Source organism: Molossus molossus, unplaced genomic scaffold, assembly GCF_014108415.1.
Source record: "Molossus molossus isolate mMolMol1 unplaced genomic scaffold, mMolMol1.p scaffold_m16_p_18, whole genome shotgun sequence".
NCBI classification, from domain to species: Eukaryota; Metazoa; Chordata; class Mammalia; order Chiroptera; family Molossidae; genus Molossus; species Molossus molossus.
In genome coordinates this window covers 28,708,517-28,852,695 of record NW_023425353.1, presented here as the reverse complement: position 1 = coordinate 28,852,695, position 144,179 = coordinate 28,708,517, and the positions used below count along the sequence as shown (strand labels likewise).

The 144,179-nt window shown below is 42.8% G+C and overlaps 2 protein-coding genes and 1 pseudogene across 2 annotated transcripts; 2 read left to right on the top strand and 1 right to left on the bottom strand.

Moving 5' to 3' along the window:
- Window positions 1–37,145: 37,145 nt before the first annotated feature.
- Window positions 37,146–57,675, top strand: CCDC174 (coiled-coil domain containing 174). The gene is made up of 11 exons (XM_036267039.1): window positions 37,146–37,273; window positions 40,247–40,351; window positions 41,294–41,394; window positions 46,015–46,073; window positions 49,101–49,278; window positions 52,074–52,169; window positions 52,495–52,637; window positions 53,096–53,190; window positions 53,736–53,868; window positions 55,953–56,105; window positions 57,371–57,675. The coding sequence occupies exons 1-11, from the start codon at window positions 37,232–37,234 to the stop codon at window positions 57,670–57,672; spliced, it is 1,407 nt and encodes a 468-aa protein (XP_036122932.1). The 5' UTR covers window positions 37,146–37,231; the 3' UTR covers window positions 57,673–57,675.
- Window positions 57,676–57,797: 122 nt separating this feature from the next.
- CUNH3orf20 (chromosome unknown C3orf20 homolog) lies at window positions 57,798–141,580 on the top strand. Its single transcript, XM_036267038.1, has 17 exons — window positions 57,798–59,975; window positions 68,681–68,737; window positions 69,075–69,621; window positions 70,383–70,520; window positions 78,137–78,265; window positions 87,812–87,947; window positions 88,870–89,142; window positions 100,447–100,599; window positions 101,381–101,501; window positions 107,596–107,727; window positions 111,742–111,865; window positions 113,485–113,737; window positions 131,866–132,169; window positions 134,191–134,298; window positions 135,565–135,710; window positions 140,752–140,880; window positions 141,484–141,580. Exons 3-17 carry the CDS (start codon window positions 69,156–69,158, stop codon window positions 141,578–141,580), a joined length of 2,709 nt encoding a protein of 902 aa, XP_036122931.1. The 5' UTR covers window positions 57,798–59,975; window positions 68,681–68,737; window positions 69,075–69,155.
- Window positions 120,834–121,150, bottom strand: LOC118633266 (annotated as a pseudogene).
- Window positions 141,581–144,179: the final 2,599 nt, after the last annotated feature.

Genomic DNA, 144,179 nt, shown 5'->3' with positions numbered 1-144,179 from the left:
CAATTTCAAGTAAGATTTTCTATAGTAAACTCAAATGCTGGGTACCTCCTGGCCTTGAGAGAGGGAGAAGCAGCCTCGTCTCAAGAGATGTGGCCAGTGGCAGGCAGAATAGCTGTCAGTATCACAAGACTGACATACCTCATACATGTCACATACGAGCCTTGTGCATCTCAAATGCATCACTCACGTGACTCCATGCACACCTCACACACACGCCATCCACATGCCTCACCCACGCCACACACACACACACACCACCACCACCACCATATGCACAAGGTGGGGGGAAGGACTGGGAGCAAGAGAGCAACTCTAGAGACCCCGGGATAGATGTTAGGCCCTCCCCTTACAGATACAGAAAGTGAGCCTGGGAGAAAGGGAATGACTTGTCCAGGATCACAGAGCATGCATGTGGTTGAGCTGCCCCGATTTCTGAAGAACCAAGCTCAGACTGAAGGTTGGTAGTGGGCATAAGGTTCCACAAGCTTTCCTTAATTTACTCCACTCCTTGGGGGCAGTTCCATAGAGTAGGGGCAGTCCTCCATGATCCCCTCCATTTGACACCTCCCTTAACCCTGGGGAAGGAAACCTGGGCACCCTCTGTGCCCTAAAGCTGTGCCATCAACACCAACTCAGGGTGAAGGAGGAATAGAGAGTCTGCCCCCTGTGCTGGGCAAAGCTGTAGGCCTGCCAGAGGTTTGGGGCATCAGCTAAAGCGGGGGGTGGGATGGGGGGTTAAGGAAGATCCACCATAGGCTCTGCTTCCAGGTCCTCAGAACCTAGGGCCACAGTGGGGGAGGGATTACAGATCTGATTTAGCCCTGGGGACAGGACAGGAGGGACAGGGACTAGGTCTCAATAACCCCCACCCCGAGCACCATAAAGGAGCTTCTGGTCTGGGTTGGAAATGGATCCTTTCTTATGAACTGGGCTAGACCCAATTTGGGGAACAGACAGAAAGGAGATGGGGGGTGGGGCTGGACACCACCAAAATGTTGCCAGTCACATCTCAGTTTTACCACCTACTGGCTGTGTGACCTTGGGCAAAAGGCTTCCTCTCTCTGAGGCTCAGTATCCTCACCTGTAAAGTGGAAAGAATAACAGCGCCCTCCTGAGTGGCTGGTTGTGAAGGTTACAGAAGAGGCAGTTGTCAGGCGCCAGGGCACACAGTACGCGGGGCCTGTAAGTCCGCCATTATGCCCCCCTAAGTGAGCACGGGTGGGCACCTATCATTCCCACTGCACTCTGCCTCCGACTCACAGTTCCGGCAATTCTCAATTAGCACCGAATCCGAACTTTCCCTGGCTGTGGTAGGACCTGAGCACCGGTCTTGCTTCCTTTTCCCTCCGCTTATAGCCGGTTCTGACAACAGGTACAGAGGTGGAGCAGCCCGGGCGGAGGGGGTTACTCCCGCAGCGCTGCGGCACGGCCTGGCCGGGGCAGGGGGCTGTGCGGCCGAGTCTACCCGCCCCCCTAGCACCCTCCTGCAATCAGCCTCTTTGCAACTTTGAGGAACTGCAGAGTCTGGGTCGGCGTGGGGGTGCTCCCGGGCGTGCGAAGGAAAGTTGGGTCCAGCGACTGCAGCCCCGGGATCCAAAGGCTCCCCGCCATGAGCGCCCGCACATTCCGACCCCCAGCAAACTCGCAGAGAGCAAAAAGGCACGTGGTTGCCGCGCCGGCCGGAGCCGCTCCAGGAACCGGACTCGCGGGCCGCTCCGGGGATGCGCCCTCGAGGGTTCAGAGCCTGCTCTCCAGCCCCTGGAGGTCCCGGGTCCCATTTCGGTGCGCCCCGTGGAGCTCTCCTGCAGGCTCTCCGCGGGCTAGGCTGCGCTCCGCACCGTATGTCCTGCGGTGACCCCTTCGAGCTGCCGGCTTCAGGGGCGCTCCCCTCCTACTCTTCGATGAGGCCGCCTGCCCTTCTCCACCCATGGGGACCCTCACCGGACGCCCCCCGCATGTGCGCTCCTGGCCAGCTCAGCGCTGGGTCCGCCCTCCCTGCCCGGCGCTGCGCCGGTGCTCACCGGCCTGGACAGTGGCCGCGTCCTACCTTCGTCCGGCAGCCGCTGCAGGCAGAGCGCGAGGTTCCTCCGCCAGCTCCGCATCCCGGCGGCCGCCCTGCGGCCCGGCCGGGTCTCGCCAGCCCGGCCCGGGCCCCGGCCCCGGCCCCGGCCCCGCCCCCGCCGGGCCGGGAGGCGCAGCGCAGCGCTGGGGAGGGCCGCGGGCCCGGGGAGCGGCGGGCATGGGCGGCCGCGGAGGGTCGGGGCTGTGGGGGCGGCCGCCAGGCGCTCCGCTCGGCTCTGGAGCCGAAGGCTGAGCAGCTACGCTCCCCGAGAGCGCGCACTTTCTCGGGCGCGGGGGGCGGGGCGGTGGACCAAGGCGGGAGAGGAGCGGGGGTGGGAGTGGGGGTGGGGATGGGGGAGAGGCTGGAGAGAGACCGGAAGGGGCCTGAGCCGGTTGACCCCCGTCACTAACCTCCAACAGTCACTTCATACACAATCGCCAATCTCCCCCACCCCAGCTCTCCAACTCTCATTCTATAACGCTAATCACCACTAATTTAGTCAATGAATGAATGAAGGAATAAATCAGCGAATGCGTGAATAAATGGGTGACCAAGCCAGTGAATGAATAAACAGGTGTAAGGATAAGTGAGAGCATGAGTAATTGAATGAATGAGTAAATTAATGAGTAAATAAAAGGTGAAAAAATATGTAAATAAGCGACTGAGTGAATAAATTAATTAGTGAATCAATGAATGAGTGAGTGCCTCCCGGCCTCAGGCCTGCAAGAGGCAAAGGACTCTCCACAGGAGCCCTCACCCCTGCCCTGGGAAGAAGACCTTTGGGTTACATCTTGCAGAGGAGGCAAAGGCAGCTCAGAGAGGGTGGTGCCTGTCCTTGAACACACAGCAAAGGTGAAGGCCAATAGGGAGGAGGTCTGTCTGTCTGCAGGCTTTGTCTCCTGCACTCAATCCCAGTTCTCTTCCCTCTGCTGGGTGAGCTCACCAGATCTCAGAGGTTGAGGAAAAACAGCCCCTGAAAGGATAGGGGGATCCGATCCTCAGAAATCAGATTTGCTCCTCATGTGAATGAGGTGGGAAAAGGGGAAGTCGTAATTCAGGAAACGGAGTAATACACAGCCAGAAAAAGGAGGGGCAGTCTTTGGGGGAGAGCAAAAAGAAGAACAGTGTTTTTGTTGTTTTTTTCTTTATTGATTTTTTAGGGAGAGGGAGAGAGAGATAGAAACATCGATGAGAGAGAACAACAATTGGCCGCCTCTTGCATGCCCCCACTGGGGATTTGGCCCACAACTTGGGCATGTGCCCTGACCAGGAATTGAACCGGGACCTCTTGGTGCATGGGTCGACACTCAACCAGTGAGCCACACCGGCCAGGCAAGAACAGTGTTTATAATATGTTCAGAAAAAAATGAGGGAAGATCTACATTAATATTTGCTCAGGTATCTGGGAAATTATCTCCAGTGGAAAGACTGATCTCCTCTAGAAGGAAAATCATGTGGCTGTGAGCAGGTGGGAGAGACTTGTTTTTCATTGAATCCCCTTTTGTGTCTCTTGAAATTTGGAACCCTGGAAATGCATCACCTATCCAAAAAATAAAGTGTTTTTTTTTTTAACTAAATACATTTTTACAACAATATTAAAAAGCATTTATACTTCAGTAAAGTCTGACTCCTACTCCTCCCCCTCCCATCTCTACCCCCAAATCAAGTGAGCTTATTTACCTGGATGCCTTCCCTCTGTCCTCCAGCTCAGAGAAGGAGAGGGTCTTGCTAGTCAACAGCAGAGTGAAATATGAACACGGTGGTCAGCGCAGAGCACTTTCTACCTCCATGTGTGTTGGGAGGAAAGAAAGTGGTTTCTGCTTGGATCCTGGGTTTGTTAGTTTTTAGCTGTGTGTCCTTGAGCAAATCTCTCTGAGCCTCAGATTCCCCATGTGCAAACTAGGGATCATCATAACATCCTAAAAGGGTTCAGTACGGCTGGAGCCAGGTGCTTGTATTCCAAAGTAAGTTCAATGATAGAATCCCAGGCATCTTGATCTTATCAATGAAGCCACCTAAACTTTGATCTTCAGAAGTACCTATATTGTAAGGTAAGGGTAGGATTTTTAAGTGACCTTAGATTCCCCACTACTTTTTCAAGATTATCATATATAATTAGCCCCATTTTACATATGAGGACACTGGGGTTCAGAGAGGTTAAGTGACTTTCCCAAGGTCACACAGCCAGGAGTTGGCAGAACTGACACTTGAACTTAGATATGCCCAGCTCCAAGCATCCCCAGACAGCACTGCCCACACAATCCATCTGAAATACTTATCGCCTATTCACGCTTCTAAGACCCTCAGGGTCACATTCAAGCCTCATATTTATCCTGAATTATTAATCACTTCAGTAAGTAGGGTACAGGTCCGGGGGTTTAGGGTGAGAAAGGGGCAGATTAAGATGCAGGCCCGAGTCTGCAGAATATTGACTCCAGAACTTGTCTTAATGCTGTGAGCTTCTGACAAGGCAGTGAGTCTCCCCCAGCAGCAGAACTGTGAATCACTCCTGTCTACACCCAGACTGATGGCCTCCATAGGCAGGACGCCCTCTGCTCAGAGGATGACAGGACTGGCATCTCTGATGGGAGAAGCAAAGATACTAGCGTCAAGGTCAGGAGGCCCCAGCAAAGGAGGCCATTCAGGAGGGCAGGGCCCAGGGCACTGGCCCAGCACCTCTCCAGTGATGGGAAGGAGGAGAAGTGATACAGGAGGATGGACAGTGTGCATGCGAGGAGTCTTCCAGTCACCCATTGCTGTGTAACAGGCTACTCAAAACTTAAATGGCATAAAATGACCATTTTATTATTATTGGGAATTCTATGGGTGGCAGCGCAGAAGGATGTCTCAGCTCTATGATATCTGGGTCCCAGCCAGGAAGGGTAGAAGACCAGGGGCTGGGATTACCTGGAGGTTTCTTCACTCACTGTTGCCTGAGCTGGAATAACTAAAAAACTGGGTTCAGCTGAAGTGTCACCCCAAGTGCCTACCAATGGCCTCTCAGTGTGGCCTGGGCTCCCTCGCAGCATGGCAGCCTGCGGGCAACTGAACTGCTTACACGGCAATCAGCAGCACAAGGTGAAAGTCGAACCCCCTTTTGTGACCTAGGCTCCAAACTCACAGAGCGTCACTTTCTGCTATCCTCCAAGCAGTCACAAGCCTTCCAAATTCTAGGGAGGTGGCACAGAATCTGCCTTTCATGGGAGGAATGTCAAAGAATTTTCAAGTATTCTTGAAACCCACAGAAGAGAAAACATATTTGGGGAAGGAAAAGGAGAAAGAGAAATGGATGAAGTCCTATTAAGTGGAGGAGAAGAGAAAAGGTAATAGGGAGGAGGAAGTTAGAGAAGAAAGAGCTTACTAAGAGGAGTGATAGAAGTAGTACTAGGAAGTACTAAAATATGCTAGAAAGGGTAGAGGGAGAAGGTATCAACAGAAGAGCAACATTTGGGGAGTAATATAAAGGAAATAATAATAAGGATGGCACTAGGTGAGTCACCTTGCAGTGCAATAGGACAAGGGGAAAATGGTGTGGCGATGGGAGAAACAATAGGAGGATGTGATCAGAGAAATAGAAAGGAAGAGGAGTAGTATTGGGGGAGAAGTGAATAAATGAACGAGGATGGTGACAGGAGGTGGAGTGGCAGAGCGATGTAGGACCCAGAAGATTCTGAATCAGGTGCCTGGTCTAAAATCCATCTGTAAACTGCATGGCCTCTGTTGAATTTCTGAACTATAACTCAATTTTCTTATCTGTAAAATGGGCATGGTCATATTCATCATACCTCTAGGATAAGGTTGTTGTGAGGGTTAATGAGTTAATGTGTGTAACGCATTTAGAGCCTGGCTCATAGTGGGACCTATGTAAGTGTTAGCTACTATTACTAGTTCTGTTAATACCACAGAAACGGGAGAGGCACCCTGAGGTAACTGCCGGGTGGGGTGCTGTCAGGGAAGCGAGACCAGCTGACCCAAAGGCCTGCCTGGCCTGCTGCTTTCTCAGTGGTGGTCAGGGCATTTCTGCCCCCCTCCCCACCTCAAGGACCCAGCCTTCCCACCCAGCACATTTGGTTCATGGTGGCTCCTGACCCTTCAGCCTCTAAGAGGATCCCTGTGCAGGAGGTGGGGTGAGACTGTGAGCCCTGCCATAGGTAGGAATCAAGAGGTAAAGCAGGGACAGATCTCAGTCAACATAACCCACCAAGGGATGGAAGGACCTGGGCCACACTCAGGGCTTTCTGCGGAGAAGGAGTTCAGATCTGGCTCTAGGTATTTAGGGATGGTGCACTAGAACCTTCTTGACTTTGACTCTGACTGAACTCCCTGGGAACCTGCCCGTCTTGGTGGTGGGGGGTGGGGCACCACTGAGGGGGCACTGAGAAAATCACTGTGGGGCAGCAAGGAACTAGTCCTGCTTATCTTTCTTTTTATTATCTAAAAAAACAAAGAAAGTCTGTTTTACTGATATTTAATATACTGGTATTTAATAATTGACATTGGTACATACATTTAATTTATAAGTATGTACATATTTGGGGAAGGGTATATGCTCCAAAATTGTTTTACCAGTAGGGGTGTGAGACCACAGAAGTCAGAGCCCCTTGTGAAGGTACTCCCCTAACAAACTAGCCTTCTGGGGGAGTTTTCTGTGTAGTCACACCCTCACAATTGGCTCTGCAATTACACAGGATCCCAGCAGGCTCCAGAAAGGGCTTTGTGCTCTGGTCGAGTTCCTGTACAGGGCTCACACTTCGCTTCTCTTTTTAAGCTCTGAGTCTAGCACCAGCCTTCCCATCAGCCTGAGCTTTTACTTCACTGCTTCCCTGTTTATTGCTATCAAACAAATGGTATTCTACATGTTTGTATGTCCTTCCTCTTCCAGAAAAATAATCCAAATATTTCCAACTGGATGGCCCAGAAATGGCGTTGAGCTTATTGAGATGAGCCCAACATTCTCCCCATGGATCATTTTCTGATTCTTGGCACAAGTGAGAGGTGGAGAAACCAGATGAGCTCTAAGTAGTCTCATGGGGCTGATGAGACAAAATTTGAAGTTCAGAGCTAGCAACGTCACCAGAACTTGAAGATCCTAGAGAGATGGGAGGGAGGCACAAAGAAGTAAGCCTGACTTTCAGTGCCAACTTTCCCCAGTTCTTAGCAAAGCAGATAGCAACTGAAGAGCAGACTGGAGTGTCCTTCGATCTCACAGAACTTGGGAGACAAAGTTCAAGTTTGAAACTCAGCAGGGAAGATGAGCTCTAGAACTGTCTCAGGCTCTATTTGGGACCACTGGAGGTTTATAGTCCAGAATTAAGGGGTTAAGCACAGGTAGACCAAGACTAACAAAAATTGCAATTTAAACTTGAATCAGTACACAGACCCTGATTAGATTAAGGTGATAGGCCCCAACTCTAGCTATGTCTCAGGAAAGGAAGGTAATATCACGGAGGCCCACTTCAATTTTTAAAAAATTTCTTTATGTTGATTTTTTTAGAGAGAAAGGAAGGGAGAGATAGAAACATCCATGTGAGAAACATCAATTGGCTGCCTCCTGCACGCCCCCTACTGGGGATCGAGCCCACAACCCAGGCATGTGCCCTGACTGGGAATGAACTGGGACCTCTCAGTCCATGGGATGTCGCTCAATCCACTCAGCCACCCCTGCAGGGCCTGCTTCGAATTTTCATGCATAATGTCTGGCACTCAAAACAATTTTTTAACAGACACACCACTAAACAGAACCAAAATGAACAACAACAATAACAAAAAGCAATAGAAATGAACCCGAAGGTGACTCAGATATTAGTGTGATCAGGCACAGACTTTGAAAGAACTGTGATTATAGTTCAAGAAAATGTAACAAATGCAGAATTTTAACAGAGAGCTGCATTCTATAAGAAATAACCAATAGGAAATTCAAGAACAGAAAAATACAATAATTTAAATCAAGAACTCCATAGATGGGTTTACAGATAGTTGTGGACATCTGAAGAGAGGATCTGTAGATTGGAAGATAAGTCCGTGGAAAATATGCGGAACACATCTCCCACATGAAGAACAAAAATAATGGAAAATACAGGAAAGAGACATATGGGACACAGTGAAAAGGGCTAGCATACGTGGAACTAGAGCCCCAGAACGGGAGGAGAAATAGAATGGAGCAGAAGCAATGGTTCTGATAATGACCAAGAAAATTCCAAAACCGATAAAAAAACATCAAACCACAGTGCCAATAAATGCTACAAACCCTAAGAGAATAAATCTATGGAAAACTACAGCTAAACCCCTAAGGGTAAAATTGCTAAAATTTTTTCCAGAGGCAAAAATAATAGCTTAAAAGCAGTAGGGGGGTGGGGGTGGGAGGGGAGCCACATTACCTTCAGAGGAACAACATTAATACTGAACAGACCCCCAAAATATAATGACTCAAATATCATGTGTTTATTTCTCATTCATGTGAAGTTAATTTTTTTCTTTTTTCTTTTTAAAATTCTCACCCAAAGATATGTTTACTGATTCTAGAAAAAGGAAAGGAGGGGGTGGGGAGAGAGAAAGAGAGAGAGAAACATCTATGTGAGAGAGAAACATCAATTGGTTGCCTCCTATAAGCACCCTGGCCAGGGATCAAACCTGCAACCTAGGTGCATGCCCTGACTGGGAATTGAACCCACAACCTTTTAGTATGGAACAATGCTCCAACCAACTGAGCCAACTACCAGGGCCTGAGAGCTAATTTCTTAATAGAAACGTTTGAAAGTGGAGGACAATGGATGACACCTTTAAAGTGCTGAAAGAAAACAATTGTCAACTTAAAATTCTGTACTCAGAGAAAGTATCCTTCAAAAATGAAAGTTACAAAAAGAGACCACACTAAAATAACTTTCACAGAGAGTTCTACAAGTGGAAGGTAAATAATCCCAGATGGAAATATGAACATGCAGAAAGGAAAAAAGGTAAATCTGGAGTAAAGTGAAATGAAACTTGATTGTACAAAAAAAGCCATAATATTGTCTTCTGGTGTTTAAAATAAAAGTAGCATTAAAATACATGACAATGAGAGAAGTATAAATGGAGTTAAAATAGTATAAGGTTCTAGTATGGTCTATGATATGGTAAAAGCATTAACTTACATGGGACTCTAATAAGCCAAAGATTCATGTTGTAATATTGAGGGCAACCACTAAATTAATGATCAAAGATGATATAATCAATAAACTAACAGAAGGGGAAATGAAATAAAAGATGCTTCTTTAAAAAAATGTTTATTGATTGATTGATTTTAGAGAGAGAGGGAGAGAGAGAAACATCAATTTGTTGTTTCAATTATTTATGCATTCATTGTTTGATTCTTGTATGTGCCCTGATCAGGGATCAAACCCACAACTTTAGCATATTGGGATGATATTCTAACCGACTGAGCTACCCAGCCAGGGAAAAAAATTGTTTCTTGATTAGTCTAAAAGAAGGAAAGGAAAGAGGAAACAAAACATAAAACAGGTGGCACAGATAGAAAACAAATAGTAAGACTGTAAATATAAAATAGAATTGATTTGACAAATATCTTTAAAATGCAAGGACCATGCTCAATGCAAGATACACAGGTAATTAAGTCACAGTCCCTACCATCATACAATTTAATAGGGTTTTTAAGGAGAGAAAGAAATCTTGTCATATCCTGTTGAAATCCAAGTGATGCTTTATGAAGCAGGTGGTATATGAGCTGGGCATTTAAAGAGAGGGCAGATTTTTGCAGAAAGTGGAGCAAACCTGCTAGGAGGACAGGGGCAACATGGTCTAATGGCCAGGGGCAGTCAGGGGAACTGGGTACCAGAGGAGCAGAACAGTTTGGATGGAGGAGAATATTTGCACACATGAATTCTGGGAGAGAAAGTGATGAACACCTGGAGGGCTAATCCCAGGAGTGAGGATCACCTTTCCAAATCATGAAAACAAATATCTAGAAGGAGTTGTAGAGTCTGTCTAGTCAACCTTCCCATTTTACAGATGAGGAAATTGAGACATCTGCAAAAAGAAACTTTTTTGGTACACGCATAGCATGAACTGATCTGGGTTTTAGAAACCTCATTTTTGTGGCCTTTGGGGAGGATGGGTTGTAGAGGCAAGATTAGAGGCAGGGAGACCAATGAAGGGTTTGTGCAATGGTCCAAGTGATGGTGAGGAAGCCTGTCCTGAGGCACTGATCACGTTGATAGCTGAAAGGAAGGAGGTACATGTGGGTGACATTGTGTGATGAGGCTATGTGCTAGCAATGAAGCAGATATATAGATATATGTGTGAATTCTATTTGTGATAGAATATGTGAGAGCTAATGAATTAAGTTCCAGTCTGAGTCAGAAGGCAGTAGAAGACTGATGTCCTAGCTCAGAGACAGGCAGAGAAAAAGAATTCTATTTAGACCCTCAGTGTATTAGATGAGATCCACCCACAATGGGGAAAGCACCCTGCTTTATTCAGTCTGCTGATTTAAACGTTAATCTCCTCCAGAAACACCTTCATAGACACACGGAGAATAATGTTTCACCGAATATCTTGATATCCCAGGGCCAGTCAAGTTGACATTTGAAATTAACCATAACACCATGTTAACCATAGTCCTTCTCCTCAGCACGTTCAGGGAGAAGCCCAGGCCTATGCCTAGTACACACAGTACGACAGCATGCTCCTAACTCGGGGTGATGGTGTGGAGAACCTTTTAGGGAAAGGAACTAGAATTGATCAAGCCCCTGGCAAGTCTGTGCCAGGCTAAGCACCATGGCAAGGCATGATCTTATTGAATGCTCATCATTACCCTCAGCTGAGAGCTTGTGCCTTTTTCTTCACAGATAAAGAAACCGAATCTCAGAGAGGTCAAGTGTTCAGAGCTGGAACTCAAACACATCTCATTCCAAAGCTCATGTTCCCCCCACAGCATTAGTCAGGGCTTGCACTTCAACCCAAATGTACTTGTTTCAGTAACATTACCTGTTATATTGAACAGACCCCCGAATGTATAATGCCTCAAATATGACATAAGTTTATTTCTCATTCATGTGAAGTCCAAAATCCCTCCTCCACTCAGGGATTCAGGGATTACATTCCCCCCATGCTGTGGCTCCAGCATTTCCTCATGGTCACAGACATCAAACTGGGGGAAGGGGAAATGGGAGGCAGGATGGTTTGAGAGGGATTTAGAGTCCAGGCCTGGAAGAGGCTTACATATCATATAAAAGGTGTGTGTGTGTGTGTGCGCGCGCGCGCGCACGCATCATTTTAGATTAGGTTCCCTAAAGGAAAAGCCTTAGACAGGGCTCTGTGCAAATGTTCCTTGAAGGAAAGCTCAGGGGAAACTGGCGAAAGAGGGAGGGAAGCTAGAAGAGGCAGGGAAGAAACCAAGCAAGGATGTTGTTTCTGGGAAAGTCTACCTTCAGCCTGACCCCACAGGGAGCTCTGGAATATGAACAATACTTGAAAGGTTGTTCTACCATCCCAGACATTCCCCAGGGAGGCTCCTGTCAGCTCAAAGCCATCTGTAGGAGAAAGGTGCAGCTGTGAGCTGTCAGGTGCCAGCACTTACACAGCTGGGAGGTGGTGCCCCATTTTGGTAATGGGGATCAGGGCGGATGGAGTACTCACAGTGTCTACTACAACAGGAGAGAAAGAAAAGGCTTCCTACAGGAGAGGGCATTAGGCCCGAGTCCCAAAAGGTAAGTTGAAGTTTTCTAAGAATGAGGAATTAAAAATACTGATTTAGCCCTGGCCGCTTTGACTCAGTGGTTAGAGCGTCGGCCCGTGGACCAGAGACACCCGGGTTCGGTTCCTGCCAAGGGCACATACCTCGGCTGCAGTTTGTCCCCGGCCCTGGTTGGTATCGTGTGGGTGACAGCCAGTCAGTGTCTCTCTCTCACGTTGATGTTTCTCTCTCTTCCTCCCTTTCTTCCTCCCGCTCTATCTGAAGATGAATGCAAAAATATCCTTGAGTGAGGATAAAAAAAAAAAAAATACTGATTTAATACTTCTAAGAGCCAAGCACTCTCCCTGCCTCTCAGCTCATTTTGTGCCCAGGACAGGCTTGTCATACAGTATGTTGATGATCAGATTGCCACTGCCTGGACTGTGACCTCTTCAGGGCAAGTTCTGGGTCCATCTCACTTTTACTCAGTACCCCTTTCTGCAGATCCACGCTGTGTGCCAGGCCCTCAGGTACCAGAATCTCTCAGAAAAGATCCCTGTCCCAGAGTGCTAGGGGCCCAGCGAGGGATATATACAGGTAGGTAAATGGGTCATCACAAGACAAAACTGGCAAAGAAATGCCCCAAGAGTGTGCCCAGCTCCTGGCCCCATGCTCATGCAGAAGAGGTACTAAGTGTTTTTTGAATGAAAAAGAATGTCCTTCCCAACGCTCCCCAGGTCCCAAGACCTAGCTCAGACCCTGTACAGAGTAAGGTACCAAATTAAAATGTGTGGAATGGGCCCTGGCCAGGTGGCTCAGTTGGTTGGAGCATCATTCATACACCAAAAGGTTGTGGGTTCAATTCTCGGTCAGGGCACATTCCTAGTTTGTGGGTTTGATCCCTGGTCGGGTGCATGAGGGAGGCAAATAATAGATGTTTCTTATTCATCTCTCTCTCTCCCTCTCCCCCTTCCCCTTTCTTTAAAATTAATAAACATATCCTAGGGTGAAGATTTTTAAAAATGTGTGTAATAGTTATCTGTGGAGCTGGATTTGTGCTCAGAAATTACTGTGCTTTCTGGTACTCATATTTCCTGGCTAACCCGGATGTTGAGCTAGGGAACGTGTCTATACAGACCCCAGAGCCACTGTTCTGTCTACGGCCCCCATCCCAGTGGATAGACCCAATGCTAGACCCTAGCTGTTCTCCTCCCTCCTGCCCCCAATTCCTGGTGTCTTTACAGGCACAGGATATTGACACAGAATGAGAAATGTGTGCTTTGGGCCTTCATCCACCATGACCATTGTCTTTGTCAGCTTGGGCTGCGATAACAAGAGGCCACAGACTGGGTGGCTTAAACAATCAAAATGTATTTTCTCAGTTTTGGAGACTGCAAGTCAAGATCAAGGTGCCACCAGGGTCAGTGTGTGGTGAGGACTCTCTCCTGGGTTTGCAGATGGCTGCCTTCTCAGTGCCGTGGTGTCTCTTCCTCTTCTTATAAGAGCACTAATCCTATTATAAGGGGCCACCCTCATGACCTCATCTAAACCCAGTTACCTCCCAAAGACCCCCACCTCCAAATACCATCACATTAGAGGTGAGGGCCTCAGCATATGAATTTTGGAAGGATACAATTCAGTCCATAGCAACCATCTACTATGAGTTGGTGCAGGGCATAAAGGGTGAACACGATGGACAAAGTTCCTGTCCTTGCGGAGTTTGAATTCTAGTGGGAAGGCGGGAAGAAAATGGGAGAACATTTTAAAATATATGAGATATAAGTGGTGAGAAGAAAACAAAAAGTGGCAAGTGGCTGTGACCAAGATAGAGTAGAATTGCCTTCAGGAGGATAATCAGAGAAGGCCTTTCAGAGGAGGTGGCATTTAAGCCGAGATTTAAGTGGCAAAGAGAAGGCAGTTCTGAGAGGGGTGCAGGGAGAATGTTGTGGGCCCCGGAACGGCAGGTGCAGAAACCCTCGGAGGAACAAGGCGAGCCACCCTGCGGCACTCAGTGAGGGCTCTGGCAGCTAGAAGATGCAGCGGAAAGCAGGCCGTGGTCAGAAATGAGGCTGAGGAAAGTGGCAAAGCCTTATTCTCATAAAGTGTGGATTTCATTCACAGGGCAACAGGAAGCCATGGAGGGGTTTAAGCAGGGGAGGGAAATGGTCGAATTTACATTTCTAGAAGTTCCTTTGGGATTCCGGGTGTAGAATGGCCTGCGGGGGTGATCCTGCAAGAAAAGAGGGGAGGGAATGAAAGTAGGGTGGAAGTTAGAGACCAGGCAGGGGTCTAGAACTCAGGGAGTAGTGGTCTGGGGCATAGCAGTGGCAATGGGGATGCAGAGAGGGAGAGGGAGAGGGAGATGACACCATTCAGTCCTAATTCTTCACACTTCTTGCAGCCTCACTCTTTGTCATTTAATTCTACAGCACCCTGTTCCTTCACCCTGGGCTTGGCCACATGGCTTGCTCTAATCAATGGGACATCAGCTGAGGTGACACCAGCAGAGGCTAAAATGGGCCAGTGCACTTGAGAAGTGCTCACCCAGTTCCTCTGCCATCACCATTCACTGGGCTGGCCTGGCAAAGGATGAGAGACATGTGGAGTTGCCCCAGGCCGAGGCTGACCTAGATCCAGCTAGCAACCCCCAGACATATGAGTGCGCCCAGTGAATACCAGCAGAGCTACTTAGCCTACCCCAGCTGATCCTAGACACATGAAGAAATGCTCATTGTCATATGCACAGAGGTCCGCAGGCACATGACTACATGCTTAGTATTGTGTGTACCAAGGTCCGGGTTTGTTTGTTATGTGGCAGTATTGTTTTACTGGATAGCTGAGACAGAAGGGAACAGGCTGGAGAGCTACTTCAGAGGCAGAGCCAGCAGAATGTGCTGATGATTTGCATACAAGAGTGAGGGTGAGGAAGGAGTCAAGGAGAATTCCTAGGTCTCTGGGTGGATGGGGTACCCTTAATCAAGACAAGGAAGAGAGGGGCTGGGAGGCTAACAAGGGTACAAGAGAAGATCTAACGTCCCATTCTATTTGCTCTGAATGACAATGGGAAGTCACTGAGGGCTCTTGAAGGACAGTGACCTGGTGACAGTGATGAAGAGCATGACCTGAACTGAATGTTCTCATTGCCAAATGCCTTCCCTGCCATAGGGCTTTCCCAGAGGTTGAACTTAAACAAATGTTTTTTCGTCCATTCTGTTCCCAGAGAGAAACAGACCGTTTCCCCCCTTTCCAGTTGCTAGGACACTAATCTGTTTGAGAAAGTCATGGAAACATCTGGTTGGCACAACAGTGCTTCTGGGAATTTCCTTTGTGTCTGTGATTCCAGTTGCTTCTCCTGGTTCTCCAACAAGGAAGGGGCAGTTCACATGGGCCACCTGTGACAATAGGGGAAGGGCACTTTCAGCACTGACTAGATGCCAGGCCTGTGCCAGCCACTTCCAGTTGCATGAGTGTCATTATTTACCCCAGAGGGGCTAACACTCAGAGAGAAAAGGAACCACTATTAGCTTTATCCTTTTTAAAAAAGATATTAGTTTTGTGTCTGTTATAATCTGTCTCCCTCACTAGAACATAAGCCCCCTGAGGCTGCTGGTTCTTTGTTTGTTCACTCCTGTATCTCTGGTACAGAGACAATTGTCTGACACATAGTAATAAGAGCACCTAGCATCTGGGCAGTGGTCACTAGCTGTGTAGCACTTTTGCGAGTTCTTTAGGTATACTAATTCTTTAGACTTCAAAATGACCCCAGAAGTGGGTATTCTTTTAGTCCCCATTTTATAAGCAAGGAAACTGAGGCACAAAGAGATGAAATAACTTGCCAAAGGAAGTAGAAGAACTGGGAATCCCAGGCAGTCTGGCCCCAGAACCTGTGCTCAGAGAGGTAAGACTATTTGTGGAACAAATCAATGAGCTTGTCTAATCTATTGATTAGAACATGGGGTCAGCAGGTCCCTCACTAGGATGTCCCATTTCCCTCCCTCCCACATACACAGCAGCAGGCCCCAGCTGTGCTCCTCTTCAGGGATGTGACCTTCCGGCATGGTGGGTGGGGTTTTCCCACTGCTCCACCTGGCGGGGAAGCCACTGGTGAGCTCTGCTCAGAACCACCCAGGTGGAAGGTCACAGGCTTCTATCTAGGCCACCAGCACCATGCCAGGCTCCAGCCACTTCACCACCTCCTATGAAGTGGGCAAGGTCATGTAGGGTAAGTCAGAGCTGAGAAATGCCTCAGGGCACAGATGGTGTCCTTCCAGCTACTCTCTTGAGCAATGGTTCTCACTGGGCAATGATCAGGACAGCTAGACCCCCCAACCCTGGGCTCCTTGTCTGGGCCCCACTCACCTCATCCTTTATCGTTGCTTCTTCTATTCCCTTCCTCAATCCAGAAAATCCTTTAATATTCTGAGGCCCAAGTCACCTGGTTCTTTGTCTGTTTTCCCAAAATCTATTGATTAGAACATGAACCTATGCTCTGACTCAGGGCTTCAATTTTTGAAACCCCAAAGGCCAGACTCAGGAAAATCAAAATGGAATTTGAAACTTACCAAACTTGGCCTTGGAATTCAAACTTCCTGGCATTTGAAACTTAAAACTCTTAACTTTACAAACTAAAAAGTCTTAGCTTTTGAAATTCTTGGCATTTGAAACAAAAATGTCTTTTAAAACTCGAAGTCCTGTGTAAGTGAGTGTGTGTGTGCGTGTTTACATGTATGGGAAGGAAGGAACATCAGTAAATATTTGTGGATAAAGGGTTAGCCAAATGCTTTCACCTTCTCTTAAGAACAAATTAAACCTTGGGTTAACTTGCTGTCTCTGTTAACCCTGGAAACCAGATAAAGGTGGAATGTCATTGTGTCACCAGGCAACATTGCTTGCCTTAAAAATGACTCTTGACTGGTAAATTGATCTGGACTGAAAGACCCATGAATGAATTATAAATGCCTAGTGGGAACTCCATACTACTGAGCTTTCCCATGTACAAAGACTTGTGACTGGATGTGTCCCCTGAGGGCACCCTGGAAGTTTTGCCTATGGAACTGTTGTTACAGAGGCATTGGCTCCTGAGGCATGAGCCTTTGAGGCCCACACTTGCTCAATGTGGATCTCATCTCCTGCACCTAAGTTGTCATCTGGGATCAAACATGAGTAGCTTCTGAGCTTCTGTGGAAACTACCAGAGATAGGAAAGGCCTGGTGCTACCCTCAGGCAGGCTGTTTCTTAGACTGTGTCCTGAGTGACAGGTGTGTCCTACAGTCAGGTGTGAATTTCATTTTCTAGTTGAATCCAAAGAAGACTCCCCTGACCCTGGCAGGTTTGGCTCAGCGGTTAGAGCATCGGCCTGTGGTCCAGAGAGACCCAGGTTTGGTTCCCACCAAGGGCGTACCTCGGTTGCAGTTTGTCCCCGGCCCCGGTTGGGTCGTGCAGGGTAGCGACCACTTGATGTGTCCCTTTCACGTCGATGTTTCTCTCTCTCCCTTCCACTCTATCTGAACAAAAAGTGGAAAAATGTCCTCGGGTGAGGATTAAAAAAAAAAAAGAAGAAGAAGACTCCCCTGGTGGCCTTCCCCCATTAGCTCACATCTCTGTTCCAATTAAGCTAGGGAGGCACTTGAGATATAAAACTTAGCTGAAGCAACATCTAAAAGGAGGGGAAGGCAATGTCCACTACATGCCCAGGACTTCTACCTACTGTATGAGAGTTCTTATCATCTTCTAACATTCTCCATTTTATAGGTGAGGAGACTGAGGCTCCCAGAAGTAAAGAGATTTGCAGAAGGTCACGCAGAAAGAACAGATGTCTGGAGACATCAAGTACTGAAAAGGACTGGTTCGAGTATTGGTTCTATTGGGTATGAGCTGGCAGACCTTGTAGGCTACTCTGAACCCCAGTTTCTTCCTTGAACTAAATGAATGTAACACCATACAGGGAGGCTGTGAGGCTTGAAATAGTCCACTTTCAGATGTCAGGTGCTACAATGCAACAGAATTCAAAATCTTCTCCCTCTCCCCACCCTGCCTGCTGCTAACCCACTCTGGGGGTGATACCACCTGACAACAGTTTCTTGTTGCCATTGTACACAGATATCCCCAGTTCTGCAGAGCCACATTTCTGTGGCACAGATTGTCCCAGGGTACAGCTAGGACAGAGGTTCTGGCTGTGTCAATAGCCAAATCTGATTAAAAATGAGGAGTTTGATTGCCTGCATTCCAGAATTGCCTCTGGCAAATGTGAGTAAACATAGCTGTTGTTAAAACAGTTGGAATGAGTCCATTCATTCAGTAAATATTTGATGAACACCTAATATGCATGGGGCATTATGAATACCATTATCTGTGAGCACACATAATCCTTGCCCTTAGCATTACAGTCAAGTTGGGGAGACAGGTATTAATCAAGAAACTATTCAAATTAATATATAGTTAAATTATTTTTTTGTAATCCTCACCCAAGGATATACTTAGGAAGAAGAAGAAGAAGAAGAAGAAGAAGAAGAAGAAGAAGAAGAAGAAGAAGAAGAAGAAGAAGAAGAAGAAGAAGAAGAAGAAGAAAGAGAGAGAGAGAGAGAGAGAGAGAGAGAGAGAGAGAGAGAGAAACATCGATTGGTTGCTTTCCATATGTGCACCAGTTGGGGGATCAAATGTGCAACCCAGGTATATGCCCTGACTGGGGATTGAACCTGCAACCTTTCAGGGATGATGCTACAACCAACTGAGCCACTCTGGCCAGGCAAAATTAATACATAGTTTTTAAAAACCGGCAAATGTTACAAAGGCAAATTGCAAGGTGCTATGACAACTGTAACAGATGGTCTGTTGTAAAGTGCTGTTGTTATTGCCCACTCAGCCTCATGCCCTCATTTTCTCAGTTTTCTTTGGGGACCCACTTTTGCCTTCCATCAGTCCGTGTGATTCAGGTGGGGATGAGTTTAGGGTAGGCAATGACCCTGGCCAAACAGAGCATTCCATTCCCTGACACTTCGATGATTGGTCAAAGCTATAAAAGTGACCTAAATCTGGCCAATGAAATTCAACTCTGGGACTTTTATAGGGACAGTTGGGAAAAGGATGTTCTCTTTCTGTTGGATTTTCTAAACTAGAAGATCAAAAATTGGGGTCTAACATGGAGGTCCCTGGGAGAGCCTACCTCGGCCTGAAGTCCCACAGAAGAAGGCTGAGAAATTTGTCATAGGCAGCTTCCTGATGATGTCATTTGAGACCTTAGATCCAGTGATACCTGACACCATTGCACCCTAGGCTTTTCTGTTCTCTGAACCAACAGTCACCCTTTTTTGGCTTGTGTCAGTTTAAGTTTGTTTTTCTACCACTTGCAATCAAGAGCTCTGCCTAATATAGGACTAACGGGTCTTGGAAGGCTTCCCTGACAAATGACATTCACATGGAGAGCTGAAGAACAAGTAAGACTGAACTAGGCAAAGAGGCCAAGTCTGAAGTCAAAGGTTTTGAGGCTTGAAAACCTTGAGAATTCAGGAAAGGGGGGGGGGGGGCGTCATCCTGTGTAGGCAGTAAAAAGATTAATGAAGGGAGATCATCATGGCAAAAAGGCAAGTCACAAATCACACTGAAAGCTTAAATTATTCGTCATCTCTCATTTCAATTAACAGAAAGTTCTCTTTTGATAAGACCTATATTATAATGAGCTCCCTTTGCAGATAGAAAGATGCCTTTCCCTGCACTGGCCATTCACACGAGGGCAAGGCCCAAACCTGTCTTCAAAAGCACCTCTACTTCTGGCTTTGAGGCAGAATTTTTTTGTTTTTTTCCTAAAGGAAGGGAAGATTAAAACAAAAAGTAATAACAGACTGAAAATGGGCCCTACTTTTAAATGCAAATAAGCATTTCTTAATTTACCAATTTTATAACATTGTATAATTTTGTGTTTCAGATTTTCTTAAATTTTAAGTGTTTTTGTTTGTTTGTTTTTTCATTATGAAAGTAATATAACCACATTTTTGGATATGCAGAAAAAGATAACTCTTTATAATTCCCTCATTTCAACCCAACCAAAGTTAGTTTTTTGGTATTTTTCTTCTTTTTGTTTGGCAAGTTCAATGCAGCGCATAGCCCAGTGCTTTTAAAAGTTTGATGTGCCTAAGGATCACCTGGGGATTTATCAAAATGCAGATTCTGACTCAGTAGGTCTAGGGTGGAGCCTGAAACTCTGCATTTCTGATACGTTCTTGGATGATGCCAGTGCTGGTCCAGACCATGCACTGCGTCATGGGAACGGAGGTCAACTCCATGCATGTGGCCTTAGGCAACCCAGTCAGCATTTTTGCCCTAGTTCATGAGTCCTGGGTTCTCAGGGATCTCCTATTGACCCCAAGATAGGATTAAAGGGCCAGGCAGTAGGAGGTGTCCAAGGCATCAATGGCTCAGATGATGATGATGATGAGAACTGTTGCCAGGTGATTAGTTTATCCAGGTATCTCAGACCTAAGCCTTGACTCATATTCACTGGGTATATTCCCAGCTGATTTTTAGCATATTAAGCTCTTAAGATATTTGCTTGGGAGCAGGGTACTTTCTACAAGAGATATTCATTAAGTCTCTACAGCATTAGTGAGGCCTGATACACCCTCCCTTCTGCTTACCACACATAGGCATCTGCCCTCAGCTCCCCCTGACCTTCCACAGCAGAAAAGCCCATTCTTGTAGCCTGGCATTCAACTGTCCCTTCTAACATCTCTGCCTCATTTTCTTATTTCCCATACTCCAGGTATGAAGGACTCCCAGGTCCCACCTGCCATGTTACTTCCTCCCTCAAATGCCCTTCCTTGCCTTGACCATCAAAAAAAACTTCTGTCCATCCCTCAAAACTGAGATAAGAGCTCCACTCTTCAGAAGTGTTCTAGACCCTTTCTTGAATGGCTGACCTCTTGCCTTGTGCCTCCTTTGTGTCTCGTACAGACCTTGCACAGGTATGACTCTTGTTAGTAGATGGGTCATATGTGGATCCTTGAACCAATCACTGTAGCCAGAGGGGCGACAGCCATGATTGGCCTAGCCCGAGTCACATGGCCACCCCTGGAGTCAGAGGGACTAGAGTGGGGAAAAGCAGCTTCTAGAAGGAAATCAGGGTGCTGGAACATGAGGCTGCATGAGGGCCAGGCAACAAAAACCCAGAACTACCTACCACAGATGTCTCACAGAGCACTTTTTAAACTGTATTATTATTTGCTTTTATGACTCTCGTCCAGCTAGTAGGGAACAAGGTCCTTCTAATTTATAGTTCTAGAACATAATTCCAGCCCAAGGGAAGAGGAGTTTAATAAATAGCCATTCAATTGTACTTTTTAGGCATTTTCCTTGCTATGTGACCTACATAGCAAGCAAATCCCGACAGTCTGACAAATATTTTTGTGACATTTGTATTAAGGTAACACTTCCTGACATTTTAAAAATCACAAATCAAGTTTTTGCTCAGTGTCTGTGTTAAAACAGGGTGAGTCCATGCGTCTCTAATGGAACCCTCACAAGCTGGGGAAGGAGGGCTCCCTCCTTGATGGGTGAGAAAACTAAATAAAGCCCAGACACCTTAAGTAGTTTATTCAATGATACACAGCTGGCCAGTGGCATTGCTGAGAGTTAATCCCAGGCAGGCTGACCTTCTAGGACTTTCTGATGGTTTGCTGAAGGGGTTCTTGATTCAGGAAGACAGAGAGGGAAGGATCTTGGAATCACCTTTGGGGAGTTTTTGAAAATATTCCTCTGCCTTGGGTTTGGGTTCCTCAGAGACAGGTTCAGAGACAAGGATTCAAGTGGATGCATTTTACCTGGGAGGGGATCCAGCATATCTGCTGGGAGAGTGATCACGTGAGACAGAGAGGAAGGCAGCCAGTGAAGAGAGCTTTGGACATGGACCCCGCTGTGGGCATCTGGAGTGGAATGCTGTGGAGACTGCCTGAGGGTCAGGGAGGAATGTAGCTCAGAGTTGTCCTACCTGAAAGGCGAGGGAGCTGGCATGTATCCCAACTCTCTTCAGTCATGGGTTGGGGCTGCTCCCAGGGGATGGTAATTTGCCAGCACATTCAGCAGCTAGGAAAAGGCCTCAGGCACCAGGCACTGCCAGATGGACAGGGGTGTGGGCTGAAGAGAGCCAGAGGCCTCAGGCAGGGCTAATAGAAGCTGCTGTGACCCTTGGCCTCCCAAGCTGGGAACCACTTTTTATAGAAAAACAGGCTAAAGTATTTGAAACCGGGGTCATCCCAGACTATTAACGGTGGAACATGCCAGGTGCCTCATCCTTGGAGTCTGAGGAGGCTGGAAGTGGAGGTGGCCAGCGAGGCCAGTGTTTGCCTGGGTTTTCTTTGCTTTCCCTTCACTCTTCTTGCTGTTCCCTAAATTTTTACAAATGTCGCACAAAGATGCTCGTGAAGAATATACTGGGGACTGGATTTCTTATTCATGAAATGGGATATAAGGTAGTACCTACCTCAGGAAGAAAGTGAAGAAACCTGTAACCTGATGAGTAAATTTAGGTGGCCCGTGCCTTTTCTTTTGGCAAGTGTTTCATTGAGTTTCTTGATAAACTTGAAAAGTCTTCTCCTTCTTTTCTCTTCTTTCAATGGCTATAGGAGTTTTCTCCCACAATAGAGTTCTTAGTGAAAAATGGACAGAGGCAAGGCTGGCCACTTCTCAATGCCTGTTAGCCAGCAAATGCAAGATATACACTTTCTATTCTTCTAGGAGCAATCATGCAGATTCGTTCAGGGGTGAGCTGTTACAGTAGGGATGTTAATCTGTTTACTGACATAGATGTCCCCATTGCTGGGGGAGGGGGAGGTGTGTATGAACTTTATATCATTGGATACTGCCCCCTGACACATTTTTGTCGTTACATTAATATCCAAACATCCTGACATTCCTTCAGAAATCCTCTAAAGTCTCTGTTTTCTCTTGACAGTCAAGAAAAAAGGGCAGCCCTGGCCGGTTTGGCTCAGCGGTTAGAGCGTCAGCCTGCGGTCCAGAGAGACCCGGGTTCGGTTCCCGCTAAGGCGCGTACCTCGGTTGTGGTTTATCCCCAGCCCTGGTTGGTGGTGTGGGTGGCAGCCACTCAATGTGTCCCTTTCACATTGATGTTTCTCTCTCTCTCTATTCCTCTCTCTCCCTCCCACTCTACCTGAACAAAAAATGGAAAAATGTCCTCTGGTGAGGATTAAAAAAAGAAAAAAGGGCAAAAAGACATTACATCCTAAGCCACACTACCCACTCCCATCAAGAACTGCTTTAGAACAGAGGAGTGTCAGCTAGCTACTGCTGTGTAACAAACACTGTGAACTCAATGGCTTAAAGCAATCAACATTATTGCTCTTGAGACTATAGGTCAGATGGTTGATTCTGCTGGGCTCACTCGTGTGTCTGAGGTTAACTGTGAGTCAGGTAGGCAGCTCTCTAATCTTCTCTGGGCTCTCTTGAATGTGTGGGGGTCAGATTGGCAGTAAACTGGTCCAGGGTGTAAGCTGGGACACCTGGGTTCTTTTCCATGTGGTTTTACATCCGCCAGCAAGCTAAATCAGTTTTGTTCTCATGGTACAAGAAAGTTTGGGAGCAAGCAAGTGCTCAGAACTAGCACACCATCACTTTTGCCCCATTCTATTGGCCAAAACAAGTCATGAGGTCAGTTCATATTCAGGTGGTGAAGAAGTAGACTCATCTCTTAGGGGTGGGGGGGGGAGGAGCTGCAAAGGAACATGAGTACAAGAGACTGTTAATATGGTGAATCCACTAAAAAGGGAAGTATTCCAGGATGGTCAGCCTATCTCATCTGTCACTACCCACAGCTGAGCCATGTGGTCTTCAAATTGGCAGGTTCAGCTTTGTGCCAGAGAGGAAGAGAGAGAGAAGAAGGAAGAGAGGATTGGGATCTTGGTGACCCTGTGTTCTTTTCCCATCTGGTACTACAAGTTCTAGGCATCCAAGTTGGAGTTCCTAATACTTAACAGATCTCAGAGACAGTTCTATAAGTTGGTTTACTAGGACATTGCTGGTGCATAGACTAACAACTAATTGTTAAACATATTTACCCAAGTCTCTGAGCTGTGAGATAAACAAACAAATCATGTTATGGTGGCATCCTGCTTTGACAAGAAGGCTCATTTAATCCAGACCTCTTCCAAGAACTGTATGTGCTCTTGTGGGAATTTGGGGTAGGGGCGCTGAGCACTAGGGAGCACCATCAGAGAGATTTAAAGCAGGCTTCCCTCCAGTCACACTGACTGTGGGCCTGGACTCCAGAGCCTCCTGCATCTCAGCTCCCCCTGCAGTTGGTGACTGGTCCCCTGGCTGGGTACTGACTACCTCATCTCATTTCTCCCATGCCAGTTATTCATCTGCCTGCTTGGGAGAGAGCACAGCTTTGGGATTAAGTTTTGACTCTGAATCTAGGCTCCACTGCCATCTTGAGTTTCTCTGGGACAGTTTTGTTTTTTTTTTTATCCTCACCCGAGGACATTTTTTCTATTTTTTACTCAGATAGAGTGTGGGAGGGAGAGAGAGAGAGAGAAACATCGACGTGAAAGGGACATGTCGAGTGGTTGCCACCCACACAACCCAACCAGGGCCGGGGACAAACTGCAACCGAGGTACGTGCCCTTAGCGGGAACTGAACCCGGGTCTCTCAGGACCACAGGCTGACGCTCTAACCGCTGAGCCAAACCAGCCAGGGCTCTGGGACAGTTTTAAATATAGTTTTTAAGAATATTTTTCTTTATTGATTTTTAGAGAGAGAAGAAGGGAGAGGGAGAGAGATGTAGAAACATCGATGAGAGAGAACATTGATCGGCCACCTCCTGCACATACCCTCTGGAGATCGAGCCCACAACCTGGGCATTTGTCTTGACCAGGAATAGAATCAGTGACCTCTTGGTGTATAGGTTGAAGCTCAACCACTGAGCCACAGTGGCTGGGCTCTGGGACAGTTTTAAAACCTCACTGAAATTCAGTTTTCTCATCTGCGAAATGGGCATCAGAAGACCAATATTGTTGTTGAAATTCACTTAGTGTATAAATCAAAGTCCTTATAAGGACCTCAGAGGTCAATCATCTGGCCTCAGTTCACTCCCTGAACTTAGCCTCTGTTAGTCTCCCCAGCGCTCATTGTCCTCTAGCTACTTGGGCCTCCTTGCTCTTCCAGGCGTGCTGCTTCCTCGGGGCTCTTGCGCATGCTGTTCCCTCTGTCAGCAGTGCTCTTCCCTGAGATATCCACATGGTTCTCGCCCTCGCCTCCTTCAGGTCTTTGCTAACATTCACTTTCTCTCTATCTGACAGGCTGTTTAAAAAACTCAGCCCCCATCCTGCTGCTGGGCTAGATTTTTCTCATTACTTAGCACCATCTAATTGACTACATAGTTCATAAAATTCAGACATCACCAATTGCAAGATAAGCTGTTAGTTTATGTACCACAAAGAAATGATAAACACTGCCAATTAAACTATAGAACAATGCTGAGATGCCATGAATATAAGACACACCCTGATTTCAGAAATGTTAAATGTGGGAGAAAAATCGACATCATAAAATATGGTACATTTTACTTATTTATATTGTTTCTTTTCTGTTCTCCACACTAGAATGACAGTTCCACAAGGGCAGGGTCTCTGCCTGTTTTGTTTACTGCTGGGTCCTAGGATGGTGCCTTGCACATAGCAGGTGCTCTTCCAATACTGTTGAACATTGAATGATTTCTCTTTGCCTCCAAGAAAGTACAGAACCTGGAATTTCTTGAATACTGCCTAAATTAGCTCTGTGAATAGCTGACGTGAGATAGAGCTTGTCAAGAAAGGGATCTTATGGGAAAGTAGCCCTCTGGACAGTGCTCCCTGACAATAAGGATTCTCTCTGCACCAGCACCACAGCTGGCACATCGTAAATGCTCAATAAATATTTCTTTATTGGCAAGTGATTGGATAATCTGAGATATTATCTTAGCCCCCAAACTCAAGACTAATGTGAGGCTACTCCAGAGCCTAAGAGCAAAGGGCTTGCCTCTGAAGGGGGTCATTGCTGCACTGTGGATGGCACCCCTTCGGGTTGTGGGGCTACCCTGGATTCATGCCTCCATGTCCTGGGGACTGAACCCAGTGAAAGAGGGTTATGGACAAGTGAACATGATGGCTTGTGAGACATATCACAGGTCAAAGAGTAGCAATTTGTTTCATCCTCACATTCACTTGGTGCCTCACTGTGGAGATGCGTGACATTCCAGGGGGGGTCACATTCTATGTGAATTTGAGGCAGTGATTTGTAAAATATTGACAAATTCTTATTTTAAAATTTGAAATAATAAAAATATCAGACTCCCCCCGCCCCCCCCCCCCACACACGTGTAGGTGGAAGGAAATTTGTGTTAAACATTTTCAAAGCCAGCAGGCTGAGAGAATTGTAAATCTTACATGGTGGCTCCATGCCAGCCATAAGTAGATGTTGCCTCTGTCCTGTCCATGTTGGTCTTTGATTGTGAGAGTTTTAGGATATGCAAGTGTAACCAGAACCAAGATTTGACTGCCTGCCACCACCAAAACCAAACTCATGAGACAGAGGCTGGTGAAAAAGGAAAGTGGTTTATTCAAATGCCAGTCACCTGAGGAGATGGGGGACTCTCATCACAAAGCCCATCTCAACATCTCAGTGTAGGCAGAGGTTTTTATAAGGAGGGAAAGCAGAACAAAGAAATCAAGGAAAAGGGGTTGAATAGCTCTCTACATGCAGGCCAACACAGTTCACTCCAAAAAGGACCTTGAAACTGATCAAGTGATGGTCTGGTGTGCATCATCCTGGTCTTTGTCACCTTGGTTCTACATCATTCTGATTCTATGGTTGAAGGTCAGCAAATCTCTTAAAACTGGGATGACTGAAACTGGGATGGATAAGAGTCTGTATATTCTGAAGTTAGTTCCTGGGATTCTTATGCAAACATGCTGTTTATATACAATCTCTCTCTCTCTCTCTCTCTCTCTCTCTCTCTCTCTCTCAACTATATATATATATATAGTTGTTGTTATTGCTTTGTTTTGTTGTTAATCCTCACCAGAAGGTAATTTTTCCATTGATTTTTAGAGAGAATGGAAAGGAGGGAGGGAGGGGGAGAGAGAGGAAAGAGAAAAATTGATGTGAGAGAGACACATCAATTGGTTGCCTCCTGCACATGCCCCAACTGGGGCTGGGGATCAAACCTGTAACCCAGATACATACCCTTGACCAGGAATCAAACCTCTGAGACCTTTTGGTGCACAAGCCAATACTCTAACTACTTAGCACACCAGCCAGGGCTACAAGTTACATATTAGTCAGAGTCAGCATTTACAGAAACAATGTCAAAAGAATGATGGAGTGGGTTACACAGGGTCTTCAGGAACACATCCCTCACACACTCTACATTGTGTTTCTTGTATTGTGTTGTTAGTTAAAAGTTTTCCTTTATTCATTTGAATCATGTAAAATACACCACTTTGTGACACAATTTCTTCATTATCAGTCTAGCAGGAGTCCCCAACATGGAAGTGGTCTAATATCTCTTGTCTCTGAGAGGATCTAGGTGACCAACAGATATCATCTAGAAGCTTTCTAGCACTCTCAATCTAAGTTCTACTTGCCTCTAGGTCAGCTTTATTTTATGAGAGACCTGCTCTGTTGTTGGCAAGATGACTTCTGGCAGCTCCAGTCTCACCACCTTTGCAGATGGCAACACCAGTGAAAAGAGAACTTCTGTTTTCCATTTCTCTCACTGGACTAATGTGGGTCACGCACCCATCTTTAAACCAATCACTGTGGCCATGGCAATGGAATTTGCTGATTGGCTAGGCCTGGGTCATGTCTCCATCCTTAAAACTAGATGTGGGGTCAGCTCCTCCCCAAACGTGTAGTCTGAGAGTGAGGGAGTGGTGACTTCCCACTATAAATTGGGGTGCTATCACCAGAAGGGAGAATGGACACAGGACAGACAGAAACCTCAGATGTCCACTAGACCCCTTGACCCCAGCAAGACACACACTGTCTTATCTCTTTCCATGACAATGTGATAGATCAATGACTGGGAATATGCCTCAGGTGAGGACAGTGAAAGTGAAGAGTTGGCCCCCTCATGGCCCAGAGAAAGAACAAACAAAAGCCTTCATAAAACTCACTTTGGCTCCTTGTCCAAAATTGGATGGGGGAAATACAACTTTCTGCATTGATTCATTTATGCAAAGAGAAACCCAATTTCTTCTCACATTAATGAGTCTCCTCAGTGTTTGTAAGAGTTGGGGTTTAATATTTTTGTTTGTTTGTTTGTTTTGTTTTCTATTTCCTCTAAATTACTAGGAAGACCCCCCCCCCACAAGTGGCAGGAAATGAAATTCCATCTGAAAAAAATTATCCTCAACATGCTTTCCTTTCCCCATGGGCAGTGGGCTGACTTATTCACTCAGCTCTGCAAGGCTCAGCCACTCAGTTCCAGCTGGGGGCTGTGTGTGCATGAGTGTGCATGCGCACCCACAAATCATGCATGCATACACCACTCCAAATCACAACCTTTTTTGTTTTCGATGCCAGCTGCACAGACGCACTATGTCTGAAGTGGGTGTGTCCTCCACACCTGGAGCTGCCGGCAGAAGCCATTCCGCAAAGGCTTGTTGATTCTTAGACAGTCTGGTGTGAATATTGTGCTGACATGTATAGCACGTCCTCCGCACTCCTTCTTGCCCACGCTGAACCATGCACCTGCAGGAGGCAGTGCAAGCATCAGTGCAGCAGAAGTTATGTGCCCTGGCAACATTTAAATATGTACTCTATCAAAGGCGTGTGTTACCCAAACGCAGGATCTGAGGGAGGAGGAGGGCGAGGAGCAGGAGGGAGCGTGGGCTCTGGCTTCCCCAAGCCTATTTCTGGGTGACCTGGATGGGGAGCCTGATAAATCCCAGCCTTTCATGAAAATAAAAGGCTGTCCTGACTTTTTTTAAGTTTAGGATGATGCTATATTTTATTATATAGAAAAAATGCTGAGGGTGCCTGATTATAACCAAAAACAAAACAACAGATGGGCTGTGGAGTGAGAAAAATCTGTTCGAATCCCAACTCTGCCATTTAACTAGCTGGGTGGCCTTGGGTCAGTCGCTTAGCCTCTCTGAGCTTCTCCACCTGTAAAATGGGGATCTTAGAAGTATCTATTATTCAGGGTTGTGGTCAGGGCAAGTTAGGTTAGTGATTCATATGCCAGAAGAATTATTGGATATTATTTCTTTTATTTGAGCTTTTCAATCAAGGGTGACATGTCACAACAACTTTGTCCTGATATTAGAGCTATTACAAACCTTTTCTAGTTGTCCTGGACTCAGCTTCCTGCCCCAACGCTGACCTTCCCATGCGTCCCAGGGGTGGGTCCACAGATGTCTCCCCTGCAGATTCGTTCCCTTCCCAGTTCTCAGGTATTTCTAGACTTGAGGGGAGAATGTATTATTGTTATTCAGTAATTTTATGGTTGCAAACAGGAATTACTGGTTTGTGTAATTAGATAGTTGAGAGGTATAGCTGACTTTCAGAGTGATTAGACACGTGGGCTCAAACAGGTCACTTGTACCTGATTTTTTCTGTCTTTCTTCCCCACTTTCTCCAAGTTGGCTCCCAGACAGACTTTCCCTCATGGTCACAAGATGGCTGCCAGGAGCACTGGTTCACGGCCAGCTGAGAAAAGGTAAGGCTCTGTCCTGACATCCTAAGCAAAATCTTGAGACTTACTCTGATGGTGCAGGCTGAGGAGACCATGAACCAAGCATGGTGGTCCAAGGAATGCACTGCACTCATTCGCTCAGAGCTGGGTCATGGGCTGGTGCTGGGCAGGGAGCCTCACCTGGACCAATGGTATGCAAGGCTGCCTCCTCAAACAAAAATTGGGTTCGTGCTGGCAAGGAAGATGGGGACTGGTGAGAAACCACAGCCATCTACTACACATGTCAGCCTCATGCTGTGGTCCAGGGAACCCTAAACTGAGCCTTTCCCTTGGTGCCTTCACCTGGGACCTGATGTCCCTACTCTGACCACTGGACCATGTTACAGATAAGTGTTGGGTGTCATGAACATTTAAGGGGCACCTACTACACTCAGTGAGCTTGGCTCATTGTGCAGAGGCCATACTGTATGCCACCAAAGCCATTTCCCTTTCCTGGATGCTGGAGGAGAGCACATTTCCTGCCTTCCTGCAGTTAGGCTGGGGCTACAGGCTTGAAGTCTGGCTAATGGACTGTGGGTGGGAATGGCATACATATATCCAGGCCTAGCCATAAGATGTCCTGTGGGATCTTCCACCTTCTCTCTCTTCCCTGCTTATCAGGTGCAAACAAAGGGCTCTGAGATGGTGGAGCTGCCTGATGGATGAAGCCCCAATTCCTCAGTCATGTGTGGAGATGAGCCACCCACGTGATCACCAACCCAGCCCAGGTGCATTGGACTTTGTGACTGCATTTGGTAATGTCTGGAGACATTCTCATTGTCAGGACTGGGGGGTAGGGAGATGCTACTGCCACCTAAGGGGTCAAGGCCAGGGATGCTGCTAAACATCCCATAATGCCCAGGACAGCCCCCATCCAAAAGAATTACTTGGCCCCAAATGTCAATAGTTCTAAAAATCCCTGCTCTAAAATGTGAGCATCTTGAGAGAAGAAATCTGTCATTGCCCTGCTAAAAACCCTCCAATGACTTCCATCACACCCAGGATAAATTCTGGACCCTGACCTTGATCTACAAGCCTCTGCAGGACTTGGGTCTTGCCAACCTCTTCTCCCTCACATCCTACCTTCTCCCCTCACTCCCTTTATTCCAATCACCCTTCCCTTTCTCCTGGTCTTCTTTTAATCTCTAATTTAAGGACCTTTGTACTTGCTGTTTCCTGTCCCTTAAATTCATTTCCCCCTGTTCTTCCAATTATTCAGGTACAGTTTCAATGTTGCCTGCTCAGAGACACCTGACCTGATCACACAATGTGTATTAGACCCCCCTCCCACCACCTCACGATTGCCTGCTATCCCATCACATCACCTTTATTATTTCACAGCAGCGATCATGATCTATGATGAGGAAATGTGCTGGTTACCTGGGGTAAGGGTGTGTGTGCATCTGTCTTCCCCCTGGCATGTGAGGACATGGGGACATGCACCATGTCCACCTTGTTCATTTCTGCATCTCAAGTACAATAGCTGGCACATGTACAAGGGTCAAAATAAATGAGTAAGTGGATAATGGGTGGAAAGAACAGAGTCTTTGCAGTCAGACACCACCGGACTGAATGCCAGCACCACCACCAGCTATGAATCACTGTCACTCGCCAAGCCTTCATCTCCTCATCTGTGAAATGGACATGAGTCTGTCTCTGAGCTGTTATGAGGATGAAACAGGATAGTATGCAGAGTGCCTGGCACGACTCCCAATGCAGTACAGGCACTTATCATGTGTGTAGAATATCAAATACATGAACTAAAGCATGAGACAGTAGATTCCCTGTGAGCTGTCATTCTGAGGGTGAACTCTTGGGGAGGAAGATGAAGTTGGGGTGTCGGGGGGAGGCTTCTTGGAATGGAAGGGTGGAGAAGGTGTGCTCATGAACAAAGCCTTGTTTACTCAGTTTCTGCTTCTCCCTCTCCTGATGATCCTATTCTGCCCACTTCTTTACAACCATGAGCCTCGCTCCCTCATGACAAAGTCCAGTTCGCCAGGCTGACATCTAGCTTCCTGCAGCCTGCCTCTCCCTCACAGGATCCAGGAGGGCTACAGACACTGTTATGGTCCCTCTGGTGGGATTCACAGCAATTCCTGGGCAGGTACTTCCCCGCTCTCTGTCTCTATCTGTGTCCATCTACACACAGGAAATGAAAGTGGGCATCAGGGCACTTGTGATAAATAGTTCATGCCCCAGGCCCTGGGACCCGTGAGTGTCTGCGAAAACGAATGTGACTCAGGGGCCTCTTTCTTTCAAGTACAGCCTTATATCAGACTTGGGGTCACAAAGGAACTTGGATTGTTTCTATCTCTGAATGTGTGAACGATGAGGACCGGCAGGCAGGAGGCAGAGAAGGTGGCAAACTAGGGGAGAGACTGGTGCAGGAGCCCCATCTCCTAGTAAGGCAGGAATGTGAGGTTGCGAGTTCCCCCACAGCCTCAGGGGGGCCACCCAACCTCCCTGAGCCTCAGTTTTCTCAGGGAGATGATAACAGTCCCCACCAGGTTAGGTTATTATGAAAGTTAGATGAATTAAAATACCTAAAGCACTACTTGAGATTGAGCTGATCCAGGTGACTTGCTTGCCTCTAGAATAGCAAGATAATCTATTTCTGCTGTTTTACCCAGTTGGGCCCTAGAAAACTAACACAGGACTAAAGGAGGGATCGAGGGCCAAGGGGCAATGCTTTTGGCTTTTCCAGCCTCTGTTGTTTCTTGCTTTTCCTTAGTCTGTGGCCTTCAAAGCCCCCTGAAGGATATCCCCACGTAACTTGCTCTCTGTACCCAATCCTTGAAGCCTTTCACTGGGTTTCAGTCTTCCTCTGCCTCCTCCCAGCTGTCTCAGGATATGCAGTGGGGCTGGGGTGGGGTTGAACATGGTAAGGCATCTTCTCCTGCTCCTATTAAGCCACTAGGTTAAGGCTGGGGACAGCACTTTGGCCTCAGTGCTTAGCAGTTTTCTAGAGACAGCAGAATTCTCTGCACTTCTTTTTTTTTTTTTTTTTTTTTTTTTTTTTTTTTTTTATCCTCACCTGAGGATATTTTTTCATTTTTTGTACAGATAGAGTGGGAGGGAGAGAGAGGAAGGGAGAGAGAGAGAGAGAGAAACATCGATGTGAAGGGACACATCGAGTGGCTGCCACCCGCACGACCAACCAGGGCCGGGGACAAACTGCAACCGAAGTACGTGCCCTTAGCGGGAACCGAACCCGGGTCTCTCCAGACCGCAGGCCGACACTCTAACCGCTGAGCCAAACTGGCCAGGGCGAATTCTCTGCACTTCTTACGTTCAACTTCTTTTGGCCTCAAGCACCAATTTCCCAGGCTGCAGGAAAAGCCCCACTCACCATATTGTTACTCCAAATTTGCAAGCTCAGCTGCACATAAGCTCCAGGCCACCAAATAATCCTTGTCCAGTTCCAGTCTGCACCATCAGGCCTCTGGCATTTACCTAATCAATTCCTTCTGCCTGCAATGACCTAATGGCAGGTCCTTCCTGCAGAAATATTCTGGGGTCAGCTCCTATAAAAACTTTCCCCTTCCCCAGTAGAATTGAATGGATGAATAAATAAGTGAATGAATGCAAAGCTAATATAGTCTCAGGTCCATCAAGGAAGGACAGTGTGAGGTCCTGGAGCTAGGTTGCCTAGGTTCAAATCCTGGAACCAAGACTAGCTGTGTGACCTGGGACAAGTTATGTAACTTCTCTGTGTCTCAGTTTCTTCAACAGAATAAGGATAATAATAGCATTTGCCCCTGAAGTTGCTGTGGGGATTCAATAAGGTGATGCCAATAACAAGTCTGTGTGCCTGATGCTAATATAGGTTAACTTATTTGTCATCCAGGACAAGAATCTTGGTATCTTTATGCCTCATTCTGTGCCCGTGCTTAGAACCTAATTTCCTTACTTAGGTCCAACCTAATCTTTTTTCACACATTGGACTCGGCTAATTCATCCACTGCTGAGTCATTTATTATCAGAGACAGTGTGCTGGAGACAGAACAAAGGTTGAGGTGCTGTGGGCTGGAGGCATGGGGGAGAGACGCATTTTACTTTGAGGAAACAGGATATATAGAAAAATCATTCACGTGCCAGAAAAGGGCCTGGACTAAATTAAACCTTTTGATGTTAACCACCGATTAAAGCATTATAATAGCAGCACAGGCTATAGCCTGTAATCATGTTGCTATGAGATTTCATGTTGGAAAATGACTGCAGGGCCCCCTTTAAAAATCAGAGCTGACTTGATGGCCATTCTCACAGGGAAATAACTGCTCATAGGGAAATAATTTCTGAAAGTCTCCTCTCTCCCCCTTTATTTAAAGCACCTAGGAGATTTGACAGACAATTAAAACCCAATAAGAGATGAGAAGGAAGAAGATAATAGACCTCCCACCAGTCCCTCCACCTTGGGACCCAGCAGGGATGGGGACAAACTGGAGCTGAAAACACTGCAAAATATGCAGTGTCATACCACAGACTGTCGTCAAGTGCACGCCTTCTGCTGCGAGAAAACTGGCACTGAGCAAAACTTCTGTATCCGACAAGTGATGCATACACAGCACTTTTCAGCTTGAAAAATCATTTCCATACTCTTTTTAAAAAAATCCTCACCCGAGGATATTTTTCCATTGAATTTTAGATAGAGTGGAAAGGAGGGAGGGAGAGAGAGAAACACTGATGTGAAAGAGACACATCGATTGGTTGCCTCCTGCACGACCCGGATGGGCTGAGGATTGAACCTGCAACTGAGGTACGTGCTCTTGACCAGGAATTGAACCCGTGACTCTTCGGTCCACAGGCCGATGCTCTAACCATTGAGTAAAACCAGCCAGGGCCATTTCCATACTCTTTATCTCAAACATCCTGTGTGCCCAACTGGGTGTGAGAACCAAGGTTCAGCTAATGACTTCATGTTCTCCAGGAAACTCGAGGGACACAGCTGAAACTGGGTCCCAGTCTCCTCAGAGGAAATCCTGTGCTTTTCACCAGACTAGTCTATCCTTGTTTACTCGTTCTTCCAGAACAGACTCAGGTCTGTGCGTGAGACACTGGCCTGAGATCTGGTTTAGAAGATAACACTCTAGGAAGACAGTGTGGCCTGGTAAAGAACATAAGAGCTACCTGGCCAGTGTGGCTCAGTAGTTGAGCATGGACCCATGCACCAAGAGGTTGTTGGTTTGATTCCTGGTCAGGGCACATGCCCAGGTTGTGGGCCCAATCCCCAGTGAGGGGCATGCAGGAGGCAGTCAATCGATGTTCTAATTGATGTTTCTATCTCTCTCCTCCTCTCCCTTCCTCTCTCTCTAAATCAATAAAAGGGGGGGAAAAATGGAGACAATTGGTTACTCAAAGACCTTTATTTTTTTTTAATTAATTAATTTATTTTTGTTACAGATGTTTCTCCTTTTCCCCCCAGATTGCCCCCTCCTTCTCCCTCCCCACCCTGTCCCCAGCTTTGTTGTCCATCTCCATTGTTCATGCACACATGCATACAAGTTCTGTGGTTTATCTCTCCCCCACCACCCCTTCTTCTGGGGATTGTCAGTCCGTACCCCACTTCCACGTCTCTGGGACTACCCCATTCCTCAGACTGTTATGTTCATTATATTCCACAAATAAGTGAGATCATATGATACTTGTCTTTCTCTGTTTGGCTTGTTTCACGTAGGATGACACTTTCCAGGTCCCTCCATGTCATCTCAAAGAATAAGAGATCTTTCTTTCTTACAGCTGCATAGTACTCCATTGTGTATATGTACCACAGCTTTTTTATCCATTTGTCTACTGATGGACATTTGGGCTGTTTCCAGATCTTAGCTATTGTAAATAGTGCTGCTACAAACATGGGGGTACATATATTCTTTCTGATTGTGTTTCAGGCTCCTTAGGGTATATTCCTAGAAGTGGGATCACTGGGTCAAATGGAAGTTCAATTTTTAATTTTTGGTCACTCAAAGACCTTTAAAAAAAGAATGTAAGGGCTGTGGTCTCAATTTTTGTATTTAGTAGAGGAAAGCAATTCCAGATTGACCCAGACGCTTGATTTTTCGCCTACAGTGTTTCCTCAAATTCTCCTTATCAAAGAAAGAGAATTTGAGGAAACAGGATAGGCAAAAAATCATTGGTGTGCCAGGAGGGCATTCTGGCCAATCCAAGATTAAGCTTTCCATGCTTCTCCAGACCTTGATGTGTTCGAGAGCTGAGCAGAATATGGCCCTTCCTTCTCCCCACTTCCCTCTTTTTTTCTGTAAATCCTCTTCCAGCCTTTTTTTTTAAAGATGAAGTCAAGCTATACATGTGTTCTCCTCTTTACAAGTAAATAGGATGCAAACAATGAACTCAATGTCTGAGTTATTCTTTGACTCTAGGCTCCTTCACTTGCTAGGAAGTATTTGCCAGCTATCAACTAAATTCTTGGGCCTCATTTTTCTCCTCCATAAAATGGAGATAATAGCTCTCAAGGATGGGATGAAATAATCCATGAAAAGAGTTACACACGTGCCTGTCTTGTAGTAATGCTTTGCTACAATCATTGCCATTTATAGCAGTTCCCTATTGCTGCTATAACACATTACCACATACTTAGGGGTTTAAAACAACACAGGTTTATTCTTTTAGAGAGTTCTGGAGGTGGGAAGTCTGAAATGAGCCTTATAAAGCTAAAATCTAGTTGTCAACAGTGCTGCATTACTTCTGGAGTGTCTAGAAGAGAATTAATTTGCCCCTCCCCCCCAGCTTCTAGAGGTTGCCTGTATTCCTTGGCAGTGGTCCCATCTTCCTTCTTCAAAGCCCACAGTGGAGCATCCTTTGATCTCACTGATCCTGACCCTTCTGCTTCCCTCTTACAAGGAGCCTTGTGATTACATTGAACCCACCCAAATAATTTCCCCATCTCAAGATCTTTAATCATATCTGTAAATTCCCTTTTACCATATAAGATAACATTCACAAATTCTGAGGATTAGAAGATGGACATCTTGGGGGAGTGGGTCATTAGTCTACCACAATTATTCATCTTTTTATAAGTAGCTCATTTAATCTTCATTAAACCCCATGGAGTAACTGTTTTATTTCCATATGGGGACTGAGGCAGAGAGAAGTTAAGTAACTTTCCCAAGGTCACATAGCCTACACATGGTGAAGGAGCAATCCCAAGGAGACAGTTGGCTTCTAGAGTTCACGGTCTTACAAACTGAAATATGTGAAATGGCACATAGTAAGCATTATATTACTGTTAGCTGTTATTCTTGTTATTTCTACTAAGATTAATACAATTATCCCTCTATGATGACTCTCGTGAGAATTAAATCAACGTACAAAAATTACCAGACAGTGCCTGACACACAGTAGGTCCTCAAATGGTACTTAGAACTTTCCAGTCCTTATTCACCTTCGTTTTCGCTAGGAAGACGTTTGAGTTAATGCCTTTCTCCCGAAGTGCCATCTCCTCCACGTAAACGACCCACTCAAGATTGCGCCTATCGCGCTGAAAATTGTATAGACCTTCTCAATATGGCGCCGAACCAGTCATTTCCATCTTCCGCCCTCAAGACGGCCTCCGTAGTTAGCTTCAACCCTGGGTATCCTGACCTTCTTAAAATGGCGGCAGATGGGTTTGCATCACATCACGACCTTTTCAAGATGGCGCCGGTGTCGCAAACTCAGCGACGCTATTATCATAGACACTTCCGGTTGCGCTGGAGGCGGGCATAAGAGTCCTGCTAGGACCTATGGAGGATTCACTTTGGGTCGGGACACTCTGGCCCAACCATGGACCGAAGGAAAAAGCCTTTGGACGTCACGGCCTCCTCGGTGAGTACCGGTATAGATGATGCTAGGGGATCCGAGTTCCTCCCGCCCCCACCAGATAAGAATCTGGGCCTAACTTTTTTCTTAACTTGGGGACCCAGACCTTGCCTCCCCTCAGACAGGAACCCGAGCTGGCTTTTCTCAGACGGGAACCCGGACCAGCTTTCTTACTTACAGGATCGTGAACTTGGCTTCGCCCCTCGGACAGGCACCCGGCCTGGGCTTCCCCCCGCAGACACGGACCTGAACCTGGTGTCTCTCCCCTGTTAGGAATCTCCCCGCTTTCCTCTGCGACATCCGGTCCAGGCCTCTCGCCAGCCTAGCCTGCCTCGCGGTCGTGGCGGAACCCCGGCCCGCGCTTGCTGTGCAGACACATTCCCCTTCCTGGCCCTGCCATCCAGAGACCTGGACGGCCCTCCCAGAACGTCAGAGAGTGACATTCTCCCTGGACGTTGTTAGGACGGTGCGGTACCGGGAGCTGTCCGGTCTGGCAGGCTGGAAGCCGGTTTTTTGAAAGTTAGCTACTTCTAGGAAGAAAACCTGTGCTGAGTACTTACTTGTGCCAACACTTTACACGCAGTCTCACGGACTCCTCCCAGCTGCCTTGGGAGGTGGGTGCTAGTGATGTACCCATTTTACACATGATGAAATAGAGGCTCAAGAAGGTGAGGTGGCACTCCCCAGATTACATACAGAATCCATAGTGCTAGAACTGGCTCACTCAGTCCGGCCGCCCTTTCCATTATATCAGAGCAAATTGCCTAATCTTTGATTTAATCTTGAATTTACAGCAGAGTATTAGGATGCAAGGGAAGTACAAGGAAACATCTAAATGTCCCAATATTTGAACCCCTTTTCTTCATCGAACACTGAAAATTGGTACGGTTATTATGTTTGAGGATTAAGAACCAAAAATATATTAAAAATTATTCTATCCCAACAGGTTAAAATTAGCAGTGATCAAAGTAGGAATGCCATCTAGCAATTGACGATTTTCTGAGCATCTATCTTCCTTTTATTTTATTATTATTTTCTTTATTGATTTTTAGAGAGAGAGGAAAGGAGAGGCAGAGAGAGACAGAAACATCGATGAGAGAAAATATTGATTGGCCGCCTCCTGCATGCCCCCCACTGGGGATCGGGCCCACATCCTGGGCATGTGCCCTGACTGGGAATCGAACCAGCGACCTCTTGGTGCATGGGTCGATGCTCAACCACTGAGCCACACCGGCTGGGCCCTTTTACTTTATTTTTAATTTATCATTATTGTTGAAGATGTCCCCACTTTTTCCACCATTGACCCTCTCCTCCCCACCTTCACCACACTGTTGTCTGTGTCCATTGGTTGTGCATATATACATATAAGTTCTTTGGTTTATCTCTTCCTGCCCTCCTCCCCCCTTCCCTCTGAGGTTTGATAGTCTGTTCTCAGCTTCCATGTCTCTGGATCTGTTTTGTTTGTCAGTTTATTTTGTTCCTCTGATTCCACATGTAAGGAAGATCATGTGATACTTGTCTTTCTCTGATGCATCTTAAAATTCAAAAGTTGTAGAACAGGAAAATGTGTGGCTAGAAAATTGATGTGATTAAGAGCTTAGAAGAAAAGATGAAAGGTTTTTCATTTGTTTTATTAAATTTAGAATATTTTTTAAATTCTAAAAAATAGATGAGCTGCCCTTTGCATTATTTTGCTAAGTTTGCTTTTAAATTGATTTTTTTCCCCAAATAGAAATCACTGAACCTCAGTCAATGATTTTCCTTAAAATTCAGCTTTATAAGATTATTTACACATGCCTATGTGTATAAATACTGTGTCAGATCCTTAAAAAGGAACTGCCATTCCGTCCTTTTGTACAGAGTAGACAGTAGTCACTGATAACAGCTGAGGTCTGGGCATAGGTATTCACTCAATTGTCCTGCTGCCTTTGCCCTGGCCTTTTCTGTTCCTGAATCCTGTGATTGAGTTGAACTTAGAGTTTCTGAAACATACTAAAGTAAGCTTGGAAGCATTCTTATCATTCATTCATTCCACTTTATGTTTTGCTGTTGAAATCTGCCTGTCTTTTTTTTCTTTTTTTAATCCTCAACCCGAGGATATTTTTCCATTGATTTTTAGAAGGGGAGGAAGGGAGAGAGAGAGAGAAACATCGATGTGAGAGACACATCAATTGATTGCCTCCCGTCTGACCCCAACCAGGGTGATGGATTGAACTTGCAACCTAGGTATGTGCCCTTGACGAGGAATCAAACTGGCAACCCTTCAGTCCATGGGCCAATGCTCTAACTGCTGAGCCAAACTGGCCAGGGTGAAATCTGCCTATCTTTTAAGGTTCAGCTCAAGGCTGCTTCTGATCACTCTGGAGAGAAAGAAATGCTCCCTTACCTGAACTTTTATGCTACTTTCTACCACTCTGACAGCACTAATTACTTCTTACTGGTATTATAAGTTATCTTTCTTATTCATTTGTAGGCTCCATGTGAGGCAGGAGTATGTCTAATTCATGTTTGTATCCTACTCTTTAGTGTTAAGTGCCAGGCACATACTAGGTACTCAGATAGTTGCTAAACAAAGACATTTTCTTGTAGAAATTCTAAATTGTTGTGATGATTACATGAGCATTTACTATATGAAAAAGACAAGTATAGTGCCTCAGACAGGTGTTTAATAATGTTAGTTGAGTTGGACTCTAAAAGATGCAGACTTTATATACTTTGATTTATCAGTCACCCTTTGCCCAGAAGAAAGCCTTTGAGTGTTGAAAGTTAGAGTAGAAGTACATTTTCAACAGAGCTAGGATGAAATATGGCTTAGTTTTATTTTGTACTAGATTCTATATGTAAACTTTTCATTTTATATCTATTTTTTGTCCATTTGTAGGACGTTGGAATCTTGCTTTGAGAAAAATAATAACTTAGAAATCTAGTAACTCATAGAATTAAATAAATTTTTTTGTTTGTTTATTGGTTTTATTCTAGTTGGTAGACCTTAAGGCTGAACTCTTTCGAAAACAAGAAGAATTCAAACAAGAAAAACTTCTAAAAGATTCTGGAGTTTTGGGAAAACCAAAAACAACCACTAAGGTAAAAATAATATCTAATTACCTACATTGATTCCAAACATGGGAACTTATACAATACTTAGGTTTTTTAAAAATATGTTTTTATTAATTTTTTTAGAGAGAGCGAGGAAGGAAAGAGAGATAGAAACAATTAAGTGAGAGAGAAACATTGATTGGTTGCCTCCTGCACGCCCCATACTGGGGATCAGGCCCACAACCCAGGCATGTACCTGACCCAGAATCAAACCTGGACCTCTCAGTCCATGGGACAACGGTCAGTTCACTGAGCCACACCAGCAGGGCGCATACTTACGTTTCTTAAAAAGTGTTTGTGCTATCTGCTATATATAAATATTAAGGAAAAATCCTTGTCTTGTATTTGAACATCTGCATGAGATGTCTTAAATATTAAAATAGAAATTAGTAAGATTACTTAAAAGCACATTTTTATGCTCTAATTCTTTATCACTTCTTTTGGAAAAGTACATGCTATTAATAAGTGGTTTGTTACATTGTTGTGGAAGATTATCTAGTTACATATGTGTTATAAATCCAAACAGAGACAAATAGATATTATAGAAATATAACAGAAAATATCAGGGTCTTTAAGAGTTGTGAATGGTTTTTCAATTTTATAGGTAATGGTATCTATAATTTGTATTACTAATTATCTGTAATATATACATTTTCGTTATGGTCTTGAATCATTCAGGAGATAAAAGATAAAGAAGTAACCCTATGTAGTTGTATAAAGAAATTCTTTATATAATTCAGGACTTTTCTTTTCAGCTCCATCTTTGCCATGTACATTTCATTTGCAGGACATAAGTTGGCTATCAGAAGGTCTAGTTATCTACATTGATTCATAAGATCTGATGGTTTCTTTTTTTTCTTCTGATGTAAAGTAGAGATGTTTTGCAGTCATTTGGTGGTTCTGTTTTGTCTTTTTAAAATTATTCTCCAGAAACCAAGTATCTGGAACAAACAGAATGCAGGAGTTTCAAATCGAGCTGAGAAGGATGCAGAACAGAAGATTGAGGAACAGAAAACTTTAGACAAAGCAAGGTAAAGTTGAACTCTGGTAAATGTAGTTACCACTGAGGCTACCCAAGCAAAGAAATGAAGGTTCAACTTTTACTCTTGTTTATTTACAATTAAAATTTTTAGTATCCTTTTAGCCAAATATTCTATAAATATAAAATAAATGCCAAAAATATTGTAATTTATAGATGTATTTATAATCTTAGAAGAAGATAAGACATAGTCTCAATTTAAAAGATCAAACAGCCTGGCTGGTGTGGCTCAGTGGTTGAGCATCAACCCATGCACCAAGGGGTCACTGGTTCAATTCCTGGTCGGTGCACGTGCCCAGGTTGTGGGCCCAGTCCCCAGTGTGGGGCATGCAGGAGGTGACCAGATGCTCTCTCTCATTGATGTTTCTACCTCTCTCTCCCTCAAATCAGTAAAGAAAAAATATATAAATTTAAAGAATGAGTAAGTAGGCCCTGGCCGGTTTGGGTCAGCAGTTAGAATGTTGGCCCATGGACCAGAGAGTTGCGGGTTCAATTCCAGTCAAGGGCACGTACCTCAGTTGCAGTTCATCCTCGGCCCTGGTTGGGGTCCTGTGGGAGGCAGCCAGTCAGTGTGTCTTTCTCACATTGATGTTTCTCTCTCTCTAAATCAACAGAATAATTGAAAGAAGAAAATACAAAGAACATTTTAATACTCTTCACCTAAGTTCACAAATAAACATCTTTCAACATTCTCTCTCTCTCTGTGTCTCATGTGTGTATAGAGAAACTTTGTTAAGCATCATGATACTTTATCTGTACATATTTTGGCATATATCTTTTAAGAACAAGGACATTCTTCTATATAACCACACTGATAAAATAGTATTATCTATTATATAATCTATATTCAAATTTCACCAATTATTCTAGTACAATTATGTCCTTCAAAGTTGTTTTTGAAAACTTTAACCTAGGATTCAATCAGAGATTACACATTGCATTTAGTTGTCATGTCGTATCACTTTAGTCTCTTAACAATTCCCTTGCCTTTTTGTTGTCTGTTATGCCATTGATGTTTTTTAAGAGTCCAGGACAGTTGTTTCTGCAAGGTCCCAAAATCTGATAAGAGTCAATTTAACTGCTTTTGATAAGAATGCCATGTAGGTAATAATGTGTCTTTCCCATTGAAGCATATCGGAAGGTTCACATTGTCAATTTCAGTCATTATTGGTAATAAGTTTGATCCCTTGGTTAAGGCAAAGTCCGATAGATTTTTCCACTGTAAAGGTGCTCTTCCCCATTTGTAATTAGTAGTAACATAAGGAGGGAAAGTATGAAACTGTGTGACTATCCTGTTCAACACATTTTTATGTAGCAGTGTTGACATCACTGATGAGTTCTGCCACTTATCAGTTATTACAGTGATGATTTCAAAATGATGATTTTTCTGATTCTATCATTTCATCTTTATTATTATTTTTTATTCCATTTATTAGCTGACATTCTTCTGTAAAGAAGAGCTTCTTCCCTATTTGTAGTATCATCCTGGACTCAGAATCCCAAGTTTTAATGTCTGTCAAGACTGCCACATGTGTTTTTGGATCCATTGCATAATTAAACTCTGCTGTTACAAATAGTGGTAACTAAGGTTACCTAGCTCTTTTGGGTCTGAAAATAAAAGTCAGAATATTAGCCCATTTGGGGTATTGTTTTTCTTTCTTAGCATTTGACCTGTCCCCAACTGACATGAAACTTTACTTAAAGATATGTTTGTTTTTGAGATATCTGTTTCACTACTGAGTTTATTCTCAGAATTTTAGTTTTGTTGAAAGATGCCATAATTTAAAATAATTATATGCATTTTTTTGAGAAATAATTGATATATAACATAATATTAGTTTCAGGTACACAACATAATGATTCAAAATTTGTATATATTGTAAAATGATCACCACAATAAGTCTAGTTAGCATCTGTTAACTGTGCATAGTTACAAATTGTTTTCTTGTGATGAGAACTTTTGAGATTTACTTTTTAAACAGTTTTCAAATACACAATACAGTATTGTTAACTATAATCACCATGCTGCACATTATATTCCCAGGACTTATATATTTTATAACTGGAAATTTGTACCTTTTGAACCCTTTCACCTATTTCTCCCACCCCTACCCTCTGCTTCTGGCAACCAGCCCACCAGTCTGTTCTCTATATCTATGAACTTGTTTTGTTTTTGTTTTAGAATTTACATATAAGTGAGGTCATATGGTATTTGCCTTTCTCTGTCTGACTTAATTCACTTAGTGTAATGCCTTCAAGGTCTATCCATGTTGTTACAAATGGAAAGATATTCTTTTTTTAATCCTCACCCGAGGACATTTCTTTGCATTTATCCTCAGATAGAGCAGGAGGGAGAGAGGAAGGAAGAAAGAGAGAAACATCGATGTCACATCAACTGGTTGCCACCCACACGACCCCAACCGGGGCCAGGAGGAACCACATCTGAGGTACACGCCCTTTATAGGAACCGAACTCAGGACTCTCTGGTCTGTGGTATGATGCTCTAACTGCTGAGCCAAACCAGGCAGGGCAAAAGATATTCTTTTTTTTCTTAAAATTGGTTTCTTTTTTTTTTGGTGTGTGCCCCTAGCCACTAGGGCCTAGCAGGGACTGAACCTGGGATTCTCTGGTCCGCAGGCCGACACTCCAACCACTGAGCCAAACTGGCCAGGGCAAGATATTCTTTTTTTATGGCTGAATATTATTCCTGTGTGTGTGTGTGTGTGTGTGTGTGTGACATATTCTTTACCCATTTATTCACCAGTGTACACTGAGATTGCTTCCATGTCTTGGCTATTGTAGACAATGCTTTAGTAAACATAGAGGTGCATATATCTTTTTGAGTTAATATTTTCATTTTCTTTGGATAAATACCCAGAAGTAGAATTGCTGGATCATATGGTAGTTACATATTACATTTTTTGAGGAACCTCCATACTATTTTCTATAGTGTAGTGGTTTACAGTCCCATCACAGTGTACACAAAGTTCCCCCTTATCCACATCCTCCCCAACACTTGTTAGTTCTTGTCTTTTTGACAATAGTCATTCTAACAGATGTGAGGTGGTATCTCATTGTGGTTTTGATTTGCATTTCCCTGATCATTAGTGATGTTGAGCACCTTTTCATATATCTATTGGCCATCTGTATGTCATCTTTGGAAAAATATATATTCAGATCCTCTGCCAGTTTTTTAAAAATTAACTTTATTGGGGTGATATTGGTTAATAAAATTATGTAAATTTCAAGCGTATAATTTTGTGATACATCATCTGTATATTGCATTGTGTGCCTACCACCCAAAGTCAGATCTTCCATCACCATATACTTGACCCCCTTTACCCTTTACTACCCCTCCACTCCTCTTTCCTTTAGTAACCACCATACTATTTCTGTATCTGAGTTTTTGTTTCTCTTGTTTGTTTATTTATTTATTGCTTTCAGTTTTATATCCCACATATGAGTGAATTCATATGGTTCTTGATTTTTTTTCTGTCTGACTTCTGTTAGTGTGATATTCTCAAGATTCATTCCTGTTGCCATAAATCTTTGCCAAGTTTTAATTGGATTATTTGGGGATTTTTTTTTTGTATATTTTGGATATTAACTGCTTATCAGATATGCTTTGCACATATCTTCTTCCATTCAATCATTTGCCTTTCATTTTGTTGGTTTTCTTTGCTATGCAGAAGCTTTTTGGTTTGATGTTGTCCCACTTGTTTATTTTTGCTTTTGTTGCCAAATCCAAAAAAAATCATCACCAAGACCAATGTCAGGGAGCTTACCCACCTATGTTTTCTTTTAGGAGTTTTATAGTCTCAGCTTTTACATTTGAGGTTTTATTCCATCTTGAGTTAGTTTTTTGTGTATGGTATTAGAGAATGGTCCAGTTTCATTCTTTTGCATGTGGCTGTCCAGTTTTCCCAACACCATTTATTAAAGAGACTTCCCTTTTACCATGGTGTATTCTTGTTTCTTTTGTCAGAAATTAATTGACTATAAATGTGTGGGTTTATTTTTGAACTTTCAGTTCTGTTCCATTGATGTATGTGTGTGTTTTTATGCCAATACCATACTGTTTTGATTACTATAGCTTTGTAATATGGTTTGAAATCAGGGAGCATGATGCCTCTAGCTTTGTTCTTCTTTGTTCAGATTAGGGACCTTGTCTGAAAACAGAAGTGCAAAGAGTTTGAATAAATTTGCCAATATACTTGGAAGGTTGCAAATGGAAAATGTTTTTGTTTAGATATTTCTCTCTCTCTTTTGGGTATTTAAGTTGCATTTGGCATTTAAATTAAGTTAGAATCTTTATTCATTTATTCATTCATCAAATACTGATTGAACACCTATGCTTAAGGTATTTTTTTTAGGGATACAGTCATGAATAAGGAAGACATGGGTCATGCTCTTATAGAACTTATGTTTGGCAAAGCAGATGTGGCTGGGTCTGAGGGTCCCTTTAGGGTGGGGTGGTCAGCTGTAGTTATGATTGCCTCGTAATCAGGCTGGACCTCCTGGGAAGAACACAGCAATGAAGCCGAGGATGGAGTAGTCTTTTCAGGGGTGGCAGTTAATAAGACATTTCTAATATTGTTTTGTTTTCTCCAAGGGAGAAATTGGAAGAAAAGGCTAAATTATATGAAAAAATGACTAAAGGAAACTTCATAGGTAAGTAAAAATTATTTATACTTCTTTATTTTTTATAATTTATATAGCCCTATGGTATTTCATTATTTGTTAATAACTGTAAGAATAAGGAGAGCCCTGGCCAGTTTGGCTCAGCGGTTAGAGCATTGGCCTGCGGTCCAGAGAGGCCCGGGTTCAGTTCCCGCTAAGGGCATGTACCTCGGTTGCAGTTTGTCCCCGGCCCTGGTTGGTCGTGTGGGTGGCAACCACTCGATGTGTCCCTTTCACATCGATGTTTCTCTCTCTCTCTCTCTCTCTTTCTCTCTCTCTCTCTCTTCCTCTCTCTCCCTCCCACTCTATCTGAACAAAAAAATGGAAAAAAAAAAATATCCTCAGGTGAGGATAAAAAAAAAGAATAAGGAGAAATTTTAAAAATCAAACTGATTATTCTCTGTGCCAGAGACAAGAAAATCAGCAGTAATTTTCCAATTGCCCAGTGGGTGCTGGGCATGTCTTGGGTGCTGTGAGGGGACAAGCAAGTACAATATCAGCCCAAGACTGCTTTTGGGATCCTCTGCCCTTAAGGTGTGGGATGTCATCAGTGGAGGGAAATGGTCCAGAACAAAGCAAAGTTAGGAAACTAGGTCTAAATAGGCCACAATTATGAACAATTACAGCTGTGTAAAAAAACTAAGAGGAATTATGGTTATATCAGGGTTGTTTCCTGTTTCCCTATTTTTCTCTATTTTCCATCTTTTCTGTGATATGCTTATAATTGCATTTTAAATGATAATAAAAAAGCCCTGGTCAGTTTGGCACAGCTGCTAGAGTGTCAGCCCTGGTCAAGGGCATGTACCTGGGTTGCAGGTTCATTCCCCAGCCCCAGTCAGGGTTGTGCAGGTGACAACCAATCGATGTGTTTCTCTCACATGGATGGTTTTCTCTCTTTCTCCCTCTTTTCTACTCTATCTAAAAAAAAAAAATTAATGGAAAAATATCCTCAGGTGAGGACTAACAAAAATATAAATAAAATTAATAAATGATAAAAAGAGATATCACTTTCCTCATACCTCCCCAAGAAAGAAACCCAAGCCACAGCTAGGCAACAATAGAAGAGTGTATGCAAAGCAGTTTACGAAGGAGGTATATGTGGAAGTCTTTAGGGAGAAGACGGGCTCTGATAGGGGTCTAAAAGGCTTTGGATAGCTGGAGAAAAGGATTCTGCAGAAAAGGGGAGAGTGGTGAGAGTGGACCACTAGAGGGAGAAGAGGCCAGAATTGGCAGGGCAGCCTAGTGTGGTTGGGCCTCAGGACCTGGGATGGGGGCAGCAAGGCAGCAGGGGAGAGGTGGGATGGACCCCAGTCATGGGCTGCCCATCCTGCTAAGCTCCCTCTTCTCAGACAGCAGGAACACGCTCCTTGCGTGGCAGGGAATCAGCATGGGACGGTCAGTCACTCTCAAAGCTAGGGGCCATGAGGAGAGGCTTTGCCTTCTTCCTGAAGAAGCAGCAGGGTGGCCATTAACCAGGTGGCCTCAATATTATGTGTCTTGTAACTCAGCTCTGGGAAAGTGCACCTCTTTTCCATATGAGGTATTTTGTGGCCTTTATATATATATATATATATATATATATATATAGAGAGAGAGAGAGAGAGAGAGAGAGAGAGAGAGAGAGAGAGAGTGTTTGGGAAAGCCTTTATTAAAAAAAAATTCAAGTCTTTTCTCTTTTGATTCATACTTGACTTATAATTTTAATATGGGATTCAGGCCCAAAAGAGAATGTTTGTAGAGGTGGAGATTTGGTTCTGTGCAGACAGCAGGCCCACCTCCTGATAGGAATATTGAACTTGCATGTTTGGGCAAATTAAGTTTTGGATCTTCAGTTATTCCCCACTGTACAGTGGGATAACACCATCACCTGGTAACAGGGAACCTAATATCTGTTCCATCTCAGACAAAAAGACTTCAAGTGACTGTATCTTAAATCTCACATAGGAAATTTCACGTAAACATTATTCATGAATACATCAGACATCCTGAGTTAAATTAAGTTGTGGATTGCTCTTCAAATTTTCAATATGTTTTAGCTAGAATAGATCATAAGCCCTTAGGAAGATAGTATCTCACATCTCTGTATGTCCTGTAGATTCTGGCAACATGTCTTGTCTGAAAGTGGTATTCATTGGATCAAAAAGAATTCAAATGACTCTCCCTATACTGTGACCCTTAAAATACTTACCATACCATAACAGTATAATTAAGATTAAGTGATACAACTCACCTGATTAGAAAGGATATTATCTATGACAGCCAATGTCTATTGTTCTGGTATGACAACATGGGAAATGCTCTTCTCCTTCTATTTATGTAATTGGCTTTATGAATCTCTTGAAATCAAATGGTTTTGTTATCTTAAAATTACATTCTGAGACAGTATTGCTTACTCAGTGTATTGACAAGGCAGCAGAAAACTTAAGGTATTTAATTATTTTTATTTTTTAAATCCTCACCCAAGGATATTTTTCATTTATCTTCAGATAGAGCGGGAGGGGGAGAGAGAGAGAGAGACACATCGATTGGTTGCCTCCCTTAGGACCCTGACCAGGGCAACCAGGGCCAGGGACAAACCACAACTGAGGTACATGCCCTTGACCGGAATCAAGCCTGAGACTCTTTAGTCCACAGGCCTATGCTCTAACCGCTGAGCCAAACCGGCCAGGGCAACTTAAGGTTTTTTAAAGATTTTTTTGCATGGTGTATGTTTCCAATGGCCTATTTGCAGCTTTCCTGTCCAGTCCCAAGGTGGCTCTGTTTTTGTTAAGTGTTCCAGGGGGTGGTGTCATTGACTAGTGAACCATCAGGGTCATGAAGCCACCCATCAATGAATGTGACTACTTCATATCAATTCTATGTGTGGTTTTCTTCTTTGATGTTAAGAATCTGACAGTTCTCTCTGGCGTCAATGTTTCTCTCTCTTTCTCCCACTCTATCTGAAGATAAATACAAAAAAAAATGTCCTAGGGTGGGGATAAAAAAAAAGCAATATAACAATTGATTATTATGTCCTAGATGAAGAAGTGGAAGATATGTACCTTGTGGATTTCACACAGAAGATCATAGACAAACGCAAAGAAATGGAGTCATTTGGTGCCAATAAAGATTCTAGAAAGGCAGGAGAAAGAGATGATGACGAAGAAAATCTTTCTGAAAAAGATATACCTCTTCCCCAGGACCCCAGTGAAGAATGGTTGGTGATAGTATGTGATTTGATCATATTAACATTGTTAGGCTTGTGTTTACTTTTTAAAGTGATTGTATTTGGTTGTTATCAAACCATTTCTCTTTAGGCAGAAGCATGTTCTTTCATTCTTTTTTTTTTTCAGAAGCATGTTCTATTGCTAACCATGTCTTTATTCAGACTTTGTGGAGAGTTGTTTGTCTAGGCAGTGGTTATCTTTGTTTCCTGTAAGCCTTATTCTGGCTGTGACATTTTCTAGCAATATAATAAAAGCATTATGGGCTTGGACCTGGACAGTATTAGCTCTACCTTTCCCTGGCAATGTGACCTTGATTAAGTTCCTCACCAATCTGAGGCTCACTTTCCTCACCTATAAAGCAGTGATGGCAATACCTACTTCCTCTGATTGTTTGCCTTAAAATTCCCTCAGGAAGTAAGAGTATTTTAGAATACCCAGGAAACTGCTGTCTATGGAGTATAAACAGACATTTTATAAACCTTTATTACTGAAATTTTCGAATTTTACCTACATGTAGGTAAATAATGGGGAAACCAATCTAGTCTTTTCCTTACAAAGAGACCAGAATGAAAATTCCATTCTGATGATTTTCTCTACTTAAGACGTCATTTAGAAACTTGTTCATAAGTGCTTAAAATTATGTAGTGATGCATTGATGCTCTGAAAATGCCCTGGGAGTAACTGACTCTGCCTGCCTACCCTCTTGCCTGTACAGAGCCCACACATCTTCCCTTCAAGGCTCAACTATCCTCCTTATCATGGGGTCTTTGTCAGGAACATCTTAGGATTGCAGTATTTGTTGACTTTTGTCAGTCTTGGGCCCAGTGGGCAGGAATCATTTATGAGCTGAAGAGAGCAGTCCCTGCTGTGGAGCGCAGAGACTGCACCTCTTCATACTACTGAGGCTGTCCACATTCGTCCGGATAAAACATGAGCATTGGGATAGAACAGTTGTCTTCTTATCTACCTTCTGAAAATTTGTGTTTAGGATAGGTTATCTGGCAGCATGCTTGCTATAAGCAGCCAAGGGAGAAGCACATACAATGTAGTCTCTTCTATCGGTGCTGCTTCATTCTAAGTGATTCTCCCTTGTCCGAACTCTGGTAGCATTTAAATATTTCCTGCTCCCTTGAGTCTTACCTTTTCTTTTTTATTGACACATAACTGGCTTCATTAATAGAAAAAGATTTGAGGCAAACTTTTGGTACCTTTAACATCCAGTCCACTATTGTTAGTTAAGCCTTTCTTGAGCATGCGCCTTAGCTTTCTCCAGAGCTCTTTGAAAATGACATGACTGAGCTCTTCTGTTGCTCTGGTACCTCAAATAATTATTTCCCCAAGAGCTTGCGCAGTGACTGATTACATAGTGTAGTTGCTGACTTCTATTTTGATGGGATCTGTATGTTTTGGAGGCCGTCTCCAGAAACAGAATAGCCTGATTGCTTTTCATAGCCGCAATCTCATCTCTTTTGAAAGGTTTAGTGTCTTTTTATTTTCCTTATTAATGCCTGTAAGATTACAAGCAATTTGTCAGTCATTTGAAGAGTTTGGAGGACAATTGAAGGTGTCATATGCCACCATATGGTGAAAGAAGACACAGTGCAAGCAGTTCTGACATTTTTTGTTTTTAAATTAGGCTCTAGAATTGTAACTGCTCGTAAAATACTTTCAGTAGTTAAATTCCAGGTGGTGGAAAATGTTTCTGCAAAAATACTGTAAATAATTACTTGGACCATTTGGCTAGATGGTTTTCTTCCTTCATTTAAAAAAAAAAAGGAAAAGTAAAGAAAGAAACCATTTTCTGCAGTTGGAGGTTTTATTTCTTGTGGTAATCAGCTTTAGGACTATAGCAGTGGATTCCCAAACACTCAGTTTTAAATCATGGGCTGAAGTTGGAATCAGCATGTGTGAGAGGACAGAAATTGCTGACAAAAGCCAAGTCACATACGTGGGACTCTGACATTGAGTTGGTCCACCAGCAGTCCTGGCTGGCCCCTTTCTGTGTTTTTAGTACCCTACTAAAGGCTATGGGAAATTCCCTGTCCCTAATTTAAAAAAGTAAAAAATCTGTTACATCATAGTGCAAATGAAATGTTTTCCATGAAAATCTGTCCATATTACCTGTTGTGAAAAGTCTAAGTATTTCATTTGCCTTGCTCTCTGCCTGGCTTCCCTAACGACGATCTAGTTTGGGCAAGGATTAGGAAAGAGGAACCACAGGTAAAAGATCATTGACTGACCTACCATGAGGCACTTTTGTGGTACAAAAAGTATGTTGCTTGGCTTCCTCCTAATTAAAAATAGTTCCAAAATACTGTGACTTATATTAAGGAATAAATTTCTGATTCATTGGGAAGAATTACACCAATTAGAAGAAACATAGGAAAAAATAGTGTTAGATTTGGGAAGACTGAGGAAATTCATTTAGAGTCTGATACAAAGCAAAGTTATTGTGATTCTGATAAACTTTGGAATTGTTTAAACCAGATTAAAGTAAGTTATGAGATATTGCAGCAAGAATCTGTATGGGTATTATCTTTGAAATTAGAGACACACGTGATCAATCATTTTCTAGAACTAAGATTTAATAAAGGGCATGATGTATTTATTGTGCGTCAACTTTTAACTTTAAAAAACATTTTCTTATCAGTGATAATGGTCTCTCAGGTTGAGGGATTTTCTTGGTTGTGAGGCCTACATTATTTTTTTACTGTGCACCAACTCCTTAACTGAGGGAACCATATGTCGTGTACAAAGCCATCACATCTTTTCACTTTTATTTCAGGGTGGATTATGTGGATTCTTTAGGGCGGTCCCGGCGCTGCATGAAAAAGGATTTGCCACATCTGCTGGAGATGGATAAAAGTCTTCAGGGAAGGCTGTAAGTGTTATATGCAAAGTTTTGCCCAGGTCTGAAATGCAAACACAGGGATAGTTTTGTAGCCCCCAAGGGTGGAAAGGAAAGTGGTTTGTCTTGAGTTCAGGCAAGAATTCCATGTGCTAATGTAATAAGTCAGCTGCATGATTTAAAAAAGGTGAAAATATTTTCTGCTATTTTCCAGTGGTCTGGTAGGTCAGAAACCTCTGTAAGGAATGGTCTTCTTTATCAATTAGAGTTACTTACCCATGATCCAACTTACTGAACCAAAGCATTGCTGTCTTGCAGCTCTTATCTAAAGATAGATTTTGCTCTTTTCTTCTACTAGTTTTGTTAGTCCTGCTAATGAAAAAACCTTACTATCTGAAGACATGAGAAAAGAACTTCAGCGCCAACAATGGGAAGAAGAAGAACAGGAGGCTTTGAAAAGGCCAATGGGTCCTATACATTATGAAGATATTCGTGAAAATGGTATAATCATCTTACAGCTTTTAAATCATGTTTTTTATCTTAAACTAATGGCAAGCATAAAGGGAAGTATTCATTCATAAAGCAGCAGTTCTTATATAAAAATAAAAGATTCTGCTTTGGAAATTGAAACTGTCCTTTTTGTTTACTTCATAGCCTAAAAAATACTCTTATTGGGAATATCATCTTAACAGAAGGTCTGTTAAATCTAAGGGTTTGTTCCCCAAGAGAAGTTGAGACAGCCTATGATTGAACATTAATGAATTTTTGTTATGTTCATCACTTGGCAAACAGGATGAAAACTATTTCTAACTTACTTTTTTGCTTATCTGCCTTTAAAAATAAAAAGAAATAAACTTGTGCCAAATATCACTGTATTTCTTTTTGCCAAATTTCATGTTTGATGTAATTTATTGATCAGAGAAATCTATAATCTCTTGTATAATTTTTACTTATTTTAGAAGCCCGGCAACTTGGTGTTGGATATTTTGCTTTTGCCCGAGATAAAGAGTTGAGAAACAAGCAAATGAAAACTTTAGAGATGCTCCGTGAACAGGTACAAATTAAATTCAGAGTTGATGCAGAGAAGGATTTGAGCAATTGGTTTCCTGTTGGGCTGCAAAAAAATCTAATAAATTAATTAGAAATTTAAGTTGATATTTAGAATATAGTGATAGGTTTTATAATGGTAATTGCCATATTATTTTGGTGTTCCAAACTTTAAGACTGTAGTTGCTCAGAAGTAACCTGTACAATTTTGAATTTGGTTTCAAATATACTTGTGGTGTAGCCTGTGTAAGAAAATAGAAAGTTGCTTGGAGGATTAAGGAGTAGAACAGAATTGGTTGGTTTTCTTGAATGTTAAACCTTCCAGGATGCTCTGTGAATGCTTACTAAAACTTCAAAAAACATCAGAGGGCTTGTGTAAGAGAATATTTTATGGGTCTTCATTTTGACAATCTCAAGGGTAGCTTCTTAGAGGTGTCATGAAAATCAATTAATTAGTCTTTTTTTATAATAAAATTAATTTATCCTATTTAAACAGCAATATTATGAATTTGGCTTAAAGCAAATAATTTTCTAATTTTCTCTTCTCTTCAGACAACAGACCAGAGAACAAAACGAGAAAATATAAAAGAAAAGCGGAAGGCTATGTTAGAAGCAAGACTTGCCAAACTCCGACAAAAAAAGATGAAAAAGTCAAAAGATGATGGAGCAGAAGAAGAAAATAAAGGTATGTCATGGCTTATGTTAATAAACTTCAAAAGGAAAAATTTTAGTTCCATTGATGTCTCAGTAATAAGACTGGCAATATAGAAATTAGCCATTAAGAAAGCGCCTTTGAGGTACTGACAGGAGCAGTTTTTATAACAAGAGTGATGTGGAATGACACTCCAAGGAATGTTTTTAGGTTATAGATAAGGAAAATAACAGTACCTTGAGTCACTTCGTAGAACAGAATGTTAAGTAACTCACACTTTGTTTGTTTATTTTTTGTTAATCCTCACCCAAGGATATTTTTCCATTGATTTTTAGATAGAGTGGAAAGGTGGGAGGAGAGAGAGAGAGAAACTTTGATGTGAGAGAGACATATCGATTGGTTGTCGGTCCGCAGGCCAACGCTCTAACTGCTCAGCCAAATTGGCCAGGGCTACATACATGTTTGTTTTTGGTTTTTTTTACATACATGTTTTAAACCTTTTATTTTTATTTTTTTGCTGTGGCTACAGTTTTTGTTGATTATTATATATTAATTTTATTTTAAAGAAGAAATACATTCACAAAGTCAGCTAATTAAAGAATTTATAACTATGAGTATGGACATCTTATGAAAGGACTGTTAAAACATGTGGAAATGCTGTTCAGTATTGTGTTCAAACTAGTTCTCTATACGAATTATGCTGGTCTGGGCTCAATTGCCATGACAAAGAGACTCCTATATAGACTGCCTCAAGAGGGAAATCTGCTTCTCTCTTTTAACATTTTAGATGTGGTAGGTATCCAGGTACGTAGTAGCCACCCAATCTTCAGCTTCTGCCTGTCTTGCTATTTCTGCAATTCCCTAGAGCAGTGGTTCTCAACCTTCCTAATGCCACGACCCTTTAATACAGTTTCTCATGTTGTATGTGGGCATATCTGCATGTGGGCAGACCCGCCTGGAGACAGATAAAGAAGCAGTGTCTCAGTTCCGAAGACCATCGGAAATGTGTGTTTTCTGATGGTCTTAAGCGACCCCTGTGAAAAGGTTGTTTGACCCTCAAAGGGGTCGCGACCCACAGGTTGAGAACCATTGCCCCTCGAGGGTTGCTCTAACCTGAAACATTGAAGTTTGCTTCCCAACACCTGTCCGTGATCTAGCCTTGTGGAAGGAGGAAAGAGGGGAGGGGAACCAGCTTCTTTTTGGGAATGTGAGTCAGAAGTCTGTGTGTTTGTATTCCAATGGCCAGAATTCAGGGGGACCAATAGCCATAATTCAGGGAAGCCAATGGCCAGAATGCAGGGAGGCTGGGGATCAGCCTCTCTAGCTAGGTGCCATGTATCCAGTTGAAATGAGGCATTCTGGTCCCAAAAGGAAGAAGAGGCATATAGAAGCCCCTTCAGCCCTCACAGAAGCCTTGTGCTAAGCCATGGACTGTACTCATTCTGAGCACAAGTTTAATTTAGCTTTGAAAGGACACCAGAAACATTATGAATTGGAAAATTGTCCATTTAGTTTCATTTAACCGTTGTCTCCGTGTAACATGTTAAGCTTTGCATGTTGTTTATTGTTTATTTTTGCTCTACTTCTGAACAACTGTCATTTCCACAAGTTGTGAAGTATAACCACAGTGTTTTTTACAAATCAATTTTTCTTTAAAATGTTGCAAAAATTGAGTAGCCTATAGCCTGTCACCAGGCTCCAGCTCTTCATCACCCTAAGTCCTCTTGCTTTGTCTGAAACCCTTCCTTTAGTTGAGTAATGGGGATTTCTGGTCCTTTGATTGTTGGTCTGGGGATACCGATATTTTGAAATCCATTCAGCCTGGGTTAAGGTTTTGGCTCTCATAACTTTTGACCTGTGCAGCATTTCTGAGCTTAATTTTTCTCATCTACAAAATGGGGATCTAATGGGAATGCCAATATTGGCTTTATTAGGGTTGTTACAGCATTAAATGAACTATTATATACAAAGTACTTAGCCCACTACCTGGGACATGGTAGGTGCTCAGTAAATACTGGTTATTACTTCTACTTCCAGGACTAGTATATTTTATTTTTTTTAAATTAAGTAGCTTTAAGCTTTATTATAATGAAGTCTTATTTCTTTGCAAAAAATAGATGGCAGTGTAATTGGGCCTTTGCCACCAGAACCAGAGTCTGTGCCAGCTCCGCATATTGCTGCCCAGCGCAGCAAAGTAGAAGTCATCGTTCAGGAGAGGAAGGATACAAGGCCCGGAGTGCCATACGTCCGAGAGTGGGACCGAGGAAAAGGTAAGGGTGATGGGGTCCAAGGTGTAAAAACCTTTCCAGTAATGGACCCTGCACAAGAGATTTTCCTGGTTCTCCAGATCCAAGTGTGATTCTGATGAGTCTCAGTGGTCCTTTGAGGCTTAAGGAATTATCCAGATCCTTGGATTTGTTTCTTCTCAATACCCAGACAGAGCTGTTTATAAACAGGAGCACTAGAAAGGATGATTACAAAAGACCAGGACATCCACAAGGCATCACATAGAAGAATGAGGTGTTTTTTGGGGGTGGGGTGGGGGGGGACGGGGGAAGAGCTTGGGGGAAGTTTTCTGAAATTCATGCTGCTTCATGTCATTTTGCAACTTTGGAATGTCATTTCTCAGGACCTGCTTTCAAATCTTATGAAGGTTTGGTATTTAATGTATTGTGTTTTTAGCATATTCTTCTATGTTCAGTTAAAATGGTCTGTGTGCCAGTGTATTAACCTGGATTCACATGTGGTTCCATTGGGTTATGCAAAATTTTCTGTAAATTTTTTCTTTTTTTTTTTCTTGTATTTCATTTTATTTTATTTTTTATTTATTTTTGGTACATGCCCCTAGCGGGAACCAAACCCGGGACACTCTGGTCCACAGGCCACTGCTGCAGCTGCTGAGCCAAACTAGCCAGGGCTGTAAATTTTTTCTATAAATATCCCATGATGTCCACAGCAGCCTGTCTTTGGAATAAGCCTATGTTTTATACCTTTTTGAAAAAAGATTGTGTGGTGCTGCATTAGCTTGTGCTGTTTGAGCTGATGAGATCCAAGACTAAAGTAAAAGATACTCAAATAGGTGAGTCTTTGGTAAGTTCAGCTGTTAGAAATAAAGATGAAATACCAACCTAGATTTGGACAGGTTCCTTTTTGTTGTCTAAAACTCAAAGGACAACATTTGGGTTTGCTGTGAAGTATCTACAACATCATGTCAAACAAATGATTTGGGTGTGTAATTTTTCTATATATCTCTTAAATTTAATTTTAGAGTCAGTGTTTCCAGAGCCTGCAGGACTTCTCCACACAGCCTTTCTCAAACCTTGGCTCTTCTGGAAGTAGTCACTCCCTTAGCCTGTTTCCTGATTTTATGTAGGCATTGCATGTACTTCATATTATAGTTTTGTTATTTCTATCCTTGTTTTCCAGAGAATTTGAGGTAGCTTTTATGAATTGCATACAGTAATTGAAACATAATAACAAAGATTCATCTGATTCAATAATCAGTTCTAATAATACTTTTTCTTATTTTTACTAGAATTTTCCTTTGGGTACTGGTCGAAGAGGCAGTCAGATCTCCGGGCTGAAAGAGATCCTGAGTTTGCCCCACCATCGGATTACTTTGTGGGTCAAAAGAGAACTGGTTCTTCTTTTAGTAGCCAGACATGGAGCAGACCTGCAGCTGTACAGAGTGACACAGGGCAGCACCCTGGCCAGAGCCATGACCCCAGCTGTTCACATATACCATCCACTCCTGCCTCCAATAGCCCACCACAAGCCCCCACTGTCACTTTTGAAACTCTGGATGATATGATATCATATTATAAACAAGTGACATGAACTGGAAAAACATTCTGACTTGGGTCCATACTGTTGGCAATGTCTTCCTCTCCCAGAGCAGAGAAAATGACTTAATTTTAGGGACTGAATTATAACTTTTTTTCCTCTCCTTTCCCTAGAAGATACAGATTGGGTTGGTTATCAAGGAAGAAAGTGAATGGTACCATGGGAAATCTGTGGCCACTTGATTGTTCCTTTCTTTCTAATTGGTATAGAGCCATATATTCATTTGGATTTAAGTGTAAGCTATTATAGGATAGAAATATTCTACACCGAGGAGCTTGTAATCCTGTCTTTTATACCTACTCCCATCACTGACTCAGATTTAAGGCCTCCATTCCTTTCCTTTCCAGATGCTAGCATGTAGATATCTTTTTTCCAAGGATTCAGCTTCCAGATCAGTTGATGAAGCATCTATCTGGAGGAACTTTTGCCTGTCAAAGAGTAGCAAGTGAGGAGACACAGCATGGGCGGCAAAGTGATCTAGTCTCCAAGAGGACACCTCATCCTCTTTACTGCTTCAGATAAGCAGTTGGAATGGGCCATCAGGCCCACAAGGCTCCTATGGCCACCTCTCAAGCCAGTGAGTCCTGTAAGAATGTGCTAGAGCAGGTACTCCGAGTGCCCAAAGGGGCCCACCCTCTGGGATCTGTGAGGCACATGTTTTCTGTGGGGCACAGCACAGTGGTGCTGATGTAAGTGCCCTTGTTCTGAAATTGGAGCGCAGAGGGTCAATAATTTGTACAAGGTCATGTGACATCTAAATGGCAGATCTAGGACTTAAACACAGTTTAGGCTCAGGTTTGCCCCAGACTCATGCTTTCTCCAACACCTTCTGCTCTTGGGTTTGCTGCTCCAGTATCAAGCAGTTTTAGGCAAAATCTCAAATTCCTGAAAACTTAACCTCCAGACTCCATATTGGGCAAAGTTGCCAGACCTATTAATGATTATTCTGTCAGTCTAATCAGAGAAATACCTCTTAATAAATATACATTAAAACCAACAAACCCAGCTGCCTTTTTATAGAAATTGATAAGCTGATCCTAAAATTTATATGGAATCGCAAGGGACCCACACTATCCAAAGTGATCTTGAAAAAGAACAAAATTGGAGAACTCACACTTTCTGATTTTAAGACTTGCTACAAAGCTACAGGAATAAAAATTGTGGTACTGACATAAGGATAGACAAATAGATATGGAATAAGAGTCCAGAAGTAAACCTGCACAGGAGATTTTCCTGGTTCTCCAGATCCAAGTGTGATTCTGATGAGTCTCAGTGGTCCTTTGAGTCTTAAGGAATTATCCAGATCCTTGAATTTGTTTCTTCTCAATACCCAGACAGAGCTGTTTATAAACAGGAGCACTAGAAAGGATGATTACAAAAGACCAGGACATCCACAAGGCATCACATCAAAGGTCAATTACTATGGTCAATTGATTTTTGACCCTGGTGCCAAAACTATCCAATGGGGAAAGAATGGTTTTTTTCAACAGGTGATTCTGGGACAACTAACTATCCACATGGAAAATAATGAATTTGGACACGTACTTCATGCTGTATACAAGATCATCTAAAAGTGAATCAAAGACCTGAATGGGAGAGCTAAAACTACAAAACCAATTGGAACAGCTTGTAGGACACATGAAGAGGAGGCAACAAGAAAAATTGGAATATAAAAAAATAGAATTATTAACTCTCCTAGAATCACACACACACACACACACACACACACACACACACACACACCCCCAAAGGGAAGAAAGAAAACAGTAGACAAATATGAGAAAGGTGATGTATTTATATAAGGTAGAGCAGAAGGACTCAAGGCAAATTGTGAGGAAGGGATGAGAAGACTAGTGAGGCAGCAATATGCCCACGAGTGTGGGTGCCAGTAGTCATGGAAGAGGCCACCAAATAACCTTTTGTTGCCCAGAGCATCTTGGGTGGACATAGCGAAGCAGTCTGCGTACTGGCTCATAGTCACTGTCAACTAATAACTAAGTGAGATTTTCTCTAGGATTTAAAAAACTGTTTTAACCTATTTCCAGTTTCTTTTTTTTTATTTCAGTTTTACTCTTTCATCACCATTTATCCCCTCTGTGCCCACCTTAAGAGCAGATCATTTAGTGTTTTGTGTGAGCCCAGTTGTTACATTGTCTTCCACTAGCTGACCCAGAGTTCTTCAAGTGTTAACATAACTTGTTTTACCATTTCTCACAGGCCTGTTTTATATGGGTGCGTCCAGCAGATGGCAATAGAATTCTTAGACTTCAGATCCACATTTTGCCCAATAGAAATATGTAAGCCTTTTGTGTCATTTTCAGTTTTCTAGGAACCACTTTAAAAAAGTGAAATTAATTTTATTATATACTTCTATATTTAATCAATGTACAAAAATATTAATGAGGTATTCTACATCTCTTTTCATACCAAGTCTGCAAAATCCACTGTGTATCTTATAAAAATTTTCATCAGGAATGCTCAATATATATTTAGATTTCATAAAATATGCAATCGAAAGAGTAGATTCACATACCTAAGTTCAAGCTGAATCAAGTGTCTAGTTTAAAATTTAAATTAGTAAAATGAAAATTTAATTTCTTAGTCATACCACATTTCAATGCTCAAAAGACATATAGTCTAGTGCTACTGTCTGCACAGCATGATTCTAAATCTGTTTTTACATGTTCTGGTGTCTGACTATACATGATCCTCCCATTAGTAACTAAAGGATTGACAATTTCAGGTGTACGTGAAGCATTTAAGATATTCTTATGTCTGTTTATCTAGGAAGCAAGTAGTGGTAAAACCTTTGTCAGAAAACATGACCACACCTTATTTGTGTATTTGTAGAGCTAAGTGAAATGTTTTGGATCGGAAATTGCTTTGAATTATTTGTTTATATTTTAATCATTTCTTTAGGTCTTTGTGTGTTTTGATACAGTTCGTTTGAATTGGCTAAATAAATCATTTTGCTTGCTTGCAAAATTCCCAAAGGAGAAACTTTAAATCCATATACATGAGATTTCTGCTATGTTTAGCCATATATTTGCCAAGGCCTTGTGTATAATTTATTTCTTCTTAAAGCCATAGTGCAGCCCATGGGGTAGTTTTCAGCTAACCTTGTGACATACAGATGAGGCAGTAGAATTTAGAATTTGGAACAGGTTGAGTACTGGTTTTTGCAGTTAATACAACATAGAGTAGTCACTCCATTTTTTTCAGTCAGTAAATTGAATTAAGTCATATATCAAGCAGTTTCTATTTAAAAAAAAAAAAACTAAAAAACAAACAAACAGCTAAACGGCTAAGGAAAGTGATGATAATTGAAAAGAATTCATTGACCTGCTGAAAACTGTGAGTGAAAATGCCCCTCTGGTCTTCCCACCTGCCCTTGTGAGCTGTCTTGGTGAGGCATTTTGTTAGTATAGGTGTATACACCTAGCTTAATGTTTGATGTGTGTGAGGGGTAGGGTGGAGTTGGGGGGAAGGGAGAGAATGATGTGATTAGTGTAGATCTAGGAAAACTAGAAAATCATCAAATGAAGCAAGGTGTTTTTTAGTGACATCCTGTCACCCAAGTCTGGTATTGATCTTCTGTTACTGTGTATCTTAATCAGTCCTGGGCTGCATTTATATATTCATGCCTAGTAAATGTGTGCTTGTCCAGTGATGGGAGTGGTTAGAAATACTCCTTTTCACCCTCAATTTAAGCAGCTTTTCCACTACATTTATAACTGCCACTTTCTCCCTAACTCTGAAAGCTCCCCTGCTTGGTGGCAATTTTGCCTGGTTTTAAGCATTTTCCCTGGGATACGCTGTATTGTTTCTATTTGGTCATTATCAAAATTAAGCTTCCCTGAACTTGAACATGGCTGGTGGGGGGAGTAGCTTTAGAGACTTGATTCTCCCTCACCCTGCTCCATGGAGGGGGATTCCTACAGAGGTTCCTCTCCATACGTGCAGTCAAGGTTGTTCAGGATTGCTTATGAAAACCAGTCTCTTAGGTCACAAGTGTGTCTGAGAACAGGTGATGTCTTTGTAGAGGACCCATGTCTTATTGTCTTCTTTCTAAAAATAATCTTTACCTCAAAAAGGCTTTTTATCATCTCTGCTTCCAATTATGGGATGTGTAATGAATGTAAACATACCATTTAGGTTTTCTTTCCCTTTCATATAACATTATTTCTAAAGCTAAGCTCAGTTATTTTTAATTGCTGCCTAATAGTTCATCAAATTAATATACATTGTTGTTAAATATTTGCTCAGTTCCTAGTTGGCTGCATTATTTCACAATTGGGAATGAAGTGGCTATATTTAACCAACATTGATCATTACCCAAGCACCTTCTCTCCCCTGTTTCAACCGTCCCCTTGGGCATTAGTTTCAGAGCTGAGATCAAAGGGTCAAAGGGATGATCATTTTTATATTTCTTGATGGGTCTTCCCAAGAGATCTCTGTCTTTTTTTTTTTTTTTTTTGGTACGTGCCCCTAGTGGGAACCGAACCCAGGACTCTCTGGTCCGCAGGCCGACGCTCCAACCGCTGAGCCAACCTGGCCAGGGCCCAAGAGATCTCTCTTAATAAGGGCTTTTGGTGCCACAGGAAGTCTCCCTGGTGGAGGATGCAAGTGGTGTGCCAGTAAATCCCACTCTAGGATGAGGGCTGACTATGTGGTTCCAGTCTCATGTGTAAACCTTACTCGGTAGCAGGAGGTTAGGTTAAGCTTGATGGTGTGTGCTGCTGGTCTGACTGCTTACTCTCAGATTCACTTCTCCCTATAGCTCTGCCTTTCTTTCTTCTCATCTGCTAAGAGAATTCAAGTGTCTGTCCAAAACCGTTTATATACTGAACAGTAGAGAGGACAGCATCTATTAATTTTCCCAGTCCTATCTCCACTTTCATGCATGGAGTGAGGGCTTATTCTCATGCCTGTCCTAGCCTAAAGCCCTGCTTGCTCATAGATTGCAGTCACGCAATTGCATTTGGACTGCTCACTGTCCTTATCAAAGCATTTCTGATTAAAACAAGAGAGCCAGAAACCAGAGAAAATAGCAAAGAAAGCTGGGACCAGATGACCTGAGGGAGCTATGATCCATTTTATTTTTACACAGCTATATGTATTTCCACCCAAAAATGTATCCTTGGATTAGTGCCAGGAAAAGGATGTATGCCCTTTTCTCTTCTTTTAAATCTGTACCCAAATTCCCCCTTGACTTTGTTCTAGTCAAATGTACTTGGTTTTCGCAAAGACTGTTCAGAATGTTTCCTCTTTTCACCCCTGATCTACTTGTGCCCTACTGTGTCCCCCTGGCAGTTTGCTGTGTCTGTGCCTTTTAAGTACCCTTCCAGGTACACCTAGGACTGAAAGTCCTTTTAACTGTAGGCAGAAATCAGGGTGCTGTGGATGCAGCCCCGCTCCTTGGTTAATCCCTCCAGCAGCTCTACATCTCACACCTGCCTTCCCATCACACATTCCCCCACTGCCAGCCCCTGAGAGGAGCACCTGAAAATACAGGTGCCTCCTTTGTTTGCAATCCTTCAAGGGTTTCCTATCACTGACAAGATGAAGTCCAGACTCAGCATTTTCCACAAGCTCCTCTCAGCTGGCCCCTGCCCACCCTCCCACACGGCCCTCCCCCGTCCACACTAACCTGTAGCATCATATAGTTACTGGCAGTTCCTCAGACTTGCCAGGCATATTAGACCTGCAGCTTGAACAAGTGTTCCCATTGCCTGGAACGCTCTTCCTTTCCTTTTCCACTACTCAACTTCTATTTCTAGATCAGTTTTTGTCATTTCTAGTGTGCAGCCTTCTTCAACCACTTTAAATAATTACCTCTTTCTACTTAACATTCATTGAACACTTAACCCTGTGCTAGGCATTGTGCCAACCCTTTACATGCATCTTCTCGATTAATCCTCTTTGTCCTGGGAGGTGGAGACTATTGTCCATATGGGGCCCTTGAAGGCATTACACAGATCAAGTGCCAGGCACAAGGTGAGCTCTTAGCCACCTAGTGACACTGCCTTCTCTGGGCTTCCATTCTGCCTTGCAGAGAGCACTCTGACTTGCCACTGTAGGCTGGTGTACGTGCCTCTCCCCTCATCTCTGCCCTGTTCCTAGCCTATAACAGAGGAGACAGGCAGCAAATTGTGGAATGAAGGTGATGCTAGGCCCATGCCCATCTTTTTTATGCTTTTTTTTTTTTAAATCCTCACCCAAGAATATTATTTACCATTTATTTCAGATAGAGTGGAGGAGAGGGAGAGGAGAGAAAGATAGAGAGAGGGAGAGAGACATTGATGTGAGAGGGACACATTGATTAGTTGCCTCCCTCATGACCCTGATCAGGGCTGGGGATGAACCTCAACCTAGGTACATGCCCTTGGCTGGAATTGAACCCACGACTCTGGTTTACAGGCCGATACTCTAACCACTGAGCCAAGCCGGCCAGGGCTTTTATGCTTTCTTTATAAGCTTCTTATACAATCTTTTCATTTCTTTGTGGGAGTTGTTTTGAAACTTTGCTTATAGCCATGTACATGGATCTCTTAGGCTATCCATTGGATGGATCTCGATACCGCAAATATTTTTCACTTTCTTGCATGTGAAAGACTGTGCTTAGTGTTGTGGAAACTATAAAAGAAGAGATGATATGGTCCCTGCCCTCCATTTGCAGAGATGAAACTTACCACATGGGACACAACTAATAATTAAAGACAATACATTTGAGTGTTTGTATTGAGTATTTGATTATATAACAAATGCAAATTCTTTGGCATGACATACAAGGCCCTTCATGATTTAATTGTAGACCACTTTTCCTACCTCATCTGCTCCTCTCCCATAGACCTCTGTGACCCCAGCCATACTGATGTGTTTTGTAGTTCTCTGAACCCACTATGCTTTAAATATCTCTCTTCCTTTGTACATACAGTTCCTTTTGCTAAGAACGCCTTCTCCTTCCTATCTGCCTGGCAACTTCTTACTTATCTTTTACGACAACCTTCAGTGTGACCTTTATATATTCTGTATGTCAATTATGTAAGTCTTTTGTCTGCTAAACAGTGAGCTAGTTGAGGGCAAGGCCCATGTCTCAGTGATGGAAACATTGAATGAATGAATGAACGAATGAAAATTGGATATTTGGGAAGGAGGGAGTGATGATGTTTCAACCTATCTAGTTGACAGTCAGTAACGCATGTGACTGAAAGAATAGAGATCTGAATAAGGTGACAAAGATAATTTGGGTTTATTCTTTCATGTGAAACAAGTTTGGAGGTAGGTGGCTACATGCTGGTGTTGGGGGGGTGGGTGCCATGATATTTATCAGAAGCCAGGCTCTATTGCTCTGCTTGACCACCTTTAATGTATAGCTTCCATCCTCAAGGTAGCCTCAACTCCAAATGGCTGCTGGAGTTACAGCCATCTCATCCATTCCAGAAGAATGAGAAGGGCAGTGGGTAAAGAAAAAGTGTCCTGTTTGTGAAGGCATCTTCCTTTAAAAAGATTTCTCAGCCCTGGCCAGTTTGGCTCAGTGGTTAGAGCGTCGGCCTGCGGTCCTGAGAGACCCAGGTTCGGTTCCCGCTAAGGGCATGTACCTCGGTTGCAGTTTGTCCCCAGCCCTGGTTGGTTGTGCGGGTGGCAGCCACTCGATGTGTCCCTTCACATCGATGTTTCTCTCTCTCTGTTCCTCTCTCTCTCTCTCCCACTCTACCTGAACAAAAAATGGAAAAATGTCCTCGGGTGAGGATAAAAAAAAAAAAAAAAAGATTTCTCAGTCCTACTCAACAGCTTCTGCCTGAATTTGGTCACATCATCACCTCTAACTGAATTTTGAAGAGAGAAATATATGGTAATAAATATAGGGTTTTTTGGTGTGCATTTAATTCAAAATGACATTTCCTTTTTTTAAAAAAAAAAAGCTCTTAGATTTGAATAGACTTTTCTCTAAAGAAAATGTAAATTGGCCAATAGCACATGAAAAGATGCTCAGCATCACTAGTCATTAGGGAAATGCAAATCAAAACCACAATGGGGCCCTGGCCGGTTTGGCTCAGCGGTTAGAGCGTCGGCCTGCGGTCCTGAGAGACCCGGGTTCGGTTCCCGCTAAGGGCATGTACTTCGGTTGCAGTTTGTCCCCGGCCCTGGTTGGTCGTGCGGGTGGCAGCCACTCGATGTGTCCCTTCACATCGATGTTTCTCTCTCTCTTCCTCTCTCTCCCTCCCACTCTATCTGATCAAAAAATGGAAAAATGTCCTTGGGTGAGGATTAAAAAAAAACAAAAAACAAAAAAAGCCACAATGGGATGCCACTTCACATCGAGAATAAAAAAGACATAATAACAAGTGTTGACAAGGACATGGAGAAATTAGAAACCTCGTACATTAAAGATGGGACTGTAAAATAGTGCAGCCACTTTGGAAAACAGTCTAGCAGTTCCTCAAAATGTTAAACATTTAGTTACTATATGACCGAGCAATTTTACTCCTAGGTATATATCCAAGAGAATGAATACATCTGTTCACACAAAAACTTGTACATGAATGCTCATAAAATCACTAATCATAGTAGATAAAAAGTGGAAACAACCAAAATGTCCATTAAATAATGACTAGATCAACAAATTGTGGTATGGGCATATAATGGGATATTATTCTGCTGAAAATGAAGTACTGATATCTACTATAACATAAATCTCAAAAACATCATGCTAAGTGAAAGAAGCTAGTCACAAAAGGCCACACATTATATGATTTCATTTATATGAAATGTCCAGAACAGGCAAATCTATAGAAACAGAAACTAGATTCATGGTTGCCTGAGGATAAGGGGAATGGAGAGTGACCGATAATGGGTTTATTTATGGGATGATGAAAATGTTCTAAAATTAGATAGTGGTATTGACTGCACAACTTTGAATATACTAAAAACCATTGTACACTTTTAAAAGACTGAATTGTATGGTATGTGAATTATATCTCAATAAAGCTGTTGTAAAAATCAGCTTTTATCTATAAGACATATCTTCAAAATTAACCTCAAAGGAAAGGAACTGGTAGGGGGTAGGGAGAAGTTCCTCAAACCAGTTAACATTGCAAGGATTTTATTTGTCTTCTCTTCATCTGAGTCCTGGCTTTAAAAAAATCAGGACTGCAGGGTCAGGGTCAGATCCTCTGGCTGGCGGCCCAGATGACAGAGATTCTGAGTGGTTTCTTTGTTCTGCAAATTAACCATTTTAAAAAAATGAACCTATTTTTTGGAGTCCCCAGAGCTGAGGAATAGATGCTAGGGGTCAGCAAGTAGACATAGGAAGCTGCTTTATCTGCAAGTCAGTTGGATATCAGAAGAGTTTTCTCTATGGGACTCTTGTTCTTAGGAGATGTTGCTAATAGAGGGGCAGAGGCAGCTCAAAGGCCATGGGTAAGTAGTGTGGCACTTGGAAAGGCCTCTGTGCCAGGAGTCTGCAGAAAGGCCGCTCCTGACAAACCAGAGTGATAATAGCCTTTTCACCGCAGCGTGGTCGCACCAGACTGTGGCACGAACATGCTCTGTAGGCATTGATGGTGTGCACCAGGGGCCTGGTACCAGAATGGTGAACTTTGGAGGACATGGTTTGAAAGGTGACAGAATGAAGATTGTCTGGTGGGAGAGAATGGCCATGGACTTGGTGGGGAGTAATTGTTAGGCTGAACGTAGTAGAATTGATGGTTGGAAGGCTGTGGTAACAAGAATTGTCAGAAGGTGCCAGCCAGTGGTCCTTCTGCTCTAAAGGCCACCATTACTAGTAAGTACGCTCATGGCTGATTTAAGTCAGACAACAGGGGGACTCACTGACACTGCGTGGAAATGGTGGCAAAGGTGATCAGTGGTGGGGCACTCTTCTGCTCTCAGCTTCCCTTAGACCATCCTTTCCTATGTGTTCTGATTCTTGAGTGTCTTTTATAGAGGCTCATATTCTCCCAAAGCCCGTCAGAAATCAAATCATTTTTGTGCCATATGAGATCAAGAAGTGACTTTATAGTTTTATTAATGCATTTTAGATCGATATATGGACAATGGTATGTCCTTGTGGGGTTTATTTTGATCAGATGAATGAAACTTTCAGATCTGATTATAAAAGCCTACAGGTTCGCCCTGGCCGGTTTGGCTCAGCGGTTAGAGCGTCGGCCTGCGGTCCTGAGAGACCCGGGTTCGGTTCCCGCTAAGGGCGCGTACCTCGGTTGCAGTTTGTCCCCGGCCCTGGTCGGTCGTGTGGGTGGCAGCCACTCGATGTGTTCCTTTCACATCGATGTTTCTCTCTCTCTCTCTGTTCCTCTCTCTCCCTCCCACTCTATCTGAACAAAAAATGGAAAAATGTCCTCGGGTGAGGATAAAAAAAAAAAAAAAAAAAAAGCCTACAGGTTTATTCGCAGTTTTTTTCTAGCCATTTTGTGTTCATCAAATTGTTCTTCATTCTCCCTCTCTTCAACCAGTGGTCTATTTTTGGTGTAAAGTAAGAACATAAAACACAATTTAGAAGGAGGTCAAGGTAAAAACCACCTTGTAGCATCTAATGGTACTCAGCTGACCCAGACATGAGTACACTTATCTGCTATCCTTACAACCACATATGTCCACTTGATGAGCCCTCAGAGCTCTCAAGAAGTCTTATTAAAGCGGCAAAATACTTATTATAGTTTGCTGATTTTAAGGTACACATTTTCCCCATTTTAACATCTCTGAAATTGTGATATCTTACAGTCAATGGTATCTTACATTGATATTTTTCTTGTAAGATGATGTATTAGTTACATCAAATCTTAGGTTTTATGAAATGTGGCAAGTGATATTAGTCATTGAATTAAGAAAACTCATCCTCCTATTCTTTCCTGTCTGTCCTTGGGTGACATACTGAATAGTTCTATGCCCATCCTTGCACTGCAACCAGGAGCTTAACCAATCAGGAAGCTTATCACCTTCCTCCAGAGAGAGCCAATGACATATCTTTTTGTTTTTGCAGGTTTTTATTACTAGACCACAAGCTGATCTTCCACCCTCAAATCTCGAACTATAAAAGGTACAAAGGAACCTTTCTTCCTTCCCCATCCTTTCCATTCCTTCAGCCCCTGGGGTCCCTCCACAGGAACTCAGTTTGTGTGAATGTTCCTGGAACCTACTCATCCCCAGGCCCTCCCCAAAGTGACTCACGAATGTGGGTCTATCTGAGGTTTCTCTGGGAAGAAACGGGAGAAGGGGCATCCCTTTGCCCTACTATGGAGGGAGTGGCCAATGATTATCCTTTCTGGGTAGGACCTGCTGGCTTAGGACCTACAAGGGCCACTTCAGCACTTCCATTCTGTCTGTCTCCATGCCTTCACCTTAAGTAAGAACTTTCACTTTCATTCACCTCTCAGGGTGCTCTGACTCTTTACAGCTGAAGGTCCCTCTTGCCCAAGATGAACATTATTACCTAACAGTATGCATGCTCTAGCAATATGAACAACATCAAGAGTAATCGAGAACTATACCAGCAATACACAGCCATGGCCCCTAAGCTGCTGGCCCACATCTCCAAATTACTCATCACGTGCCGGAACTCAGGCATTGCTGTACCTAAGGGCATCAGAAACATCTTTGAGTTCACTTGGGAGGAGCTTATCACTGACCCCATGGTGCCTACCCCATCTGACATCCTGGGCCTGGAAATCAGCCTTGGGACCCCGCCTGTGGTGCCTGTGGAATCAACCCCTGTGCAGGTCCCCATCCAGAAGAAGCCGCTGCCGCCACCAACAGTACAATCGCCACCAGTGCTACCCACATCCACTGCACCAGCCAGGTTCACCAACCAGCGTCCCAACCGTGGTCATCGGGAGACCCTGCACAAGTTCCATCGGCAGTCCATCCATCTGCTGACAGAGCTGCTCACCCTGAAGATGAAGGCCATGGTGGAGTCTGTGTCTGGTACGGCTGGCTTGTCAGATTCTTCTCCACTTTTTTTCTGGGACTGGAATGGTCTGTCTGGACTGATGCGTGTGTGTCTACCTTACCCACCCCAAACATGCATCTAAGGATGTGCTGGGAGCAGGTGGCTGCCATGGATATGCTATAGGAATTGAACTCCTTCCTCGACCACCCCCAGGAATCATCCTCTCACCCCTCTCTGCTCTCCACTTTTTCTTCCCATTCCCCCAACTTTGCAGAGCCAACACTGAAAGGTTGGGCATGGAGAATGGTGCGAGGTCAGAGGTACTGATGGGTAGAGCTTGTGGAAATGATGCAGAGGTACCCAGGAGGAGGGGGCATGTGGAGTTGCTAGTCAGGAAGAACAATTGGTGGGTGGCAAAACAGAGCCCAGTAGAGCCAGAATCAGGGAGAGTTATGAGAACTGGGGTCTATCCATGGTGAGGGTATCATCCCAAGATCAAGGCCAGGACCTTGAGCCACATCAGTAATTAAGCCTTCTAAATCCTGCGTTATTTTAAATACCAACAGCATTAGTAACCAGGTCTATAGGTATGGAAGAGGGGGCAAGAGAGTAACATGCCACCTGACAGGTTTTGAGAGCTCGAGACCCTTCCATCAGGAGCCCCCTCACTCTTGCTTATCCTAGGTATAGATCTCCACTCTACCCTTATTTCAGGGCCATTTATGGAGGTCCTTTTCTGGAAACATTAGCTGCATGCTGGGAGGAAAATAAGTTGCTCTGATGATTCCTTTAGCAGGTGCCAACCCCCTGGACATCACAAGGCGCTTTGTGGAGGCCAGCCAGCTCCTCCACCTCAATGCCAAAGAGATGGCTTTCGACTCCCTGATTGGCACAGTTGGGAGGAGTGACTTTGGTGTTGGACAGATGGGGAAAGGTGGGTACCTGAGCTTTAGCCCTTAGGTGAAAGTTCAAATAGTACCAACTAGAATGCAGTGGAATGGTCAAATCCCCAGTTTAAATGTTTGACATTTCCAAGAGTTGAAGTGGATGTGCAACAACAGAGGTTCTCAGATGCTGTAGGTGAGTGTATAAATTGGTGCAATTCCTGTGGAGAGCAGTTTGGTGGTATCTGTGAGATGGGAGATGCTCTAACATCTTACCACCCAGCAATTTCTCCTAGTTTATTCCCTAGAGCTGTGCTTCTCAAACTATCTTCAGTGAAGGACCAACTTGCAAATTTCTAATCTCTTGTGGCCTGACCCTTGTAAAACTATGATAACGATGTCACAGCAATGTCAAATTGCTACAAAGGTTTCTAAATGTTTACTCTGAATTTGTATACTCACATGGTCATGGCTTGGTGTGAGTTTATACCAGTCTATAGGTCATACATGAGAGTCATACTTGGCACACATGTGTAAGAAATCATACCTGAATGTTTATCGCAGAATCATTTGGAGTGCAAAAAGTTGGAAAAAAACTAAATGTCTATCAACAGGAGAAAAACAAGTAAATTATAGTCTATTTGACAATGGACCATAATGAAAAGTGAAAACGAAAATGAATCAAGCACTAAAGCACATATATCAATAGAGATAAATCTCAAAAAACAGTGTTAAGTTAAAACAGGCAAATTATAAAAGGATACATTTGGTATGATACTCTTTAAATAAAGTTTAAAAGATTGCAAAGTAATAATACATCGCTTATTGGTTTATTATACAAAGTACAAGTATAAAAGCACAAAGTTGGAGGAAGTGATCTTTGGAGAAGGTGGAGGGGAATGGGATCTGGATGACACAGTGATTCAGTCATACCTGTAATATTGTATCTCTTAAGCTTGGTGGATATATAAGCATTCATTTTGAATGCTTAAAGTCCTCACTGTTAGGAAGTTTCAAAAGGAAGCATAAAATAAGTATACAGTAGTTTCCCCTTATCTGCAGTTTCACTTTCTACAATTTCAGATACTCATGGTCAATTGCGATTTGAAAATATTAAATGGGCCCTGGCTGGTTTGGCTCAGCAGTTAGAGCGTCAGCCTGTAGGCCACAGAGTCCCAGGTTCGGTTCCTGCTAAGGGCATGTACTTCGGTTGCAGTTTGTCCCTGGCCCAGTTGGGGTCGTGTGGGTGGAGGCCAATCGATGTGTCTCTCTCTCTGGTTGATGTTTCTCTCTCACTCTTCCCCCCTCTCTCCCTCCCACTCTATAAATGTAAAAAATGTCCTCAGGTGAGGATAAAAAAAGAAAATATATATATATTAAATGGAAAATTTCAGAAATACATAAACAGTTTATAAGTTTTTTGTTTTAAATATGTTTTTATTGCTTTTTAAGAGAAAGAAGGGAAGGGAGAGAGAGATAGAAACATCGATGTGAGAGAGAATCATTGATCAGCTGCCTCCTGCACACCCCGCACCAGGGATTGAGCCTGCATCTTGGGCATGTGCCCTGACTGGGAACCAAACTGAGACCTCTCAGTCCATGGGACAATGCTCAATCCACTGAGCCACACCGGCCAGGCAGTTCATAAGTTTTAAATAGTGTGCCATTTTGAGTAGTGTGATGAAATCTCGTGTTGTCTTACTCCATCCCACCCAGGATGTGAATCTTCTCTTTGTTCAGCTTATCCACATTGTAGACACTCCTCATTCGTTAGCCACTTAGTAGCCATCTTGCTTATCAGGTGGATTGTCATGGTATCACAGTACTTGTGTTTAAGTAACCCTTATTTTACTTAATTATGTCCTCAAAGTGCAAAAGTAGTGATGCTGGCAATTGGGATATGCCAAAGAGAAGCTGTAAAGTGCTTCCTTAAATTGAAAAAAATAAAAGTTCTAGACTTAATAAGAAAAGAAAAAAAATCAATCATATGCTGAGATTGCTAAGATCTATGGTAAGAACAATCTTCTACCTGTGAAATTGTGAAAAAGGAAAAAGAAATTTATGATGATTTTGCTGTTGTACCTCAAACTGCAGAAGTTACGGCCATAGTGTGTGATGAGTGCTTAGTTAAGATAGAAAAGGCATTACATTTTTACACAGAAGCCATGAACGAAAAATGTGTTCTGATTATGGAAACATTTTGCTCCAGAAAGCACTGAGCCTATATAAAGACTTCAGCAAGGCATCCCCTGAAACGAGTCACACTGAGCCATTTACTACAAGTAGGGATGTTACACGGATTCAGGAATAGGTTTGGACTGAAAATTATAAAAATTACTAGAGAGAGACCACAATCACATAACTTTTACTGGAGTATATTGTTATAATTGTTCTATTTTATTTTTGTTGTTAATCTCTTACTGTGCCTAATTTATAAAGTAAGGTTTATCATAGGTATTTATGTATGGAGAAAACATAGTATATATAGGTTTTGGTATTATCAACAATTTCAAGCACTCACTGGGTTTCTTGGGATGTATCTCCTGTGGTTAAGGGGGGCTACTATATCTCATATAAAATCCATCCCCACTTAGCATCTCTCCTGTCCACTGAACGTTTGCCAGGCTTCCCTTGAAGGTCAGAGGTTAAGCATCTGATAATAATATTCACATAATATTAATAATAACATCCACAAATAAATTGCATAGTAAAATTGCAATTCTTGGGGGGGAAATGTGGATTTTATAAAGTCAGTGAAAGTGACTTGGAGAGCTGCTTGATTTTCACATGAAGCCACTGATGAGTGATGCAGTAGAGCAAAACTAGTTAACAACTGAAGACAAGAAAACCATCTAGGGTAATAATGGCTCTATGGAGAAAGAATGGTTGGGTATCAAAGGATTAGAAATAGAAATCTATTGCCCTGGCCGGTTTGGTTCAGCGGTTAGAGCGTCAGCCTGCGTTCCTGAGAGACCCGGGTTCGGTTCCCGCTAAGGGCGCGTACCTCGGTTGCAGTTTGTCCCCGGCCCTGGTCGGTTGTGCGGGTGGCAGCCACTCGATGTGTTCCTTTCACATCGATGTTTCTCTCTCTCTCTCTGTTCCTCTCTCTCCCTCCCACTCTACCTGAACAAAAAATGGAAAAATGTCCTCGGGTGAGGATAAAAAAAAAAGAAATAAAAATCTATTCAGTTCTTGGATTTTTTCTTTTTTTTTTTATCCTCACCCGAGGACATTTTTCCATTTTTTATTCAGATAGAGTGGGAGGGACAGAGAGAGAGAAACATCAACATGAAAGGGGCACATCGAGTGGATGCCACCCATACGACCCAGCCAGGGCCGGGGACAAACTGCAACCGAGGTACGTGCCCTTAGCGGGAACCAAACCCGGATCTCTCTGGACTGCAGGCCAACGCTCTAACCGCTGAGCCAAACCAGCCAGGGCAGTTCTTGGATATTTTTGCAAAAAAAAAAAAAAACAAAAATGAAGCAACTCATATTTTATTGCTATCATACAACCATTCAGGAAAAAAGAAAATGACACCACCTCAAAAAAATTGACATAGTTTTTATTTCTAATAAAAATTAGCATGTACTTACAATATCAATGAATTTTTGTTAAATACAAGATAAAAGAAGGTGGGTTTTTTTTGTTTTTAATTTTGTTTTTCTTTTCTAAGTTAAAATCCCATTGCCCCCCACACTATTTATCATGGAGTTCTCTTATGCCGGTTCTGTTACAGATCAGCTATGCTCTGATAACACAGGTCCTCTACATTATGCTGTAACTGTTTTTGCTGATGGTTACCAGCATGTGTGGAGTTCTGCACCTTGTGTTCCATACAGGACTTAGGGATCCATCTCATTTAGGGTGGACAGCTGCCTGTTGGTCTGTTTATGAGTAGAGAGAGGCTCGTGGGGGATGTCATCTGGGCTCTGGCCCAAGCACCCACCCTCAGACCTGCCCATGGTGCTCTCTCACCTGAATATTCTGTTTTCTCACCTTGCAAAGGAAACGGTCATCACTGATTGCCCTCTACTTCATGAAGTATTTAAGCATTCTTACAGAGTCACAGGCTTTTATCTGTGCTGCAGTAGCTTCTGGTGTTCCCCGTAGGTTGTGGTTAATCTAGTGGAGGAGAAATTGCCAAGAGCTGAACTCCAGAGAGAGGGCCTTTCCGTGATGTCTGTGTCCTACTGCATTCACAGAGCACTGGGAAAGCCTCCCCCTCCATCCCACTCCCCAGAAAGTCTCTCTCACTTGTTGCCACATTTGTTCCAGACACTCCTTTCCTTAAACAAGCCTACAGTTTGAAAAAAAAGAAAAAGAAAAGATAAAATATAAATGAAGGAGCTATCCATTTCTTTTGGAAAAGCATTCATCTTAGAAAGACTTGCTTTAGATGGCTCTCCCAGGTCATTAAAAAGAAAATACAGCCCTGGCCGGTTTGGCTCAGTGGTTGGAGCATCGACCTGCGGTACAGAGAGACCCCGGTTCGGTTCCCACTAAGGGCACGTACCTCGGTTGCAGTTTGTCCCCAGCCCTGGTTGGTCGTGCGGGTGGCAGCCACTCGATGTGTCCCTTCACATCGATGTTTCTCTCTCTCTATTCCTCTCTCTCCCTCCCACTCTATCTGAACAAAAAATGGAAAAATGTCCTCGGGTGAGGATTAAAAAAAAAAAAGAAAAGAAAAAAAAAAAGAAAATACAAATCAACTTATTTTCCATGAACTTTGCTTTTCTAGACCATCTTATTATGTGAGGCAGACCAAAGCTATAACTGAGTCTGGAATATTCTTCCCTTAAAGCTGTAGACAGAATATACATAGTAGTAAGACTGGTTCTAGCCTTTTCTCCTGTCATAATACCTACAAGTCCTGGCTTGTCATGAAAGAAAACTGGGCTGCTCCTTGATTTTTAGTTGATGGCAATATTATTAAATAAAACATACTGGGAAAAAAAAAAGCAAATAATTGTGCCTTCTTTACATATAGCTGTTTTTCTTTCACTTATTCAGTTTTCTTTCTCTCTCCCTGTAGCTTTCGTGTGTGTGTGTGTGTGTGTGTGTGTGTGTGTGTGTGTGTGTGTCTTTAAAAGAATACAGCAATTTTCACCCTGACCAGTTTGGCTCAGAGGTTAGAGCATTGACCCGCCGACCAAAGAGTAGTCCCAGGTTCGATTCCAGCCAAGGGCGAATACCGAGGTTGGGGTTCGGTCCCCGGCCCCAGTTGGGGTCGTGTGGGCAGCAACCAATCAGTGTTTCTCTCTCACATCGATGTTTCTCTCTCTCTCTCTCTCTCTCTCTCTCTCTCTCTCTACCTCCCTCCCATTCTGACTGAAGATAAATGTAAAAATATTCTCAGGTGAGGATTAAAAAAAAAACAACACTGCAATTTTCTATTTTTGTTTCCTTGACTTAACAGACAAATGTTTTCCAACATGGCTATATACTTTTAATAATTGTCATTTTTAGTGGGTATAGATTCCTTCTAATATTTATGTCCATAATTAACCAAATGCTTAGGTTTCCAGGTTTTTCATTATTAGTATAATATGTATTGTAATATGCAACTTTATATATATCACTTATTTCTTTGTATTGGTTATTAAGATTGATTACCCAGAAGAGGGCTTATTGGGACAGAGGGTATCAATATGTGTTTACCTCTTGCTAAATATTGCTTTATTGGTGGATTTTCTCTACACCAGCAGGGTTGACTAGTTTTATTCCATCTTTGCCAGCATTGACTAGTGTTAGTTCTTTTCTGCTAAGGTAAAAGGTACTGAAAGTTGTTCTGATTTCAATTTTGGGATCACTAGTGATGATGAGGGATAGTGCATTGCATCATCCAGTGTGTAGTCTCTGGTTATTGTCTTTGTTTGCTTGTGAAATCAGGTTTGCCATTTGCTTTATGAATTTGTATGAGCCATGCCAATGACTGAATTGCTTAACATTGCCTAACAGTTAACCAATGAAATTACCATTTCCACGAGTGATGGGGGTGCTAAATTCTAATTCTTAAGTGTTCAGATAATCAAATGATTCTATAGAAGACAGTATGATTCTGCAAGAAACTGATCTAATTGTTGGAGAAGCATCTGATCTCTATGGCTTGGATAAGGGTAAATAGATGACTTTAAATTTCTTTTTTTTTTTTTTTAATGAATTTTTTATTTATTTTTTGTTACAGATATTTTACCTTTTTACCCCATTGGCACCCCCCACCCCACCCCACCTCCACCCCGTCCCCGGCTTAGTTCCATGTCCATTGGTCATGCATACATGCATATAAGTTCTGTGGTTTATCTCTTCCCACCCCCCCACCCCCCTACCCCCTCTTCTGAGGGATGTCAGTCTGTGCCCTACTTCCATGTTTCTGGGTCTACTGTATTCCTCAGACTGTTATGTTCATTATATTCCGTATATAAGTGAGATCATGTGGTATTTGTCTTTTTCTGCTTGGCTTCTTTCACTTAGGATAATACTTTCCAGGTCCCTCCATGTCGTCTCAAAGGATAAGAGATCTTTCTTTCTTACCGCTGCATAGTACTCCATTGTGTATATGTACCACAGCTTTTTTATCCATTCGTCTACTGGTGGACACTTGGGCTGTTTCCAGATCTTAGCTATTGTAAATAGTGCTGCTATGAACATGGGGGTACATATATTCTTCCTGATTGGTGTTTCAGGCTTCTTAGGGTATATTCCCAGCAGTGGGATCACTGGGTCAAATGGAAGTTCAATTTTTAATTTTTTGAGGTAGCACCATATTGTTTTCCATAGCGGCTGCACCAGTCTGCATTCCCACCAGCAGTGTATTAGAGTCCCCTTTTCTCCACACCCTCGCCAACACTTGTTGTTTGATGATTTGTTGATGGCGGCCATTCTGACAGGTGTGAGGTGATACTTCATTGTTGTTTTAATTTGCATCTCTCTGATGATTAGTGATGTTGAGCATTTCTTCATATGTCTCTTGGCCATTTGTATGTCCTGTTTGGAGAGGTGTCTATTCAGCTCCTCTGCCCATTTTTAATTGGGTTCTTTGTCTTCCTTTTGTTGAGTTGTATGAGCACTCTATATATATTGGAAATTAACCCCTTATCTGATACATCATTGGCAATGATGTTCTCCCATACAGTGGGTTGCCTTTCCATTTTGATGATTGTTTCTTTTGCTGTGCAGAAGCTTTTTAGTTTGATGTAGTCCCATGTGTTCATTTTCTCCTTTATTTCTGTTGCCTTAGGTGATGTATGAGTGAAAATTCTGCTCCATATGATGTCTGAAATAAATTTCTTTCTAGCTGGTTCATTGTTTATTCTCTCTACTTAGTGCATCAGTTATACCTGTATTTGCCCTTCAGTAATGTCACGTCACCTTTTGTGTTTGCTTGCTGCACCCTGCTCCCTACTCCAGTCATTTCATTCAGGAGAGATATCAGAGGGAGGAAGGGGTTGTATAAAGGAAACTTAATTTCCCTTAATTAGTCAGAGCTTATACACTAAAAAGTCTTTTTACTCCAAGAGGTGGTTGTTTTGTACAACAGGGCACTTTAGAATATCTGGTCTACCACACTGCTAGAACAACAACAACAAATCCACATTATATTTTTGGTTAAGAAAAATTTTAATTAAAATATTTGAAGAAGAATCCCTTTCTCTTCCACTCAAGAGTCCTTCATGAGCATCTCAGCCATGGGAGTGAACTCACCTTATCAGCTTATCTATGAGGCCTCTACTGGCTGTCTGAGCTTTTCCCTCTCAACTGGAAGGGACGCCAAGAGGAAAGCAGGTAATAGTGGTTCCCAGCAAGACCTCTTAGTCCATCTGTGGGGATAGGAATGGGAGTGGCAAGGAGGCAGATAGAAGATTCCGTTTAGGTCAATAGCATAGTTTGATTTGGTTTTCAGATAGGAAGGATACACAGCTTCCCTGGCTTTTGACAGAAGCTATTGATACAGATTTGTTCCCACAAAGTTGACACATCTCAAAGTGCAATCTTACCATTGAATGTTTATATGCCCTCCATTCCTGGTGATGTGGTTCTCCTCACCTGGGACAACACTTCTCTCAAACCCATATTTTCCCCTTAGTAGCCCAAGCTGATTCCCTCTGATCAGAGATATCTGTGTTGCTCTTACTCATAAAGTAAGTGGGGGAAAACAGTATCTGAAGAGAGGTATTTGTATACAAAACCTAACAGTGTGTCTTAAACTGGGTCAGTTCATGTGGGCAGAAAATAAAGAAGACATAGAGAGTACTCCTATTCTATTGAGGAAGACATACAACAGAAGCAAATGCTTAAGGGGAAGAATGGATGGCAGATGAGGCCAAACAGTATAGCAATGACTTAGCAGCCAAAAGCTCAGAGGAGAGATGAGTTGGGGCTGAAGAAGGCATGGTAAGGCCTTAAGGAACTTCCAGGCCTCCCCCTTGCTCCCTGGGCTTTGATGGTAGAGTGGTGGAATGGGGTATGTAGGGGAAGAGGTGGTGGGAGGATCGACATAAGGTAGGAATGCTCAAAGACTGTCCAATTTATTTCCACAGAACCTGGAGGTAAGGCTGGAAGTTGAGAAGTTTGGATTTTATTCCTGCCCCTGCTCCTGGCTGGCTGTGTGATTTGTCTTCCTCCAGGCCTCACTCTCCGAATCAAGCTGATCCTATATCCTTTCAGTTAGTGAACAAATGTTTATCAAACAATTACTAGTTGTCATTTCACTGTTCTAAATGCTTGGGGGTATGCATGTGCACTCTAAGACAAAGAGTGCTTTTCCTAATGGAGCTGACATCCTCAGCTTCCCTGCATATTTTCCTGCACATTTTACCTCTATTGATGCATTTTCTTTCACTGTGGTTCAGTAGCCCACAACATCATTTCTGGCATCCCACTTTATGTACTCCTGGTTTTATCATATCCCTCCTAAGCTGGCCCTAAATTGACCTAGTCACTTTAAGGGAAAACAAAGTATCCTCAAGACACAGAATGATTTTATAAATTTTCTTCCTAGTGACCTCAAGTGTAATGCCTTGAGTAAGGTTGTTCCTAAGCAAAAGTTAATTATGTTTGTTGGTCTCTTTGTCTATATGGCTGTTTTCTTCTGCTACTCCACCAAGGTGCAATTTGTCTTGATGTTTCATCATTCTCACTAGGATGTACAGCCGGCCCTCGTTTATCGCAGTTAATCAGTTCCAGACTCTGCCGCGATAAATGAATTTCCACAAAGTAGGATTTTTTTTACTTATAAATCAAATATTTTCACAGTTAGCATAGAAAACTTGTTTACGACCTTCTAGATACATTTTTTAACATTATTAGAGCCCTCTAGATGTGAAATAATACCCTTTAGTCACCATTACACTTGTATTACCCAATATATTAGACAAAATAAGAGAAAATAAGACATAGTAGACATTACAAATATCATATTATTATTATTTTACATTTAATTACACACACACACAGTTCTTACACATGACGACTAACCTATGAAAATAGTGCAACTTGTTTGATGATGAAGCAACAAAGATGAAGAGATGTACTGCACAGCAAAGAAGAGCAAGGTTACTGCTCCTCTGAAGGCACGACCTCAGTAGGAGAGTCTTCAGGTGGTGCAGTATCTTCAGCAGGTGCGTCATCATCATCTTCTGCTGAAGGAGCACTAGGAGAAGGCAGTGGGTGTCTAGTTACGCAGCTGAAGAACATCGTGATAGGCAGTTGCTGGCGCTGTCTTTTCATATGCATGAGGAGGCTTTTGTAGGGTTCTATCTCTCCATCAAGTGCATTCCAGAACCGCAATGCACGCATCATTTGTGGGTCCCATTTGCCAGTCATGTCCTGTGCTACCTTAATATTTCTCACGACTTGAGAGAGACGCTCAAGGGTAAGGCCAACTTCCACCTCCTGGCCCCTAGGAACCTCTGGCTGCTCTTCCTCCCCCTCACTCACAGACTTAGTCATCTCCACCAGATTCTTGTCAATTAAGGGATCCGAATGTGTCTCCAGCAGCTCATTCACGTGTTCTGGATGATACTCGCCCTCCTCAAGGATCTTCTGGAATGTGCTGTTCATGTAGTCCTCTGCTGCAGGCTAGTCAGCAGAGGCAGCTTCTTTGTGGAGAACGATACTCTTCAGATGATGCCTCTTCTGGAACTTCTTGAACCAACCCTTGTTCACCATGAAATCCATGAACATTGCAGAAGAGGGTCCTAGTTGAGGTTCGTCCACTGTAAAGCACTGATAGAGCTGCCTTGCCTTCTCCTGGATGACCAACGAATTCAATGGAATGTTTTTTTGTGGCTGTCATTGATCCAAACTGCTAGGGCAGACTCTATTTTCACTGTTAACTTATTATGACTTGTCACCACACACTTTGCTTTCTTGTTGAAAGAGATAGCAGCCATTGCACGGATGTTCTTTTCATCTTTACAGATGGAATGAATGGTAGACTCATTCAAGTCATAATGGCAAGCAACCTCCACAATTTTCTTACCATCTATGATCATATTCAAGAGTTTCACCTTCTCCTGGATGGTAAGAATCTTCCTCCGGTGCTTAGTTTCATCGTCACAAGGCTTAGAAGAAGCAGCATGTTTAGGAGCCATTGTGGGGCTTAGATAAAAGTTCTCAGAAATCGCAAACACTTACAAGAGCAAAGAGGCTTCCGATGTGTAGCGATGTAGAAGCATGTATGAGAGAAACAAACTTGCATAAGGCAGAGCCAATCAGTGACCATGATAGGAAGAGGCTAGGATAGCCAATCAGTGAATAGCACACTCTGATTGGCTTGGTTTAACCACACCCAATTTTTGGTAAAAAGTTATTGCCCATACACAAAGAGTGGTCAAGCAGTTGCACCTGGCGTTGAAGGATTTGTGGGGGTGCTTGAATACATAGGCCTACAGTCCATATGTACAATAATTTTAATTTTAATTGTAATACAAGGGTGTACAATTGACTCAGACAACCGAGCACACGCTGTATCATTTTCACTGTCTCAATCAACTTTTTAATGAACATATTTGAAAAAACTGCGATAGAGTGAAGCTGCGAAAGTCAAAACGCAAAGTGGCAAGGGATGACTGTATGTTCAATGATGCTGCATTTCTTACAGATTCTTGATATGTTTTGAAATTATTCTCACACATGTGTGCTAGTATGGATGATTAACCTTCCCTAATAGTTTATAAGTAGACATACATCCTATCTTGCCCAGGAACGTCCCAGTTTATGATTATTGTCCTGATATAACTATTAATTATGCCCACTTTCACTGTAAAAACTTTCTCAGTTTAGACAATATATTGTAGAGTAATTCTAGTTTTAGGTCATTTTAGGTTTGGGACATTACCTATCTGTTCCATGATCATGTGCTATCACACCTCACCAATCCCTTTTGCAGTTGTAGAGCCAGGGAGACTTGGAGCAGACAGGCTCCAGAAGTTGGGCCGACACCCAAAGGACAATAGATCTTTCTGGGTAGCCCAACTTTACAAGAAGAGAACTGAGATAAGTCTATCAATAATAGTTCATTGTAGGAGCAAGAGGATGTCACCCTTGAGGACCCAAGGCAACCAGGTATAGGCCAGATATAGATGCTCAGGCCAGCAGATGTTCCAGGAGTCAGCCAGCTGGTCATTGGGCCTCAGAGTCAAATCTCTGGTCTCTGGTGGCAGGAGGAGTTGGGGAAGGTACCACTCAGGGTAGCAGATAAAAAAATCCTTCTGAGGCCCTCAGAGCTCAGTTGGAGCCTGAGAAATGCCCTCAACATGCAGCCAGGTTTTATCCTTGTGACCAAGGTGAAGTTGAGCCTGCATATATCCAGGGAGAGCATAAGGCTCCAGCTGGGTGGACAGGACCCGAATAGATGCCTCTGGAACTTCAGTCATGGAGGATCATCTCCACAATTTTATGTCAACGTATCCTCATACCACCTAACATTTGTCACAGAAGATAACTGTAAAAATTAGTGTAACAAACACAAAACATTATTATCCACAGATTTGAGCAGACAGACGAAAATATCAGCAAACTTGAAAATACGGCAGTGAAAATTATTGAATCTGAGAACAGAAAAGAAATTAACAGAGCCTCAGGGACCCATGGGACATCATCAAGTGAAATAATATATATAATGTGGGAATCCCAGAAGGAGAAGAGAGAGAGACAAAGGGACAGAGAAAATATTTGAATACACAGTGGCTGAAAAATCCCCAAATTTGATGAAAGTCTTGAATAGAAACACCAAAGAAGCTCAACAGATTTTGTGTAAGAGGAACTCAAAGAGACCCACATCAAGACACATTATAATCAAATTTTCAAAAGACAAAGACAGAGAATCTTGAAAGCAGCAAGAGAAAACAAACTATTGCATACAAGTAATCTTCAATAAGATTATCAACAGATTTCTCATCAGAAACTTTGGAAGCAACAGGGACTGGGCAATATATTCAAAGCGCTAAAAGAAAAAAATTGTCAATCAAGAATTTTATATCCAGCAAAACTGTCCTTCAAAAGTGAGTGAGGTATTAAAACATTCCCAGATAAACAAAACCTGAGGGGGTCTGTGATCACTAGACTAACCCTGCAAAAATGCTCAGGGAGTTCTGCAAGATGAAATGAAAGTACACTAAATAGTACCCTGAAGTCATGTGGAGAAATAAAGATCTCAATAAAAGTAAAAACCTGGGCTATTTTATTTTTTAAATTAATTAATTTATTTATTTTTGTTATAGATGTTTCTTCTTTTTTAAATCTGGGCAATTTTAAAAGCTAGTAGTATTGTAACAATATTTTGTAACTGCATTTTTTTTTCTACGTGATTTAAAAGACTAATACATTTTAAAATTTATTATTAGTGTAAAAGCTATTACTGTAACTTTGGCTTATAACTCCAAATCTTATTTTCTACATAATTTAAAAGACTAGTGCATTTAAAAGAATTGCTACTTTATGTTTTGGGGCACATAATATATAAAGATGTAATTTTGTGACAACAGCTGAAAGGAGCGGAGACAAAGCTGTAAAGGAGGAGAGTTTTTATATGTTATTGAAATTAAGCTGATAAAAATTCAAATTAGAGCTCTGGCAGGTGTGGCTCAGTTGGTTGGAGCATCATCCTGTGCACCAAAAGGTGATGGGTTTGATTCCTGGTGAGGGCACATACCCAGGTTGCAGGTTCAACCTCTGGTCAAGGCACATGCTGGAGAAACCAATCGATGTTTCTCATTCCTGGTCAGGGCACATATTCAGTTTGTGGGTTTGATCTCTGGTCTGGGCATGTGCTGGAACAATCAATCGATGTTTCTCTTTCACACTCTTCTCCTTCCCTTTCTCTCTCTAAGATTAATTTTTAGAAATTCAAATTAGAGTGTTTTAACATTAGGAGGTTAAATGTAATCCCCATGATAAACACAGAGAAAACAGCTACGAAATATACAAAAAGGAAAATGAGAACAGAATTTAAATATTTCAAAATGTTTAAATATCACCTAAATACAAAGAAGACAGTAATGCAGGATATGAGGGACAAAAAGCTATAAGGCATATAGAAAACAAAAGGCACAATGATAGAATTAAGTCCTTCATCAGTGATTACTTTAAATGTAAATAAACTCTCCAATCAAAAGACAGAAGTTGGCAGAATGGATACAAACATATAATCCAACTATACGCTGTTTATATGAGACTTACTTAAAATCTAAAGACAAACTGAATGTGAAATGTTGGAAAATATATTTTATGCAGTTACCAAAAGAGAGTAGACCAAATGGACTTGAAGTAAAAAAGGTTACAAAAGATAAAAAATGACATTACATATTAATGAAAGTTTCAATACAAGAAGAAGATATGACAATTATAAACATTTGTGTACTTAATGGGAGACCATCAACATATTTGAAGCAAAAACTGACAGATTAAAGACAGAAATAGATAAGTTCTACAATAATAGTTGGAAACTTCAATACCCCATTCACAATAATGGAAAAAAACAATCAGACAGAAGATAAGTAGGGACAGGGGTCCTAAAAAACACAACAAACCAACTAGTTCTAATAGATATATACAGAACACAAACAACAAAAACAAAATACACATTCTTCTCAAGTGGACATGGGACATTTTCTGGAGTAGGCCATATGTTAGGCCATAAATTAAATCTCAATAGATTAAAAAAGATAAATATCATACAAAATATCTTCTTCAATCATAATGGAGTTAGAAATCAATAACAAAAAAGGCTGGAAAATTCACAGAATTGTGGAAATTAAATAACACACTCCTAAACAACCAACAGATTAAAGAAGAAATAACAAAAATTAGAAAATACTTAGGTATGAATGAAAATGAACACACAACATACCAAAACTTAAGGGATGCAACAAAAGTGATAGTAGAGGCCCTGGCCAGTTTGGCTCAGCGGTTAGAGCGTCGGCCTGCGGTCCCGAGAGACCCGGGTTCGGTTCCCGCTAAGGGCACGTACTTTGGTTGCAGTTTGTCCCCGGCCCTGGTTGGTCGTGCGGGTGGCAGCCACTCGATGTGTCCCTTCACGTCGATGTTTCTCTCTCTCTCTTTCTTCCTCTCTCTCCCTCCCACTCTGTCTGTGCAAAAAATGGAAAAGTGTCCTCAGGTGAGGATTAAAAAAAAAAAAAAAAAAAGTGATAGTAGAGGAAATTTATAGTTATAAATGCTTACATTAAAAGACAAGAAAGGCCCTGGCCAAGTGACTCTGTCAGTTGGAGCATCCTTCTGTACATCATAAGGTTGCAGGTTTGATCCCCAGTCAGGTCATGTACAGGAGGCAGCCGATTGATGTTTCTCTCTCACATTAATGTTTCTCTCTCTTGAAAATCAATAAAAACATTTTCTCAGGTGAGGATTAAAGAAAAGACAAGTAAAATCTCAAACAATCCAACTTTACAACTTAAAGAACTGGAAAAAGAAGAAGAAACTAATCCCAAAGCTATAGAAGGAAGGAAATAATAATTATTAGAACAGAGATAAATGAAATAAAAAATAGAAAAAACAATAAAGAAAATAAATGAAATTAAAAGGGGATTCTTTGAAAACATAAACACATTTGACAAACCTTTAGGTAAACTAATTCTATAGAAATAAAAAAGATTACAAAGAATACCACAAACAATTGGACACCAACAAATGGAATAATTTATGTAAAATGGAAACATTTCTAGAAATACAAAACCTACCAAGACTAAATCCATAGATAAATAGGAAATTTGAATAGACATAAGTAGCATGGAGATTGAATCAGTAATTTAAAAAAAACTCTCAACAAAAAAATCCGAGGACCTAGTGGCTTCAGTGGTCCAGACATTTAAAGAAGAACTAATGCCAATCATTTTCAAACATTTCCAAAAATTTGTGGAGGGAATACTTCCCAACTTATTCTATGAGGCCATCATTATCCTGATACCAGAACCAAAGACACTACAAAATAAAGGAAACTGCAGACCAGTATCCCTTATGAACATGGATGCAAAATTCCTCAACAAAATACTAGCAAATAGAATTCAGCAGCATATTAAAAGGATTATACACCATGATACCAAGGATGGTTCAACTTACAAAAAAATCAATGTAATTGATTAAGTCTTCAGTTGCATTTTCATACATGAACAATAAACAATCTGAAAAGAAAATTAGAAAAATAATTTTATTTATAATAGCAACAAAAAGAATAAAATACTTAGGAATTAGCTTAGCCAAGGAATGATAGACTTGTACAATGCAAACTATAAAATGTTACTGAAACAATATAACTCTTAGAAGAAAATATTGGAGAAAAGCTTTATGACATTGGACTTGAAATGATTTCATGATTATGACACTAAAGTCGTAGTCAACACAAGAAAAAATAGACCAACTGGATTTCATGGAAATTTTTAAACTTTTATTGTTTAATTTTTTGACACTATGCACAGAGTAAAAAGGCAGTCCACAAAATGGGAGAAAATATTTGTAATATATATATCTGATAAGGATTGATATCCAGAATATATAGAAAATGTCTAAAACTCAACAACACAAATAAGCTGAATTAACATGGACAAAGGGCTTGAATAGATATTTCTCCAAAGAAGATCTACAAATGGCCAATACGCACATGAAAGATGCTCAACATCACTAATAATTAGGGAAGTGCAAGTCAAAACTACAATAAGATATTACCTCATCCTACCCCTGTAGGATATCTATAATCACAAAAACAAAAAATAAACAAGAGTTGAAAAGGATATTGAAACCATTGTGCACTGCTGATGGGAATGTAAAATGACAGGCGCTGTGTAAAACTGTATGGCAATTCCTCAAAAAATTAAAAATGGAATTACCATAAGATCCAGCAATTCCACTTCTGGGTATATATCAAAAGAATTAAAATCAGGGTCTCCAAGTGATATTTGTACACCCATATTCATAGCAACATTATGTACAATAGCTAAAATGTGGAAGCAATGCAAGTGCCCATCAGTGGATGAATGGATAAAAAAAAATGCGATCTACCCTCAACAGTGAAATATTACTCAACCTTAAAAGGGAATGAAATTCTGACACATACTATAACATGGATGACCCTTTAGGATTTTGTGCTATGTGAAATAAGACAGTCACAAGAAGACAAATACTGTATGATTCCACTTATATGAGATACATAGATAGTCAAATTCATAAAGACAGAGTAGGATGGTGATTTCCAGGGGCTGGGGAAGGGGAAATGGGAGTTATTATCTAATGGGTACAGAGTTTTAATTTTACAAGATGAAAAGAGTTATAGAGTTGTGCAACATTGTGAATGTATTTAACATCACTGAATTGTACACTTAAAAATAATTAAGATAGTAAATTTTTGTTATGTGTATTTTACCACAATATATATATTTAAAAAATTGCAGTCCAATTCTCAATGGAGCCACACTGCTCTCTGCAGAAGGCCTGAAATTAGCCAACATCAGAGAAGTGTTGAAGCCAATTGAGACGGAATTGAAACTTTTTTCTTTAATCAAAAATATCAGAAGGTAATCTCTTTGGCATCCACAGCGAGCACATCTATGCCCTCCCCAACTAGAACCAGGCCACCCTTGGGGAAATATAGGTGGATTCATCACTCTGCACAAGTCTGCTCCTGACACACTCTTAGTTGACTTGCAGAGTAACATCTGTTTTATAAGTGATCTTATAAAACAGGGATTCCTGTCCCAGGAAGCATAAATGATTCTCCCAATTATTCTGACTCTAAGGGGATATGGCTCTCCTGCTCCCCACCACCCCTACCCCAGGAGAAACTATTTTCTAAAACTCTGTTCCTAACCTCTTTATCTCCAGCTACAGGCAAATCAAAATATTTAGAAGAGCTAAGCACGTCATCCCCTCAACGAGGAATCGGAACTTCTGGCTCTGACAATTTGGAATTCAGTGACCCCTGCCCTGAGGCTCGGGAGAAGCTGCAGGAGATGTGTCGTCATATGTGAGCACCTCAGAGGCTGGGAGTGGATGGGAGAGGAAGGCATGGCTGCCAGTCGCCTATGTTGCATAAAGGGGAAATCACATAAGTTTCTGAGTACCAGGAAGTGTCAGCTACCCAGTGTCCCTAACAACAGTGACAGAGTGATGGCCTGTCCTCAGTCTTTCCTCGCAATCCTTTTCAGTCCTTGTATGGCCTCATGAGGAAGATGGGATTTGTGCCCGTTTTGTGAGTGAGGAAACTGAGGCATTGCTTGAGGTCCCACAGCTCCATGGGCCTGACCCCAAGGCATCGATCTTTGCCTCCTCACCAGTGATACCCCTTTCTGAACATAATTTATCAGAGTTCTCCTGCAAAAAAAAGAGAAATACCTTTCAAAGCAAACAAAAACCATTGACACGGATGGTTAATGATATTTATGATATTATGGGTCCAACAAGTCCTAGCAAGTTAAGTCTACATTTCTCTGAAAGCCCAGACCATGGGGCATAAAGGACTTAAAACTTAGTCACATCTGAGCCATATATGTCTTGGGCTTCCTGGGCCATTGAGTATTACAACAGGTACAGAACATGGGTAAAAGGAAGCCACTCAGTTTTGCTCCTTACTATGATATTCTTGAAAGAAGCTCTCTTTCCCTGTAACCTCAGAACTGGAGGGCGAGCAGAGCCTTTGGCACACAGTCCCACTCCATGGGTCCACACCTAGCGCTAAAGATAGAAAGGACTGGTCTCAGAGCTGTACCGGCCTCTTCCCAGTTCTTCCTAAAAATACTAACTTTAATGATGAGGGGTAAGGAGTGGGAACAGGTACTTTTGGGACAGGGAAATGGGATGGGAGTCTTAGGAGCTGGGGAGGGGCTGTAGAGGGGCCTGGTGCGCGACAGCCAAGGGGCTAGAAGATATGTTGGTCTCCTTCCCTGCAGAGAAGCCGAAAGGACAATGTGGAAAGGGAGGAATATCTTCTACCCCATGATCTTACGCAACTACAGGGCAAAGATGCCGTCTCACTCAATGTCGATCTCAAAAGGGGACAGTCAGACCCTGCACTCTCACCCTCCTGGTGCTCATACTTCCATTCCCAACCCTCACCAGCCTTCCATCTTCCATGCTCACTTCAGTCAGCACTCTCAGGAGTGGAAGGGAGGCAAGAAGACCAAGTTGCATTATACCTTCTATGATGGGTCTTCCTTCGTTTAATATCCTTTTATTTGGGGCTGTCCCTTATCTCCAGCAACTCAGCCCCAGAGAATTTCTGGCCTGGGTATTTACTTGTTTTTTTCAATTAATCCTAGAAGCCTGGTGACAGGTTAGAGAGGACTCCCTTTGAAGAATGTCTGGGTGGGAAGCAGCGAATCAGGAAGTCACTTTGGACCCCTGTGTTCCATGCAGGGGTCCTGTCACCAACTCCCCAACATGTTCTAGAGTTGGACCAGACCACAGGTGCCCAACCCATTTGGCATCAAGGCCGAGGTCAGAGAGGGTGAAACATTTATTCCAGGTTTTGTAGTCTGAGTTGGATGAGATGTCAAAGAGGGGAGACACTAAGCCATTATTCATTCTTGTCCCTTTATTGTAGGAATGGGTAGTGTGACTCACTCAATGTCACAGAAGGAATTTGGTGGCAGAGCCAGGCCTGGATTCAGGGCTGTCTCACCTCTATTTAGGGCCCTCTCTCTGGCACCATTCTTACGCCTTTCAGGACTGTTTTCTCCAGCAGAGAGCAGGAGAGAGAGGGTGGACGGGTATTGATAAAAACCACTGGGCATTCTCTGTTCCTTACCTTTGGAGAATAGGGTGGCTCTCTGAGCTGTCAAACAGGCTTCCCAGACAGGCCTGCTTGGCAACACCCTCCTCAATTCATTTGGCGTCCTCTCCACTGAACTGGGAATTCAGAATTTTAGCGCCCTGTCAAAAGAATCCTATTGTTTCTCTGACCGTAAATAGGCCCATTCATCACACTCTGCTTGGCCCTGTTTCTAATGTGCCCTGTGACACTGAACACAGCAAACTCCTTCCAGGATAGCTGCTGCTCCCTATGGGTCATGGGGCTTCCCCCTATCCCCCTTTTCTGACTCTACGCTGCATTGAATAGGATCATCCCCCTGAGCTCCTCATGAAGCTGTGTCTGTGAATTAGGTTGCTATTGGTGGGACCAGAGAGGATGACCTAGTTTACAATCAGGGCCAACCACCAACCTTCTGGGATCCATGTTCTCTCACCTGTCTCAGAGTCCCAAGCCCAACCTGGGTGGGACCACCCAAAACCCGCAGGCCATCACTACTGGTATGCTTGACTCATAACCCAACAATGAACACATCCTGGCAATTAATGTGTTTCCTCTTTGGGAGTCCCAAGAGGTCTGGGTTTTGGGTCTAGTTCTTCTTGGTGACTGCACACAAGTCACTTTATCTCTCTGGCCCTCACTTCCCTCCATTATAAGATGAGGAAGTTGGACCAGTGATTTTGGAGGAGAAATTCTGTGTTACTGTGTTCAGATGGTTAAAGCACACGATGCAGCTGTTGGATCCCTCTTGAGTAAGGAAAATGTTTGGAAAACATTTCCCTTGCCTCATGGCTTCCACAGAACAGTAGGCTCAGCAATTGATTCTGTTTTCACAGAGATACTGGGCAAAGCTCTCAGGTAGAAATGATACATCTGCCCTAGGGATGCCCAAAAGCCCCAAGCCCTGATGGGCAGACCCCAGAACCATCCCAGTATTCATTTCATTTGTGTTGTCAGCATCTCTCTGAATCTCTTCCCTCAACTACTGTTTTCCCACCAAACTTCCCTCAAAGCCTTTTTTATATGAAGATAGAAACATATCACATTGACATAAAGATAAACCTTAATCACTCTGTGTTTAGTACTGTGTTTAGCACTGTTCCTTTAGGGATTTGTTGAGCACTCAAAACCGTTGCGTGAGGTAAGCATTTTTTTAATATGATAAAATACACATAAAATTAAATTTGCCATTTTGGAGTGTATAATTTAATGACATCAAGGCACAATAGTATACAACTATCACCATTATTTTGTTCCAGACTTTCTTATCACCCCAAAAGGAAACCCCATACCTATTGAACAGTCACACTCCCATTTTCCTTCCCCTACCCTTCCTGACTACCGCTAATCTGCTCTTCACCTCTGTATTTGCCTACGCCAGATATTTCATATAAGTAAAATCATACAACATGCGGCATCTTTCATTTCACATGTTTTCGAGGTTCTTACACATTGTACCGTTGACCCTTGAACATGGTAGGTTTTAACTGCACAGAACTTTTAGATGGATTTTTTTCAATTGACTCATTCAGTTCAATTGGTCCTGCTCAGTTTTATTGTCCAAAGTTCAATTGACCCTTGCAGTTTGAACTCCTCTTGTTCAAGGATCAACTAGAGATTGGGAATCCTTGAATGTGGAGGGCCAACATAAGTTATACTAGGATTTTCCACTGCATGGGCAGTTGGCACCCCTAACGCCCATGTTATTCAAGGGTCAACTGTAGTATACGTCAGTACTTCATTCCCTTTATTTTTTTTAAGTGGGGATGAAATCCACATAACATAAAATTAATCCTTTTAACATATATAATTCAGCGGCATTTAGTACATTTACAATGTTGTGCAACCACCACCTCTATGGAGTTCTGAAAACTTTTTGTCACCCCAAAAGAAAATCCTACACCCATTAAGCATTCACTCCCTATTTCCCCCTGCCCCCAGTTCTGGCATCACCAACTTGCTTTCTATGGGTTTGCCTACTGTGGACATCTTATATAAATGTGTCTGTTTTTTCCCCCACTCAACATAATGTTTTCAAGGTTTGTACAAGTTGTAGCATTTGTCAGAATTTCCTTCCTTTTGGTGGCTCAATGATATTCTATTATGGATTATACCACTTAAAAAATTCATTCTTTCATTTATGGACATTAGGTTGTTTCCACCATTTGGCTATTGTGACTAATGCTGCTATGAACATTCTTGTAGAAATTTTTATTTGCATACCTGTTTTCAGTTCTTTTGTGTCTATATCTAAAAGTGGAATTATTGCACCATGTAGTAATTTTATGTTTAACTTATTGAGAAGCCTCCAAAATGTTTTCCGTAGTGGCTGCACCGTTTTATATTCCTATCAGCAACATGTGAGGGTTCTAATTTCTTCACATCCTTAACTATACTTGATATTTTTCAGTTTTTTAATTCTAGCCATTCTAGTGGGTGTGAACTGATAAATCATTATAGTTTAGACTTGCATTTCCCTAATAACCAATGATTAAGAGTATCTTCATGTACCTTCCTTATATATCTTTTTAAATATATATATATATATATATATATTCAAGTTCTTTGACCATTTGTTGATTGTCTTTTTCTTGTAAGAGTTCTTTATATATTATGGATACTAGACTCTTATCAGATATATAATTTGCACATATTTCCCAATACTGTGGGGTGTCTTTTCATGTACTTGATAGCATTCTTTGGTGTACAAAGTTATTAATTTTGGTGAAGTCAGTTTTTCTTTTTTTGTTCCTTGTACTTTGGTTTTCATATCTATGAACCCATTGTTTATTCCTATGTTTTCTTCTAAAACTTTTAAGGTTATAGCTCTTACATTTAGGTTTTTGATACATTTTGAGTTGACTTTTGCATTTTTGCATGGTATGAGATAAGGGTCCAACTTCATTCTTTTGCATGTGATACCCAGGTATCTCAGAACTATTTGTTGAAGAAACTGTTCCTTTCCCCATTTGAATGGTTTTGGGACCCTTGTTGAAAATCAGTTGACCATAGATGTATCACTTTATTTTATTTTTATTTTTTTAAATTTTCATTTTATTTATTTATTATTTATTTATTTTTTTGTTACAGATGTTTCTCCTTTTTTACCCCATTGGCACCCCCTCCCCACCCCACCCCCGCCCCGTCCCCGGCTTTGTTGTCCATGTCCATTGCTCATGCATATAAGTTCTGTGGTTTAGCTCCTCCCACCCCCCCACCCCCTTCTGAGGGATGTCAGTCTGTGCCCTACTTCCACATTTCTGGGTCTACCATATTCCTCAGACTGTTATGTTCATTATATTTCGTATATAAGTGAGATCATGTGGTATTTGTCTTTTTCTGCTTGGCTTATTTCACTTAGGATAATACTTTCCAGGTCCCTCCATGTCGTCTCAAAGGATAAGAGGTCTTTCTTTCTTACAGCTGCATAGTACTCCACTGTGTATATGTACCACTGCTTTGTTATCCATTTGTCTACTGATGGACATTCGGGCTGTTTCCATATCTTAGCTATTGTAAATAGTGCTGCTATGAACATGGGGGTACATATATTCTTCCTGATTAGTGTTTCAGGCTTCTTAGGGTATATTCCTAGAAGCGGGATCACTGGGTCAAATGGAAGTTCCATTTTTAATTTTTTGAGGTAACACCATGTTGTTTTTCATAGTGGCTGCACCAGTCTGCATTCCCACCAGCAGTGTATTAGAGTCCCCTTTTCTCTACACCCTCGCCAACACTTGTTGTTTGATGATTTGTTGATGGCGGCCATTCTGACAGGTGTGAGGTGATACTTCATTGTTGTTTTAATTTGCATCTCTCTGATGATTAGTGATGTTGAGCATTTCTTCATATGTCTCTTGGCCATTTGTATGTCCTGTTTGGAGAGGTGTCTATTCAGCTCCTCTGCCCATTTTTTAATTGGGTTCTTTGTCTTCCTTTTGTTGAGTTGTATGAGCACTTTCTATATATTGGACATTAACTCCTTATCTGATACATCTTTGGCAATGATGTTCTCCCATACAGTGGGTTGGCTTTCCATTTTGATGATTGTTTCTTTTGCTGTGCAGAAGCTTTTGAGTTTGATGTAGTCCCATGTGTTCATTTTTTCCTTTGTCTTCTTGTTTTTTAATTGTTTTTTCCTTTTGGTTTTCTGATTGGTTGATTTTTTCTACCCTGTCTTCTAATTCACTGATCCGGTCCTCAGCTTCCTCTACTCTGCTTTTTAAACCTTCCAATGTGTTTTTCATTTCTGATGTCATTTTTTATCTCTTCTTGATAGTTTTTAATTTCCAATTGGCTTATTTTCAGCATCTCTATGTCCTTACTCATGCTGTTGAGTTTCCTCAAGGTCATGGTTCTGAATTCTAGCTCTGTTAACATGCCTAACTGCTCCACATTGATCTTATCTTCAGTGGAGGTCTCTTGCTCTTTCATTTGGCTTCTGTTTCTGTGTTTCACCATTTTGGCTATCACAGTGGGCCTTGGAGCCTGTCAAGTTTTCCCTGTGGGTGTTGGTGTTCTGCTGTTTGTGGCTCCCTCTCCTGGGTTTAGATGAGCAAGGGAGGACCCACATTAAACACCACTGTCAAGTCTTACTTTCCTGGTTAAAGTTGCTAGCCCAGGAAAGGTACTGTTATCCTCTAGCTTTTTGCCTGGTTACTTGATGAGTTTTGGGTTGTCCGTTGATTGAAAAACTCCCTCAGGTGCTCAGCTTAAGGGGATTGCACGAGGGTGAGACAGATGCTGGTTGTTAATGAGACTCAATTAGCACTTCAATGGCCCACAGGGTGGGGTTGGATCTTCAAGGGAGGGGCTGCTGCCTCTCCTCAGAGCCCTAGGAAGGAGCAATATGGCCACCATCCTGCGTGGTAGCAGTTTAGCAAAAGCTCTGAGCGCCCTCCAAATCCCTAGCGTCCCCACACAGTTCCAGTCCAGTCTGCCCTCCCTCTGCCAGAGCCCAAGGTGAGTGGCTGTGGCTGTTTTAGCCTCTGTCCCGGCTGCGCTGTGGAGCCGCCTGGGAGTGTAACCCGAGGGCGCTGCTCCCAGCTGAGGCTGCTGCCGAGCTGCCGACCGTGGGCTCCCAGCCCCGTCTCGCGCCTTCGCCAGCCTACCGGGATGGAGTCAGTGTCCCTCATTGTATGGTCCTCGCAAGCTGCTTTTCTGTTGCTTTTTCCCATCGATTTGTCTGTGTTATTGTTGTAATTCCAGTTTGGTTCTGCGAGATGGTCTGTGTAGCTCCGTTCACTCCGCCGCCATTTTGGAATTTCTCAGTTTATTTTTTTGACTCTCAATTCTATACCATTGATCTATATGTCTGTTATTATGTTTTGATAATTGTGGCTTTGTAGTAAGTGTTGAAATCAGGAAATATGAATCCTTCAACTTTGTTCTTTTTTTCTTTCAAGATTATTTTGGTTATTTGGGGTCCTTTGCAATTCTCTATTAATTTTAGGATCAAGTTTTCTATTTCTGCCAAAAATGCTAATAAAATTTTGATAGGGATTACATTGATTCTGTAGATCACTATTGGGAATATTGCCATTAGCAATATTAATGTTTCTAATCCATTAATATTAGCAGTAAATGATTTGAAATGCCATATGTACAACAATAAAAAGGCAATGAACAAAAGGAAATGATGTCATTTACAATAACATCAAAAAGGATAGAATACTTTGAATAAGTTTAACCAAAAAGGTGTAAGGCTTGTTCACTGAAAACTGCAAAATATTGTTGAAATAAATTAAAGGAGATTGAAATGAATGGAAAGATATCCTGTGTTTATGAGAGACAATTGAGTTTTGTGTGCTGATCTTGTATCCTGCAACTTTGCTTCGAATGTTTTTAGGAATTGGTCCTTTTCAACTAGGTTATCTAACTTTTGGATGTACAGTTGTTCATGTAATTCTCATGATCACTTTTTATTTCTGCAAGGTCATTAGTAATGTCTTCACTTTCTAGAAATTTGAGTCTTCCTTTTTTTCTCACTTAGATCTAGCTAGAGTTTTGTGAATTTTGTTAATATTTTCAAAGAACTAATTTTTTGTTTTGTTTGTTCTCTCTATTGTTTTTCTATTCTTTATTTTGTTTTTCTATGCTCTAATCTTTATTTTCTTTCTTTCTGCTAGCTTTAGCTTTAATCTGCTCTTCCTTCTTATAGTTCATTAAGGTGAAAGTTTAGGTTATTGATTTGATATCTTTCTTCTTTTTTTTTTTTTTTTTTAATCCTCACCCGAGGATATTTTTCCGATTTTTGTACAGATAGAGTGGGAGGGAGAGAGAGGAAGGGAGAGAGAGAGAGAGAAACATCGACGTGAAGGGACACATCGAGTGGCTGCCACCCGCACGACCAACCAGGGCCGGGGACAAACTGCAACCGAAGTACGTGCCCCTAGCGGGAACCGAACCCGGGTCTCTCCGGACCGCAGGCCGACGCTCTAACCACTGAGCCAAACTGGCCAGGGCGATATCTTTCTTCTGTCAGCTCAGTATTTATAGGTATACATTTCTTTCTGAGCATTGCTTTTACTTGATTCCATAAGTTTTGGTATGCTGTGTTTTTGTTTTTATTTATCTCATTGTTTTTTCAATTTACCTTGTGATTTCTTCTTTATCCATAGGTTGAGTGTGTTGTTTAATTTTCATCTATTTGTTAATTTTCCAAATTTTTTTTTTTGTCAGTGAGTTCTAGTTTCATTCTGTTGAAATACACTCTCTATGGTTATAATCTTTTAAAATTTACTGAGACCTGTTTCATGGTCTAACATATTGTCTGTACCAGAGAATGATCCATGTGAACTTAAGAAGAATATGTTTTCTGTTGTTGTTGGGTGAGATAATCTGTGTATGCCTGTCAGGTTTAATTGGTTTATAATATTGTTCAAGTCCTCTATTTCTTTATTGATTTTCTTTTTAATTGTTCTATCTATTGTTGAAAGTGAGGTAGTGAAGTCTTCAACTCTTATTAAAGTATTTATTTTCTAATTCTGTTAATTTTTGCTTTATATATCTTAAGTTTTTGTTGTTAGGTATGCATGTCTATAACTGTTATATATTCTTGAGGCATTGACCATTTTCTGAATACATAATGTCCTTCTTTGTCTCTTATAAAATAATTTTTACTTAGTCTGTTCCATCTGATATCAATATAGCCAACTTTGCTCTCTTTTGTTTACTATTTGCATATCCCTTTTTATAATTTCACTTTAACCTAGATGTGTCTCTGGATCTAAAGTGAGTCTCTTGTAGCCCTGGCCAGTTTTGCTCAGCAGTTAGAGCATCAGCCCACAGACCAATGAGTCACGGGTTCGATTCCAGTCAAGGGCACATACCTCGGTTGCAGGAGGCAATCAGTCGATGTATCTCTCTCACATCTATGTTTTTCTTTTTCTTCCTCCCTCCCACTCTATCTGATGATAAATGGAAAAATATCCTCAGGTGAGGATTAAAAAAATAAATAAATGTTTTAAAAAAATAAAGTAAGTCTCTTGTAGATAGCATGTATGTGGATTATGGTTTTTTAAAAAATTTTTCTCATAATCTCTGCCTTTGGAGAGTTTAATCCATTTATATGTAAAGTAATTGCTGATATGAAAAAGCTTAATTCTGCCCTATTGCTATTTGTATTTTATATCTTAAATCTTTTTGGTCCTTCAGTTCCTCCATTACTGCCTTCTTTTGTGTTTGATTTTTTTTTTTTTTGTAACATGATATTTTTATTGATATGTTTATCTGGATATCTTCTCATTTTCTTTTCTCCCTATTTTTAAGATATTTTCTTAGTGGTTGCCCTGATATAATGGCTTGAATAGTGTTTGCCAAAAATTCATGTTCACCTGAAACCTCAGAATGTGACCATATTTAGAAATAGGGTTTTGTAGATGTAATTATTAAATTAAAATGCAACCATATTGACTTAGTGTGGGCTCTAATTTAAGAAGAGAAAACCAAGTCACACAGAGTAATTAAGGCCATGTGATGACTGAGATAGAGATTATAATGATGCATCTATAAACCAAGGAATGCCAAAGATTCCTGATAACTGCTAGAAACTAGGAAGAGGCAAGGAAGGAGATTCTTCCCCAGAGCCTCCAAAAGCATGTCCCTGTCAACACCTTGCTAGTCTCCAGAACTGTGAGAAAATCAGTTTCTGCTTTTCAGGTGGCCCAGTTTGTGGACTTAATTACAGTATCTCAAGAAACTAATATACTCGTTTATTACAACTGACAACAAAGTGGTTTGAATTAATACTAACTTAGTGTTAATGGTATACAAAACTCTGCTCCTATACAGCTTATTTCTCCTCCTTTATGTTGTTGTTATCACGAATTACATCTTTATATAGACATATGCCATTAACATAGATTTACAATTATTATTTTATGCCTTTGCTTTTTCAAATCATATAGGAAAGAAAGATGAATTATAAACCCAAAATACTATAATACTGGCTTTTGTATTTGCTTATATAGTTACTTTACTGGTGTCCTTATCTTTCCTTTTCTTTTTCTTTTTTTTTTTATCCTCACCCGAGGATATTTTTCCATCTTTTGTACAGATAGAGTGGGAGGGAGAGAGAGGAAGGGAGAGAGAGAGAGAAACATCGACGTGAAGGGACACATCGAGTGGCTGCCACCCGCACAACCAACCAGGGCCGGGGACAAACTGCAACCGAGGTACGTGCCCTTAGCGGGAACCGAACCAGGGTCTCTCCGGACCGCAGGCGGACGCTCTAACCGCTGAGCCAAACTGGCCAGGGCTCTTTTTCTTTTTTTGCATGTCTTTGAATTACTATTAAGTGTCCTTTCTTCTCAGCCCGAAGGACTCCTTTTAACATTTCTTGTAGTGGTGAACTTCCTCACACTTTGTTTATCTGGAAAGGTTTTTTTTGTTGTTGTTAATCCTCACCCAAAGATATTTTCCCATCTATTTTTAGATAACGAGGGAGGGAGGGAGGGAGGGCGAGGGCGAGGGCGAGAGCGAGAGCGAGAGCGAGAGCGAAACATCAATGTGAGAGAAACACATTAATTGGTTGCCTCCTGCATGATGCTGACTTGTGCTGGGGATCTAACCTGCAACACAGGTATACGCCCTTGACTGGGATTCAAACCCATGACACTTGGGTCATTAGACAAATGCTCTAGCCGCTGAGCCAAACCAGCTAGGACTATCTGGAAAGTCTTAATTTCTCCTTCATTTGAAGAAAAAATTATTTTTATCAATTTTTAGAGAGAGAGGAACGGAGAGAGATAGAAGCGTCAGTGAGAGAGAGAAACATCGATTGACTGCCTCCTGTATGGCTCCTACTTGGGATTGAGCCTGCAACCCAGGCATGTGCCCTGACTGGGAATCGAACCCGGACCTCTCAGTCCATGGGAAGATGCTCAATCCACTGAGCCACACTGGCTGGGCTTCTCCTTCATTTTTGAAGGATAGTTTTACTTAATATAGAATTCTTGGTTGACAGATTTTTTTCCTCTTTCAGCTCTATAAATATCCCACCATAGTGCCTTTTGTCCTTCATGGTTTCTGATGACAAATTGGCCATTAATCTTATTGAAGATCCCTCGTACATGACAAGTCTCTTTTCTCTTGCTGCTTTCAGGATTCTCTGTCTATTGGAGTTTTGGTAATAATGTGTCTCAGTGTGATGTCTTTGAATTTATCCTTCTTGAAATTTGTCAAGCTTCTTGAATGTGTAGATTGGTGTCTTTCATAAAATTTGGAGACTTTTCATCCATTATTTATTTAAATATTATTTCTGCCCCATTCTCTCCCCCATCTTCTGGGGCCCTTGTTATGCATGTGTTGGTCAACTTGATAGTCTCCCACAGGTCTTCCAGTTTCTGTTCTTTTTTCTTCATTCTTTTTTTCCCCCTCCTGCCTGAAATGGGATAATTTTAATTGCTCTCTCTTCAAGTTCACTGATATCAAGTTCACTGCCAATCTACTGATAAATTCATCTAGTGAATTTTTAAATTTTATTTATTATACTATTCAGCTTCAGAATTTCTATTTGGTTATTTTTTATAATTTCTGTTAATTACTTTTTTTTTTTTTATCAGTTTGTGGAAAGGATTAAGAGGATGGACCCTAGAGCCAACCAATGAAATTTTTTCTGTCTGGGGTACTTCTGAAATTCTTGCAAACAAGATAGTATCTTCCCACACCATATCCCTCTAATTGGGACCAATGCTTCTTGGTAGTAAGTGAGCAGATGGATATTGACTAGATTGGTCAGAAGGGGAGGCAGCCTGACAGCATTAGAAATATCAATGGCCTCAGAGTTGAGATACTGGCTTTACCACTTCCCTGTGGTGTGATATGAGGTAGACCATTCCTTTGCACCATGAATTTCTCATCTGTAGGGTGATCAACTCATCCTGGTTTGCCCAGGATTTTCCTGACTTTAGCAATGACAGTCCTACCTCCCAAGAACGCCTCAGATGCAGGGAAACCCTATTCATATGTGAGATGGAGATGATAATATTTACCACAGGGTGGTTGTGAGGAATAGAAAGAAGATACAGAAAATCACCATAGTACAGTCTGTTCCACAGTCATTTAGTTGTTGTGCAAGGTGCAGGGAGTGTCTTTGAAAACTGGGAATGATGTACCATTTAGCTAACAGTTAGACTTGTAGACTTGCTTTCCACGGGACATCTGAGAACAGAATCTGGAGAGATTTTTGTTAGTTCAACTTAACCATTTCTGCCAGCTATCCCTCCGGAAACATTGCCATTTGTCAGATCCCCACGTGCTGCAGAGGGAGAACCATCACCTGCCTCTTTAATGACACACCCAACTTCTCCTTCCTGGCCCTGTTCACTGCTGAAGGCCAGGGCTGCGTTCACTACAACCTAAAGGCCCGGTGAGTGGGTTGGAGGAATTATGGTCCCATGCAAGTATCTCTGGGGGTGACAAAGGGGGGCACTGAGGTGACAACTAGGGGGTCCCTGGGGAAAGGAAAGGCCAGGCAGTGTCCAGAAGTTTAGGAAGGCAGTAAGGCAGTGTTTGCAGAAACATAAGTACTTTGAGGCCCTCACTTGCTGTATCTATATCATAGCAAATAAGAATGGCAACTCTCATAGACCTACTCCACTTATATCCCCACAGCACTAAGACCTTGACTGTTGGTTAGATTCACTGAACAATTCTTTAGTGGAGAGAAATGTTTTATACCAAGAGAGAGTGAAGGAGAGGCCATGGACACCACTTCTGTGGGGTGTTTTAAAAGAAGCACATATTTTTGCCAGCCAATAGTTGATTTTGCCTGGCCTTTCATAAGGAACTATTCTTGGAAGACATGACTTACTTTTGTGTTATAGATGTTCCCATTTTGGTGCCTAAGATCTTGTATACTCAGGTTCCTGGGCAACAGGGCACACGTTCTGTTTCTGTCCCTCTTGGGTTTGGCCTGAGCCTCCATCATCTCCCTCAGACCTGCCCTTCCCAACAGATTTTCCCATTAGCATCAACAGGTGTGAAGGGGCCTCAGACAATATTAGGCAAGAGAAGTGAGGCTGCCTGCAGGACACCATGCTCTCTCCAGCTGGGGCAGAGTCTCAGAGCCCTGCCTACCTATAGCCAGTAGTAATGAGGGCATCCTTCAGGCGCCTAGTGCCAGCTCCTCATCTATGTGTCTCTCCTAGCTGCCCATATGTCTTGATCTTGGATGAGGAAGGCGGGACCACCAACGACTACAAGGGCTATACAGTCCACAAGTGGAGCTGGGCTTCTAAGACAGAGACTTTGCTCTCCCTGGAATATAAGGTAGGGGTTGACAGCACAGGTGGGGTGGCCTTGGCAGCCTTCCCTGGTCTGCTCAGCATCAAGAGCCAGAGGACTATCTGTAAGACAAGATCTCTACTCTCCAGGAGATTATAGTCTCATTCATTAGTTCCCAAGTTGGTGGGCAGTGGTCCAGGGCTGGCTAATGTGAACTTTTCACCAGCCTACAACAACTGTTGGCTGCTATATATACTGACCTTTCTTGGCAATATCCTTCCTATGTTATTTTTTATTATTAATATTACACTTGATAGTTTAAATGTCCTTTATTTTAGGAAGTAACCATTATAGTAGTTGATAGTTTTATTTTTAATGCCTATACATGGCAATAAGAAAAGTTAGCAATTCTATGTTGGTCTCCTCAGTTTTTGTTTCTATAACTTTACTACCTGTGAACTTAAAAAATATGGCAGTCAAAGGTGGCTGATAGACCCAAACCCTTTTTTCTTTCACTGGGTTGTTCAGACAGCCATCAATCTATTTATTCAATTAATTTATTATTAATGTTGAATTGTTAATATTAAATTTAAGTTACTAATAAAGCAATTAGGTGTGCTTGTCCCTTTAAGCCTGAGTTTCTCATCCTTAGTTCTACTGATATTTGGGCATGGATAATTCTTTGTTATAACTGCGCAGGATATTTAGCAGCATCCCACTAGATGCCAGTAGTACACCCTCCTCTGGTTGTGACAACCAAAATATATCACCGGACGTTGCCAAATGTCCCTGGGGGACAAAACTGACTCCGATTGAGAATAATAAGTTAGGGTATATAAAGATGAACAAAACCCCTTGAGGAATTCAAATGTCTGGGCGGTGGTTAATAAGAACACAAGGTGAAGAAGAATAAGGGCTGTGAAGAGGGACAAGCTCATAGGGTTGGGATTTAGAGGAAGATCACAGAACATAGAATCCACCCAAAGTGGCCTGAAAATAAGAGCCCCAAGGTAAGGATTATGGATAGAAGCACTCTCGGAGTGCATGGAGGGGTTCAAGCATCTTATACCCAATTTCCGGTCTCCTGCCCTTCCTATTTATCTTCTACATTGGCCACTGCATTCTCATCCTTATATCCTGATTCCTTTAGATCAGTGAACCTCTGCTCAGAAACATTCCATCTCAACTTTCCTACCCACCTCCCCAACACCGGTCTGAAATGTACCCACTCTCTTCTCTACCAACCCTAAATTTTCTCCTTCAACCCTCTGTTCGGACTTTCCCTTCTTTGTGGCATCCCCACCCCATACCCATTTCTCTCTTCTCACAGAGCCCACAGTCTAGATTAGTCATTTGACTAGTCATGCAATGGAGAGGTTCTCAGGTCTGGTTGCATATCAAAATCACTTATGGGACTTAAAAAATGTGTATTTCCAGGCACATTTCCAGAGAGATTCTGATTCAGTTGATCTGTTATGAGTTCTGGATTTTGAAGTTTTCATGAGTATTTTTGATACTTGGTCAGGTTCAAGACTTTCAATCTAGCGGTATATTGAGTTGTTGTCTTAAAATTTAACTTTTTGTAGCTGTATGATAAATTTATAATGCAAGAAGATTATAAATTGATTGCAGGCAGTCACCATGTGCTGTGTATCAGCATGGCCAAGTGGACAGAGAACTGGGATGAGAGTCTAAGGATCCAAGTACTAGTGCCAGTTTTTCTGGACTCTGGTTGTGCAGCTTTGTGAAAACCACTCAGTTTCTCTGACCTTGGTTGTCTCACCTATACAGGGTGGGTCACCAGACCTGCTCTCCTGCCTCAAACTGCTTTTGTGAGAACTAAGTGAAATAATGGAGGGGAAGGGCTTTGGCATCACTAAAATGTTTTAGCAATGTATTTCAGTTTATTGTTCTGATCCTTGGAGCTGCATAGAGAGATACACAATAGGGCCTGGAGCAGTCAGGAGTGGCCTGGAAGACAGAATATCCCTTGAGTCGTAACATGAGTTTGTATGCATATGATTTACATAGATAGAGAGAAAGAGGAAGGGAATTTTGGGTAGAGGGAGTAGCATCTGTAAAGGCTGAAGTTAGGACTCAGTGTGGTATTTTTAAAAGTTCACAAGTGTCTCTTGTGAAAGAAATGGGACCAAGAGGTGTATATGTTATGGTGTGAAGGTGAGAGGTATTAGATGTCAGGCTGAGGGAGTGTGCATGCTCTCTTGGACGCAGCAGTGGTCAGTTTGTTTTTACCCAGTGTAGCATTTCCAGTTTTCTCATTCCTCCCTAAAAATCCAGGTTTCTTTCTGGTATAATTTCTTTTCAGCCCAAAGAACTTCCTTTAGCATTTTTTGAAGTGTAGATCTGTAGGCAACATTTTTTTTTTTCTTTCATGAGAAAGTAATGTCTTTATTAAAGGATATTTTTGCTAGATCGAGAATTCTGGGTTAACTGTTTTTTGTTTTTTTGTTAGCAATTAAAGATGTTATTCCACTGTGTCTGACCTCCACAGTTTTGTGGGGGATTTGGAGAGAGAGAAACTTTGATTTATTTTTCCACTTATTTATGCATTAATTGGTTGATTTTTGTATGTGCCCTGACCGGATATCAAAACCACCACCTTAGTGTATCCAGATGATGCTCTAACCAACTGAACTACCCAGCAAGGGCTTGATCTCCATAGTTTATGATCAGAACTCTGTAGTTATTCAAATCATTGTTCATCTTCTCTAGCTGCTTTCAAGATTTCTTCTTGTCTTTGATTTTCTAAATTTAGATATGATATGTCTAGGTGTTGTTGTCTTTTTAATTATTCTGTTTGGGATTTATTAACTTTCTTGAATCTGTAAATTCATGTCTTTCACTATATTAAGAAAATCTTACATTAGAAAAAAATTGTACTCCAGTCTCTCTCCTTTTCTTCTGAGACTCCAATTACATGTATTTTAGACTTTTTAAATATTGTTCCAAAGATCCGTGAGGCTCTTATTTTTTGTTATTCTTTTCATTTTTTTCTCTTTACTTTTCATATTGATAATTTCCCTGGATCTGTCTCTAAATTCACTGACTTTTTCTGTCATCTCCCTTCTAGTATTATGTTAATCCTATGGGTTTTTTTTCCAGCACAGGAGGAAGGGAGAGAGAAACACTGATGTGAGAGAGAATCAATTGGTTGCTTCCTATTCATGCCCCAACTGGGGACCAAACCCACAACCTAGGTATGTGCCCTGACCTGGAAGTGAATCCATGACTTTTCGGTTCATGGGATGATGTTCCAATCAACTGAGCCACACCGGTCAGGGCATATGAAAATGTTAAATTTCAGATAGTGTTTTCAGTTCTATAATTTCCATTTAGTTCTTTTCTGTATTTTCTATTTCTGATATTTTATATTTTTTACACTCATTGTAAGTATATTTTCTTTTACCTCATTGAATATAGTTAAATTAGCTGCTTTAAAGTCTTTGATAATTTCAACACCTGAGTCATATCTGATAGGATTGGCCTCCATTGGTTATCTGTTGCCTTGAGAATGGCTCACACTTCACTATTTCTTCACATGTTGAGTAATTTTGACTGTGACATTATGAATTTTATGTTGTGGAGTCTCTGGATTCTGATGTATTTCTCTGAAGAGTGTTGATGTTTTTGTTTAACAGGCAAGGAACTTGGTTAAATTCATACCACAAACTTTGTTTTCATCTACAGTGGGCAGCAGCTTAAATCTCAGTTCAGTTTTCTTGTTTGTTTGTTTCCCCAGCTATAAGCTGTCATGAGTCTGCCCTGCTCATGCATAGTCAGGAATCAGCCAGAGGTGTGGACAGTTTATTCATAGAATTTGGGGCTCTATTTTTCTCACTCTGTCCTTTCTGGAAATTTTTTCTTACTTTTTTTGTGACTATAGTTGCCCCAGGTTCTGTCCTTTGATTCTTTGAACCAGAAAAATGATGGAATTTGGGCCATGACTATGGCCTTTCTTCAGGCTAAAGCTGTGAAACAGAAATTCATCCCATTGCTGGTCCTTTCCCTTAAGTAAAATCTACCTGCTCTTTTTTTTTTTTTTTTTTTTCTTTATTGATTTTAGAGAGAGAGAGGAAGGGAGAGGGAGAGAGAAATAGAAACATAGATGAGAGAGAACATCAATTGGCCACCTCCTGCATGCCCCCCACTGGCGATTTGGCCCACAACCTGGGCATGTGCCCTGACCAGGAATCGAACCAGCAACCTCTTGGTACATGGGTCGATGCTCAACCACGGAGTCACACCAGCCTGCTGCTTGCTCTTTTTAAACTCTTCATAGCTTTGGGTGGTTTTGTCACTTGTAGGAGTTTTTTGGGTGTTTTTTCCAAGCCTCTTGGGAGCTGACTCAGCTATACTGGAAATAGAACTAGCTAGCTAGTTTTTAAGCTGAGGGCTGGCGTGCTAGTCTAGCATTTGTGTGGAAGATCAGCTGGAAAAGGAAAGATCAATGGATAGGCTTATAGAAAGACTGGGTGAGGTTTACTAGCCAGACCTGGCATGATTAAGGTAGTAGCAATATTTTTAAAAAGAGCCATATATATATGGCTGGCTCATGAACTCCTGAGCAGACAAGCAATGACTGAGTTTGTATTCGGGGCACTGAGGAGAGGAAAAGAAACCACCCAGGGAGCAAGGATAATAAAAAGAGCTGTACCATGCTCAGCCTTTTGCATGAAATCTGCACTGTACCCTTGGAGACAGATTATATTATTGTCCCCAGGCACAGAGAAGGAAAGTAACTTGCCTAAAATTGCCCAACTGGTAAGTGACAACACTAGGATTTGAACCTTGACCAATTGCAGTGTTTGAGTTCTCACCCTCTGCTCTATTCTGCATCTCTCTAGAAGGAGAATTGGAGAGGGTAGGTTTCTCTTAAGTGAGAGTTTGATTAACAAGCTTGAGGCTATCAAAAGACTTGGCAAGAAGACAGCCATGGATCAAATGTTTTCAGGTTGCTGGAGTGACTAGCATCCAAATTTCAGAGTATGGGACTTCAGAGGAAGGGACTCTTTGGGAAGAAGTTAAATGTGAGCCTTTGAGCTAACAAGTGGAATAGTAGAAGGAATGAAAGGAGCGAAATGGAGAGTATTTTCTTAGTCCAGAGGAGTCCTGGGGTGTGTGTAGGTCAGGAACACTGAACACTGAAGGGAGCATCATCATGCAGCAGGCCTGTGGTAGGAACACTGTGCATAAATAACTGCACACATGAACCATCCAGGGGCCTTACATGTGAGTTGCTCTGCAACATCCTGACTATACCTGCTCATGTTTGGGATGGGCCTTTGTGGCTCACAAAGCCACTTCCATAATCTTTATCTCATTTGAACCTAATATTAGGCTTTCAACTGTTTCATATTGAAGAATTTGCACTTCAGAGAAGCTCGCTGGCTTGCTAACAGGAGGTAGAACTGGGACTTACCCCTAGACTACAGAGTTCTTAGTAAGGAGTAGTTGCTATAAGGGCAACTCACCCTCCTTGAAACTGCTACATAGGAAATCCCATCCTTTTGGAAATGGTGAAAAGCGATAGTTCCCTTGGTGGCTTCTCAGGGGAAGAGTGGTGATATATTTAGTGACTGTAGAAGAGGGGATTGAACATGTGTGGTTCGGCCCCCACTGGACTCCCTTTTGCCATCTTCCCACCCACTTGTGGAGAGGTATGTTCTGGTGCTCCCTGCCATATGGTCAGCTTCCCAAGGCAGCTCTGTGTGCTGTAGACTAAGCTTCGTCATTAGACCTGGTGCCTGGGTGGACACAGCATCTAATTTGGGGATAGTTTTGGCTTCTGACCCAAGTTGCACCCCCATATAGCTCTACCAGGACCGAAGCTGATTCACCTACCAGATTCCTGTGTCCCTTTCACAGTTGGTTCTAAGCTCAGGTTGAAAAGGGAAGGGGCAGGGGTAAGAAGGCATCAGTTATATTTTTTGCTAATCCCCCAAAGAGAGACTGAAATTCTTCTCTTCTCCATGAAAGCTAAATTTCAACATAAGAACAAGAAAGGTTTTGCACTTCCCTCAGTCCCAAGCCAAGAGAGGTTTTGTGCTTTGTGGTGGGTCGGGGGGTCAGGGGACAATAGAAGCAGGGGTCTGCTGAGTACTGGTTTTTTTATCTGCAGGTGAATGAGCAAATGAAGCTGATGGTGCTGGGGCAGGACTCCATCGTGGTCACCTTCACCTCCTTGAATGAGACAGTCACACTCACTATATCAGCCAACAACTGTCCCCATGGGGTAGGGCATGATAAAAGGGTAAGGCAAAGCAGACCAGGCACCCAGGTTTGACTCCAGGGTATCTCAACATGTCTTGCCACTCTACATCTCAATGCCTTTGTGCCTCCTAGCCCCCCAACCCCTGCCACACACACACAACTGCACCCCATGCAAGATCCTCCCTCTTCTCTGCCTAATGGATTCTTACTCATCATTCACTGACTGACCTTAATACCTTCTCTGTGAAACTTCTATCAGTTAGGAGTCTTTTAGTTGTGACAGAATCCAATGCAGACTGGCTTAAGCATGAAAAGAGACTATATTGGCTCTGTAAACTGAAGTCTGTCAATAGGCAGCTTAGGCATGGCTGGATCCATCAGACCTTCCTACCTCTTGGCTCTGCTTTTTTATTTTTGGGAGGTTTTGTCCTTATGGTGACAAGATAGTCATGAGCATTTCTGGGCTCATTATTCTATCAGCTTTGGTCTCCCCAGGAGAACAGGGACTTCTATTTCTTAAGTGCTCCAGTAGAAGTGCCTATACCAATATCATCAACTCTGTTGGATGCCCAGGCCTGAAATGTTTCCTGTGGCCAGGAGTGTGTTGCTCTCACTGATCAGGCTCAAGTGTCATGTCCATCTTGGGAGCCATGGATTGCGATCAGCCCCAGGTGTAACACCTGTGCATTATTTACAATGGCCAAGATCTAGAAGCAGCCCAAGTGCCCATCAGTAGATGAGTGGGTTAAAAAACTGTGGTGCATTTACATAGAGGAATACTACTTGGCCATAAAAAAGGAGGAAATCTTGCCTTTTGCAACAGCATAGATGGACCTGCAGAGTACTATGCTAAGTGAAATAAGCCAGTTAGAGAAAGACAAATACCATATGATTTTATTTATATGTAGAATCTAATGAACAAAATAAACAAAATAGAAACAGACTTATAGACAGAAAACAGATTGACAGCTGTCAGAGGGGAGGGGGTTAGAGGGCTATGTGAAAAAGGTGAAGGGATTAAGCAAAAAAACAAAACAAAACAAAACAAAACCCAACTCATAGACACAGACAACAGTATAGTGATTACCAGAGGGAAAGAGTGTAGAGGAGGGTAAAAGGGGAATAAATGGTGATGAAAAGAGACTTGACTTTGGATGGTGAACACAAAATACAATATACAGACTATGTATTATAAAATTGTATACTTGAAAACTATATAATTTGATTAACCAATGTCATCGCAATAAATGTCATTCAATAAAAATTTAAAAATAAATAAAGGTCATTGTTAAGTGATTAAGTATGTATGAGGGCACATGTCTGTGTTTCTTGATAATCTTTTTAGATTGTGTAAAAAAAATGTGAGTTTACTTATCAAAGGCAATAGGTATTAGAAAATTATTCTTTCCCATAAAATTGCAGTAATGCTTTGTTTGCCTGGCAACCTTTTGTCTGGTAATCTCTGATTGAAACACAGCTGAGAGCTGAGACATAAGGAGCTAAAGACCCCCATGAACAGCCAAGAGAAATCACTCTTATCCATGAACTAAACATGCCCACTAGGCCTAGGAAAGCCCCTTAGCAATTCAAGACTGACTTTTTTTCTTACCTAACTGCAACCTTAGCAAGATAGAACTAGAAATCTAGAGCTGTGATGTCCAGTATTAGTAACCATGAGTTACAAATGGCTATTGAGCACTTGCAGTGTGTCAAGTCCAATGGAGATGGGCCATAAGTGAAAATACATGCTGCATTATCAAGACTTCATATGAAAAGACAATGTAAAAATTTTTATTATTTATTTTGGTTCCATGTTGAAATAGTCATATTTTATATAGCGGGATAGAGAAATATGTCATTAAAATTAGTTCTACCTTTTAAGAATGTTTTTAATGTGGCTACAGGAGTGTTTCAAACTGCTCATGGAGCTAGCGTTATATTTCTACTGGACTATGTAGGTCTAGGAAGCCAAGTCTTTGTAAAGGAAGCTCCCAGAGGCACTGACAGTGCAGTAGAGACTGGAAAGTGATTGAAAAGGCATCGTAACTCAGAGAACGTAACCATCTTAGGGACATTTAGCATAGGGATAAACAGACATTAAAACAGCTTCTGAAAACAATACTGCATTCTGACAACAGTCATTGATGTTGACCAAGACTGACTTGCCAAAAAGCATCCAGGTCATAATTCCTTCTGTTTGAGAGCACAGGGAGGTGTAATATTTATTACAACTCCCTAACTAGACAACAGCAAATGAAAAAAGATCATGTTTATTGTAGGTAACAGGATTTCCAAACATTGACCTTAATTGCCAGGTTAAGCATCTCAAAATATTTTTACATGAAATCCTTGAGGCTCAGAGAATTGCTTCCTTTGGATTCTTGGACCATGAGAACAGCAAGAAGCCCTTGAGAAAATTTGCTGAGTGTGGGGGCTGGCCAAGAGCCTCAGCTAGGAAGGAGCCATAGGGCCTTGGGAAGGCGAGCCCTCAGTTTCTGCGTCTGTATCATGATGTGTCAGGGTCCACCCAGCTTTCACACACTGCCATCCAGGGACCTTTACAACTCATTCAAGTACATCCTGTCTGTGTGTATTCGGGGCTAGTTATCATTCATCAGCAAAATCCATGGCAGTCTAGGAAAGCTGAGGGTGAGGGGTAGAGTGGCATCCTCCCTCGAAGTCCCTGTCACTGGAAAGCTTGTTAAATGGCTTCCCTAGACACCCATCTCCCTGGAAGAAGAGCGACAGGCAGAATGGCAGTTCCAGCTTTTACGGCCCTGCGGCCTGGCTCCTCACTAAATATTTCTATCAAGGCAGCACTTTGGAAGCGAGGCAATGCCTCAATTTAAATGCTTTATTAGCCCAGAGTGCTGCCTCAAATCCTTTTTGGAAGCAGGCTTGGTATAAATTACAAATAAATAAATAAAATTAGCCCAGAAGCGGCAGCTGGGGCCAGCACTTGGAAGGATGGTTGAGGTTTTGCCATTAATTGGGGCATCCTTTACAGAAGTCCTGCCTGCGGGGTAAAGAGGGACATGTGGGCTGGCTTCATTGTTCTTCAGAAAACCTGTCCACTGCCCACCCCACTCTCTCCACCTGAGGCTTCAATTCCACAGAAGAAAAATCTCTTTCACACCTACTCTGTGTAAAGTGAGAGATGTAGAAGGCATGGTTTCTGCCTTTAAGGGGCTGACCGAGTTAAGGATAAAGAAGATAAAAAATGACAAGGACCCAGGGCAGAAAGGACAGGAATAGGCAAAAGTGCAGGTTTAGCATGAACAGCAATTGCTGCTGGCTGAAGAAATCGGCTTTCTGGAGAAGGAGTCAAACCCTGACTGCCATTAACTCTGGAATCTGAGCCTGGTTCTGCAGCAGCTCTGGCACCAGGAGTGGTTGAACTGCAGGGCACCCCCAGCAATCCTCACCACCTTACAGGGGGCCCCAGAGTCAGAATAGCTGCTCAGGGTAACCCCTGGGCCTTTGTGCTTAGAGGTAATTGTCAATCTAAGTAAACCTGGCCAAGGGGAGGTTTTCGGCTGAGATGCTCTGGCAGCTGGAGGGAGGAAGAGAGTTCCAGAGGTTGCGTACAGAGGGGAACTGACTCCAGAGAGGCCTTTATCCATTGTTATTCATAATGCAACAAGCATTAATTGAACACCTTCTGCATGATGGGCACTCAGACAACGAAGGAGACCAAGACTCACTCCCTGTCCTCTAGGAACTTACAGTTCCATGGAGGAGACAGGCTCAGATGCATTCAATTACTTCATAAAAGGCTAACTTCTGTCTTCAGGCTGCATGATGATGTGGATCCAAGGCAAAAAATAGTTCTGCCCAGTAGAATCAGGGAAAAGCCTGGAAATATCCAAGGAGGGGATATTTGAGTCAGGTTGGGTTGGTGTGCCAGAATTTACTGGGCTGAGGGGGAGAGGTGTGTCCTAGACAGAGGGGACAGCACATCCTTCAAGTCAGAGCAAGGCCTGGGTGTCACTGGTCTGGGCAGACGGCCCCTGGCAGGACAGGTGACAATGCCCTCCCCTTGGCCTCTCCCCAGGTGACCCACAAGATCGGCAGCATGGATGACAAGATGTCTAAGATGAACCGAGCTCTGGCAGAGATCAAGAAGCGGTTTCAGAAGACAGTGTCTCAGTTCATGAATTGTGTCTTACTGGCAGCAGGTAAGGGGAAGAAAGGTGGGTGACAGCCTATCGGTGGCTTTCCGAACCCTGAGTTACCTGCAGATCCTCTCCAAGGACAGCTCTTTACCACCCTAGGGAGGCAGGTATGACTGGGAGATTTTCCCATGAGTAGATGGGATTGCTCAGTGCTGAAGGGACTTGCTAATAATGGTGACGTTCACTGTTCTCAATTTTTTAGTGCTCTCCCATGTGTCTTTAATGTCTCCACGTAATTATCTTATTTTCCTGGGTCTTATCATCTTTCTGTTTGTCTCTCTGTCCCCGCCCCACACCTGGTTCACCTTTTAGCTTCATCTACTATCATGTCCATCATCCATTTACAGCCCCATTCCTCTATTTTTGTTATGGAAGATCTCAGCAGAGGAGAAAAAGCAGCCACCTCGCCAGGCTGTTTCGGTAGGCCCACAGAGCTCCCCGGGCCAGCATGGGTAGCCTCAGGAAACCCTTCCATATCTGGACTCTCCACACTGCTCATGAGCCTGGGGACACAGGAACAGTGACACACACCCCTGCCCCACATCACTCCATGGCTGGGCATGGAGGGCCTGTGCTCCCTCCATGGCCTCCCTGGGGTATTTCTCCTCATTCCCTAAAGACTCAGTTTAGCCCTGGCCAGTTTGGCTCAGCGGTTAGAGCATCGGCCTGCGGTCCGGAGAGACCCGGGTTCGGTTCCCGCTAAGGGCACGTACTTCGGTTGCAGTTTGTCCCCAGCCCTGGTTGGTCGTGCGGTGGCAGCCACTCGATGTGTCCCTTTCACATCGATGTTTCTCTCTCTCTGTCTCTTCCTCTCTCTCCCTCCCACTCTATCTGTACAAAAAATGGAAAAATGTCCTCGGGTGAGGATAAAACAAAAATTAAAAAAAAAAAAAAAATCAGTTTAACTGTGCCCCTTCTCTGGAAAGTTTTCCCAGCAGAATGGTCTGGGACACTTTCCTTTGAGCTCCACAGCACTTTATATGTGCTCTAATTATAAATCTTACTACCTAGCATTGTGAATATTTCTGCTTGCTCATCCCTCCTATACCGCCACTAGGAGTTTCCAGAGGCAGGGAGCCCTGTTTTGGGTGGTCTTTGTATGCCCAGCACCCAGCATTCAATAAATGGTAAGTGAATGAAGGAATGAGGGATCCTGGCCTCAGAAGTTTTTCAATTTAATAGGGGAAGTAAAATAAGAATGCAAATAAATATGATATGACAAAGTAGATGGAAATTACTTAAATCTGGAGGCACAGGGAACAGCATTCTCAGGGAAGGGAACAGCATGGATGCATTATGTACCCAGTCTCTACACTGAATACTGTGGAAGACACAAAGCTGATTGAAACACGGGCCCCTTGGAAGAAGAGGGATCTAAGGTGGGTATTGAGGAATGAATGGAAACGAGATTGATTCGTTCTTACATTCAGCCCGCATTTACTGATCCACTAACTACTAGGGTTGGAGCACTGTGCCAGACAACAGAGGGCAAGCAGGAAAATCTTCCAGAGTGAAGGAGTGGGAAGGGAGATGAGCTGAAGGGTGCCCACATGCGGAGCCTCACAGCAGGGAGGTAGGGCCAGGCCACCAGGGAGAGTAACAGCAGTGTCTTCTGTTAACAGGCCTGCTCACCATAGAATACCCAGTAAGGGAAGCAGCAGAAATAACTCAAACCAGAGTAAGATCCTGGTCTGTCCTCGAGCGGGGCACCAAGATAAGCCTATACGCAGGAGAAGGCCTTACATCACGGTATCAGTCAGCCATACCCGAAGCCTCAGCTGGAGAGTCTTTGAAGGAAGAGCTTGGGTCTGCTCCTGTGAGTCCCACTCAGAAGAAGACCATCAAGGTCCAAGCCAAAGCCCCAGTCACACCCAGGTGAGCTTGGGCCTTCCTTTCCTCCAGCTTCTGTGTGTCAGCTGCGTGATGGGTAGTAGACACACATTGGTGAAGAAAATAGATGAGGCTCCTTCCACTTGGAGCTGGAATTCTCGGGGTGGGGAAAAATAGAAGATAAGCACATGAATAACTGAAATCATTTAGATAATGAGAAGACTAGGAAGAAAATAAATTGGTGTAATAGGTTAGAGCAAATATTGGCGACTTAGGGCCATAAGAAAATCTGGCCCTGCGGCCTGCCTTTTTTATGAGTGAGCTCAGAATGGCTTTTGTTTCTAAATGCTTGCAGAGAAATAAAAAATAATTCCTCATGACATGTGAAATGATATGAAATTTGAATGCCAGATCCATAAGTAAGGTTTTCTTGGAATATGGCTACACCTACTCATTTACATATTATCTATAGCAGCTTACCCTACTAGGACAGAAGTCTTGAGTCTTTGTGACCCAGTCCATCTGGCCTGCAAAGATGAGAACATTTGCAGTGGTCCTTTCTAGAAAATGTTGAGCACCCCTGGGATGGAGCGTGACTAGGAGGGGGGGTGGGACATGGGACATTAGGTAGACAGGTCAGGAAAGGCAGTCCTGAGGAGTGATATTTAACTGGAGACTTGAAGGATAAGAAATAGGCAACCACGAGAGGGATGGGGAAGGAACATCAGGCAAAGGATAGAGAAAGAACAAAAGCCCTGAGACAAGAATTAGTTTGGTGTGCGTGAGGGAACGTAAAATGACAGATGTGGAGCCTCGCGATGAAGATGGGAGCGTTATACAAGTTGAGGATGGAGAGGTAGGCAGGAGCCAGATCAAGTGGACTTGTTAGTGTTATAGGAAGTCATTCCATTACTTTAAGACAAGACATGATATCATCTGATATATGAATTAGAAACAAAAGCTTAAAAAAAGATATATTTTATATTTTAATTTTTAAATTTTAAATATATATAAATTAAACACAGAAAAATGAACAAATCCCAAGTGTATAGCTCAATGAGCACCATAAAGTGAACATACCCTATTACCGCCAAGTCAAAAAATAGAACATTACTAGCTCCTTAGAAGTCCCTCCTGTCCCCTCACAATCAGTAACCCCATGTTATTCCAACAGAAAGATTTCTAATACCATAGGTTAGCTTTTAATATTTTTAACTTTATTTAAATGGAACTATTCAGTAAGTATTCTTTGGTGTCTGATTCTTTTGCTTAACATTGCAATTGTGAGATTTATTCATGTGCCACATGTAGTTTGCTCATTTTCATTGCTGTATAATAATCTATTGTGTGTGCACTACAAATTATGCATTGTAATGTGGATGGACATTTGAGTTTGGGTAATGAAATTGTGCTGGTGTTCCTATATGTCCTTATTTATGGTTGGTATATGCCGGGATGTGAAATTGCTGTCACTGTGTATGTATATATTTGGTTCCTAGTGGAGACTGTTCATTTTCCCAAGTGGTGGTATCAAGTTCCACTCCCACCAGCAGTGTATGAGAATTCCTGTTGCTCCACATTCTCACTAATGCTTGATAGTCAACCATTTTAGTTACAGCTATTCTATTAATGACTTTTTACTTGCATTTCCCTGGTGACTACAGAGATTGAGAACCTTTTCAATTGTTCATTGGCCATTTCAAATATTCTCTTTTGCAAAGTGCCTGTTGAGTTCTCTTGTCCATTTTTCTACTGATTGGTTGTCTTCTTTTCTTTTATATTCTGAAGTTCTTGACATATTGTGGATGTAAGACTTTTGTCAGTTATACATGGTGCAAATGATTCTCCCACTTTTATACTGATAAACAACTTGTTAGGTTTAATGTCCAATTTTCATTCTTTTTCTTTATAATTAGATTTTTGTATTCTATTGAAGAAATTTCCCTATTCAAATAGCATAAGGATATTCTCCAAAGTTGCTTTCTAGTAGCATTTTTTGTTTTGATGTTGATATATATATATCTATTCTCCACTTGGAAATGATTCCTGTGTATGATGTGAAGTAGGAGTCACGTTTTAATTTTTTCCACATATGTATGTAACTAAACGGTATCACCTATTGAAAAGATTAAAATTTCCCCTCAGCTCTGTGGTGCAAACTCTGTCATAAATAAAGGGGCTCTGTATGTATAAATCAAGGGTCATATTCTGGACTTTATATTTTGTTCCCTATTATTATAGCTTTACCAATAACAAATTGTCTTATTATAGCTTTATAGTAAGTATTGATATACAGCAGAGTAAGTACTCAGACTTTGTTGTTCTAAATTGTTTTTGCTTTTCTTGGCCCTTTACATTTCCATATAGTTTTAGAATCATCCTGTCAATTTAAAAAAATGCCCTGCTACCCTGGCTGGTTTGGCTCGGTGGTTACAGCGTCTGTCCGTGGACCAAAGAGTCGCGGGTTCGATTCTGATCAAGGGCACGTAACTGAGTTGCAGTTTGGTCCCAGCCCTGGTAAGGGTCATGCAGGGGGTAACCAATCGACATGTCTCTCTTTTTCTCTCCCTTTCCTTTCCACTCTATCTGAAGATAAATTGAAAAATATCCTCGGGTGAGGATTTGAAAAAAAATTAAAAAATAAAATAAAATAAATGCCCTGCCCTGGCTGAGTGGCTCAGTTGGGTTGAGCATCATCCCATACATGTAAAGGTTTCGGGTATGATTCCCAGTCAGGGCACTTACCTAGGCTGTGGGTTCAATGCCTGTTCGGGGTGCATATGGGAGGCAACTGGATTGATGTTTCTCTTGCACAACAATGTTTCTCTCTCTCTCTCTTTTAAATCAATAAGCTTATCCTGGGGTTAGAGGAAAAAAAAAAAATTTCCTGGAATTTCAATTGGATTGTTAATATTTTTGTAATATTGGAGTATTTCAATACATGATATATCTTTTTATTTATTTAGTTAATTCTTCTCTAATCTCTCTATAGTACTTTGTAGTTTTCAGCATAGAGATCTTGTATGTTTTTTATTAGATTTATTCTAGGGTATTTAGTAGTGTTTGGTACTATTATAAATTGTTTTAAATTTAATTTCCTATTTGTTGCTGGTATATAAAAAGGCAATTGCTTTTATCTCAATTTAAACTTATTTTTAATTTACCAGCAGTAAACTTTACTCATTTTGGTATAAAAGTCTATGAGTTTGATACATGCATAGTTATGTAATCACCATCATAGCCAAGGTACAGAACAGTTTTATCACCTTCCCCCAACAACAACAAAACAACCTACAAATTTCCTCATGCTATTCCTTTGCAGTCATATTTTTCCCTTGCCCTTAATCCCTAACAATAATGGCCTGTTTTCTGTAGCTATAAGTTTTCTTGAATGTCATATAAGTGTAAGTATACAATATATAGCCTTTTGAGTCTACCTTCTTTCACTTAGTATAATGCATGCGAGATTCATCTACATAGGGGAGGGAAGCTGTGCTTCAATCTTTGTGGGGGCTTGTCTATTTGTTTCATCTTTACTCTTCTCATATAGCTCTCAGGTCCTCAACCAAAAGCCAGGATTATTTATGAGGGATAAAGTCTTTGGTGGGCCCTGACTTCCCATTTCCCTACCCTCTCCAACCCATGAACATGTCAGGATTATTTATGAGGGATAACGTCTTTGGTGGGCCCTGACCTCCCATTTCCCTACCCTCTCCAACCCATGAACATGTCAGGAGCTCTGCTCAGCTTAGTCTGTCATCCCCAGGTTTCACTTTCAGAGTCAGTATTTGCCTTGCGGGGTAAAGCTGTCCTATATGTCACTCTCGCCTTTCTTGGTTCGTCTCCTCTTCCAGATGCCAACCCTGCAAATTCTTACCTGTGAAATTTCTTATGCATTTAAACAGTTTAAAAGATATATTTTGCTGAGCTTTTCTCATTTTTCTTAGAAGGTGGTTAAAATACCCTAGTCAGCCATTGTTGAAAGTGGAACGTTTGTTATTGCTCCAAGGGAAAATGATTTTAGGGTAGAAGAGTGGAATCAGGATAGTTAAGAACTATTTTAGTAATCCAGGTGACACTGATGTTGTGCTGTCAAGGGTAGTGTCAGATAAGGAGAAAATTGGACATATTTGTTATAAATTTTGGAAGTAGAAATGATTAACTGATAGTTGTGGGGTGAAAAAAAAAAACAAGTATCATGGATGACGTTTAGGTTTGGGGCTGAAATCACTAAATAATGTTCAATGAGGGAGAGTGACAGCAAAGTAGTTTGGGGAGGGTTAGGTAAGAATAAATGTGCAAATTAAAAAATACACCCTCAGCGTGTCTGGTGTGGCTCAGTGGATTGAGTGTCGTCTCATGAACTGAGAGGTCCCAGTTCGATTCCCAGTCAGGGCACATGCCCAGGTTGCAGGCTCCATCCCCGGTTGGGGGCGTGCAGAAGGCAGCTGATTGATGTTTCTTGCTCACATTGATGTGTCTGTCTCTCCCTAAAAAAATCAATAAAAACATATTTTTTTTTAAAGTGAGTAAATTTCTCTGCCACCCAGACATTTCTGTTTAAAAGAAATAAATATAAAAAATGCTCCCTTCAGTATGCATTTTTACCTATGTGAGCAGAGATTCTGTCCCAAACAGGGAGAACTCAAAAGGTATTCAGAGCCATCGTTATAATTTTTTATAGAGCTTTCATTGGGAATTTTTGTACCTTTATTTATAATAGATATTCATCTGTATTTTTCTTATAGTTATTTTTTAGATGAGTTTGAAGAAAATTGGTGTTAGTATTTCAAATGTTTGGTAGAATTCTCAAGTGAAGCCATCTGTTCCTGGCTTTTTGGGGAAGTTTTTTTGATTACTAATTCAATCTTTTTACTTGTTAGAGACTTATTCCGATTTCATATTTCTTCTTGAGTCAGTTTTAGTAGTTTGTGTATTTCTAGGAATTTGTCCATTTCATTTAGATTATCTAATTTATTAGTGTATGGTTCATACTATCCTCCCATAATCCTTTTTAGTTCTGTGAAGTCAGTAGTAATGTCCCACTTTCATTTTTTATTTTAGTTAATTTGAGTCTTTTTTTTCCTTAGTCTAACTAAAGATTAGTCAATTTTGTTGATCTTTTTATTTTTATTTATTTATTTTATTTTTCATTTTTTTTTATCCTCACCTGAGGACATTTTTCCATTCTTTGTTCAGATAGAGTGGGAGGGAGAGAGAAAGAGAGAGAAACATCGACGTGAAAGGGACACATCGAGTGGCTGCCACCCGCACGACCCAACCAGGGCCGGGGACAAACTGCAACCGAGGTACGTGCCCTTAGGAGGAACCGAACCCGGGTCTCTCTGGATCGCAGGCTGGTGCTCTAACCGCTGAGCCAAACCGGCCGGCAATTTTTTATTTATTTTTGTTACATATTTGTTTAATTGTTTCTCCTTATTGATTTTCTGTTCTTTTATTTTCTTTATCTCAACTTTAATCATTATTATTTCCTTCCCTCTGCCTTTTGAGTTTAGTTTGTTCTTGTTTTTCTAGTGTAAGGTTAGGTTAGATTATTGATTTGAGATCTTTCTTCTCTTTCAATGCTATACATCTCCCTCTAAGCACTGCTGTCAGTGCATCCCTCAATTTTTGCTATGTTGTGTTTTTGTTTTCATTGATGTCAGAGTGTTTTCTAGTTTCCTTTGGGATTCCTTCTTTGATCCATTTTCTGCTTAAGAATGTGTTGCTTAATTTTCACATATTTATGAATTTTCCAAATTTTCTTAGTTTTAATTTCATTCCATTATTTTTAGAGAAGATATTTATTTCTTTTTTAATTTATTGAGACTTTTTCATAAGTGATTATATGGTCTATCCTGGAGAATGTTCTATGTACACTTGAGAAGAATGTGTATTCTGCTATAGTTGAATTAAACGATCTATGTATGTATGTCTCTTAGGTGTGGTTGGTTTATAATGTTCTTCAAGTTGTCTGTTTCCTTGTTTATCTTTCATCTGGTTATCCTGTCCATTATAGAAAGCAGAGTGTTGAAATATTCTGCTACCATTATAAAATTGTTTATTTCTCCCTTCAGTTCTGTCAGTTTTGCTTCATATATTAGAGACTCTATTGTTATATGTTCATAATTGTTATATGTTCATAATTGTTATATTTATAGAGAGAATGGCCAAATAATGCCTTATTTGTCTCCTTAAATAATTTTTTACTTAAAGTCTATTTTTGTCTGATATTACTTTAGCCACCACTGCTCATTTTTGTTACTATTTGCTGGGTTTGCTTCCATCCTTTCACTTGCATCCTTGTTGTGTCTTGAATCTAAAATGAGTCTCCTATACACCCCAAGTCAAGTCTCCATCAATCATCATTATCCCCCCTATCCCAACTCTGTCTCCCCTCACTCCCCTGTTCTAGCTGGCCCTGATGATATGTGAATCACTGGGGCTTTTTTTCCCCTTTATTGTTGAGGGTATTATATATGTACCCCCTTTTCTTTACCCCACTGCTCCCCCCTCCTGGTTCCCACCCTGCCCCTGGCCTTTGCTGCTGTGTTGTCTGTGTCCATGGTCAATGCATATAAGTTCTTTGGTGAATCTCTTTCCACCCACCCCTGCCCCCTGGATTCTTCAGTCTGTTCCATGTTTCCATGCCTCTGGTTCTATTTTATTCATCAGATTATTTTGTTCATTTTAAAGTGTCAATCTTGCCCTGGCCGGTTTGGCTCAGCGGTTGGAGCGTCGGCCTGTGGTACAGAGAGACCCGGGTTTGGTTCCCACTAAGGGCATGTACCTAGGTTGCAGTTTGTCCCCGGCCCTGGTTGGTCGTGCGGGTGGCAGCCACTCGATGTGTCCCTTCACGTCGATGTTTCTCTCTCTTTCCTCCTCTCTCTCCCTCCCGCTCTATCTGAACAAAGAATGGAAAAATGTCCTTGAGTGAGGATAAAAATAAATAAATAAATAAATAAATAGTCAATCTTTTCAAAGAACAAGATCTTAGTTTTACTTTTTTACTATATTATTTGTTCTCTGTTAGATTTCTACCCTCATTGATTTTATTTTCTTTCTTATGGTTTTATGGGGTTTACTTTGTCACTCTCTCCGACTTTTTTTCCTGAACAGATTTTATTACATGTGATGGGGCTCAGTCCTTCTTGGCTGCTGCCTTCCTCATGGCTACAAGGACATTGCTCAGCTCCTCTCTCTCCCTCTTGGCACGGATGTTTGTCCCCACCCTTTTCTTGATGAATTTCAGGGCCCGCTGTCCTTAGAGACCTTGAGCAGCTCCATGGCACGCCGCTCATAGAAGGCAAAGCCACACACCTCTTGGAACATGTCCCACACGAAGTTGGTGTGCTTGGTGAGGCGCCCGTGGTGGTGGCTGTGCCTTGGCTTGCTCACGTTCTTTGTCACCTTGTGGCCCTTGTTGAGGCCCATGGCCATCGGGTAGCGCAGAGCCATGGCTCTTGTTCCTCAATGGTTGCGGCTGCGGAAGGGCTTTTTTTTAATTTTATTATCCTCACCCGAGGGCATTTTTCCATTTTTTGTTCAGACAGAGTGGGAGGGAGAGAGGGAGGGAGGGAGGGAGGGAGGGAGAGAGAGAGAGAGAGAGAGAGAAACATCGACGTGAAAGGGACACATCGAGTGGCTGCCTCCCGCAGGACCCAACCAGAGCTGGGGGCAAACTGCAACCCAGGTACGTGCCCTTAGTGGGAACTGAACCCAGGTCTGTCTGGACCACAGGCTGACGCTCTAACTGCTGAGCCAAACTGGCCAGGGCACTCTCTCCAACTTTTATGTTGAAAGCTGAACGTATTTAATTTCCTTTATGATTTTTACATGAATTTAGTAATATGTTACCTAGTTCCATACATGGGATTTAAAAAATCTATCTTTGTTAACTTTTAATTTTATACAAAAATATAGTCTGAATAATAAATTGTTGTTGGATATAAAAAATAAATATAAAATAAAATGAGTCTCCTGTAGACTTACTTCAGCCTTTTTGCTATTAGTTTGTTATAAATCTTTTATATCTTTTTTGTTCTTCCAATTCCTCCATTGTTTACTTTTGTGTTTGCGTTTGTGTATATGTGTGTGTGTGTATTATGGTGTGATGGTTAATTTTTAAAAACATTTAATTTATGTATATCTTTTCTCTTTTCTTTATTATTGACAGTATTACAGATGTTCCCCATCCCTCTCTTTTGCTCCTGTCTACTCAGCCCCAGCTCCTTCATCACACCATTGTCTGTGTCCATGGGTTTGCCTAAATGCATATATGTTCTTTGATTATCTCTTCTGGTCCCTCCCACCCCCTCCCCCTCTGAGATTTGTCAGTCTGTTTCATGCATCCACGCCTCTGGACCTATTTTGTTTATCAGTTTGTTTTGTTCAATAGATTCCACATATAAGTGAGATCATGTGATATTTGTCTTTCTCTTACTGGCTTATTTTGCTTAGCATAATAATCTTCCAGATCCATTCATGATGTCACAAAGGGTAAGAGATCCATCCTTTTTATTGCTGCATAGTATTTCATCATGTAAATGTACCACAGTTTTTTTACCCACTCATCTACTGATGGACAATTGGGCTGTTTCCAGATCTTGTAAATAATACTGCTATGAACATGGGGGTGCATATATTTTTTTAAATTAGTGTTTCTGGCTTCTTTGGATATATTCCCGGAAGTTGGAACCACTGGGTCAAACAGCAGTTTCATTTTTAATTTTTTGAGGAAACCCCATACTCTTTTCCATGGTGGCTACACCAGTCTGCATTCCCACTAGCAATGTACCAGGATTCCCTTTTCTCTGCATCCTCGCCACCATTCGTTGTTTGATGATTTGTTGATGGAGGCCATTCTGACAGGTGTGAGGTAATACTTCATTGTTGTTTTAATTTGCATCTCTCTGATGATTAGTGATATTGAGCATTTTTTCATATGTTTATTGACTATTTGTATGTCCTCTTTGGAGAAGTGTCTATTCGGGTCCTTTGCCCTTTTCAAATTGGATTGTTTATCTTCCTTTTGTTGAGGTGTATGGTTCTTCATGTATTTTGGAAATTAATCCCTTATCAGATCTATCACTGGCTAATATGTTCTCCCATACCGTGAATTGCCTTTTCATTCTGATAATGGTTTCTTTTGCTGTGCAGAAGCTTTTTAGTTTGATGTCTCATTAGTTTATTTTTTCCTTTGTTTCTCTTGCCCTGGGAGATGTATCATTGAAAATTCTGCTATATGAGATGTCTGAGATTTTACTACTTATGTTTTCTTCTAGGATTTCTTTGCTTTCACAACTTAGATTTAAGTATTTTATCCATTTTGAGTTTATTTTTGTGTATGGTGATGTAAGTTGGTGGTCTAGTGTCTTTTTTTTTTTTTTTTTAGTGTACCTGTCCAATTTTCCCATCACCATTTATCAAACAGACTGTCTTTACTTCATTGTATGTTCTTGCTTCCTTTATCAAATATTAATTGACCATTTCTGGGGTCTCTGTTTGATTTCTGGGGTCTCTGTTTTTTTCCATTGATCTGTATGCCTGTACTTGTGCCAGTACCAGGCTGTTTGATTACAATGGCTTTATAGTACAGTTTGATATCTCGTATTGTAAACCCTCCAACTTTTTTCTTCTTTCTCAAGATTGCTGTGGGTATGATGGTTAATTTTATGTTTCAACTTGACTGGGCTAAGGGATAACTGGACTAAGGAAAAAGAACATTGTTTCTGGATGCATTTGTGAAGGTGTTTCTGGGAGAGACTAGCATTTCATTCAGTTGACTAAATAAAGAGATTCATCCTCATTAATGTGGGTGGGCATAATCCAATTCACTAAGGGACTGAATAAAACAAAAAAATCAAAGGAAGGTCAAATTCCTTCTCTCTGTTTTTCCCCCACTGTAATAACTAATTAGTATTTATTCCAAGTCATAAAACTGCTACTGACTTGATGTAAGTTAATTTAGAGGCCTTCAGAAATGAGTTTGGATTTCATTGCTTTGAAATGTCAAACACAAGCCCAGCTGGTGTGCCTTAGTAGTTGAGCATCGACCCATGCACCAAGAGGTCGCCAGTTCGATAATTGGTCAGGGCACATACTCAGGTTGTGGGCCAAATCCCCAGTGGGAGGCATGCAGGAGGTGGCCAATTGATGTTCTCTCTCATTGATGTTTCTATCTCTCTCTCCCTTCCTCTTTCTAAAACGTCAATAATGAAATGTCAAATATAAGATGTAATGTATTATCATTATCTCTTTTTAAATTTTTTGTTAAATTTATTGGGGTGACATTGGTTAATAAAATTATATATGTTTCAAGTGTACTAGTCTATAATACATCATCTGTATATTGTATTGTGTGTTCACTAGCCAAAGTCAAGTCTCTTTCCCTCATCATTTATCCCCTCTATACCTTCTTCTACCTCCTCCACCCCTCTCTGTCTTCTTCAGCTGGTAAGCCCATTGGATCTCCTGGTTCTTGGGCCTTTGGACTTCAAGACCTACCCAGCAGCTTCCCAGTTCTTAGGCTTTTTGCCTTAGACTGTGGATAATCCCATTGGCTCCCCTGGTTCTCAAGTCTTCAGACTGAGGTTGAATTATACCACTGGCTTTCTTGGTTTTCCAGCTTGCAGACAGAAGATTGTGGGGCTTTTTGGCCTCCATAAGTATATGAATCAATTTCTACAAATTTTCTCTTATATATCTATATATAGTCTATTGGTTATGTTTTTCTGGAGAACCCCAACTAATACATACAGTTTTGATTTCCTTCTCTCTATATTTCCTTTTCTGTACATATTTTTAGTTACTTATTGCTTACTCTGGGGATTACAATAACAATTTAGTTTGAATTAATGCCAATTTAGTTTCAATAGTATACAAAATCTCTGCTCCTATATAGCTCCATACCCATGCCATATTGTTGTTGTTAGAAATTATTATATCTTTATGTAATGTGTGCAATATTGACATAGATTTATAATTAGTTTATATATTTGTATTTTAAATCATATAGAAATAAAAGAGGAGTTACAAACTAAAAATATAATAATTCCGATTTTATATTTACTTATGTAGTTAATCTTACCAGCTTCTTTATTTCTTCATATAGTTTTAAGTTACTGCCCAGCATTCTTCCAATTCAATCTAAAGGACACTGTTTAGCATTTCTTGTGGGGCAAGCCTACCAATGAAAAGTTCCCTCAGTTTCTGTTTATATGGGAATGTCTTGATTTCCTTTCCTTATTGAAGGATACATTTGCTCAATATAGAAATCTTGTCTGATACCTTTTTTTTTCTTTCAGCACTTTAAATATATTATCCCACTGCCTTGTGGCCTCCGTGATTTTTTATGAGAAGTTGGCTGTTTGTCTTATTGAAGATCCCTTTTATGTGATGAGTCAGTTTTCTCTTTTTTTGGGGGGGTGGGTTTAAATCTTTATTGTTGAATGTAGAATGTATTACAGATGTTCCTCATTTTTCCCCCACTGACCCCTTCCTCCCCACTCCCGCCCCCCTCCCGCCTTTTCCCACACTATTGTGTGTGTCCCTTGGTTATGCATATAAGTTCTTTGGTTTATTTCTTCCCACCCCTCAATCCCTTTCCCTTTGAGGTTTGTCAGTCTAGCAATGAATTTTACTTCTTAATCCCTTCACCTTTTTCACCCATTCTCCCAACCCCCTCCCATCTGGCAACCAACAAAATGTTCTCTGTATCTATGAGAATGTTTCTATTCTACCTGTTCATTTTGTTTGTAGATTCCATTGTTGATAGATATGTATTCATTGTCATTTTGTTTGTTCATATGTTTTATCTTTTTCTTCAAAAAGACCCTTCATCATTTCATATAATAACGGTTTGGTGGTGATGAACTCCTTTAACTTTTTCTTGTCTGGGAAACTCTTTATATGTCCATCGATTATAAATGACAACTTTGCAGGATAGAGTAATCTTGGTTGTAGGTTCTTGCTTTTCATCACTCTGAATATTTCTTGCCACTCCCTTCTGGCCTGCAAAGTTTCTTTTGAGAAATCAGCTGACAGCCTTATGGGAACTCACTTGTAGGTAACTAGCTGCCTTTCTCTTGCTTTTAAGATTCTCTCTTTGTCTTTAACCTTTTGCATTTTGATGATGATGTGTCTTGGTGTGGGCCTCTTGGGGTTCATCTTGTTTGGGACTCTCTGTGCTTCCTGGACTTGTATGTCTGTTTCTATCACCAAGTTAGGGAAGTTTTCTGCCATTATTGTTTCAAACAGGTTTTCAATTTCTTGTTCTTGCTCTTCCCCTTCTGGCACCCCCAAGATGCGAATGTTGGCATGCTTGAAGTTGTCCCAGAGGCTCCTTACACTATCCTCATTTTTTTGGATTCTTTTTTCTTTTTGCTGTTCTGATTGGGCATTTTTTACTTCCTTATATTCCAAATCGATGGTTTGCTTCTTTGATTTATGTACTCTACTATTGAATCTGTGTAAATTATTCTTTATTTCAGTTAATGCCTCCTTCATTTCTGACTGTGCATCCATCATTTCTGACTGCTCCTTTTTTATGCTCTTGAGGCACTCACTAAGTTCACTGAGGTTCTCACTAAGTTCATTGAGCATCTTTATAAGCAGTATTTTGAACTCAGCATCTGTTAGGTTGCTTATCTCTATTTCGCTTAGTTCTTTTCTTGGGATTTTGTTCTGTTCTTTCATTTGGGACCTGTTTCTTTGTCTCCTCATTTAGCTGCTTCCCTGTGTTTGTTTCTGTGTATTACTTAACGAGCATTATGGGGCTAGTTGAGACCAGATGCTGCTTGTTTGAAAGAATAGGAAAAACCTGAAGCAGGGTCCAAGACAGGCCAATCCGACCCGGTTCTCCCTACGTACCTCGGTTGCAGTTTGTCCCTGGCCCTAGTTGGGTCGTGTGTGTGGCAGCCACTCGATGTGTCCCTTTCACATTGATGTTTCTCTCTCTCTCCCTCCCACTCTATCTGAACAAAAAATGGAAAAATGTCCTTGGGTGAGGATAAAAAAAAAAAGACAGGCCAATCCTACGATTAAGCAAGTGGCAACAGCTTGGGTAGGCCTGAAAGTTGGGTGGGGCGGGGCCTCAGGGAGTCTCCAGGGCGGGGCTACCAGTGTGAGCCAAGTTGCTGGAGTCCCAGATATGGCGGCTGTCTGCCGCCCCAGGGAAGGGCTCACCAAAGGAACAAAGGCCTCTGACAGCATGTTTGTCCAGGAGAAAGCCCCCTCTCCAGCCCTTGCTCCAATGCCAAACAGCCCAGTTCTTCCCTGAATGTCTCTGGTGCCCTCGAGCTGCCTCCCCTCCAAGCTTAGAGGGAGAGAGTCAGATAAGTTCGTGCGCGGGCCTTTTAAGGAGCTGCCTGGGGCTCCAGCCACTTCAGCTTCCCTGAGCCTCAGTTCCTGCTGGTTTTTCCAGCCAGAAGTTATGGGGACTTCTCTTCCTGGCACTGGAACCCTGAGCAGGGCACCTGGTGTGGGACGGGGACCCCTCAGTCCTCAGGAAGGACCTTCCCAGCCGAGGTGTCCTCCTGGTTTTTATCCGCCACACGTGGGTGTGGGACCAGCCCATCTGCCTTCGCCCTCCTACCAGTCTCCATGTGGCTGCTGCTTTAATTCCGTAGTTATAGGACTTCCATTCAGCTTGATTTCAGGCGGTTTTGAATGATGTTTTTTCTGTAGTTTAGTTGTAACTTTGATGTGGTTGTGGGAGGACGCATTTACCTACCCACCATCTTGACCGGAAGTTTCAGTTTTCTCTTGTTGCTTTCTAGATTCTCTTTGTCATTGTCTCTCAACAATTTTATTTAAATGTGTGTTGGATCTCTTTGGACTTATCCTACTTGGAATTTGTTGAGCTTCTTGGAGAAATCTCAAGTTTGGAAAGTTTTTGGCAATTATTTCTTCAAATATTCTTTGTTTCTTTCCTTGTACTGTAATTCTCTCTTGTCCTGTAATTCCCATTATGAGTATGTTGATATTTCCGATCGTGTCCCACAGGTATTTTAGGCTCCGTTAATTTTTTCATTTGTTTTTCTTTCTGCGCTGCAGACTGGATGATCTTAATTGTCCTATCTTTAAGTTTGCTGATTCTTTTTTCTGCTTGTTCAGATCTAATGTTAAATTTTTCATTTCAGTTATGGTACTTTTCAACTTTAGAATTTCTGGTTGGTTGTTTTTTTTAATAATTTCTATCTCTTTATGAATTCTCTATCTGGTGGGACATTTTTCTCCTGGTTTCTTTTAGCTCTTTGTCCTTAGTTTCCTTTAGCATGTTGAACATAATTAAGACAGTTGACTTAAAATCTTTGTCTAGAAAGTCCAATATTTGGATTTCCTTAGGAAGAGTTTTTCTTCAGTTTCTTTATCCTGTGAATGAGCCATACTTTCTTGTTTCTTCGTATGTCTCATAATTTTTTGTTGAAAACTGAACACTGTGAATATTATAATGTGGTAACTCTAGAAATCAAATTCTACCCTCTCTCCAGGGTTTGTTGTTGCTGCTTATAGTTTATAATTGTGTGTGTGTGTGTGTGTGTGTGTGTGTTTCATTTAGTGACTCTTCTAAATTACTTTTGTAAAGACTATGTTCTTTATTATGTGGTCACTGAAGTCTCTGTTTATCTTAGTGGTAAGCTAATGACATTTGACAGAGACTTCTTTAAATACCTGGAAGGAAAAAAAAAACAACTCTCCCAGTCTTTGCAGATTGACTACTGTGTGCTGGAATACTTTACTGCTTTTAGCCTGGCTATTTAAACTCTGCTTTAGCCTTTACTTTCCACTTGTACAGAGCCCAAAGGTCAGCCAGAGGTAAAGGAGTAGGGTGTTCTCAGGCCTTTTCTAAACATGGTTCCAACCCTGGGCATGCATGTGCCTCTTTATATTTCCTGGTGTACACGGGACCTTTCAAAGTCTTTATTACCCCATGTATTTTTCTCAGCCTCTTTCTTCCCAGGTTTTTTTGGTCTATCTACTCTGTGCCCCATCTGTTATCTCTTGCACCAGGAGGTTGTGTCTGGTATATTTCCCTTTAAATTCTTTTGACAAATGCTGCCAAGGATGCTGTTCCATCCTTAAGAAAGTTCCAAAGTGGGCAAAACAACAGCAAGCCCCTTAGCAATCCTTCAGGGAACCACCAGATGTGTCAAACTACACAACCACAGTTGCTTGAGAACAAGTCCATATTAATTACCCTTTCTAGTTCCTGCAAGACACACCGGGAAGATGGCAGGTGGGTAAATTAAAATACCATAATGCTGTCTGACCAAATGTAGCAGTTTCTTTCTTTTTTTTTTTTTTTTTTATCCTCACCCGAGGATATTTTTCCATTTTTTGTACAGATAGAGTGGGAGGGAGAGAGAGGAAGGGAGAGAGAGAGAGAAACATCGACGTGAAGGGACACATCGAGTGGCTGCCACCCGCACGACCAACCAGGGCCGGGGACAAACTGCAACCGAGATACGTGCCCTTAGCGGGAACCGAACCCGGGTCTCTCCGGACCGCAGGCCGACGCTCTAACTGCTGAGCCAAACTGGCCAGGGCAGCAGTTTCTTTCTTCTCTAAGCATTTCTTTTGTTGTTGTAGGGTTTTTTGTTTTTTGTTTGTTTATCCTCACCGGAGGACACTTTTTGATATTTTATTCAGATGGAGTGGGAGTAGGGGAGAGAGAGAGAGAAACATCGACGTGAAAGGGACACATTGAGTGGTTGCCACCCACATGACCCAACCAGGGCCGGGGACAAACTGCAACCGAGGTATGTACCCTTAGCGAGAACTGAACCCGGGTCTCTCCGGACTGCAGGCGACACTCTAACCGCTGGGCCAAACTGGCCAGGGCTGTTGTAGGTTTTTAAATTAGTTTCCAGAGCTCTGTAAAGTTGATTCTGACAGTTTTTGCCAGATTAATTGTTGGTTTTGTGAAGGAACATAGTTTTGGAATTCTCTACTCTGTCATTTTTGGCAACTTCACTCCTACTTTTTTATAATTAAAAGAAATCATTTCTATATAATTGTTAATTGGGTGTTTACTTCCTTTGTCTATATTTTATTGGGTTATTAACTTTTTAAAATTCATTTATAGTTCTTTACGTAGTAGGTAATCTATCCTACTATGATAAGAGGTTCATATATGTTTCCCAGTTTGTCATTTGTCTTTTGTCTTTGCTTGTGATGGTTTTACCACTTAGGGTTTTTTCTTTTTTTTCTTTTGTGCAGTTGAATTTATCAATCTTTTTCTATCATGACTTCACTTTTGAATCATTATTATAAAAGGCCTTTCCTGTTTCAAAATTGTAAAATGATTCTCTCATACTTTTTGTAGAACTTTTTATGGCTTAATTTTTTTTCACATTTAAAACCTTGATCCATGTTGGGTTTATCTTGGTATATAAGTTGTGATTAATAGATCTAACCCTTTGCTTCCCAAATGTTCAGGCTCTTGAACAAGTTTCTTTAGCAAATATTTACTAGTGTCAAATAGCCTCTGAAAAATTGTGACTAGTAAATTACTTGCATTGCTCTTGTTTTAGGATGACCTGGTTTCAAATCCTGGCCCTTGCCGTTTAATTACTGTATGAATTTGGGCAATCCGTTCACCCAGTGGGAGCCTCCTGTTTTTCCTGGTTTGTAAACAGTGATAATAGTTTCTGTCTAGCCTATTATAGAGATTATTACAAAACTAACATGACGATGTCTATGCCAAGGGCTTTGGATGCTATAAAATGCTAACCACAGTGTAAGGCTATAATAATGATAAGAATAAAAATCATAGCAGCACTTCTTATTTGGATGGCGCTTATTCCTATCTAAATGCACAACCCTTACAATCCTGCAACAACCCAACACAGCATCTGGCACATAGTAGGTTCCTGATAAGTACCTTTTGGATATCTATTGAATCGCCGTTGAATCTTTACTATTTACCAAGAGCACTATTTATTCTACTGAGCAAACCCTCCAAACTCATGAACTTGTGTAACTTATGATCTATTGGGATAGAGAAGTACAATTACCAGAATCAATAAGTAAAATGTACAGTATGCTAGACAACGAGCAACGCCAAGGAACAAAATGAGGCAGGGAATTGGTAAGAGTGTTGGGGGTGAAGGAATATGGTTCTGAATAGGGCAGTCAAAGAAAGTCTCACTGAGGAGGTGACATGTGCATGAAGACGTAGAGGTGAGAAAGTGGGTTGTGTGGCTGTCTGGGGGAAGAGCCAAGCAGGCAGAAGGCACAGCAAGAGCAAAGACCCTGAGGTTGCAGGATAAGCACAAGCCAGAGTGGCCCGAGCTCAATAAGCAAAGGTGAGAATGCTGGAGAAGAATAAGAGAAGTAAAGGGCATGAGGAAGGGGGACAGATCATGTACAGCCTTGGAGGACATTGTCGGGACTTTGGCTTTTATTCCATGAAAGGTGGAAAGCCACTGGAGGATTTCAAAAAGAGTAGTGACATGATGTGACTCAGATTTTAACAGGATCCCTCAGTCTGCTGGGCAGAGAGTAGACTGAAGAGGGGCGAGGGGAGAAAGCAGAAGAATCATTAGGAGGCATTTAGGCAGGAAATGATGGTGGCTTGGACCGTGTTAATAGGAACAGGGGGGCAGGAGAAGTAGTCGGATTCTGCATCTTTCTTTCTTTTTTATCTTCACCCGAGGACATTTTTCCATTTTTTTGTTCAGACAGAGTGTGTGTGTGTGTGTGTGTGTGTAGGGGGGGGAGTGGCTGCCACCCGCGCGACACAGCCAGGCTGGGGACAAACTGCAACCAAGGTACATGCCCTTGTGGGAACTGAACCCGGGTCTCTCTGGACCGCAGGCCGATGCTCTAACCACTGAGAAAACCGGCCAGGGCTCTGCATCTTTCTGGAATGGAGAGCAGACAGACTCGCTGATAGGTTGGATAGGATATGGGGTATGGGAAAAACAAAGGAGTTCAAGATGACCACAAAACTTTTGTTGGATAGATGAACAATTGAGTCACTTGTTCATTGCATTTTGCACCTGAGGAAACCAAGGCCCAGAGAGGTGAGGGGACCCACTCGACGCAGTGCTGCACGTTGGTGGTAGAGGACAGGCTGGAATTGCCTGCAGCCTAGACTCAGCAGCAAGGCCTTTGTCCACGTGGAGGCAGGGACCACTGAGTGCCTGCCCATGTGCTTCTTCTTGCAGAGGGAAGGCCCGGGAGGTGCGCAGCCCCACCAGGTGGGCAGCCTCACCCTCTGACTGCCCACTGGTGCTGCGGAAGCTCATCTGTAAGGAAGACATCCGCTCTGGCTGCAAGTGCATAGTAAAGGCACCCCTGGTATCTGACGTGGAGCTGGAGCGCTTCCTGGCGGCGCCCCGCGACCCCAGCCAGGTGCTGGTGTTCGGGATAGTGTCGGGCCAGAGCCCCACCAGCACAGGACAGCTCCAGTGGCTGCTCAACACACTCCACAGTCACCGGCAGCAGGGCCGTGCCTCACCCTGTGTCCAGGTGGGTCCTGGGCCCAGCAGAGGAGGCCCAGTGTCTGCGGGTGGGGGGGCTGGTCGGGAAGAACCCCATGGAGGGCTAGGACTGGCTGAGCACCCGGCTGAGAGGCTGCCTCTCCACCTGGGCACATGGCCCTCTTTCACTTCCTTTCCTCTTTGGGACCTTTGTACATGCTCTTCCTACTGTTTGTGGGTTTCTCTTCCACCCATTCTTCTGTCCCAGAACAAGTGTCACCACATCAAGACTTTCTTTGACTGCCCTATTTAGCTGGAGACAGCCAGGGCCTGTTGTTTTCTTCCAGAGCGCTCACTGTTTGCGGTTCTGTGCGGGTGCCCTCAGAGCAGAGTCACGCTCTCCCCTGGATCCTCGGGGCTGAGGGGTGTTTGTAGACAGTGGCCAAGGACCTACTGTGCGCTGGTCCTGAGCAGGGCTGTGCTCCACTGCTGATTTTGACATAGCCCTAGAGGAGCAGCCAACGTGGTGGGGCAGCCCCGCTGAGGGCGGGAAAGGACAGCTCTAGGCTGGTAGGAACTGGGGAGCAGGGGAACACCTCTCAAACGTCAGGGAGAGTCCCCCAGGAGGAAGGGGTTTGGGAAGGGGGGTGAGTGTTGCTGGCAGGGGCAATGACCTGTGCCAAGGGGAACAGGGGAAAGGCCACTCGAGGTCCCAGTTCATGTGGGCTGGTCAGTTAAGGGCACTTGGGACCCACCCCACCTCCTTGCTGCAGAATTGTTTCTAAATCTCATTATCATCCCAAGCCAGCAGCCATTCCAGCAGTGTTAGCACAGTTCAGGGAGTGGCCCAGTGCCATGTGAGCACAAAAGCTTTGCATCCACTCGGTGCCTTCCTTCAAAACCTCTTTGTCCTGGTCCCCTCTCAAATCAATTGTCTTCACTTTGTCTTCCTTTGGCTGCAGCCCCGAATTCTGAGGTTTCGTGTACACCCTGAGGACACCCTCTCAAGCCCTCCTCCCAGGAGTGTCACCTTCCTGGCCCTGACATACCCATCCTAGGACCTGCATTCAGCCAGTGCCAGGAGCTTGGCGTTGAAACCCTTCTGATCAGACTCCAGAGGCTTTATTCTAGTCTCATACATCAAAGCCATATATGATTTAAACTTAGAGTTGACTTTAGTTTATTTAAGGACTATTAATTGTTCACTACTAAGTACCCATAAGCACGAGAAGGCATGGTGGTGCGGCCCTGCCGTGAGCAGCATGCACGGGGCCGGGCCTGGCCTGAGCCGGGGGAAGGCCACGGCAGACGGACAGCAGGATTGGAGAAGTGCAGAGAGCAGGCCTGGAGGGTGGGTTCAGGTTACAGTGACGCTGGTGTCACCATTCAGTGTCTGAGGACAGAAGCCTTTCCTGATGTTCTATGCTCTGGTAGCTAGAACACCAGATGTGGTTCTGGGTTTCACATTTTAAACAGAAAGTTCAGGCAGGACAACTGGAGGCACCTGCAATAAAAGGCAGATAAAATCAGAAAGTGTCACATTAGCCGTATTAATGAATCCATAGCATCCAGAAATGAGGGTTGAAAAGAGACCAGCTTTACTCTGGAAGACTAGGCCCTACCTTGAGACCTGGGTTCAGTTCAGTGGATTTAACGACTGAGAGGAGTCCAGAAGAGCAGCCCGTGGGAAAGGTTGGGGTAGAAGTATCCTAGAAACGAGTACACTGGAAACACGGTTCATACCTGCAAACCTCCACACAGATTCTCCCAGGCAGTGGAAACAGGAACATCCCACAGACTGGAGGGCCAGGCTAGTAGTGGATGTCACATGGTGGGGGTGATCATCTTTGTGGCAACTTTCACCAATAGAGAGCCTTAAATGAATCTGGGGACATTCTCTGGGATGGCCATAGGAGGTGTGCATGCGGGGGCTGAGCAGCCCCTTGAGTAGGAGTTGAGAGGGGTGTTGGATGGGGCTCCCGGACTCAGTGGAACCTGGCCTGGTTGAGAATGCGGGAATCTGAGTGCACCCCTTGGCATCGAGGTGACGGGCATTCATTCTCTTGGCAGTGTCGGCATGACCCCTACCGCCTCCTGCGGTATGACCTGGACAGCTCCCTGCAGAAGGACCCACCCCTGCTGGTGAAGAAGTATGCCGTGGTGGCGGGCATGGTTCTGGTGAGCCGGAGCCCAGCAGGGGACTCGCCACCAACTGCCAGCTGCCCCGGTCTCCGTATCTCCATAGCCCGCACCCTTGTGGAGTCACAGATGAGGGAGCGGGGAGGATGGAGGGCCTGTGGGATTCTCTCCCAGCCTGGCCTCCTGGCTCCACACTGACTCCAGGTGTCCCCCATCTCAGGAGACTGAAGGGATGCTTAACGGGAAAGCCACACTAGCTTCCTCCGTTTGTTTATTTTAAACAACTTTTTACTAAAAACTTGGATTGTAAAAACATATACAGGGTTAGGCAAAAGTAGGTTTACAGTTGTTCATAAAAATAATACAATAATTAGTAAGTAAGAAATAATACGATAATTAATAAATAATAATACAAAAATAAACTCTGTTTCACGTACTCACAACTGTAAACCTACTCTTGCCCCACCTTGTAAATTCATTGTGGAAAAAATACAATTTAGAATATAATTACTTCATCATATCACCCAGATTACCTCATTGGTCACTTAACAAAATGGACCGGCACCTGACTGGTCAGTGCTGGGGGAGGCCCTGGGCTAATAGGTCGGCATCTGGCCTTTTCAGTCTTTCTCTCACTTTGGGGTCCTGCTTTTTCAATGAAAAAGGTATGAGTATTATAAGTATTTCCTCATGTCTTAAAATAGTTTGTAACACCTGATTTCTATGACTGTGTAAGAACCTGTCATTTTAGTTTTACTACCTGTGCCGCTTTTTGGGGGCCTTTTTAGGTTATTTCCCTTTTTATTTTTTTGGTCATGACAAATAACACTAATGACTATCCTTGCACAGAAATCTTTGCACAGGTCTCTACTTATTGGAGATTGTTATGTAGAGGGTGGGGACACAGAGAGCTGTAGGACAAGATCCCAGCCCTCAAGGGGCTCCCATCCCCTGGGACCCACTGGTCAGTGGATCAGAGCGGGCTGGAGGCCAGCTGCCTGAGCGCGGGAAGACACGCTCTGGCCCCGGGTTCCGGGAGGTCTTGTGTATGAAGTGACATTCGAGCTAGTCCGTCTGGCGGGGGACAGCTGGGAGGATGGGGCTGGCCTCGGACCTGGGAGGACTAGACAGAGGGCAGGCTTAGCCGCACCTCACTAGGTGACTTGGGAAGGGCAACACCCCTTCCCCGGCCACCAGAGAAAGGCCTGGATGCTGGTGCCAGCTGGCAGAGCCCGTGGCACTGCCCTGAGAGTCAGTGCTGACGTGCTGAGGGCCTCTCCCCTCTGTGTCCTTCCTGTCTGTCAGCAGATGTTCGCGGGGGGCAAGCTCCTTTTTGGGGGCTGCATTTTGAATGGATATGGCTTCAGCAAGCAGAATCTGCTGAAACAGATCTTCCAGGCTCGACAGGACTGTAAGATGGGCTACTTCCTGCCAGAGAACTACAAATTCAGGTAAAGGGCCGGCAAGGGTGGGGGGAGGAGGGGAGGAGTCGGCACTGTGGAAGGGGCACTGATGAGCCCAAGAGCAGTGAGGTGAGGAGGAGGCAGAGATGGGCCCATGGGCCCCACCTGCAGTCCACAGTAGAGCTGGCAGGGTGGGAATGAGAGCAGGCTGTGAGGGGTGAACGAGGTCTGCTGTTGGTTTCCTCAGGACACAAGCTTGAGAAAAGGGCCCTCCCTGAGAGAGGGACACAGGACCGTTTGCCCAGTGCTGGATTCTATAAGAGAAATAATGGAGACAGGCATTAGGGCAGGGAACCTAGTGACGCCCCTGCCTTTTATCACATCTCACCCCACCCCATCCCATCCTGTGTGCAATCCAAGTCCTGCTTCTACTATGTTTACCAACAGGGCCACATAGACAAGGGTAATTCATGGAGTGATCTCAGGTCCTTGTAAAAGGAAGTGGGGTGTCCTGGCTTAAGTCAGCCTCTTGGCCTCTGAGCTCTGGCTTCTCAACCAGGTGATGCCCATTACTGAGCACCACCTGGGCCCAGCTTGGGTGAGATGAGCAAAGGTAGGTCTCTCAGCTCAAGAAGCATACAGCCTGGTCCAGGGAAGGAGCCTGGGGTCGTGATGTTGCGGAAGGCTGGATTAGGGGAAGGAGCAGATTCTAGGATGCCTGGGCCATACGGTGCAGCAGAATATTGGGCCTTGGGTCTCAGGATGAGGCTGGAGCTCCTGCTGTGCACTTCACTAGCTGGGTGACCATGGGCTAATCTGCTTGCTTTTCTAATCTTCCTCGCCTCACCTCTAAAATGAGGGTAATGATGCCCACCTCACAGGGTTGTTGTGAGGATATTATGAAAGTATGTCTGCTGAAGCATGAAGACGTGGGCTTGTCTATGACTGTACCCCCACTGCACTGAGTTGGGCATCCTCCACCCCTACCAGGCCCCTCAGCTTTCTAGGAGTCCTCACACCAATCTCTCCCTCGTGTGCTGAGTTTGGGGCTTGTCAGAATGTCTGCCTGACCCAAAAGAAGTATGGGGAAATCCACCCCAGAGAAACCATGACTGTTACCCCATGACCCAAGCATCCTGGAATGTCTAGTGGAGAAGGCGGGTCCAGAGGAGGCTATGGACATTAGGAAGGGCAGATGCTGACAGGTGCAGAGGGAAAAGTTGCTGAGATCCTAAGGTCTGAGACTCAAAGAGGGAGGACTTGGGGGAGTCCTTGATGGACAATTCCAGAGGAAAAGGAAGCCAGAGGCAATGGGGTTGCTCAGGTTTAAGTAAGAAATACACCAAAGACAAAAGGGTCACGGGAGGACACCATTGGGAAGGCCCAAAATGTAGATGAGCTGAAACCAAAGATGACACTGAAAGGCATTTTCAGAGACATTCAGAAGCGCAGTCCACCATTTGGGGAAGTGGTAGGTGGGGAGTGGAGGTTGCCAAAAACTAGTTACAAAAAGACACAGCTCTTATTTGGCTTCTGCTGCCCTCAAAAGGAGGCTGACCTTTAATGAGAAAGGGCAGCCTGTGCCTAAATAGGTGACAGGGCAGGAAAAGGCATCTGGTCACCTTTAGCAGCTGTGTGAGTTTGGCAAGCCACTTACCCTCTCTATGCCTCAGCAAGAACAAGCATAGTTTTTATCTGTCTTGGGTTGTGAGGATTAGATGAGTCAGACATGTGAAATGCTGGCACATCACTAACAGTTACTGAAAGGTTACAGATCACAGTTGTTAACGCTATTGTTATTATTATGAAAAGGAGTTCTGGGCTCCTAATTTGTTATATCCAAGGGTTCTGAAAGGACTTATGATGTGTTTATGACAGTTGTCAACAACTTTTGAGGAACAGTAGAAAAAGAATCAGAGAGCTACACACACACACACACACACACACACACACACAGATGGTTTAGGTTATTAAAAGTGGAAAGGGGCAGATTCCTGAAACTATAAACCAGTAGGACTCTTCCTAATTCTAGAATGGCTTATTAGGTTGACAGTTTGAAAACACTTAGGGATAAAGAGAATGGAATCTCTACGAGAAAATGTTGCTGTAACAACGGTTCTGTTATCTCTATCTGTGAAACCACCCCCTCTAGCCTTGTGGTACTATATAACACAATTATTTGTTACTATTATCTCTGATGGGTGGAAGGCCTACTGGACTTGCCTGAGTCTCCTGTGTAGTTGCAGTGAGAAGTTGGCTGGGCTGGAGTTCTCTCAAAGGCTGGCTTACTCACACTGTGGTAGTCGATGCAGGCTGTCAGCTGAAACACACGTGGCTTCTCCATGTGGCCTGGGCTTCCTCACAACATGGTGACTGGGTTCCAACAGCAAGGTCCCGAGTCAGGTGTGGTCTGTATTGCCTTTTATGAATCAGCCTCATGAGTCATTTAGCATCATCTTCTCCTGCCTGTGAGTCCCTAGGGCCTGCCCATGTTCAAGGGAGAGGAAGAAGACCCCGCTGCCTGATGGGGGTACTGTTGAAGAACTTGTGGACATGTTTTAAAACCACCCACCAACCCCAGTCTCTCTTCCAGCAGGGCCACTAGATCAGTAGTGAGAGACGTGCTGTCGGCCTAGATTGTCTGCATTCGGAAAGTCACTGGGTGAAAGGTCTTGACTTGATGTCCTCACAGACAAGATGGATAGAGCTGGCTCAGGTGGCCGTTTGGTCAGCCACACCCAGTGAGCAGTGCGCAGCGGCAGCCTGAAGGGCGGACCTCTGTGCTTGACTTGTCCACTTGTTTCCTAAATATGCAACTTGGATGAGTGCATGGGAGGCGGCTCGGCTGTGCACTAGATGGGGAGAGGTGACGGAATTGAGGTTTGTAGTACACTAAGCTGCCAAGAGGTGGTTTGAGAGGAAGAAGAAAAATGTTCACCTTTAGGTTTGGAAGTTTTATGGTCAGTGGATGTAGCAGTCCCAGCATGACAGACTATTATGCTGAAAAGAATCTTGGAAGGCAGAACTGTCTGTATATAATGCAAGGGAGGTGTGTAGCCCCTGGAGAGCTAATGTTTCATTTCTGGATCTTCTGTTTCCAGAAGGGTACTGGCAGACAGCTTTGCATTCAGAGCTGCGGGCATAGGGGGCGAGCCTCGGTGCCTCGCTGTCCCTTGGTGGGAATCCTGTCTTCCTCTCCTAGAGTTTTATTTTTTTAAATCCTCACCCAAGGATATTTTTCCCATTTATTTTCAGACAGGGGCGTAGAGGGAGAGAAACATCAATGTGAGAGACACATCGATTGGTTACCTCCCACATAACCCTGACTAGGGCAGGGGACTGAACCACAACCGAGGTACGTGCCCTTGACCAGAATTGAACCTGAGAATCTTTGGTCCTTGGGCCAATGCTCTAACCACTGAGAAAAACCGGTGAGGGCCTCTCCTAGGGTTTTAATCTGCTTGCTTTTGTGCAGCCACAGTAGGTAGGGAGGTGGGGGGAGAAGAGCCAGGTCAACGGAGTAAATGCAGGACTGGGCAGAGCTGGTGAGGCTGGCTGGTCGCTGGGCTGTGGGCACTTCGGCCTCTCTTTCCTCAGAGGAGCCGGCCACTGAGATCGTCCTCAGTCTGCGCCTGGGGTCTGTGAGGCCACCGTGGAGAAGACGGGCTGTGAGCAAGGAAGAGCTGGGCTGCCCATGGCTGGTGAAGGAGCGTGGCTGCCCAGGGAGGCAGGGCTCCCCGCTGAGGCCTTGAGCTCCAGCTGAGAGTGGGGTGGCCTCCTGCCTAGCAGATAGACTGGTTGCGACAAACAGAGCAGAAGGGTGGGAGCAGGCCAGGCCAAGGACAATTGAGGGGAGGCTTTGGGGCCACTGGGAGGGACCCAGACTCATACAGGCCCGAGGGGCTGGGGTCGCCTGGGGACAGCTCTGCCCTGAGGAGTAGGCAGTGGGTTGGCAAGGGGCGCAAGGTCCCTGCGTGTGTTAAGCTGTGCCAGCCCAGAGTGCTGGGTGTGCCGCACCACAGGCCCTTCTCTCTGTGTCCTCCTGCATCCCCAGGGGCCAGCACAGAGGAGTCCCTTGGGAAACGTTCACTGAAGGATGACCTAGGGCTGATTTTATTCCATCCCAGGGAGTCAGAAGTCAGGTCAGAATGAGGAAGAGCTGGTTGACCGAGTGGTAATAGCTGCTTGCCATGGCCATCTGCCACCCCGCCAATACCTTCAGTGATGGAAGGCTCCTCTCTCCAGAAGTGGCCCCCTTTCCAGCCTAAAAGTCACACCTCTCCTTCAGTTTCTGGACAAGGCGCAACTACTGCATGCCCAGCCTTGTGCTCCACAGTGCGGGTTTGGAGGTGAATACGACCTTGAACTGCTGCACTTTCGCTGATCCAAAGACCCAGAAATTGATGTGAAAAAAAGTGAAGGGCATTAATCATTAGAGAAATGCAGTCAAAACCACAATGAGATACCACCTCACACCCATTCTATTATCAGGAACAAACAAACAGAAAACAACAAGTATTGGCGAGGATGCTCACTTGGTGGTCAGGCTGGGTGCACAGGTGTCACGGATACAGAGTTAGGGCAATTCCAGCCTTCAAAAGAAGCCAGGGAATGGCCAGTTTGGTTCAGTAGTTAGGTCATTGGCCTGCAGACCAAAGAGTCGTGGGTTCGATTCTGGTCAAGGGCATGTACCTCGTTTTTTGTTCGGTCCCCAGCCCTGGTGAAGGTCATGCAGGAGGCAGCCAATAGATGTGTTTGTCTCTCTCACATCAATGCTTCTCTCTCTCTCTCTCTTGCTTTCTCCCTCCTACTGTATCTGAAGATAACTGGAAAAATATCCTCAGGTGAGGATTAAAAAAAATAAAAGAAACCAGGGAAGCCAACCTCCAGTGAGTCTCTGGGTCCCCAGGGAGTGAGGTTTTTCCTTCACCCACCCCCTGGAGAAGCACCTGTGCCCTTTCTCTCTGGGAACTGGGACACTGAAGGGGCAGCTCTTGAGTGAGGGCTGCTTGCCCGGGCACCCCCAGATCTGGGTCCCTTGGACTGTGCCTCCACTGAGCACTGTCCTCCCCTCCCTGCCTCCCTGCAGCACTTCAGCCTCCATCCTGGATGACGCTGACTCAGACAGAAGAGCATTGTTGGAAGATGTCCAAGGAAGTGTCTCCTCGTTGACCCTAGGGGACAAGATGGAGGAGTCTTTCCCTGAAGTCGAGAAGAAGTAGGTGGCCTCCTGGGCCCGGGGCTGAGGGGCTCCCCTGGGGTCAGTAGAATAGGCATGGCTCACAGAGGCCACATGAGGCTAAGTGTCCTTGGGTGGTAACATCCCCTTTGGGTCTCTCCAACAGTCCCTGACCCCTGGCCATTTTATCAACATGCTGCCCAGTTTCTTTCCCTGGAGCTGCTGCTGACAGTGGTCTGGTTGGTGGAGACTGGGGCCTTCAAACTTTGTGGTGAAGTCCCACAGCCCAGATCCATCTGTCTGTCTGAGAAGGGTGGAGCCTGCCAGCTATCTGCCTGCAAGAAACATCCTAGACCTGTCAACGCCACTAACTTGGCCATGTTCACTGTAAAGCAAATCATGTGTTCTGCAAGAGCATGAAAAATCACATGTTTCTCATGACAATAGAAAAGCAAAACTGAGTGCCTACAAAACTCAAGGTGCCACCAAGACCCCCAGGTTGAAGTGATGCCCAGAGGACCTTGACTGTGCAAGGTGGAAGGCCACACTACCTCGGCCCAGGCCAGGACAGGCTCAGGGCACTATCCGGACCAGCCCTCTCTACCCTTTTCCCAGCATTGCTTCTCTCTATTTGATTTTTAGGATGAAACATCCCGACGTGAATCTGCACCCTCACAGCAAAGGCAGGAGGGGCAGTAAGAAGATAAACGCCTGGAAGAAGCCGTCCTCCAAGAAGTGATGCAGCCCATTGACTGCCAGAGTGCCAGGCCTGGACGAGGCTCCTCCCTCGCCCACCCTGCCCCGCCTCCCCAGCCCGACCCCCTTTCTCTGAGCCTCTATGTAATAAATGAGCATGCCTCCAGCATCTGGGTGAGGCCGTGGGCTAGGCTGGCTCTACAAGGCCAGAGGCCCCCCAGCAACTCTGTTCCAGGTCCAGTCCTTGGAAACTTGATTGCTATGACCTAGAGCTTCTTCTGTGGCAGTGATGTCAGCCCAGGATTCTCTCGCTCCCAAGGAAACAAACCTGACAAGGGGGCCAAGTCAAATGAGACATTAACCGTGAGGAGGTCTCTGATGGGACTCAACTCTGCCCTCCTTCCCTTCACTGTGGGAATGGCTCCGGTTCTGGTCCAAGTGGAAGACGGGTGGAGAGAGAAGAAGGAAAGGGGAGACAGGAAGAGAAAAGCAGAGCAGAGGGAGAAGAGACTAAGGGAGAGACGAGGAGACAGATGATGAGAAGGGAGAGCGCAGGACAGAGCGGAGGGGTGAGGGAGGGAAAGAGTGTGAGGAGGGAGGAAGAAATGAAGGAAGAGGGAGAATAAACGACAGGTAGAAAGAGAGGGAGAGGGCCGCGGAGTGGGACAGAAGAGGCAGTGACACGCCACCCCTGGAAAGCCAGAGCTGCTGTGGCCCCTGTATGCTAACGTCCCCATTTAGCCGCCCCCAGTGACCAAGCCAACAGGCCTGAAGGATCCTTACCAGCATCAACCGCCCAGAGATGGCAGCCCAGCTGGTGTGCTGACGCCTCCTTGGTGGCACCTGAGAAGGACAGACAGCATACCAGAGCCATACTTCCCAGGAGCAGGGTGAGGGCCCCAGAGGGTCTGCCTTGTTCTCTAAGTCCAGAAGAGAGACTTCTGGACCCGATCTGTGGGTTGCGCTAAGCGACATGCCCTATACTTAACTACTTGTGCTCCCTTTGTAATAGATGCTTTTGTAATCTGAATTTTTTGAGGTTTAATTTTTATCATTTGTATCATTGTAAGGCTTATTTTGGATTACACATTTGTCTCCCAGTAATGGATTTGAAATGACGTGCTATGTTCTTAAGCCTCCATCCTTTGATACCTAAGGGGTGTCTGATACCTGATATTTGTTAGGGGTCCTGGGCGTTCAACCATTCTCTCCTCCTTCCCTTCTGAGCACAAGGACACACCAGAGTTGGAAGGCAAGCGGAAGCAACTTCTACTTCTGTCCAGGCCAGCCTTCACATACTGGATTTACATATATATGTTGTCTGTGAGGTCTGGGAAACCCAGTGAGTAGCACCCAGGATGCCTGATAGAAGCAAACACAAATCTTCTCTGAAGATGTTCACTCTCAACCTAGGCCTCCTAGGATTCCCACAGAGAGAACCCAATGGGACATTCCAAAATTTAACAATATAAGCCTAAGTGAATGAAAGCAAATATCAAACATTAAATTAGATGTACAAGACTTTGGCTATTGGAATTGTTGGGCACAATATAAAATATGTTTTTAGAGTTTAAATAAATAAAAGAGAGATCTGAAAATATAAGCAAGAAGAAACATACTATCAAACAAGAAAGATAGGAACTGAATTTTGCTCCCAGACGAGTTGGAGTAGCTGGTACTGGAGTGCTCTCCTGACACACACAACCAGGACGAGAGAAACAGAGTGTGTTCTGTAATTCCTCCCAGCTTTCTGCCAGACATACTTTCTGGATCATGGTGCAGGGAAGGAGGGTTCAAGCACAGTACAGAGTATTGCTGAACTGGGGAGAGAGATCAGGGTTTGGAGAGAGAACAGTGAATAGAATTTGTGGGGCAGAGTATCAGAGAAGAGGGAACTCTGCAGAGAGAACTAGAAGTTTTCACAGGGATCTCGATGAGTCTTCGGCTGAATGCTAACCCGCACGTGTTTAGGGTGTGGCTTCATGAGGTCTGGTAAAGAACTAGATTTCCACAAGTAAAAGAATGAAGTTAGATCGTCCACTAACACCATATACAAAAATTAACTTCAAATGGAACCAAATATAAGACCTAAGGCAATAAAACTCTTAGAAGAAAACCTAGCACAAAAGCATTGTGACATTGGATTTTTTTTTTGTTGTTTTTTTATTGATTAATTTTTGTTACAGATGATTCTCCTTTTTTCCCCCACTGATTCCCCCCTCCCCCACCCCTCCCTGCCCCTTCCCCATATTGTTGTCCATGTCCACTGTTCATGCACACATGCGTATAAGTTCTGTGGTTCATCCCTCCCCCACCTCCCCACTCCTTAGGGGATTGTCAGTCTGTACCCCGCTTCCGCATCTCTGGGACTACCCCATTCCTCAAACTGTTATGTTCATTATATTCCACAAATCAGTGAGATCATATGAAATTTGTCTTTCTCTGTTTGGCTTGTTTCACTTAGGATGATACTTTCCAGGTCCCTCCATGTGGTCTCAAAGGATAAGAGATCTTTCTTTCTTACCGCTGCGTAGTACTCCATTGTGTATATGTACCACAGCTTTTTGATCCATTCGTCTACTGATGGGCACTTGGGCTGTTTCCAGATCTTAGCGATTGTAAATAGTGCTGCTACAAAGATG

Coding starts and splice junctions, on each gene's coding strand:
- CCDC174 (XM_036267039.1), top strand. CDS start 37,232: ATGGACCGAAGGAAAAAGCCTTTGGACGTCACGGCCTCCTCG. Junction 37,274..40,246: donor TGGACGTCACGGCCTCCTCG/GTGAGTACCGGT, acceptor GTTTTATTCTAG/TTGGTAGACCTTAAGGCTGA. Junction 53,191..53,735: donor TAGAGATGCTCCGTGAACAG/GTACAAATTAAA, acceptor TCTTCTCTTCAG/ACAACAGACCAGAGAACAAA.
- CUNH3orf20 (XM_036267038.1), top strand. CDS start 69,156: ATGAACAACATCAAGAGTAATCGAGAACTATACCAGCAATACACAGCC. Junction 111,866..113,484: donor TTGTGTCTTACTGGCAGCAG/GTAAGGGGAAGA, acceptor TTCTGTTAACAG/GCCTGCTCACCATAGAATAC. Junction 132,170..134,190: donor GTGCCTCACCCTGTGTCCAG/GTGGGTCCTGGG, acceptor TTCTCTTGGCAG/TGTCGGCATGACCCCTACCG.